The sequence below is a fragment of the Podarcis liolepis genome (genome assembly GCF_965112155.1).
Source record: "Podarcis liolepis genome assembly, chromosome: 4".
In the NCBI taxonomy this organism is placed as follows: domain Eukaryota; kingdom Metazoa; phylum Chordata; class Lepidosauria; order Squamata; family Lacertidae; genus Podarcis; species Podarcis liolepis.
In genome coordinates this window covers 83,149,517-83,268,763 of record NC_139558.1, presented here as the reverse complement: position 1 = coordinate 83,268,763, position 119,247 = coordinate 83,149,517, and the positions used below count along the sequence as shown (strand labels likewise).

The 119,247-nt window shown below is 42.2% G+C and overlaps 3 protein-coding genes and 1 long non-coding RNA gene across 20 annotated transcripts; 1 reads left to right on the top strand and 3 right to left on the bottom strand.

Moving 5' to 3' along the window:
- Positions 1–2,772: 2,772 nt before the first annotated feature.
- Positions 2,773–63,969, top strand: ZMYM2 (zinc finger MYM-type containing 2). Of its 15 annotated transcripts, none has more exons than XM_083499249.1 (25): positions 2,773–2,901; positions 11,721–11,836; positions 13,161–13,657; positions 13,919–14,012; positions 23,530–23,815; positions 27,042–27,207; positions 28,127–28,339; positions 37,262–37,412; positions 38,384–38,499; positions 46,688–46,804; positions 48,273–48,423; positions 50,204–50,376; positions 51,035–51,200; positions 51,796–51,830; positions 52,662–52,791; positions 52,931–53,046; positions 54,304–54,481; positions 55,748–55,873; positions 57,091–57,185; positions 58,432–58,600; positions 59,013–59,164; positions 59,936–60,050; positions 60,350–60,601; positions 61,549–61,672; positions 62,400–63,969. In XM_083499249.1, exons 3-25 carry the CDS (start codon positions 13,238–13,240, stop codon positions 62,590–62,592), a joined length of 3,738 nt encoding a protein of 1,245 aa, XP_083355375.1. In that variant the 5' UTR covers positions 2,773–2,901; positions 11,721–11,836; positions 13,161–13,237; the 3' UTR covers positions 62,593–63,969. The 15 variants fall into 15 exon arrangements, with proteins under 15 accessions (XP_083355375.1, XP_083355379.1, XP_083355378.1 ...); XM_083499248.1 differs by having other exon boundaries at positions 2,780–2,984; XM_083499257.1 differs by having other exon boundaries at positions 2,781–2,956.
- On the bottom strand, positions 40,543–43,601 carry LOC310705465. The gene is made up of 2 exons (XR_014525311.1): positions 43,076–43,601; positions 40,543–42,903 (listed from the first exon to the last, which is right to left on the bottom strand). It is a non-coding gene; the product is annotated as an uncharacterized lncRNA (long non-coding RNA).
- Positions 63,970–84,153: 20,184 nt separating the features above from the next.
- On the bottom strand, positions 84,154–96,342 carry GJA3 (gap junction protein alpha 3). Of its 2 annotated transcripts, none has more exons than XM_083499734.1 (2): positions 95,918–96,342; positions 84,154–88,425 (listed from the first exon to the last, which is right to left on the bottom strand). In XM_083499734.1, exon 2 carries the CDS (start codon positions 88,406–88,408, stop codon positions 86,873–86,875), a length of 1,536 nt encoding a protein of 511 aa, XP_083355860.1. In that variant the 5' UTR covers positions 88,409–88,425; positions 95,918–96,342; the 3' UTR covers positions 84,154–86,872. The 2 variants fall into 2 exon arrangements, with proteins under 2 accessions (XP_083355860.1, XP_083355861.1); XM_083499735.1 differs by lacking the exon at positions 95,918–96,342 and adding an exon at positions 89,067–89,201.
- Positions 96,343–100,545: 4,203 nt separating this feature from the next.
- Positions 100,546–109,008, bottom strand: LOC310704975 (gap junction beta-2 protein-like). Of its 2 annotated transcripts, XR_014525133.1 has the most exons (3): positions 108,842–109,008; positions 101,221–104,200; positions 100,546–100,679 (listed from the first exon to the last, which is right to left on the bottom strand). XR_014525133.1 is itself a non-coding variant. In XM_083499054.1 (2 exons), the coding sequence occupies exon 2, from the start codon at positions 104,176–104,178 to the stop codon at positions 103,498–103,500; it is 681 nt and encodes a 226-aa protein (XP_083355180.1). In that variant the 5' UTR covers positions 104,179–104,200; positions 108,842–109,001; the 3' UTR covers positions 101,970–103,497. The 2 variants fall into 2 exon arrangements, 1 of the variants encoding a protein (XP_083355180.1); XM_083499054.1 differs by lacking the exon at positions 100,546–100,679 and having other exon boundaries at positions 101,970–104,200; positions 108,842–109,001.
- Between the last annotated feature and the right edge of the window lie 10,239 nt (positions 109,009–119,247).

The following is a 119,247-nucleotide window of genomic DNA, read 5'->3' as shown; positions in this document are numbered from 1 at the left end:
AGTTAATACGACAGTAAGAGAAAGTATTTCATCCCATCCTCTTTTTGTATGCAGTGGTGCCTCAGGTTACAGACGCTTCAGGTTACAGACTCTGCTAACCCAGAAATAGTACCTCAGGTTAAGAACTTTGCTTCAGGATGAGAACAGAAATTGTGTGGTGGCGGCACAGCAGCAGCAGCAGACCCCATTAGCTAAAGTGGTACCTCAGTTTCAGGTTAAGAATGGACCTCCAGAACGAATTACGTTCTTAACCCGAGATACCACTGTACAGAGACTCTTGTGGTAGATACTTCTTGTCCCAGTCTTGGTAAAGTTAAAAAAGAATTTCCTGTGGATGATGGAATGCAGCAATACCCAAGTGTGACTCTGAGAATGTTCAACCTCAGACTTTGAGAATGTGCAGCATTGAGTGATTTCAACTAGAATAAATTTTTTTTCACAAAACTAGTCAACTTAAAAATACTCTAAATCAGTGGTTCCCATTGTGGGTGGCACCACCCCCGGGGGGGGATTACCTAGAGGGGCGGTAAGAGGCAAGTGGGTGGCAGGGAGTTGCTGGAGATGTAAATGATTATCAGGCTTTGAAAAGTTGGTATCACTGGATCAAGTTCATAAATTTTGTTGAATTAGTCAACTAAATATATCAGATTTTGAATAAATGTGCAATTAATTGTTACTGCTTTGAATTTTATTGTGTTATCATCTTCTTAGTGGACTGCTCTTCTTAATAATGCTTTTTACAGAAAAAGGAATGAGTTTATGGAACCAAGGGAGCGGTGGCCCAAAAATGTTTGGGAACCATTTCTTTAAATTGTGGAATCCTACTCATGTTTCTTCAGAAGTGCCTCTGAATCCCAAGTAATGACCCTTAAATAAAACTCAAGGTTTTCAGATTTCAGAGTACAGTATTTAGATTCCTATTAATATGGAGAAAGCAATGGAAATGTTCAGTCTTAAAAAAACCCCCACACAATACAACATAAGTCCTGAAAGATGCTGCGGTTAATGACTAAACCAACAAAACTTCTTCCTTTTCTGTCTCCACTATCAAACTCCAACTGCAAATAATGTAACAGGAAATGCAGTTATCAAAGCAGATAATCTTTGTCTAGCCTTTCAATATAGGCCATCAAGTGAAAAATTAAGTTCTCCCCTTCACTATCCATTAGAGTTTATAGACTTTCTGCGACGTTGTTTGCCCACCTAGAAATGCAAGCTTTCGCATTTCCCATTAAATCGGCAGCATCCTATTAATAGTTTCACATACGCATTTGGCTAGACCTGTTGGCCGTTGCCTGCGTCTCTGTTTAGGGCCGGTGGCAGGAGGGAACTAGATATGGTACAGCGACAGCGCCGCGTTCAGAATGCTCGCGTCTGCGGCGCAGGGAAATTAGCCACCGAGGGCAACCGAGCGAACTTAAAACTCTTCGAACTGAGCTCCCGCGCAAGTTACCCAGGGACTTGGCATCGCGAGAAGCTCTTGCATATCTGAGACAGAAATGGGGCCAACAGCTCTTGCCCGCTCCCTTTCCCCCCGTACATAATAAGCCTTTCTCCAGGGAATAAAATACCGTGCTGCTGCGTGTACGTTTGTGGAATCGCTGCAAGGTGGAGAAGACTGTGTGGCGTTGTTTCCCGCCTCTTTCTCCCCGTTTTTGTCGAGGAGAGAGGGACAGCCCACGGGGTAGTCGGTGGGTTAACCAACCAGGCAGAAGACTGAGCACGCCCCCGTCCTCGAAGAAGCGGGCGTCAATCCCATGGCTGGGGAACGGGGAACCAACCGCGCAAGGGAAGTGCGCATCCTCCATTTTGGCTGAGGGAGGGTGGGGAGCGTGGTTCTCGGTGCTTTGCCGCCTTGGCGGCTCTGGGTTCGATTTGTTCCTTTTAGGGCATTGCCAGAGGTTCTCCCCCCCCCCGCGATTTGCTGTGCCCCTGAGGCGAGAGGCTCTGAAACCAGGCACCTCATAGAGCCCCATGTTGGTCTGAAGTGGTCCCAAGTTCCCTGCCTGCAGCAGCTTCCGACAAAATGGAGGACGTCACCACCATTACCAACCACCACTACCACCACCAGGAGCCGTGCTGGCAGTTGCAAGGGACACAGCTTTCTTTCTCCGGAGTAGGCAGGGGGAGGGGGAAAAAGGGGGGTTGTTCCTCAATGGAGACAGGGATCTTTGCCCTTGGGAAAGAGCTTGGAGACTGGGAGACTGTTTCCATTACTCTGCCCCCTTATGGAAATGGATCCAGGTTTCCCAGCCCTGCTGTGGGGGCGCGCGCGCGCCTAAAAATGTGGACGAAGCGTGGCAACCATCACCTCCCCACGGAACAGGGTGTTCACACCCGAAGCCACACGTCTCCGCTGCAATTATTGCCCAGAGGGACCGTGGAAGGCAAATTAATGGGTTAAACACACCACCTCCCTCCCTGGCAAATGTCATGCGGAGTAAAAGGGATGCCATCCCGCTTTCATGGAGGGGGAAAAAGAGCACAAACTTCTGCAGGAAAGTATCCGGCAGCAGCAGCAACCTCTGGGGCCCCAAACCCGCCCATCCACCAGGAGAAAGGCAGAGGTGCTGCAGCTGTTGGTGGTGGGCAATGCGATTCGGGTTTAACCTGATGGAACCAAAGAGGGAGGGACCGTAGGCGTGAGTGAGAATCGGATTGACAGGGCCTCGGCCCAACCACCTGCGGCGGGGACGCTGATAGGCGGGAAGCCGCTCCAATGGGTTCTGCAGGCAACGAAGCCCTCTTCCTGGGAAGGCCAATAAGCGGGCGCACGAGGCGGCCTTTCCCCGAGCTCGGCTGGTGGGGTTGGTCCCTGCTCCTCCCCTCCGCCAAGCAGCAGCGCTTAGCCCGGGACTGGACCGAGTTAGAGTTGAGGAAGCGTTGGCGGAGCCGCGGAGGGTGCGTGTGACCCGCCGCCGCTGCCGGGGCGACCTCCTTCTCCCCCCCGAGACTGGTGAGGGCCGTGAGAGGAAGCGGCTGAGGTAGAGGAGAGCCGGGTGGGTGGCTGGCTGGAGCCCAGCTTGCCCCTTCAGGGTGGGGATTGGAGCAGCCCAGCCGTGCCTCGCAGCAACCCGGGCTAAATGCCCCGCTGCGTGTCGCTCTCGCCTCACGCCAGCAGGGATTGGGGGCGGGGGGAGGGTGAGGGAGGCGGTTGGGGCGACGGACAGGAGGAAGCCCCCCTCACTGAGGGGCGCTGAGGGCAGAAATGCGGAGGGGGCTGCCTTGGGGGGTATCTGGGGTGGCGGCGTGGGGAGCGGGGCGGGGGGGGGGAAGAAGGGAAGGATCCATTTTATCACGGCTTCGTTTCCAACCGCCTCGCCCGCGGTTTTGTTTTCAATGCCCTCCGCCCCGCCGGCTCCCCTCCCCCCTTTCGCGGCGCCCTTCTTTGCGCCCAGCGCTGCGCTCCGCGTATCCTCCTCTCCCCCCCCCCCCCAGCTCCCGCTTTCTCTCGCGCTCCCCTCCCGTATTGTTTGGCTGGGTCTCCTTAATGGCGGCCGAATGGAGGCGGCAGTGCTGCCGGCCGACTGCAGGGGGCCAAACCCGACACCCGGGGCAATTGGCAGGGACGGGCGCCAGGGCAGATCTCGGCGCTGGAGGCGCGCGCGCGGGTTGTTGTTTTTGTGTGTATGTGTATATGCGCGTGTGTTCGTGTGTGTGTTTGTTGGAGGGTGTTCGATCGACTTAACACTCGGTCCCCAGAGAGAGCTCTGAAGGGGGAAAGAAGAGGCGGCTTTGTGTATGTGTTGGGTGGGTGGGGAGAAAGTCTTCGCTATTGCCTCCTCCTCTCCCACCTCCGCGCCTGTCCAAACTAACCCCCCCCCCGCTGCCCTCCAGCAAAGGCTCCCAAGGCTGGGCGCCCTTGGGGAACAGCGCTGGGGGACGGGGCCGACCCCCCACCCGAGGTGGGGCTGTGGGGGAGGCCCTGGGGCGGGTGGAGCCTGTCTCTGGGGCAATAGGTTTGTATCCCACTGGGAGAAGGGGGCTGTGCTGGAGGGGCTGAAGGATTCAAAGTGGAGGGCCCTGCTGCCAACCCGTTTCTTTGCCCAGGAGGAAGGGCGTCTCCTGGAGGGGAAGATGAGGAGGCGCGCCCACTACCTCGATTAAAACCCGGTTCAACCCCCCACCCCACCCTCACGCTCCACCAGCACCTCTTCTCCCTAGGCTCCAGGCCAGTTTGGTGCAGCCTTGGCAAGAGCCTCGCAAGGAGAAGGAGCTCCATTGTGAGTGCTATTTATATGTTTTTCTGCCTTGGGGAGGAGCAGGAGGTAGATCATCCTTCTCCCCCCTTTTTTTTGGCACGAGGAGCGGATGGGTGGGGGGGTTAAGAGGAGGTGCTTCCAGGGTAAAAGGGGGGGTTGTTGGGTGCAGCAGCTGCTGCCCTGGAGCAAAGCCCCGGTAATGGCCGTGAGGCGACTCCTCCCCCCGGGGTGGGCTCTGCTGCAGACATCGCTCCTGCAATACCAACACCCGCAAGCAGACGACGGGCTCCTGCCGCTCGCCTTACCCGGCTCGGCCGCGCGGGGGAGGGGAATGGAGAGGGTATCTTTCGAGTGCCCTCTAGAGTTTTGGAGCGTATATTAAAGCGCACATTTAACCAGATTTCGAATTAATTCCCTCGCAATTCCGAATCCCTGCAACCTTACCTGACTTCTCTGGCCGGCGAGAGGGAGACGACTTAAAATAATCCAGTCCTGAGCGAAGTGTGTTCTGGATCACACGTTTTATTTCTCGTTCAGGCGGATTTGCTTAGGCATGGAGGTGGGGAAGAAGATACAGTTGGACACAATGGACATTTTCATGTGTTTCTCTGCTAAGGACAAACGTATTATTTGCCCCATTTCCCTTTAAATCCTGATGCTATCTGAGAATCCCATCGGTTGTGTCTCGTTTGAGTGAATTTTTTCAAGGCTATTGCAAAGTCAGCGAAGAACCATCCTTTTCTTACATTCTGAGATGGCTGCAGTTAGCCCCCTTCTCTTCCCCTTAGTAATTTCAGCTCTTTACACTAAGTGGCGAAGTAGCTCTGTGAGGGCAAACCTAATAGAGCAGTTTATGCCGTGACCCATCATCTGGAGACTGAAAGTGATCAATAGTTGCTTGTTAAGGGTCTCTTACTAGAGGCCGCTGCAGGAATCCATTGGTAGCATTTCACTTTTTAGTTTGCAGGAGGCAAACATGGGTATTGCATGATCCAAGATCAGCATTCCTTGTCCATTATTCACATAGAAATTAGGGAGAAAGATCAGGAGGAGTATACTTTATGCAAGGTGTTAGTTTACTCAGAGGATGAGGGGGGTGCTGATTTTTAAGCTGTCTTTAGAGCGACTGGTTTAAGCCTTAAACTTTAAGGGTGCAGGCAAAAACCTCCCAGCAGATTGACTCACAATTCTAATTTCTCAAGTTTTTCAAGAGCATGAGGAAGATTGTATGGTAAATAGCTTTGTGCAGACTTTAGTAGAATTGCTCAAATAACCTGTGAAAAAATCACATAAATGTGAAAATGAATGTGTATTAAATTGTAATGGAAAACAGGGTTGCAGACCCCCAACTATTTTCCTGATTTGTGATTTCTGACAACTTCCAGCAGGATCATAAATACTAAAGGATGACTTGAACAAATTATAAATGGTTAATAAATACTTCCCAAGCAGCATAAAAGAAATACCAGAATTGAAGGTGAATGGAAATTTGTTTTGTACAAGTCTTCAGAGAGAAGGTTTGGTCAGCTCTGAAGGGTTTCAGCTGCAGAATTAAACCATAGTACATAGACTTCTTTAAACTGGGGATCTAAGCATGCGTGCTTAAAAATAGGCTATATTGAAAAAGAATAACTTGGATGTATTTCCAAGTAAGACATGTTTAGATGAGAGGTGTAGTCGACACACTGCTTACTTCAGAACAATAAAATAGGAGAACATATACTAAAGGACTAAAAATTCTAACAGGCAAGACTTGAGTCAATGCCATTTGGCATATGGGACCCATTCATATCTGAGGTGGCTCCCATGTGATCATCTTGTGATAGGTTTGCATAGAAGAGCCATTGGTGTATCTTCACATAGGTGTTGATGATACAGACATCGTTATTGGTAAATTTTAAAGTATAAATGGTGTTGCATGAATTGGTGCAGTTATGCATACGCCACCAATTTAACTGAGCAAATCAAGTATAGACTGTCTCATGAAAGCTGGTCCTAAGTGTCACTGGGGCAAACAAGTAAGTGATTGGTACTGGGACATTAAGGTTGCAACACTATACTTATTCTGTGACAGAAAGGCCAGTTGAATTCAAGTCTTCTGCATTGACAGTTACTTGTGTAGTACAGAAGTTCTTACACTGTAAGTGTCTTGCGACTTAATTATTTTGGTACATTTTATTTTACTAGACTCTTCATTTGAAATGTAATAGATGGCCCCACAAAACACGTTTTTGGTAGTTTTAAGATACTTCATTACTGTGTAGTGGGAAATTCCCAACAGGAGTAGTAGTATAAAGAGCTGGCTACATAAAATTAATAGTTGGATAAGGCACTGAATGAAGTGAATAGAAATGCTTAAGATGAATAACTTTGTGTATATAAAAGTAGCTCTTGGGAAAAATCTGCTTTTTTCACCACTCAATTTTAGGCCCATTTCTAGTATAACATTTGGAGTTTAGAGATAGGGAATTAAAAGTAAATGCAGTGGCATTTCTTTGTAGACATTTTATGTGGAACTGACATTTGCTGCATGCGTCTAGATGTCTATTGGAATCTATTAAGTTACAGTTTCTGAAAGTTGCATGGATGACAGTCATCCCTGTGAAGACTAAATAGCTTTACTGAAACATGTTTGCCACACATCTTTTAATATGTAAACCACTTTGAGAACTACTTGTTGGAAAGTGGCATATAAACAAGGGAGAGAGAGAAAAACTGATTTATGGAGGTGTTCAGGGTTATGTTGGAAGTGAGACATCTTGGTTGATAACTTCCATGTCACAAGATAACTACATCTATTTGCCTGGAGGTAACACTTTTTAAAAGGGCCACCTTCGGCTGATTTTGCCTTGTGTATCATTAGGTAATCAAATTTAAACTTGGGAGTGAATAATTGCCAATATTTCTAAAATGATTGGCTAGGACTACAGTGATACCAGAGATCATACAAGTTTTCTTGTTGTATTGAGAGTACAAATGTAATGGAGTAGTACAAATGTTTTGTGTGCTTTTTCTGTCAATGAAGTAACTAGGTTTTGCCAGTGAAAACCATTATTTATTTAATTCTTATCTTACTCTTACTCCAAGGACTTCATGCATAGGTCAGTGGTATGGCTCATGCTTTGTACCCAAGTTCTGTCTCTGGCATCTTTGATTAAAAAGAGTCAGGTAGCAGGTGATGTCTGCCCTGAGACCCTGGAGAAATGGCAGCAAGTCAAAATGGACAGAATAATCTGATGTTTAAGATAGATACTTATATTCTGTTTTATCCTCTAACACTGTGAGGTAGGTTAGGCTGAGGGACACTGACTAGCCCAAGGTCTCTCAGTTAGCATCATGCTTTAGCAGGTATTTGAAGACTGCTGGGGATTGAAAGCAGGGCTAAAGCCAATTTTCTTTCCACTATGCCACACTGACTGTCTGAAACTTACTGTCACCATATTGCATCGTAGTTGCTGTAGGTATGAAAAGTTGTGTGTTAATAAGTAGCAGAAATTACACCTCTGGCCACATGAAGCATATTTCTTCAAAATTTTAACTTTGCTATATGCTCATTCCTAAAAACACAAATCTGCTTGGTCATCAATTATAACATAAGGCTGAAACTACATTCTAATTATAAAACAGTACAATTGTTCCACTGATTACATTGCAAAAAGTAGATTATTATTTTTTAATCAACAAATTGCTCTCTCAGGCTTCATGAACATGAATGCTTAACTTGTGGGAAGTTGCTCAACATTTAAATTCTCACACTTTATTACAGCTTTATCCCTGCACTGTACTTCAAGATCATATGTAAACTGAATGTATTGGGTAGTTTGCACAAAGATTAAACCTTTTGTGATTTATTTATTTCAACATTTAATCACAATCATGTATGTACAGTTAAGATAGTTGGCAGTCTAATTTTAGTTGGGCAACTAATTTTACTTTTTTAAAAAAACCAGAGCTGTAGTCACAAAATGGCAATTTAGGGAAGGTTGAACCTGGTAGAGTGGATGAGGGAGGTTGCTAAACATGGTATTGGATGTATTTAAGTATCTTGTAACCAAGAAGAACTGTTCACACCTAACAGGCTGCATCAGTACAACGTAATGCTTCGTAGAATGAAACTGTCACAAGCACAAAGTGGAAACTAAAAGTGAGCCTACCTGTGGACATGACAAGTTGCATGTACAGCATGTGGAATAGTGACATGATAGAAAACACTTACCGGTACTTTGAGATTAGCAGGGAGTGCCTGGCGCTGCCTAAGAATTCAAAGAAACAAAAAAATAAAATCATGATTTTTAAATGGATGGTGTAACGGCATGATTTAGGGGGGTGTGCATCCACCCACCCAACTCAGGGAACACCTGGCTTGACCCTGAATCCATGCGTGGGCTGGTGAAGACATGCCAAAGTGACATTTTGGTCTGCCATCTTGATTCAAAATGGTGGCTGCTGACTAAACATTGACAAAGACTGCTGGCTCCGCCTTGGGAACCCTCACGCCAAATTTGGTGATGACTGAGGACAGATACAAGCTATTTCCCAAAATATATAATAGATGGTGGCAGTAAAGCTTAAACAAGGACAGTTGGTCAATCCAGGGCACTGATTGACACACAAAACAGATAATTCAAGAAAATGAGCTAAGCTGTAAACTGCAGGTCAAATCTTTCACATGGCAGCATTACTAGTTCCATTTTACAGCTATAACACAAGGATTAAAAAAGGAATTAAACCCAGTGACTTCTCTTCAAAAATAGACATGAAAAACAAAGCATCCAATAGAAATGACCAAAAAGGGGTCTCAATCTCAAACATGCTGAAGAGTGATACTTTTTATTAGTGCCTAACATGTTTCCCACTCAAAAAGACTTTCCATGGAGGCTCTTCTATTAAAAGATAGGACAACAATTAATAAACCATGCTTAAAATATTTTAAAAATGTGAAGCCAAACATTAGATATTTGGGAGCACAGTGCTAGCAGCACGCTGATGGCACATAGCTCTATTTCTTCATAACATTTAAATCGAGAGGCTGCAAGCTCTGGGCTAGTGCCTTAATGCAGTGGTGGACTGGATGACAGCCAACAAACAGTTATGGGAAGACGGAGGCTTTGGGTGGTTCCATTGTCCAGACGATAGGAGAGTTACCTGTTCTGGGTTGGGTTGCGCTCCCTCTAAAGGAACAGGTGCATGGCTTGGGGGTACGCGTAAATACATATTTCTCATTCAGGGCCCAAGTGACCCTTAGTTTGGTGTGCCAGCCATGGCTGTAATGATTCGGATAGCTTTGCTATAGTATCCCCAAGACGATTACTCAATGTGCTTTGTGTTAGGGCCTTGTCTGGAAGCTCCAGCTGGTTCAGAATTAAGTGGCCAAACCAGTGTCTCCCAAACAGGTCCCCAGCTGTTTTTTGGACTACAGCTCCTATCATTCCTAGCTAGCACCTGTTGCCATGGGAACTGTAGTCCAAAAACAGGTGGAGACCCAAGTTTGGGAAATGCTGGGCCAGCTAGACAGTTGATGGGGGCAGGTGGCCAGCAACAGGCGACACCTAAAAATGTTTGCACTGATTGCCCATATACTACTTGGCTATGTTCAAGGTTTTTGTGTTGATGTACAAAACAACTTGAGCCCAAGGTACCCTAAGGACCATCTGACTTCTTATATCCCATCTTGATCCCTGAGATCACATGGAGGAGTGCTGTTTGTTGTCTCCCGTTTTACAGAGTTCCAGTCAGCCTCAACTAGAAGTTGGGCATTTAGTGTTGTGGGTCCCATGCTGTGGAACATTTCCAGCAGAGGTTCAGCAGACACCTTCACTTTTGACTTCTGAAGAGGACTTTGATTAGCCAGTTCACTTGAATGATTTTACTTTTATTCATTTATTTTTAGTTTTAAATGATGTTTTAAAGTGTACACCTTGCTATATTTTATGATATGTGGCATAGAAATATAAAATATTTATAATTTTCTCATTAATAAAAAGCAGCACTCTTCAGCATCTTTGAGATTGATTCTCCTACCTTGCCATGTCCTCTTCAAAGTGATCATGCTAATGAATAAATACCAGTAAAAAGGCTTCAGTCCCATCATATATACCCAGTGTAAGCCCTGTTAAACATAGTAATACTGACTTCTGAACATGCATAGGAGTGGAATTCATGAATATAAAATTGCCGGCTGCTTTCTGCTAATGTACAGGTAGATAATTTGAAGTATAAACCCAAAGGAATGCTGTTCATCAGCTTTGGCTGATAGCCCAGTGTGCCCCTATTTGGGCAGGGATAGCCTAACTTCTGTCGTCTATGCTCTGGCAACATCTAGCTTAGTTTACTGCAATGCATTATATGTGAGGCTACCAAATGGTTTCTAGGCCCAAATTTTGACCTAAAAAGCATTAAATGGTTTCGGATTCTATCTAGAAGAGTATAGCAATAATTGACACTTGTTTTAATGTTTTGGAAGGTTAAGGCACCTAGGTATTACCACATTTTCTGGTACTACCAATATTTGGGAGCTCAAGCTATATGATGTCACTGTTGTGATGGTTCTCTTGACTATGTAAATTCCTAGTTGGGTCATAATTGTGCAGTGTCCCATGTTTATGTCCTGTTTTTGTGTCCTTTTCTGATGGGAAAAGGTAGATACTGAGTCCTTTGAAAAACAACCTGATAGCTGCTTACCCCTTCTGTGTTTTAGTAGCAAATATTAAGTAAGAATGCCCTGGTACAGATGGTTGGCACACACTTCTATAATGTGCTTTCAGTGGGGGCGGGGAAGAGATTGAATTCAGCTTTCGGTGTGTATATTTTGGAGGGCATGTGTGTATTGTTGGAACAAGTATGAGTTCTGAGCAATGCTAATGGTTCTTGCAGCATTCTAGATAGCTGGGTGACTGGTAGCTTTCTAATTGCGCCAACATTGTAATACCTTATTCCTTTTTTAACTCTTGAAATGAGTGAATATGGAACTAAATTTGTATTCAAGAATAGATTAGTGACATTAAAAATTATATTTTCTAGAGCGATAGTAAAAAGGAACTAGAATGATACTTGGAAGGAACTTCAAAATCAAAACACTTTCTGAAAAGAAGTTTTTTAGTTAGTGAGAATTTTCCCAGTTCAAAATCTAGAAAATTTGTTACTTGGGAATTTTAAGGGCCATAACTTAGTTATGTTGGAAGTGTTATGCATTAATGTTAGTATGTACTCTGCTTTTCTAGGACTCCTTAAGATATCTGTTATTAGAAATATAGTTTGAAATCTGTGGCTGTTCGTAAATGTTGCTATCAAGTTTTCTTTCTACACAACTGATGGTACAAACCAAGCAATTTATCGGCAATGTGAATGTTACTTGAGTTTTGTCAAGTAATACATCTCCCATTTGCTTTAGTGAACATGACACAATTCCTGATGGAACTGGGTATATTTTTAAGTTTAGGTTAGTTTTGGGGTTAGGACTGAAATATTGTAAGTTTTCTGAATAATAAACATTCTTAACATGGATCTAATCTGTTTCAGGATACATATTTTCAGAGATCTCCAGTCTCTCTGGAAGAGAGAGCCAGGTTTCCAGCACAAACAAGGCACTGGAGCAACTTTTTAAGCTTAACCTACTGCTACATATTCTTGAATGGGTAAGTGTTTCAGAAGATAATACCTAATCCTCTATAGAAGTGGTATTCAGGATGGTGATTTCAGGCAGACTAAAAAGTGTTTCAAAAGGATCACTCCAGTGTAGATGAATGGGCTACAAATTGGCAGATGAATTTAATGTAAATGCTCGTTGGGAGACAAAAATATATACCAATATGGTCCAAGCTGGCTGTAAACTCAGAAAAATATTTTTTGATAAGGGAATGTGCATGGAAGAAAGCTCATCAAAATCAAATTGTGTGCTGTAGTAAGAAAAAAGGCACACTGTTGAATATTTCATAGAAAAATAACAGTGACTAGTATCTTAATACCATTTAAAAATCTATTACACATTCATGTTTAGCATATGTTGAAAATTTCTATTGCTGACTCCTTAAAATATTAAAAATATAAAGACTCCAAATGACAGAATCGTAAAGGGTAGCCAAAATCTGGTTTTTTCTTTAGAAAAACTGATTAAGAGTAAAATGAGGCTTATAAAATTATGAACATTGTGATTGGGAGTGTGAATAAGACTCTTCTCTAATAGTATGACTTGAAGTTGCTTTACAGTAGAAACAGGATTGACTGAAGGTGAATTGCTGAACGTTGTTAGATGGAAGTAAGATCTATTTATCTCCGAGACTTATTTTCTAGTACAGCCTGGTTAGATACACACTGCACTGGAAGTTTACTTCACACATTTGTTCATTTTGTTGATGGATTTCTTACTAGCAAACTGTTTGAACAGATGTTTTCTAATGACAAAATGATTCCTGCTTTTTAATTTCCCTTCTATTAAACCCCTCTATTCACACAACGGCAGGAAACCAAAGGCTTGTACTTTTCATTTTGCATAAAGCAGTTTCCCATTACATCAAAACTTGAGAAACAATTCTAATTGTAATTAGTTTTGTACTAGACACTTTTAGAATAAACCACTATTTACCAAATTTGAACGGAAAAGAAAATTGGTTCTTCAAAATCTAAAGTGGAAGCTTTCAGTATCCAGGTAACATGCATTTTTGTGGAGGAGGGTACCAACCCAAGGTTTGCTATGACTTTTTTCATGTTAAACCTCTAAAGCAGGTCAGAAAAAAGAAAATGGGGCAAGATTCCACTGCTGAACATGTAATTGGCAATTCAACTTTAAGCTCATATCATGTATGTGGGCCTCTAAATTTATCAAGACACTTAATAAGTTAAGACTCAATTTGGTCTAAGCATCTGATTTTGATATTTGAAAAATGAGGTCATGACTCAAGGTGAACGTACACAAAACCCATTGTATTATAGTAAAACTGCTTTTTTTTTCTTTTATAACAGTTTTTCTGGAAGGTCCACAAGCTGTCTGAAAACTGGCGCTGTCTGAACATCCATCTGAGTTATTGGGGCCTACCACAATGGCAACTGGCCTAGCCAATGTAGGAAACTCTTTCGGCTGTCCATCTAACTCTCTGGTTTCTAGATCTAAGTTCCAGAGTCCTTCCGTAGAAGACGACGATGATGTTGTATTTGTTGAACCTGTGCAACCTCCACAGATTTCTGCAGGGTTGATAACGGATCCTAGAAATGCAGCTTTTAGTTCACCCAGTAATGAAGAGCATCACGGAAATGACCCCAAAGCAGTGGTTCCAACAAAAGACCTGAGTTCTCAAAAGGGAAGTATAACTGAAACTATTATTATTGATGATGAAGAAGATACTGAAGCAAATCAGGGGCAAGAGAGAAATGATTCCAGTTTCAGTGAAAGAAGATTTCCAGAGCCTAAAAACAGAGCCACTGAGATGGAATTTTCACCACCCAGTTTTTCAAGAAGTAAGGTAAATGCAGGAATAGGTAATAGTGGTATAACCACAGAACCAGACTCTGAAATTCAAATTGCTAATGTTACTACATTAGAAAGAGGTATGAGCTCTGTGAGTGTTGGCCGTTTAGAAAATACTGAAGGGCGTGACATGAACTTAATGATTACACATGTAACATCACTACAGAATACCAACTTGGGAGATGTATCTAACGGACTGCAGTCAAGTAATTTTGGTGTTAATATACAAACATACACCCCATCTTTAACTTCACAGACCAAGACTGGTGTAGGACCTTTCAATCCTGGTAGAATGAACGTAGCTGGAGATGTCTTTCAGAATGGAGAATCTGCGACTCATCATAACCCTGGTAGGTTGTACCTTTTTATGCAAATATATATTTCTTCTACAAGCGGCACAACTAATAATAGCAGTTACATTGTGGATTATTTTTTCCATTTTTGAGACCACGGTACAGGTTTACAAATCAGGCTGCATTTATTTAATCAAGGTTATTTAAACGGAGTTTTCCACTGTAATTAGTATGTTTGCTGAACAAGTGTGCATAATAGCTGGTTACTATAACAATTAAAGCATATTCTCCTTGGACCAAGTAGCCCACAGAACCTTCTGTGCTACAGAATTATATCTTAATTTGAGACCAAGGTGAGTAGCTGTTGAAGAGTTAGGCCCATTGTTTGGTGTAGCTTGCTTATGAGTGAACATAGTGTACTTTCCAGAAGGGATTGTTAGTTGCTGGATAGAATAATTACCGTATTTTTCACTCTATAACACGCACCCGACCATAACACGCACATAGTTTTTAGAGGAGGAAAATCCGTAGGCTTGCCACCCGTAAGCATTCCCTCCATAACACGCACAGACATTTCCCCTTACTTTCTAGGAGGAAAAAAGTGAGTGTTATGGTGCAAAAAATACGGTATTCCCTATTATAAAAAAAGGAAAATATTGTTTCAGTTACTGGATAAAAATATATTTCATTTGTTAAGAATTTTATTTATTTATTTATTTAAATTTGTATACCACCCTTCCTCCAAAGATCACAGGGTGGTTCAAAACATAAAAATACACAAGGAGAACACAAAGTACATAATAAAAACAAGAACAAAAACAGACCAACAACCTCACTCCTTTTCAGAGCTGTAAAACAATAATGTGATTACTGAAGAAGGAGCAGTCAAAGCATAAAATTGGCATCTGTTCATAATATGAGATACTTTCAGATAAAACTAATATGGTACAGACATAATAAGCTTTAAAAGTGCCTCTCAAATCCTATAGCGATGTAGTTTCATGGTATCTCTCAGAAATTTTGCTACATTATCCATAATGGCAGGCCTACAGCTGTTTAGTAGAAAGGAAACCCTGGAGAAGTCAGGGCAATTTAACCTTCCTTTCAGCATGGGGTTTATATATTTATTGCAGATTTTCTGTGTAAAATGGGCAGTAAAATAAAACATGTGCAATGGTTTTGACTAGTTTATACCACAGGGACCATATCTTTCTGAATAAGGAATTTTCTAGAATCTTCCTTACAGTCGCAGATGGCATGATGTTAAATCTTGCAAGGAAAAAAGCTCTACATTGGTGGGGATTCTGGTTCTTTGTCTCTGGGGCACTCAACACTGAGTGGCCCTCAATCACACCTGCATAATAGAATGGGAATATTGAATGGAGCTAAGCTTCGGGCAGTGGGCACCAACCCCACATAAACAGAGAACAATGATTGAATAAGTAAGGGACTGAGATGCAACCCTGTTTCCTCCCCTTTGTTGGCAATACTTTTTTAGGATTCGCCTGCCTAGTTGGGAGCATTTCACTGGCAGCTCATGGAGGCATATAATTTCCTAATAAGAAAAAGTAACTTTATGCTAATATTCATTCTGGTTAATTTATTCCAGAGTATAAATTGGGATTGAATCAAAGGTTCCTTTTAGGTCCACGAAGATCGTATAGAGCTTTGACTTGGATGCCTTAGAATATTTATCAACGGGACTCAGCTATACAGCTGCAAATAAAACATTTTATGTGTGCTTTATACAATGTGACACTAGGTGGTGATTGTGAGCTTTATGGAAAATTCAATGTATTTTTAAAAGCACTTTAACAAAAAGCATTTTCAGAGCGGTTTTTATATGTCTAGATTCTATCTGGGTGAGATAGGATGACACAGTGGTCCAGAATAGTTTACCCTGGCAAAAGACCACCTGCTCTGGGCCTAGTATTGCAAGTTGAGACATCCAAAGTGTAAGTTTACCCAATAGATGTTTAGCATATAACTTACCCACGATAGGGAAAAGACTTATTGATCTATAGTTAGATGGTATTATATGGTCTCCCTTTATATATTGGAACTGTTATTGCTCTTGTCCATGCCTCTGGCATGAATCCAGTGTTATTCACCGATGTGAACAGGTTAGCCAGCAAAGGGGTTCACCAGTCAGGTCTAATTTTAGTACTTTGGAGCCTATCACATCTGGACCAGATGCCCTTCCCTTTCTTTAGCTGGACTATTAGCATTTTTATTTCATCTGGTGAGATTGGGAGCATAGAATGGTGACATGCCACTCCATCTAGTCGTTCCTTGTGCAAGACACTTGCAAAGTAATGATACCAACTACTAAGCGAAATGGATGGAGTGGGGAGGTCTTTGGTGTTGAGTTCCTCAGAGACCAAGAACCAGAATTTCCTAGAGCTTATTTGAAGTTATTGCTTGTTAGTATATTCAGTTCTCTCTCTTTTTTAGTAAGATACCGCAGTAGATTTTTAGAACTAAAATATTCTGGAAGCAGGCAGCACCCTCTTCCTTCCAGTATTGTCAAGAAATATTCTGGATATAAGATTTTAGAGCTCTATGTTCCTTGTCAAACCACTTGTTAGTAAAAGACTCCCTGGATTGTTTCCACACCTTAAATTGTTGTTTTGAAAAATCAGTTAGATGTTCATAGATTTTGATAGCTTCTTGGGGGTATTCTGGGTTAATTACAGAAACTGCACTCCAGTGTTGTCTTGGTTTTAAATAATGGATGGAATTTATGCAGTCCAAGGAATTCTTGGCAGAATGTCTTATGTTTTCATCAGGAGTTGGGCAGGAAAGGTGTGAGCACAGGACAGTTAAGTTCTATGGCCAAGGTCAAAAATAAGTGGTCATTTAACAGTGCAATTGCCCACCAGGACTCAATCCCCCCGATACTGGGGAAACTAGGAAATAGTCAAGCACACAGTTAACCCCTTGTTGATATATAGGTGAACTCTCCGGAATTATCAAAACTCACTGAGTAATTGAGCAAGACTTTACTGAATTGAATGCAAAAATTGGTGAGGCATATGCCTGCATTGTTCAAGATGTTGTCCTTAGAACAGTAGACAGTTAAAGGCAGGTAGAGAATTACCTTGGTCAAGTCCAAGCACTCTGAGAAGTGCAGAGTCATCATTGCCCACCCTCTCGTTAAAGTCACATGCTAAGATTATTTCAGTAGAGGGAATTTGTTGTTGCAAACTGCTTCAGTGAAGAAATGGGGAGGGCATCTCTGTGCAGGGAGATATATCTGCATAGATTTTGGCAAGTGTCCCTTGATTCTAATCCAACTTGAAGGCTTAGATCAGGCATAGGCAAACTTGTCCCTCCATATGTTTTTGGGACTACAACTCCCATCATCCCTGACCATTGGTCCTGTTAGCTAGGGATGATGGGAGTTATAGTCCCAAAACATCTGGAGGGCTGAGTTTGCCTATGCCTGGCTTAGATTGTAGAGCTACAGGCTTGAAGGAATGTCAGGTTTCAATCTAAACATAGAGCAGTAAGAATGGATAAACTGGGTGGAATCTACCTTTTGGGTTTAGTTTGAAGGCTGGCAGTGAATAGGCTTTAAAGCCTTCAATTACTATTGGGGTTTGAGACCAGGTCTCCTAGGAACTCACAGTCATTTGCCTTATTTCTCCAGCTCACAATGTTTCATGACAAGAACTTAATATCTAAGGGTGGAGGAGACTTAGAGTCAGTCAACCTTGATAGGTTGCCATATGGAGTTATTATCGTCATGGCATATACAGCCATTTCCCAAGCCCTCATGCTTACCTCCTGATACTGAGGTCCTAGTCCCCTTGGGGCTCAGGGTGTTGTGAGGTGCACTTAATGCACATCCACATTAATTCACTTATCAGTAACATGTTCAAAGGAGCATCTTCTGTTACCATTGCTTAGCATCAAAGGAGTTTCTGGACTGATGGGGATCAAGAAGTTTTTAAGTAAACAGGTTTTGACCACTTCTAATCTGTCTGTAATCAGGTGCTGTTCAGAAGTTGTTTATTTCTTAAAGGATTCTTAAATTGTTATCCATAGAGAACTCCCCTAAAGGCACTTTCATCCAAGATGTTCAGTTCTCGGACGGCAAATTATTAGCTGCCTTTTTAGATTTTTGAGTGGAGAAGGGTGAAGTTCTCACACACTGGGGTGTCTTCAAGTTAGTAAGATTGGGCAGTAGTGGAACTTTAGCTGCCATTGAAGATACCAGCTAGAAATATCCAGGGATATAGGATAATGTCTCATGAGTGAATAGTGTCACTGGTGGCTTTATGAATATTGGGTGCAGTAGAAACCCCACAGCAATAAATACAATATGGCATCTTTTTTGCTTGGCTTCAAAATACATTCTCTCCTTCCCTCCCCATTTCCTTTATATGTTGAGTTGAACATGTTTGAATTTTCAAGAGAGCTTCTATACACCCTGCTCTGGTTGAGAGTGTTAAGCTTAGCTACTTTAGTTATCCATGGATTAAGACAGTTTTTGCAGCCCTGTAAAGTTGATAATTTTGTTCATTTATGTATGATAAATAGAGAGGGAGGCCTGGTTACTTTTAACAAGATCTGCTAATGGTTCAACCAGCAGACCTTTATTCCCTTTGCTCTGGCATCACAACCAAACTTTTCTGGGGCTTGGTTTTGGGAGTTGTCTGGGTTCTGGTCACTGTTTCTTATATGTGTGTTCATTTAAATGGGATAGGATAGGTCCAAACCATGTTTTGTTAAGAGGAGTGGAAATAATAAACCTTAAGCAGAAACCAGCTCATTATTGTAAGGAAAGTGTTGGATGCAGTTTTGAGCATAGATCCAAGTAACTTGGAGCACATGAGAAGGGTCAAAAGGGGTGGGGAGAACAAAATTTTGCTTCCAGAAGAAAAGAGTGAGGATCCATCTATTTATTTATTTAACAAATTATATATCTCTAAGCAGTTTACAGAAAATAAAACAAACATTAATATTGTCACCAAAACATTAAATTTAAAAACCAAACAGTGGAAGATTACAAAAGAATTGTATATACTATGTGTCAAAAGAAAGATATAAACCTGTGCCCACAAGATCCCTAAGTTACACATGTAGAACAAAATTTGCACAGCGGCATAGAGGTATAATTCTTCTGCTAACGTTTGAGCAGGGGAAAAGGGTTGCCTGCTAAAAACTCTGACCTCCAAATCTGCTCAGCCCCTTTTTTAGTTCTTGAGATTTCACCAATCAAGCTTTGTTTCTCTCTAAGAAAGATCTGAAACTAATGAAAACTTGAGTTTCTTTCTGAAGGTGCTTAATTTTTGCACCTGATAAACAGTTTCATACATAAAGGACAAATGCAGCTCTGGTCAAAAGAGGTTGCCTGAATATGTTACGGACACCACTGTAAGTGACTGGTGTTTCAGAACTTTATGAAGCTTGGCCATAAAGCTTCATGTATAAACTGATTTACAATCATGTGAGGTAGGTCTCTATCACTCCTATATTGTAGACAATTAAATCTGAGTTTGCCTTGTTACGCAATTACATCAATTATCACTACCAGGTTTCTGTACATTAATTTTCTGTAGCAATTGACCAGAAACCTACTTGTGGATTTTAGCATTTCACAATTCCATGTACAAATTTCTTGCAGTATGTATGTGCACTGAGGTACTTAATAGCACATTCTTCAGTCCATGGATGAACAGGAGCTTATATACAGTATGTGATTTACAGGTGTCAAATGCTATTTTATCTTACTCACTGAAATGGTGAATAATAATAATAATAATAATAATAATAATAATAATAATAATATCTTTCTTGTCATTGCCCCCTCTCGGGGACAACGAAATTACTTGGCTGCTCCATCCACCCAGGTAGGGCACTCCACACAAAATCAAAACAACTATAAAAACACTAATTAAAACAATACAATATAAAACAGCAAGGAAGATTAGATGACTTTCAAAGTCCAGGCTTCCCATTCAGGGCCGAGATCGCTCTGGGGAAGAAGCTGTTCTTAAGACGGCTCGTTCTTGTCTTCATCGTCCTGTATCTCCGTCCTGACGGCAGGAGCTCGAAGAGACAGTGACCAATTATTTTAACTTTAGATGCTGTTAGATTTAAACACTGAGGTTCATTCTTTCACAAATTCATAGTGCCTTTGGGCCAATATTAAACATTTTAACATGCTCCCTGACCGCCACTCCAACCTTTAAACATTTTGTGCTAAAGTAAAGACTGAAGTCATTTTGACCAAACCAAAGAGATTTTCCATATTAAGTACCATATACAGTCATTTCTACATAGGAGTAAATTAAATAAATGAAAATGAGATATTTTATTTTATTTTATAATTGGGAACTGTGGTTAATACCGAAAGATAACCAATTATAGTTTGGTTAATGAAGGACCCATTTCCCACATGTGTCTCATTGTTTGGAAGAGCTCGCCAGTCTTCTCTCAAGTAGCAGTTTTTGTAATTTTTTCTCTACAAAAAGTAATCTTATGAAAATACAGTGAGGCAGGTTGTATATCCACAGCAGTGACCAGAGGATGAAAGACTGCTGGGAGCAGCACAGAGAGAAGTGCCATGGTGCACCTGTAGCAACAAAACTGGATGCCTACATCTGCCTCACCTGCAATAAAACATGCCTCTCATATTAATCTCTATAGCCCTAGCGGGAGCTGTAACTCTCCAGTTCGACTTTACCCCCAGAAGCACACTCCTCCAATGTCTCCCGAGTCAGACTGATGCCAACAACTACAATGAAAATACTGCAGATTCATGGAGTTCTTGTTCCTTACCTCCTTTTTCTGTGGATGGTTTTCCTCTACTCTAATCATGGTTTATGTAATACCCAAATTGGCAACTGTTATTAGTGCTTGCACTTGAAACCAGAATGGAAAACCCATAGGTTTTTGTTTGGAGGACAAGCTCCCTTCCTCATTGTCCAATTTAACCATTTAAGTTCACTCTGGGGGTTTTAATTAGTTAATTAATTATTACAATGTCTTCATACCACTCAGTGAGCAACTTTCCAGATTCCATTTTGGCAATAGACATTGCTTGAACAATGTTGGGTGGTTGACAGACTTTACGGTTATGTACTACACCTTAAAAGCCGTATTAGGACAATCTGCTTATAAAAGTGTAAATCTGCATCTGAACGTAATTACAGATAGGGGATTTTAAGTTTTTGATGTTTGATGCTTTATTATGTTTTATATATTCTGTAAGCTGCCCAGAGTGTCTGGGGAAATCCAGCCAGATGGGCAGGGTATAAATATTATTATTTTTTATTAATTTCTGAACTTCCAGGAAAACTTCCCACCATTATATGGCCAAAATAGCGCCCCCCCCATATAAAAATGTAAACAACTTCATTAGGTGTCAGTAATATGCAATGTTGGGACACAGAGGCTTGGCCATGGTTAAGTTTCTCCCAAGGTTGGGCTTTTCAGTTGTTCTTATCTTGTGACTTTAGTCAGCGTTTAGAGGAGTGATCACAAACCATGGTTAAGAAAGGATGCTGGGATTATTTGTACTACCAAACAATGGTTGAAAACAAGGTGGATTTTTCAAACCAAGATTTCTAAGCAAAACATTTGGTTTCAGAAATGGTTTCACAAATGGGTGCTGTACATATGCAGATCATTGCTGAGAACTTTCTAGAGCTAGGTTTTTGGGTGAGCTTTCCCCCCTTCTCTCAGTGTGCATGGGAGCATGGCCCCCAACTTCCCGCTCAATACCTTTTGGCAGAGGCATCATTATCAGAGATGATGTCCTTGCTCTTGGGCAAACATTGTCCTTGTTTTCTTCTCTCTTATCTATTTCTTGAGTAGTTTGTTACCTTTATCTTCTTGGTTTTGTTGTTTGCTGTTCGTTTCAGGGTGCTTCTAGAGCCATTCGCTGATTAATGTGATGTGGATCTAAAAAGGTTTTCATCCACACTATAGAATATAGGTTTTGTTTCATGAAGGACAGTCTCCATAGACAATCTACAGAGATTGTTTTCACGTCACAGGTTAATGGTAGAGGAGATGAGTTAGGGTTTTATGATAATGTCCAAAGTTAAGTGCTGAAGTGTGTTATTAAACAAATACAGTGGTGCCTCGCAAGACGAAATTAATCCGTTCTGCGAGTCTCTTCGTCTTGCGGTTTTTTCTTCTTGCGAAGCACGGCTATTAGCGGCTTTAAGAAAAAGGAAACAAACTCGCAAGAACTCGCAAGATGTTTCGTCTTGCAAAGCAAGCCCATAGGGAAATTCATCTTGCGGAATGACTCAAAAAACGGAAAACTCTTTCGTCTTGCACGTTTTTCGTCTTGTGAGGCATTCGTCTTGCGAGGTACCACTGTACTGATCTATTTGTATATGAGAAGTTTCAGTTCCTTAAGATAGTGAAGTCCAGTTACTCAAATCATGGCACAGCTTAACATTTACCAATTAGTTATTTTATCATCTCCATTTCTAAATGGCAAATTATTGAAATTTCTATAGCACTGTATAAAATATTATGATTGTATACAAAGTTCAAACACAAAATACCATAAAAATTAGATCATATGTTTTGTGTGGAAATTGTTCGATTTGGTTGTGTATGCTTTGATGTTTATGACCATTTTTGTTATGTTGTAATTAGATATTTCCTTCATGTTGCAAGCCGCCTTGAGTGGCATACAAATAAAATTATGTACGTGTGTATGTATGCATAATCATTAGAGTGACAACCTAAATATGTAATTAAAACATAGGTATCTCGGTTTAAGAACAGTCCTGTTTACAAATGATTCGGTTTACGAACACCACAAAACCAGAAGTAGTGTCCCGGTTTGAGAACTTTACCTTGGTCTAAGAACAGAATCCGAACAGTGGAAGGGCTTTTTACTTCCTCCTTGAAAGTGAGGCATACAGCAAATTTGTTTTAAATCTTGAGTGGGCAACCTGAGGCCTGGGTGCTGAATGTGGCTCTCCAGGCCTTTCCATCTGGCGCCGGAAACACTCCTCAAGCTATAACCCGCACTGACCCTGCTTTGTAACCCAAGTGCATGTGCCTGGCTAGAATATGCTCTTGAACTCTGATAATAGTTTTCTGATGGAGGATAGAGAGGTGTGTGAGTGTGTGTAGAAACCAGTGTACTGTACATTTGTTGATCCATTCAGTGTGGCCCTGCCTACCGCTAGAATTTGGTCCTCAGATGTGAATGCTGAAAAAGGTTTCCCCAATTCTGATATCGTCTTCCCCACCCCCTCTGTTCCATCTTCAAAGTCAGTTATCACAGAGTAGGATAATGTCTTCACGTTCACGGAATTCTCCTGAGCATTGTGTTGGAATTTTGAAGACAGGGCATTCTATTGCTATTCCCATGACTAGCAGGTGGTGATCTGCAAATATTTATTATGCAGTATGGGCATTGTTGTATCCCAACATCTTTTTATGTTACTAACACTTATCATTTAGCCTTTTGGAAAAACTGAGTGCGTCTCTTTTACCTACACTGGGAACAGAATATTCTCCTTCACTGTCAAATTGCTTGTCATATTGAGAGGTAATTTTTAAATTTTAACTTTATCTATTTTGTCTCTTTAAGATTCCTGGATATCTCAGTCAGCTTCATTTCCAAGAAATCAGAAACAACCAGGTGTGGATTCTCTGTCACCGGTGGCATCCCTCCCAAAACAAGTCTTCCAGCCTCCTACACAACAGCAGCCTTCTAAGCAGGTCAAAGTCACATGTGCTAACTGCAAGAAACCTTTGCAGAAGGGCCAGACTGCATATCAGCGGAAAGGATCAGTTCACCTTTTTTGTTCCACTACCTGCCTTTCATCATTCTCGCATAAACCAGCTCCAAAGAAACTCTGTGTTATGTGCAAAAAGTAAGGGATAGATCTTACTGCTTGATCCTTGCCAATGTGATCAGTATTCCTGTTCAACGTTCCAAGAACTCAGTAAAATATATTATTTTTATTCATTCATTTATTTATTTCATAAAATATATACACTGCTTGATAGTTGGTTTTTTATATAAAAAAACCCGTCCTCAAAGCAGTTTATCCAGGACATGAATGAGCTACCCTCTTTCAACTTATTCTTGTTCATACTTGTCATAAAAACTGATAGGCATTGAGTTGGTTCAGATGTAATGACCAAATCATTAGCCCATTTTGAAGGGTCTTCTTGATAAAGCAAACTATAGTTAAGCACAAACCATGATTTGCTCATAGTGGGAGATGGGAAATTGTTGGCTTGAGTGCCCATTCACATTGAGCTAACCATGGATCGATCATTATTTAGCTAACAAAATTTATATAACGCTTAATCAGCAAAAACCTCTAAACAATTAACATGAAAAAATATAAAATAACTAAAATGAAGGTGGTTTGTATAAAAAGTTTTCTCCTTATCACACGCATGTTTAGTTTTTCTCTGTATAATATAATCCTATGCCAATACTGAGACTTGGAAAGAGGAACAAACCTAGTTAAATTTCGTACTACTTAGCATCTTAGTTTTGTTCACTGTTTCCTCTTCTGGAATCCATGAAGAATGCTGTTTGGCACTAATGATGTGGGTGTATAAACAGTTCTGAAAAAGCAAAATATAAAATTAAGCTGAGACTTGTGGGAAGCATGGGTGGAGCATTTTGGCCTAATTTGTACACATTTGTTGAGTGCTAGCAGTGAGGTCTGTGGGTGGTGCCAAGTCCTGCTTTGCTTTGTTAATGAAACACGATTAAATCCAGTGTGTTAATATTCTTGAAACCCTTTTAAGTTACCCATCTAAACAATATTAACTGCTACATCGAGACATGCTGGACAGTTAGATAAATTGATTTTGACATCAACTTGTAATTTAAAAATGTATAACTTTGCTTTTGAAGCTGTCAGGTTTACTGAGAGAGAAGAATTGTAACACTCTGTTGATCCACTGGCTGTCTGCAGCTAGGTAGCTGTCTTCCTGTTTTATTAGAGTAAAATCACTTCAAGTTAATAGGGCTTAGCTTATGCATACTTCAGTACAAGAGACCTCAGGTTTGTGAGTATCTAGTGAGCAATGAGCAGCTACAGCCCAAAAGAATTAAATGTGCTCCCATTCCCTTTTGTTAAACAACAACAAACGTTTGCTTTATGGTGTTTCTGTTTATAATTGATATTTTTGCTTCTCATGGTATTCCACGTGTCTCCAAATAATACTTTTACAAATAAACTTTTCCATTTTCTTCATTGCATTTTCACCACTATTGAGCACTGATGTAGATATAAGACTAATTCCTTTTAAATTGTGGTTTGTGAAATGGGAGACTCCACTCCCAGCTCCCCAAAGCAATTGATCCCTCTTTCCTGCCACAAGCCATGGCTTTACGTTACAGTTGCATCTATGGCAAAATAATTTCATAAACAGATTGAACTACGTTTTCACACTCTAATTTACAAAGAAACAGGATTTGTTCTCCATAGTTTGCATTAGGTGTCCATGATATATGAAAATATGTTTTCACTTACAGATAGGTAGCCGTGTTGGTCTGCCATAGTCAAAATAAAAAAATTCCTTCCAGTTGCACCTTAAAGACCAACTAAGTTAGTTCTTGGTATGAGCTTTCGTGTGCATGCACACTTCTTCAGCACTTCTTCAGCACACTTCTTCAGCAGTGTATCTGAAGAAGTGTGCATGCACACGAAAGCTCATACCAAGAACTAACTTAGTTGGTCTTTAAGGTGCTACTGGAAGGAATTTTTATGTTTTCACTGCAAGATGAGAAGGGGTGTACCTATCTCCTGATACAGTGGTGCCTCGCAAGACAAAATTAATTCGTTCCGCGAGTTTTGTCGTCTTGCGATTTTTTCGTCTTGCGAAGCACGGTGTCGGGAAAGTTTTGGAAAAGCTTCAAAAATCACCAAAGTCTTTAAAAACCTCAAAAAAGGCTACCACACCGCGTTCTATGAGTTGCTCCTAGAAGTCAAGTCGCAACTGTATTAGCGGTGTTAAGAAAAGGGAAACAAACTTGCAAGACGTTTCCGTCTTGCGAAGCAAGCCCATAGGGAAAATCGTCTTGCGAAGCAGCTCAAAAAACAAAAAAACCTTTCGTCTAGCGAGTTTTTTGTCTTGCGAGGCATTCGTCTTGCGAGGTACCACTGTACTCAAGGAGAAAAGACTGGCTTTTGATATGCAAACCATTATTTGCACTGCTCCTTAGTCTACAGCAGGGATAGCCAATGTGGTACCCTCCAGCAGTTATGTACAGGGACTGTCTGCTCCAGCCAGCATGGTCCATGATCAGGGTGACGGAAGTTGTTGTCAAAAACATCTGGAGGGCACCAGGTTGGGGAATACTTGTTTAACAAGCAGGAACTAGCTGAAGTAAGCCTTGGGCTTGCATGCTCCTCCCTATTCTCCCTCTCAGCCTAGAAGAGCAACTTAAAGGATTCCACTTTTAATTGCAATCTGTCAGGTCAGCCATAAAAAACTGGTTAACACAAACTGTGGTTGACTTTTTAAAAACTAACTTCAAACCACATTTTCTGAAGCTGGCTTTTTAAAATTTAAGCATAGTTAATGCTAACCACAAGCAGGGATTTGGATGACGCCAAAGTTATGTTTAACTGAAGAAGTGAAAGCATTGTCTTTGGTTGCGCAGCTTGTTCCTTCTTGTGTGTGTCACATTAAACCATTTTTAGCATGATGTTCAAATGCAGCCAGTGGGATGCCCCCTCCCATTTTGGGTGGTGGGAGGGAGGGGGCTCTTGACAATACCAAATTGTTCCCAGTGTGGTGTAGTTAAGAGCGGTAGATTTGTAATCTGGTGAACCAGGTTCGCATCTCCGCTCCTCCACATGCTGCTGGGTGACCTTGGGCTAGTCACACTTCTCTGAAGTCTCTCAGCCCCACTCACCTCACAGAGTGTTTGTTGTGGGGGAGGAAGGGAAAGGAGAACGTTAGCTGGTTTGAGACTCCTTCGGGTAGCGATAAAGCGGAATATCAAATCGAAACTCTTCTTCTTCTTCCCAGTTTTTTGTTCAGACTTTTAAATCTTGTACTATCTGTGACTATTGTACTTTATGGTGGCTCCTAATATTTAGAGGACTTTCCCTTCTTATCTTTCAGAGACATAACAACAATGAAAGGTACCATTGTTGCTCAGGTTGATTCAAGTGAGTCCTTCCAGGAGTTTTGCAGTACGTCATGCTTGTCCTTCTATGAAGACAAACAGAATCCCTCAAAAGGAATCTTAAATAAGTCTAGATGCACTATTTGTGGAAAACTAACAGAGGTTTGTTTGTTTCTCCCATCCCTCATTTATACACTAATATAATATTTAAGTTTCTCAGGAAATTACTTAGGTAATATTTCTCACCAATATTTCTTATGTGGGCAGAATTTTCACTTGAGCCACTTGTCATGCTCTTCAGTCTTCTGGCAGCATACAAGTTCTCATATGATAGCTAGGAAATGAAAATTATTTACCTAGCTTTTCCAGGTTGGTTAGTTTGCATTTCTGCATCCTTCACAGACTTGAAATTTCTTACATTAAGTATTATTTGATTCTTTTTAGTTACGACTTGTGGTAGTCTCTATCCTTGTCGTTACCATTAGTCTGTTATTTTCCTACTTTGCAAAGATAGAAATAATGCATGTACTGTAATGCGTGGTTCAACTTTGTCAGTGTCTGAGGCAAGGAGGAAATTTGGTGCATTTTGCTCTTTGTGCTTTTAATATACATGTAAAACTCATTTTTCCTCACATTTGCCCATAGTGCAGCTTATTCTGTGAATATTAGTTCTATGGAAAATGGTATTTTTCTTAGAAGAGGGTATTAGTTTCCAATCTTTGAAAATTAACTTTTTGAGAGTTACTAAATTTCTGTGGTGATTGAATATATTGTAAAACAGAATATATTTTGCCTTAAATGTGAAAGTTTACCAAACACATTTTATTTCATTCTGGTTTTTTAATACTCAGTCATGTACAGAATACTTACCGATATTTTGCCAGTCATATATTTTACAGTCAAATTGTATTTAATGTAGTATCCTCTGTTCCTGTTTTGTTTTTGTTTTTTAAGTTTCAAAAGTACCAAATGCAGCTTGCATTTCTGAAATTGCATTTTCCACATTTTAATCCAAATTTATGTTTAAAAGCTGTTATCTGTCATGTAACTCATTACAGTAAAATTGTTTCCCCCCTTTTAGATCCGTCATGAGGTTAGCTTTAAAAATATGACACATAAGCTGTGTAGTGACCACTGCTTCAATCGATACCGAATGGCAAATGGCTTAATAATGAATTGTTGTGAGCATTGTGGGGAATACCTGCCAAGTAAAGGAGCAGCAAACAATATCCTTATGGTTGATGGAGAGCCGAAAAGATTCTGTTGCCAAAACTGCGTTAGTGAATATAAACAGGTAACTCTTTATCTTCCATTGTCATTTAGTGATAGCTTATTTAAAATTGTTTAACCAGTGTATTTTGAAACCATACTTGGTATTACAAGTAGTGTACATTTGTTCATCTCGAAGCATATTCCTTATTTTAAAAGTGAAACTGAGGACACGAAACTCCCATGTTGGTTGAAGTAGCACCTCCACAATCAACCTTGGCCTTTTTTCATTCATTTGGAGGCATGTCTAGGATATGGCAAACATATTTCCACAATAAAGCTGTATTTCATGGGTTGATCTTAACATACAGGTTTTGGCCCTGTATGTTAGATTTCCACTCGTTTTTAAAAAATTAAGAAAAGATCAGCCAACAAAATATCCCTTCTTCCATATGTTTCTCATTAAGGATCCTTAAAGCACTTGCTGTAACTAGCTGTAGCTAGCTGGTTCTTCAGAAGGAGTGGGGTTTGTTTTTTGTCCTATCCCTCCAGTTACTGCATATGTGACTGTGATAGCAGGCTCTTTGAAGCAACATGAGAACTGACAATTTTGTCCAAAGAACATCAGGGGTAGTGCATATGGGATTTTTCATTCCTTTCTCACAATAACTCCGAATGCCTCCACACTATTTCTCCCAAACCTCTCCCACTGTAGTCGCCAGTCCCGAAGCTCAGGTCTTTCTTGAATGCCCTTCGACCTTCGGGGGGGGGGGCTTGAGAGGGGCGGGGTGTTCTCCTTGTGCAACTATTCTTCTACACTGGATCCAGGCCAATGTATTGTTTCATCAAGGTGCTTTTTAGGTTGATTCTAAACTGTGTGGAAGAATTTTCTATTCCTTTCTTGGAACAAGGTAACTTAATTAGTCTCTTAAAGTGGAGAGGCTTTATACTGAATAAAAAATATTCTATTTTCTATCTCATTTTGTATTAGCCTGTCCTGTTCTTAATTTTAAGATGCTACTTATATATATTTTATAAAATGTAAACAGCACTTCTAGAAACATAACATGGGCCTTGTTGTTTTATTATGCAGCAAAACAAAAGGGTCAAAATAGGTTATTCAAGATACTAAAAATGATAGGCACACACTGAAGCCACGGAGAAACTTGGAGAAGCCTTGAATAAGATTTCATGAAGGAAACCAAAAGATACAAGAATAACATGGGAGTTTCCCACACAATCAATAATGCATTGCTGAAATTCCAAGTGAACATGGAATTGTGATCAAATAACAACTCTGTATCTTATCAGTTTATTGTGACATGTACATTTTTTCACCTGTATAGATATTTCATGCTATTTTTGACATATCATCCCATATGTTTTTTCCCCCAAGAGGGTGAGGTGGTGTGATATATGTAGAGGAAATTACAAAATATTATTTGAATCATTGCAGTTTTTGGGACCTATATTTTAGAATTTATTTGGAGATGGATGAACAACTTAACTTTATGTAGAAGGCTGTGGGGGCAAATATTTAGCTGCATATAAAACTTGGAACCTGATAAATCCCTCTCCTGTTATGTGCTTGGCCATTAATCTGCAATTAAAGGCCCTTGAATGAGTCTAGTGGTTTCAGTCCTCCTTGGGGCCACTCATAAGCTGTTTGTTGTCCAAGAGTGAGTAGCTTGCATGGGAAGATGATTCTCTGGCTATGGGAGATATTTATAGTCTTCCCATTGCAGGTAAAATGCCTTGGCATTTTGTAGTATCCCTGGCTCCATATGCAGTAGTGCAAGGCCCAGGTGGGGGAGAGTGTATTAGTGGTGTATTGGGGACCCTTCCCATGTGTAGGAAAGGGATGGATCATTCTGTTGGATTGTAAATGGTTTGTTATGGAGAAAGCTAAGTTACTTCTATACTTTAAAAAATAACCAAGAGATTGGTGCTTTGGCTTTAAATTCATAGTTTAGAATGGTTGATAAATTGGTGGCTTTTGGGGTCTATGTAAGCATAACCTACATATTATTTGGGATTTCACTATAGAAGGATGGAACCATAGTAGTGGACCCTCTGTCTAGCATTTTGTGAATTAGCTTTATTCTGATTTTAATTTACTATAAAGGAATGTAAACTGATTGCATCTTAAGTATTTTAATTTTTTGACTTAAAAATCAACACAACTATACCTTATATTAGCAAACAACTATGGGCACTATAAGTGAGTATTGTTAAATGTGTTTAAATATTTTCACACTTAATATTAAAACACAATCGTTTGGAAACATTTGTTTTGAAATTTTTGGTCTGGGCCTAAAGCTTAGCCTAAACGCAATTGGCTATGCAAAACTGCCTTTGCTTTTTGCTACTAAAAAGTTGTATTAACAAATATTTGGTTTTTATGTAGTAGGAAAACTGATAGACATAATATTTGTACCTACTTAACATTTTGTTTAAATAAATAATTTTTTCCACAAATAACTTTTTTGAAGTAGTTGTTTCAGTTCCCACTCGTTCTGCTCTCTCTCAACATTTTCCTGTGCAATTTTATTATGGTAGTCTTTAGTAACACAGAATTCATGGATAAATAGTTTGAAAGTGCTTACAACTTGACTTTAGAGACCATCATTTTAGTTTGGTTGTTCTTTGAGGACTGACATATTTTCCCACATCATGGGTGCCATGTGAGAAAAGTACTTGGAATATGAAGGCATACTTCCTTCCAAGTGTTCACATGGTTGTGCTGGAATGCATGAGGAGAAGGGACGGGTTGCTATGTGGCAGTAGATTTGCATTGGTTACATATCATTTCAAGCTGTCCTGGAACATCTGCAAGCCTAGGAATGCCAATTTGCTGCTTAGCAAAACTTTTCCTTTCACCTTGTGCTTTCAGTATAACCACATCAAAGTGCAGAAGCGAGCAGAATCTTAACATGCTTCTGCCACTATATTTGCTTTAGGAAAGTCCTCCAATACTTTGCTTTATATTCTGTATGGTCTCAGGGACCATCTGAAAATGCATTAGTCCACAGACAAGGGCTTATTTACTTACTGCTCTTCCTCTCTCTCGAGCCCAGAGTGATGCCGGCTTACATGGAGTCAGAACTTTAGCTCTTACTACAGTGTTTTCTGACTGTCTAGATGGGTAGGCAAACTAAGGCCGGGGGCCGGATCTGGCCCAATCGCCTTTTAAATCCGACCCATAGACGGTGGAGGAATCAGCATGTTTTTACATGAGTAGAATGTGTCCTTTTATTTAAAATGCATCTCTGGGTTATTTGTGGGGTAGAGGAATTCTTTCATTATTTTTTCAAAATATAGTCCAGCCCCCCACAGGGTCTGAGGGACAGTGGACCTGAAAAAGTTTGCTGACCCCTGGTCTAGAACTCTTTGGTCTGTCAGAGGCCTTTCACTACCACGCTGCCCAAGATCTCGGAACGTTAAGTCTTGGTTGAGACCCTTTATTATAAAAATAAAAATCTGAAGAAACAAATGAAGGTTAAATGTGGAAGACAACACAGTGCTTAAGAAGATATGAAATGAAGCAAATAAATCAATAAATGAAAGAAGCTCAATTATGATAACATGAGTTCAACTGGCCATCCATTTGTATCATTGATTTCCAGCTACTGTAGGCCTGAAAGCACTGCTGCAACATAACAGAAACCTAGGGCTGCATTGGTCTTGCACTATGCAGGGTTTTTTTTTCTGTGCAACCTTACTGGAGAACTTTGCCAGGTACATTTTGTCTTGATTCCTTTTCCCCATATTTGTCACTGAGAAGAAGCCATGCAGTTGTTAAAGGTCCAGGAGTCTGTTCAGAATCCAGCAGGCCTAGAGGAAAGTAATATCAATTTTATCTCCAAAACTCAAACACACAACACATGCAGACTGCTTCCTTAGCCATTGAATCTAAAAGGAGCAGAAAACATGGGGGGGGGGGCGGTTTGGAGAAAAAGGAAATACAGAAAGTATCTAAAAATTCCAGGTTATTAGGTGATGGGTTGGAGAGGCAGTTCAAGTCCGAGACCTGCATGTGCTGCAGAAGTGATGCTATAAAGATGATTTAACATGCCTTGCTGAATGCATTTCCGTAACACAAGGAACATGTTGCCATTTTATGTCAGTCGCTGTGAGGGTTTTGCTGAGTTTGCCCATAGATCCTATCACAATACAGCTGAGCATTCACTCTTTACACTTCAGCTGCTAACCAGTCACTCTTGATGGACATTACGGCTGTGTGTTAATACATGCGTCAGTAAAGGTGTCTGCACTAGATAAGTGAGTGAAGCAGTTTACAGATTTTATTCTGGTATGTGTTTCCAGAATCCAGTCGCATGATCTTTTTGTGTATTTGGAATGACACACACTGCAGTGCACATGGGTTTTCTAATACAAATATTTTTAATACTGTATCTGGCAAAGTAATTCATGAAACTGCACTTAGACCACAAACAGAATATGACAGTTTAGGCTGCTGTCTGTAATTGACTCGTTTTGTTTGCATTGCTTTATGGTAGCTAAACCTCAATGATTTCTATCTCTTTTTCTTCAGTGGTTGATAATTCAGGGCATGTCCTTTTAGTTTTTGCTCCTTACTTTCTTTGCTGCTTGCTACTTTAACTGTTAGTGCTTATCTGTCACGCTTTTCAGAGAAGGTAGTTGTATAGAATCAAACAAGTAAACTTTGTTGCCAAAAGGTAGGCTTTTCATTTTGAGCAAAGGAACATGCAGCAACAGTGAAAAGTGGTAAAAGAAGGAATGCTCTAATGAACATGTTATGTGTCTGCTTGAACGAGTAAATAATATTAATCTTCAAGGCACACGAAACAGTAATGTAACAGATGAAAGAGCCTAATGCCTTAATTTACTTGAAATTCAAATACATAGAGTACTTATCTTCTGTAGTCAGATGCTTCTAAAGATGTCAGAATGAGTCTTGCAGGAGAGTGGTAACTTTACTTTATTTGCTGTTTAGATCTGTGAACCCTTAAAGTAACACCTGAATTCTTAATTCGTATTCTGCTTGTAGGCTTTTTTCCTACCTTAAGGAAAAAACTTACAAAACTTACTTACAAAACTGCTTGTACCTTTGTTTTTCTTTTGTTCCTTTAGTAAGCAACTTTCTCCCTTCCTTTAATCTTCTCACCACGGCTAACTCTTTCTGCTTCCAAAAGCTCTTCTGTGTATAAAACACATTGCTGTATCTAACTTAACTTTCATATGCTTTTTTGCTGTATTTATAAGATTTCTTATCCGCCCTTTACCGCAAGATTGCAGTGCGGGTTACAAAAATACAGTTATAAAAACAAGTAAAATTGTTCAAACAAAAAAAAGGGGAACATAGATTCAACAAAAGAAGGTGGGTCCCACAAAACAAAATAAGTTAACTGTGAAAAGGCCATGGGAAAGTGTCTTACTTTCACACAAAGTTCTCTGGTACTTTTTACTACATGGTTCCTATATTTAACATCTAAGTCACTGGGAGAGATCATCTGGGGGTGTGAGCTGATTGGTGATTGGGTGTCACCAGTATTTTGATGATTCCTAGTTTCACATCTCCTTTTCATCTAATCCAGCTGAGGCAGTGGGAATTGTGAGCGGTGCATGGGTTTGTAGTGGCTGAGGGCCAGTAAACTGAAACTTGGTACAGGGAAGACATGAATATTGTTGGGGGGTGGTTTGTCTGCCCAGCTAGGTGGTGCTCAATCTGGTTTGGATGAGGTTTCACTCCCCTCTATATCACAGATAGCTAAAAACCCTCAACTAGCCTTTCAGAAGTGTGCTTAAATGTAAGGTGGTTTACACCAGAAACGGGCATGCCATATCATTTTTTGGGAGGAGGGAATTTCATGATTCTGAAGCCACCACACTAAATAGTGTTTCTTATAGATGTCAACCTAATGTCAGTAACCACTGGTATAAGGGTCTGTGCTTCCTTAGCCAGTCGTAATTATGGGTGATGATGGGTTCAAAAGGGAAAGGTTGCCCATGAGCGTCATACTATTCTGGATACTAAAGGTCACCACCACCTTAAATTAGTGTCAGAAGCATCATGGTAACCAATGAAGTTGTTTCAAAATAAATGTTATAATCCTAGTGGCGCAAATCCATCAATGTACGGGCCTATTGAAGTTTCTGGATGGTCTTTGCAGTTCGCCTACCAACCCAGACTGTTAAAAAGCATTTTGGACCACTGGCACATCCCAGGTATCCTGGAACTGAGGAGGACTAAGATGCATTCCAAACTGCAAACATGAGTGATATGACTCCCCCTTCCAGAACAGGCAGTTTCCCAGATTGCTGCTTGTTCAAATTTCCAACCATCCTTTCTGTTGTGGCTAGATGGAACTTCAGTTTATTCACCCACATCCTATCCCATTACAAATTGAAGATACTTTTTTTAGAAGAGGCCACTGCCACGTTTCAGATAAAAAGAAGTGGACCTGGGTGACTTGTAGCCATTTCATGAAGATAAAAGGTTTAGGGGAAACAACTGAACTGAGGATGCACATTGGTTATTTTCCATGAGGAGAGATTCTGTTGTGCCGGCACTGTATTTTACAGCGGAGTCCATTGGACAGAGAAAGAGAGAAACAGACTTGACCGCAACAGTTGCAGTAGCTGATCAATAAGTTTCTTGACCGCAACAGTTTCAGTAGTTGATCAATAAGTTTCTCCTTCCCCTCTGCATGACCTACTTCCACCCCACCCCTATTTGGGTCATCAAAAACATCACCCTCATTCCCTTGGAGTGATGGATCCTGAAACTGATGCTTCACAGCTCCTGCTGGTTTTCCCCAAGGGGTCAGTATAAAAACTGCTTTGCCACATTCTTGCTGTTCAGCACTAACATTCTGATTCAATCTACAGTTTTGGTAGTAGCAAAATGTTCTCTAGTGGCTAACAAGTCTAAACTCCCTATACAAGCAGTTACTATCCCATGGCCCACCAGAAGTTGCTGAGTTGCAACTCCCATCATTCCTAGCCATTGGCCACTGGTTGATGAGGGTTATAGTTTAGCAATATCTGGAGGGCTACGGTTCAGTCACCCATGCCTTATGCCACTTTCTCATTTACATATTTCAGACAGTTTGGCTTTCCTAGCTGGCCCCGCATGTGGGACAGGTAGTATCTCAGAGAAGACTGCTGGAGGCCCTGACTTTCAGTGTCCTGCCTTGCAACTTAAGTTTGACTTCCAGGACCATATGACTACTTCCCCTGTGTCAGTGGTGCTAACGTGGACCATTGGTTCCCACCCAGTATACTTTGCCAGACTGTGTGATACCTGCAACGTTCATACCAGGCAGACAAGTCACTGTATCCACCAGAAATCTAGGTATCTTGGTCTCTAATGATTGAATTACCTACAACAAGGAGCCTGTCCCCATAGGGATATTGTCATTGTGACAGGATATATGTTAGCCCCTCAGTAATGAGTCACTTCTAATGGAACATTTCCTCTTAGAGTGCTGTCCTCATGCCCTCTAGGACTGCAGAGGAGCTTTCGCCTTGAGAATGAAAAGCTGCTCTGTCCTTGAAGGCCTCGTCCACCAACCTCTCTGCTTCCCTTTGCTTCTCCAGATCCCAAGAGATCTTGCCCCTTCTTTTTAGTGAAAGACTTTATTTTCAGCTAGAGGATGCACTGTTTAAGGAATGGTTATGGAAACACCCTTTGCACGTTTCAAAGCTGTGTTTCTGTACAAAACACAGTTAAATTCCTATCTTACTTAATACAAAGAAACAATTTGTCTAGAAACCGGACGTTTTCCTCCAGACTATTTAGGCAGCTTCTGTAAATCAACTTTCTGATAGCAAGGCTGCCAGCAGATGGCCTTTTGAGACTGTCAGAACATCCTCAGTACAGATATGAAATCATGGCTGTTCTAGCTAGATTCCCCATTAATCACCAGCAGTACTACAGTGACTGACTAATCTTAAAGGAAGACTTTCTTTTTCATGGGTTGCCTAAGCAAGCGCAAACTCATGCAGGGATTAAATGAGTCTGAAACTTCGCTGTGTTTTGTAGAAGAAAGTATCTAGAACATGTTGATTGGTATTTAAAGAAGACTCAAATAAGATCATATTTTCCACTGATCAAGTTAAGGTTTAGGTTTGATTGTTCCCTGTCATTTCTCTTGGTGGGAAAAACTTCTTGGGTGGTTTCAGAGTGAAAAACAGGTTTTAGAGGCTCCTGTTGCAGAGGCAGAAATTACTGTGAGTTGCTCCTATAGTACTAGATAGCATGGGGCAGGGTACCCAGCATGGTGCCTTCAAGTTGTAGCTGGGCTGTAACTCCCACCAGTCCCAACCAGCATGATTAGTGATCAGGGATGGGAGCTTTAGTCCAGCAACATCTGGCGGGGCAGCATCCTGGCCACCCCATGGTAGGAAAATAAAGCATGTCTTGTCCCCTGTAGACATTGTTCCCTTACATGCAAGTCAGTCATTTCATATTGGGTTATAACTGAATTTCCTCCTAAATAAATTAATTGCCTTTGATCATTTCCTACCTAATTAGCCAGTGGTTATAGTAAATGTTAATTCGGTGTATGACAATTATGAAAAGGGAAAATTAAGTTACATAGATTAGGTAGGTGATTAAAAAAATCTAAATCTGCTTTGCATTCACAGGGAGACTGCACACATGAACCCAAGTCCTGTCATCCTTGCCCATAAACATTCTGGAATAAAAATAGCATGGGCAGGCCTATATGCAGATTGCTCTGCATAAGCAGACACAATTTGCAGATTATGTTGAATGCATGTTCATGAGGTGGAACTGGCATAGATGGGATGGGTGGGTGCTAATCTCTGTTGTATGTGGGTTCTACATTCTGTAAAATACATGTGGATAGGGATCCTGTGTGTGGTGACTTGGCCTTGCTGTAACAGTAGCTGAGCTTTTGAGAGGATACTAGAAAATTCCTATATGCCTATTGTAATAAGACAATCTGATTGAGTCATAACTAATGTTATTTTTACTTTTTCATTATTTGCTTTTTAGAAATATGGCAAATTAACAGCTTGTACTGGTTGCAGAGTTCAGTGCAGGTTTTTTGACATGACACAGTGCATAGGACCTAATGGACATATGGAGCCATACTGCTCAACTGCATGCATGAACACACACAAATCAAAACATGCAAAATCAGAAAGTAAGTGAAAAGGTTGGCGTGTTTTCATCCATGATGATAAAATAATATATCCGAAGTAGGAGACTCTTGTTTCACTTATGCTTTCTATCTGATTTTCCTTTGGGGGGAAAAATTATTTTAAATTAGTTGATGCCTAGATTACATTTAGCACGTAAAATAACATTAGCAATACTTATCGGTCACATACAAAAGCTATAAAGATTTGATGCCTTTAGACTTTTAATATTTAGCTACAACTTCTTTATAATGAAAAAATGTACTCTTAATTTTTCCATTGCATCTATTTTTGTCTTAAATTCATCGTGAAGCTTTTATTTTATGACAGAGGTATATTGTTGGAGTCATGATCAAAGAACACACATTGCTAGCAAAAGTGCAGTCTGTGTTCTTCCTTGCAAAATAGATGGAGATAGTTAAAAATCAGTTGAATTTGTTTGAAAAAGTGTAAGTACATTTTTTGTAACCCCACCAAAATAATACACTGAGGCATGATTTACACAAAAATTGTTTGTAATTATGTCTGTATTTAAAAACAATTTAAGCTTTTGACATTGGCCTGGTTCAGATGGTTATCTGATCATCTTACAATGTCATGATATGAACAAGATGATACATGGCTTATTTGTTCCTCCTTCAACACTGTGAATAAACTACGAAGCCTGTAATTAACCATAGATTCTGTTTTCATCTGAACCAAGAAACTATAGTTTCTAGCTTCAGAACACCTGGTGTCTTCCAAAGTTGGTAACTGTAGTCTCCTGGTTCAAGTAAAGTGGGAAAATAGAGATTTCCTGGATTGATTGCTTGAGTAGTAAAGAGGCTGCGTTCCCAGCTAAAATACTCAGTTTGTTAAGCCACGATAAGATGATATGAACACAGCCATTGATGCAAATTTTGAGAAACGCCAACTTGTTATTCATAACATTGTACATTTGCATTTATTTTATTTGTAAACTACATTTTTCTTTTAGGTATGGGGATTGTTTGCCACTTTTGTAAGCGAAACTGTTTACCTCAATATCAAGCCACAATGCCTGATGGAATACTGTACACCTTTTGCAGTTCGAGTTGTGTAGCTAAATTTCAGGTTAGCTGTTGTGTTAAATCTCTTCCTCCCTGGATATGTATTTTTCTGTGCATGCCTGTTAGGTGCTCTTAGTATGTTCATATTAAATAATTTGCTACCTACTCATTGTTAAAAACTACTCTTTATGAATATACGTTTAAACAAGTGGGGCTTCTAATGTACCTGGTCAAATTTTGGCACTTCTCAGTAATTTCCAGAGTTATGGTGAGAATTGTTTGAATGTCCATTCCCCTGCACTAAGAAAAGTGAGATTGTAAGCAGGTCACCACCTGCATTGGGACAACCCATGGTTACTTGAACACAAGATCAACTTTGACCCTGTGTATTAAACTTAGTTTCAGATAACCACAGGAATTCCTGGGTCATTTCTGCATGCTGTAATAGGAGCTGGTAGGAAGCATTTATATCATCCCATGTTTAGAAGTTGGTGAGAGTAAGTTTTAATATCTTACGTCAATGTGAGTGAGGGTTGGGCTTAAGTTTTCCTTTGGGCTGCAAGAAAAACCGAATGTTTAATTTGGCATCGACTGGCAACCTATGTAATCGTGCTTCTTTGAGAGATTAAGAATTACACTGCACAGAACAATTGGATTGGTTTCCAGTGCACTGTTTGCTGGGTGTTCATCCCATATGAGTGACATTTGAAGCCTCAGTGTACATGTAATAAGGCTGCCATGTATTCACGTTGCATAGTTTTAAGCGACAGAGTTCTGAATACCTTAATCCCCATTCCATTTTAAAAGCAGTAAGTGTTTTTAAATAAGAAAAGAGGGAGCAATTGTTTATGCTACTTGGTAGTGGCCTCCAAGTGGCCTGCTGCTTATTCTTGAATGTTATGCCGGTTTTACTTAAAATAACCAAATGTGCTTGTGTCTACACCATCCAGATTTGATACAAGCCGGTGAGACTTGATGTTGAATGGGCCTCAGCCTCTGTTTCTTTCCTGACCTTTTGCCCACTTTGTTTTCTGTAAATGAAATAGAAATTGTAAATTTGGAGGATGGCGAAATCATCATTGCAAGATGGTGTCTTAACCCTGATGACCCTTTGTGCCCTGGGATTATTAGTCTTAAGTATGCAATTGTTAGCTATAAATGCAAGAAAAAAGAAAAGATTCCCAGATATGATATGCCACATAGGCTGCACGGGAACAGAAAAGGTATTTGGACCTACTTTCCCCATCATTTCTGCCTCCCAGAGTTACCCCAGAATGAGATTTAGGAAGGAAAAATGTGGATATAGAGGAGAACCTGAGCAGAGCAAGTCCAGCACCATAGCAACCCTTGTCTCCTAACCTCATCAGAAATTGGATGAAGTCTTCCAACTTGCTAAATAGGCAAGCAACTTAGCAGAGATCTCAGCGACAGCAAGCACGGCAACGGAACTCAGCTTCAAGAACAAAGCCGCCATTGAGGTAATGAAACCCCCACAAATTGACTTAAAGCTACAGCTAGAAGACATTGAGGATCAAGATTGCTGCCTGAATATTAGGGCCAGGGGGAATCCACGAGGAACCTGGAGAGCAAAGTTTGCAAGAAGCTTTTATAGCACAGATCTGTCAGCTGCTTCTGAGGTGAATCTTTAACCTGGGGATATAGAAAACCTACACAGTTCACTTTGTTCCAAACAAACAAACAAAAAAGGCAAGAACCCTAGGGATGTTGTAGTGCGTTTTTCCAAATACTTGGTAAAAAATGACTTAATGCAGAGATTTAGGGTTACCATTGTAAGTTAATAGTAATCCAGAATGGAATCTAGAAAGCTTTTACAGCATTTGGGATTGCAGCCTGAATTGGAGCAGTGAACACAAGAAGCCAATGAAGAAAGCAGGGATCCAGATCAAGAGAGCTTTGACCTAGTGGCAAAGAGACAGAAAGGTTTCCCCAAAGAAGAAATGGCCAGAACTTATTCCAGATGGATCCTGCTCAGCTTGGGACTTTATGTGACCGTTCTGTTGACATTGCATAAAGATTCATTTTAACTTCAGCATAAAACTTCAGCGCTAACTTCTTTACTGTTAGATCTGTGGAGTGGGGATTTCCCCCTTCCCCTTTGATTCCCACTGCATTTGGAGCTCACTGCGTTTCAGGGCAAGGGGAAGTTGTGGGTGGTGGGTTGTTACTTGTATGGGACTAATGGGTACATGCCAACAATTGTGGGAAGTGGTTAACTACAGGTTCAGTGTATTGCCCCGATAAACAGCAAATACTCTTTGAAAAAGACACTTTTTCATAGCAAGAATCCTTTAAACAGGAATGGATGGCCATCAGAGACGATCTTCATTTCATACTAAATGGATATTTTGACAGAAGTAAAAAAATACTTAAGGGAAAAATACATCACCCTCTACTGAAACTCTGCTATATTAATTATTGAAGAAAATACACTTTTATATGATTCACACAACTTCCACCAAGAGAAACATGATTACACTTGTTTTTCCAGTTAACATGATTACACTTGTTTTTCCAGTTAATTGGACACTTTCTTATAGCCTGCCTCTTGATCTCAGAGATGTGGTCCTTTTGGGTCTACTCCTCCAATATTGGGAAGATGCACACTTTGATCATATTCCTTTGTTCACTTCTTTGATCTGGGAAAATAATCCACTGGAAATGGATTCAGGATTACTACAAGTCAGTAGTTGTTGAAAGGCCACCAAAGTAAATTCTTAAGGCAATGGCCAGAGGAGCATTAATTAATTTAAATTATAGATAAAATATCTCTTCCACAGTTAATCATAGAAAAATGTTAAGCCAACTCCTCTCTATTGAAGAACCTCAAGTGGGCATTAAGAAAACCAAATGTATTTAAACCACCAGATGGCTAAACTGTTGTCCCCTCTAAAACCTTCCAAGACCAATTGGCTTCTTTATTGTTAACATTTTTAAACAAATAAAGCAGCAGGCAAATACGAGATACTTTGAAAGTTGTTATGATTCCTAAACTTTTGAAGGATTTTAAATCCATTGAACCACATCACCCCGCCCTTTAAATAAGTGCCTGTACTAAACATCCTGGTAAAGAGATGGGGCTGTGATCATATCGAACTGTATTCATCATTATTAAAGAATTCACCTGACAACGCTCAGTTACCTAATGTTGAATGCAATTAATTTTGGACAAAATCATCCATTGCCTATAGCCATTTTAGCCCTGGATGCCACCAAAGGGTTTGTTCACTGGGAGTGGAAATTTTTATTCATTACTTTAAATACAATGGCAAGTGAAAAGCTTAGCAAGCAATTAAATAAATGGGCAGAACTCAGCTGTTTTCTTCCCACAACTAAAACTGTCTGAGATTCCATATAATTGGATTAACATCCATCAGGTTCTACATGTTTCTGACCTATGACACGATTTGAAAAGTTGATTTATACCACAGATCATTTGGATAAAGGCCTTCTGTCAAAAATGTTGAATATTTTGGTCCAGACCTCAAAGAAACCTCTAACTTCCTTAAAGGCCCTTTGGGGTTGTGTCCTGGGTGCAATAATAGGCAGTACTCATTGGGAACACATGCGGGGTAAAGCTCGGTTTCTCGTCATTTGCTTGAGCACTTAAAAATGTGTTAAAAACTTCTGCACTGCTGGTATATGCACCCACTTCTGTTAAGTAGGATTGCCAAAACAAATGCAGTCAACTATCAAATTATCGGTGATTAGGTTCCCTGTTCTATATTTTGGCATCCTGCCCAGAGTTCTAGCAATTTTTGGATAAAAATGTTTCATAACGCTAAACTGATTACTCACCTGATAGCAGCAGTAAGATTAACTATAACTAAAATTTGGAGATAGCTAAACACAAGCGTAATGGAAATTGGTTTCAATAATTATGAGGCCTTCAGATGGAAAAGTTAACCAACAAACTTCAGTGATAAGACATAACAAGAAGTCTGACAAGTTTTTTCCTGTTTGATTCAGTTTTATTAGATACGGTATGACAAAAGTACATGGGTAAAGAGTACCAGCCTCTCGTGACGATCTGCGGAAAGGTGCTTTATTTGAGGGGCATTTTTATTGGAGAATTGAGTTTGTTCAGACATGATATGCTGTATTTATCTGTAGGGGTTTATTTGTATGTTTTTTATACTTGAAATTTAATAAAACAAGTTCAGAAAAGGAAAAGGCCCTGTTGATTTTGGTGGGAAAGATTTAGGCATCTTTAGCAGGAGAGTGACTCCATCTTAATACAGCTTAGCTTTGTCTAGATTGTATCCATTTCTTACAAACTTGATAACTTCACTGGTTTTTTAAAACTTTGTCCAAGTTAATAATAAAATGTGTAAGGAGCCACCTGATTTCATCTCCAGATTTGACATTGGCCTATTAACATATAAACTGGTCGTGTGCCCTGGAAAGTTCTTAGAATATTCCAGAAAGAAGTTCCATCAAGTGGAATATACTGTATTTTTTGCACCATAACACTCACTTTTTTCCTCCTAAAAAGTAAGGGGAAATGTCTGTGCGTGTTATGGAGGGAATGCCTACGGGTGGCATGCCTACGGATTTTCCTCCTCTAAAAACTACGTGCGTGTTATGGTTGGGTGCGTGTTATAGAGCGAAAAATACGGTACCTTTGCTTGCAATACTTAGAATCTGGCAAACTTTTGCTTTTCTGAGTCACCAAGGCTGAAGCCTCAATTTGCAAATCTGTATCGGTATCTACGTACACACTGATAGTTCATTTCAAAATGGCTAGAATATGTTTGACCTATGTCTCTATCTGTACCTGTAGCCTTGGCTGCTTCCTTTTTCATGTAAACCAGATGCATCTTTTATCTGAAAACTGAGCAAAACAGTAAAAAGAAACAAACCAGCTTGTGGTCTTGGCCTTCTTGCATGCTATCTGTACCTACTAGACTCACCTTTTAGCTGTGCTTTACTTACTACTTTTTATTTTTTTTAACAATTCTAGCCTACATTTCAGTCTACCTCTAAGGGCTCTAGGTGGATTAATTCCCCCTCCCCACATTTGATCCTAACTGTGTATGTGGGTTAGTCTACTCAACCTCTTTTGCTGCTTGCGTTGTTGTCCTAACACAGTTCATTTCATGGGGGGACCTTATTACGTATACAAAGAAGGAAGAATTGGACAGCTCTCATATGATGTAGCTGGCTAGTAATACTGCTTCTTATCCAATGGAAAGGGAAGGCAATCTGGCGATCTGGACTGCCCTCATTTTCACTGGATGAATGGAAAATTTACAGGTCAGATACAGTGGTACCTTAGTTTGCATACGTCTTGGTTTGCATATGTTTTGAATTACAAACACGTCAAACCCGGAAGTGCATGTCCTGGTTTGCAACCTTTTTTTGGATTGCAACCCATGGGGGGGAGGGAATTATGAACAATTTTTTTTTGGAGGCCCCATTGGCGAAAGCACGCCTTGGGTTACAACCTGTTTTGGTTTACAAACGGACCTCCGGAATGGATTATGGTTGTAAACCAAGGTACCACTGTATATTTTCCAAGTTAGCCAACATTATTTCACATAAGTAGTAGCTAACAATTAGTTTTCTCATGTTTTACCTCCAAAGCAAGTAACTTAAGCCAGATCTGCTACACACAAGTATGAGAACTACACATACAGCATTCACTTAATATAGCTAGTTATGCAAAAAACAAAATGGGCCATTTTGGCATTGGTTTTAATTCTCCGTACACTGAATTAAAACTATTGAGTGCATATAAATGATTCCCATATAGTGTAAACCAGTGATGGCCAAACTTGGCCCTCCAGCTGTTTTTGGACTACAACTCCCATCATCCCTAGCTAACAAGACCAGTGGTCAGGGTTGATGGGAATTATAGTCCCAAAACAGCTGGAGGGCCAAGTTTGGCCGCCACTGATGCAAACTATGGAACCCGATTGCATTTTGTGGTGTTCTGACATGCTTGCTTCCTGTTGACTCCATTGTTCCACAGTTTGGGATAACTGGGTGTTGCAGGTATGTGCACCATGTTGAATTTACCATATCTGTAAGATTAGAAGATATGTCAGAATCGCATGAGTACAAATAAAACTAGGCTTGCAGACAAATCAGACGTGTATCCCAAGAAGCCTATCTTTCCAATGACTTCGTGTACCCCACATTCTCCCAGTGGAAATGTTGTGTTAACCTATGTAGCTACACACCACTTTTCAGCTTTATTAACACCTCTCTGCATTCTAAAGCTACCTGTATATATGTGTAGGTGATATCTGAAAGGCTTCAGAGCTTCTGTGGTCCCAAAGGTCCTATCCATGTGGCTTACAGTTTGGCTCAAACATTCAAGCCTCCTGTTGCTTTTCAGTTAAATACACATCCTATTCTGCCATTGATATCACCCACCCCACCCGACCCCGCACTATTCCCTCGCCACAGTCCAAGTTGATATAAAATTAAAATAGTAGGTTTTGAGTGGCACCTGAAAGTTAAAACACAAACAGAACTACTTCTGGAGAGAACTGAGCTTTAGTGATACTCTGTTTGGATTTTTAAAAGATGTGCTAAATGCAAATTAATTGGGAGTTGGAGCTGGAGACTGAGTCAAAGGAATACACAGGCTGCAGAGACAAATGGCATACATTGTGTGCTTTGCTAATGGAGTACTGTCTGCTTGATTCTACTGTTCACTATCACCACCACCCATCAAATACAGTCTTTATTTGCTCTTATCAATTGGGATGGTCTGAAGACCTTGGGGTAGCCTTTTCTGGAAGATTTGACTTTTCTAGATGCTTACTGTGGAAAGGGTTTCTCCCTGTTGCTTCTACCTGTACTTGTGGGTGGTTCTGCTCAACCTCTCTATCCCTTTGTTTTGTCGGCTTTTGAAGGGATGTGAGATGGAGCTTGACTACAGACCAGGCAGGGTCCGGAAAAGCCTTTTGCTACCTCTCCAGGGGCAGGAGTCATCTTGTCCTCCAGCTAACTCTCCCTGCCTGTGGTTGAAGACAGTTGGGCTCCTTTAGGGTTCTAAATCAACTCTGTGTTTTTCATTAGCTTGCCTTCCCTTTTTGTGAACTGTTCTCTTCCTGGTCCTCCTCTCCTCTTTGTTGGACGTTGTGCTGATAGGTCAAAATAGGCCCTTTGGCAGGCCTAACTGTGGTTAGCTCAACCACAGGTTTCATATCTGTTTCTGCACCAGCTGAATTTTCTCCTCTACTTCAAGGCCATGTGCTCTTTGGAAAGCATTATAGGTGAAAGAGGTTAGCTAGGCAAAGGATTCATCAGGACCACTCCAGTTGCCCCCAACCCAGAGGGCCTTCTGCCACCAAGTGCCCCGTGTGAAGGGTCTCCAGGAAGTGTTATATTTTAATATTGTTAATGTGGCTTTTAGTAATCTTTCTTTGTTTCTTGTAAATTTGCTTGGAAGGATTTGTGTCCTAAAAGACAGGATGTAAATAATTGTAATAATTAAGTGCATAGACCTGACTAGTATTTCATTGGAATCTTGTCATAAAGACCTGTGTGTGTGTGTGTGTGTGTGTGTGTGTGAATGTGTATCTCTGTGTTCGTGTGGCAGTGTAGCCAAACGGGTTCTGTAGGCTGAGCACAGTGAACGGTTGAGAATACAGTGACATAATGAGAGGGAGTTAGATCATGAGACGTCACATGCTCTTTCTCCACCTTTTTCCATGGGCCTGCCCCTCCTCATCTGTCTACTGTTATCTCCTGATATATTTCTACTAGAGAATGTTGTTCGTCTATCACCACCTGCTGCCTAAAGTTCTCTCTTGCACAGCTTCACTCATTCGCCTGTGCTTCCCCTTACGCCTTTCTCTCCCTTCTTTGCAAAGCCTTTGGTTTAACCTTCCCCAGCTGGACTGAAGCCAAAGAGCACCCAGTGTCCATATTTATCATTGTTTCCTCCATCCCTCTTGCCCCTTTTTGCTGTTGTTGTTTTGGAGGCTCTTTTGACACCTGCTTCTCTATGTAGCTCTGAGTTGTCATGTCCATTGATGACTGTATAAACAGTAAAAGTGAGCCTCAGAAACTTTGTGAATGATCCTATATAGAGGATGTGAAATTTAGCAGAAGCCGTTTCAAGGAAAACCCTCTTCATAATAGCACATATTCTCGCTAATTCTTTTTAACAAATGCAGTAATGCACTTCCAGCTCTACAATGCTATGATTCTCACTTTTTTTACTGTGTCTTAACAGTGGAGGAATTTGATCTGTATATTTTAAAAATATTTTTCAGACTCTTAGTGTACAGTCTTCAACCAATGGCCAGTTTGTGGCTCCGAGTGATATTCAGTTGAAATGCAATTATTGCAAAAATACTTTCTGCTCAAAGCCTGAAGTACTGGAATGGGAAGTAAGTAAATTATATCAAAATGGGATATGTAGCTCTTGTATTGAACATTAAATGTTGTTGATATTTTATTGATGTATTTAAAATCTTTATAGCCCAACCAAGCCGCTGTTTAATATTTCTTTAATGCTAGTTGAATGTTACCAGCCTATTCATGCTTTAAGGTCTTCTAGACCTTATTCAAAATTCACTCATTAGTAGAGATACACAATGATACCTACCAAGGAAAGGGCATTTTCTATAGCGGTGCCTCAGCTATGAAAAACCCTCCCTAAGAAGGCAGACCTAGCATTGCAGACATTTCAGCTCCAGACCTTCCACCCCAATTTTATTTTATTGTTCAAATTATGTGAGAGTTGTTCATGGGGAAACTGTTAGGACAGAAGAAAAGGAAATACATTCTTGATCACCAACACATTCCAGATATCTATGGTTCAGTTCCAGTTACTGCCAGTTCTTTCTCTCAGGCACCAGTATGATTAAACACGGTGTCTTGTTTTCTAGTACAGTGGTACCTCGTGATGCGAACGGGATCCGTTCCGGAGCCCCATTCGCATCCTGAATAGAACGTAAGATGCGTCTGTGCGGGTCACGTTTCGCCGCTTCCACGCATGTGCGTGACATCATTTTCACCATCTGTGCATGCGTGAGCGGCGAAACCCAGAAGTAACGTGCTCCATTACTTCCGGGTCGCCGTGGAGCGCAACCCTAAAATACTTACCTTGAAGTGTATTTATCCTGAGGTATGACTGTGTCTGTTTCTTACAAGTTGTAAATCACCCATGTATTCTAAATTATTAGATGTATGGGAGAAAAACCCAATGTAGGAAACAATGCCCTGCTCACATTGCAGCCTTTGGTTTTCCTCCCATGAAAAATGTTGTTTGTGCATGCATGGCTGTACATAAAATACTTTGTGGTATTCTGAGAGGAGTGTGGAGAACTATTTATCCTGCTCCTAGGAAATGGGGTGGAATGGACAAAGACACCCTAGTTCTTCCAACCAGCCGGAGCGCTTACTGCAGCTGGAACTTGTGGGTGTGCAAAGTCTGCTTTGCAAGTTAGCTGCAGAACATTAATTTGAAAATACATAGAAACAGCTCTGCCTTCTGTATTCCTATAGAATGGCTTTTGCTGATCTGGCAACTGTGCCCCACCAAGCAACATTGCCCAATCCTTGGTTAAAAAAACCACAGTTCTTACTTTTATTAGTCAAAATATAAAAGCCTTAATATGTCATATTGTTGATATTGTTGGATGATTTGACATTTTAAAGAACTAATAGTCAAGCGGATTCTCCTTTGCTTTAAAAAACAAACACATAGCCTTTTTCCTGAAGGGTAGAGTTTCTTGTGAATAAGGATTTATTTATTTTTTGGATAAAATGTCTTAAGCTAATGTAACTTTTTGCTTTTTTTGTTTGAAGTCTTCTAACTTACCCATTTATCTTCTGTGGTATTTTTTCCATTAGAACAAAGTGTATCAGTTCTGCAGTAAAATTTGTTCTGATGATTATAAGAAACTACATTGTATAGTAACATACTGTGAATACTGTCAAGAGGAGAAGACTCTGCATGAAACGGTGAAATTTTCTGGTATCAAGAGACCATTCTGTAGTGAAGGTGTGTTGTGTCTCTCTGGTGCATATTGCTACCAATATTGTCATTTGTAAACGTAGTATTTAAGTATTTCAACATTACAAAAACACGTGAACCAGTTTTGGAGGTGTCTGGGGCCTAACTGAAGGAGCCAGTAGACCGTAGCCTGCCATTTATTTGATCTGAGGTAGTTTTTGTCATCTGATAGACAGACTAATGGCTGAGTAATATCAACATCCAATATCCAATGCTGTCCGCATGGAAGCCAAATGGACTTCCAAGGTTTCGCCTTCTTGTCCTTCCCCCTACAGCCTTTTGTTTGCCCTCAAAATAACGCTGTGGAGGGTGCTTAGGGACAGATTTGGGGGCGTTGCAAGGAGGACAAGAGAAGGGGGGGCTCCTTGTGTGAGCATGAGTCCATTTGTGCAGTGTTAGAGTCCACTCCCAGTGTACTACTGCTTGAATCAATTGAATATTTTTTTTTGTTTAGATTTTGCACGTTTGGTACATTGCAAAATCTAATATAGACCAGCAAATTGCATCACATGCTACAAAAATGCCTTAACTCTTGTCCACTGCATGTCCACACACACACTCTCTCTCTCTACTGTAGAAATAGCTTCTGATACAGGAAACCTGAGCCTATGTTTTTCCACATTCGTTCCCCACCTGCTAGCATTATCTGGGAAATTAGGAAAAGAACAGAGGACAAGACAGGGCTTGCCATTAGGCAGAGTGAGATGGCCAACTCAGGTGGCAAATGTTTAGAGGACAGTGGCAGGATATTCCTTCTGGTCTCTTGGTTGTAGCCTGCTGTTGGAGGACAGAACTGTTTATGCTACATGAACTGTCCTTCACCTCAATAGGATTAATTGCTAGTCCAGTCAGCTTCTGTACATGGTATGGTAGGAGCACCATTCTAACTTTAGCCTCAGGCAGCAAATATCTTGGGATGGCCCTGGGGGTTTGTGCATCTTTTGCCACACAGTGCAAAAAAGCTGGCCTTTCTCTGTTGTTGTGTTTTTTTTGGGGGGGGGGGCGACAGCAAGATCAAGGTGGCCTTTAAAAAGTAAGTGGATTTTGAGGTTTCATAGTCTGTTCTCCTTTTTGGACCATTCAGACCAACCACTATTTGGGAATTTTGCTGAGATGGTATATAAAACAGTCTAAAGCCCTTGAATCTCTATGCTATTGGATTGTCATATATTGCTGGGAAGCACCTTTATTTAAACCTATAACCTATGCAAAATAAAACCAGGGACGCAATTCTAATGTGTGGATTTGTTCACAACATCTCCACTAGATGGAGCAGTGAACCGCAGAAAAATAAAATAAAAAGTTATATACTTCAACCTCAGTTGAAAGTAGATGGACATCTAGAATATGAAATAATGAGCCAGGCAATTTTTTTCCTGTGATAAAACCCCTGTTTATACAAATCCACTTCAGCCAGGGGCATGGCTAAATTTTGTTTCATAAGGAAGTATTCTGCTGGAAGAGAATCTTATATAGATATGTTTAGATACGTTTAATGTAAAAAAAGTCTTATTGAGCAAAAGCTTTTCAGTGTTTATTAGTATTTGATCAGTATATTTTATCTTGTATTATTATTCATTTTTCAATCCCCTTTCACATCTCAAACTCTACAGAATCATACAAAAAAAGAGAATAATGAAAAATAGATTTAAAAATAATCCAAGCAACAACTAAAGATAGGTTTAAATACAGTGCACATGGACACCCACGGCAGAGGCCCATATCATATAGGTTTCATCAACCGTCTGTGTCATTTTTCTTTTTCCAGGTTGCAAGCTGCTGTACAAACAAGATTTTGCAAGGCGGTTAGGATTACGATGCGTCACTTGCAATTATTGCTCTCAGCTCTGTAAAAAAGGAGCAACTAAGGAACTTGATGGAGTAGTAAGAGATTTCTGCAGTGAAGAGTGTTGTAGAAAATTTCAAGACTGGTACTATAAGGTAATGCAGTATTCCATAAGTATTCAAAAACTTGAAAAGAAATGAAGATTGAGAGATAAACTATCCAAAATATTGTTGATCCAAATGCTGCATATAAATAAAGAAGTGCAGCCATATAACATGCTATAACTTGATTTGCATGATACAGAAAGCCAAACTACGGCTTCCTAAAGATATGCCAACACGCAGGCTCCTGGAGAAATGTTCCCAGCCACTTTGCTTTTGCCTTGTCCTTTTTATTGTAGAATAATAATAATAATAATAATAATAATTTCTATATCACCCTTCATCCAAAGATCACAGGGTCATTTACAATATAAAAACACAAAAATACACACCTTAATAACAATAGCTTCCCTCCCCCCTCCATACACACACACAGTTTAAAAAGCCATCAATTGTTTAATTAGCCTATAGCCTGGGAGAAGAGGAATGTTTTTGCCTGGTTCCTAAAGATATGTAATGAAGGCTCCAGGTAAGCCTCCCTGGGAAGGAATTTCACAGTAGAACTGTGCTGCTTAAAAATATTTCAAAGGTATTACTGTTACTTATTTTCCCTTTTCAGCTGCCCAGTCTAAACACCTTTTAGAATAGTATTTATATCACATGTATGGTAGTAATTCTTTCTCTAGTTAACAACATTGAAATTGTTTTTAAGGCCGCAAGGTGTGACTGTTGCAAAACTCAAGGAACTCTTAGGGAGAAAGTCCAGTGGAGAGGAGAGATGAAACATTTCTGCGATCAGCACTGTCTTCTACGTTTCTACTGTCAACAAAATGAACCTGATATGGCAACACAGAAAGGACCAGAAAACTTACAGTATGGTATGAGACTTCCCGTAACTAACAACACAGAATAAAAAAGAGATGATGTACTTTCAGGAAAGTCTAGCAATATGAGCTTCCAAAAGAGCTCTTTTAAGATAAAGCACTGGAGCCGTCTATACAATAACTTCGTGCACACAGATGAGCAGGGATCACCCTAGAGCTCAGCATGTCAGCCTGCATGATCAGTGGACAAAAATGGACAGTCTTTCAAAAAAATGAAAGCAGACTCACAGTTTCCCCATTCTTAGGAGGATCCCCTGCTGCTTGATAATCGGTTAATTAGCTGAACAATGTTCAGGGCATAAGAAAAGCCTGCTGGATCAGTCCAGTGGGCCATCTTGTCCAGCATCCTGTTCTTATTGTGGCTTACCATGGGAAGCCTCAGTGCAACAGCTCTTTCCTGCGTGTGAGTCCAGCAGCTGGCATTCAGACACACATTGCCTCCAACCATAAAGGCAGAACAATGTTCATCATGGCTGGTATACATTATTACTGTAGTAGTGCAACGAGGTTGAAAACATTGGTATTACCTTTTATAACAACTGCATTAGAAAAATGGCACTATATTAATTTTCTATTTTCTCATTCCTAGATCAGGGCTGTCAAACCCCCCGAACAAAAACCACAGTAAGTAAATTGCAGCTTGTATAGCTGGGTTCATTGTACTTGTATTCCACAAAATATAGGTGGGGATTTGTTTTGGTATTTTGGCTCACAATAAAACTCCTGATAGGCTTATATTGGCTATCTGCCAGTTCAGAGAATTGAAGTCTGTTTTCTGTAGCACAACTTCTATGGCATGACACTTCTGAGAAGTGGGTGGGCCAAGCTGCTGGGGGTTAATGATTATATAGGAAACTTGTGATGATCCTGCAAACTCAGCAGCAATTTAATGTGTTCTTGGTTGTATCCAACAATGTTGTTCTGCTTGCAGAACGGAACTTCCCTTTCCTCTCCCCTGAAGCCCCTCAGGCACCCTCAAAATCTGCTCCAGAAGATTGGAGGAGAGGACCTTTGAGCAGTTTTGGGGGGTGCTTGGGAAGAAGGGAGGAAAGAGTAGTCTCACTGCATGAGTGGAACTCCTCAGGCCCTTGTGCTGGATACCACAGATTGATTTTAGAGAGTTACTGATGTAAAAGAGTTTAGGGTGTCCTCCCTACTTGTTGCCAGTTGTCTAGAACCCTTGAATAATCTCCTCCACGTCCACTAGAATGCAGGCTTTATTCTAAAAAGAAAGAACCTTCAGGGCGTGGACTTTGTGGTACCTCCCACTAAACTTGTTATGTCTCTTACATCACTATAGAAAATCCATTTTGAGCTCTCAGAAGCAGCCATTTATAGCTTTATCCTGTATTAAAGAAACTTCAGTGTCAGCTGAGTGGGCTATTGCCCTGCCCTTGTTAGGGGTCTTTCTTTTGTTTTGGGGGTGCTAATATTGACTGATGTCCTTATTCACAGGGATCGGCACCACCTCCTTCCCCAACACCAAATAAAGAAATGAAGAACAAAGCAGTTCTTTGCAAACCTCTGACAATGACTAAAGCAACATACTGTAAACCTCACATGCAAACGAAATCTTGTCAGACAGGTAAACTGTTGAGTCAAAGCACCGGCTGTCCAATCGCCTTCTTTTGCAACATTGTTTGTGAGGAATACAATTATAATCTCATGATTGTATGCTACCCTTCTTGTGGTAGTCTATAACAGCGTATTGTCTTTTGTTTCAGATGATGGCTGGGAAAAAGAATACATCCCTGTACCTGTTCCAGTTCCTGTGTATGTACCTGTTCCTATGCACATGTGTAGTCAAAATGTTCCAGTTCCTACAACGGTTCCTGTTCCAGTAAGCCAGATTTCAGCCTTGTTCTAAAATTTGTAGTATTTTGCATGCCTTGAATATAGTTTAGTAATCCTAAATTTTCTTACTGGAAATCATCTCTTAAAAAGAGTTGATTGTGCCTCTTAAGAGATGCTAGGCTTCAACAGATCACTCTCTTAAATATGCTTATCTCCCCAGGCATCTGTTCTCTTGCCAAAATGCATTTATCATTTCAATAAATTGTACCACGCCTTTCTACAGAAAGCTGTGCCCCTCTTATTGCATGCCCATAAACCAGCAGCCTGGTCAGACATGGAGATAAGTGAGGCATACAAGGGTAGGAAAGTAATAAGGAAGCCCTAAGCACATCAACGTGCAAGTAGATAAATAGGTACCACTCCGGCGGGAAGGTAAATGGTGTTTCCGTGTGCTTCTCTGGTTCGCCAGAAGTGGCTTAGTCATGTTGGCCCCATGATTCGGAAGCTGTACGCCGGCTCCCTCGGCCAATAAAGCGAGATGAGCACCGCAACCCCAGAGTCGGCCACAACTGGACCTAATGGTCAGGGGTCCCTTTACCTTTACCTAACCTGTTTATGGAATTAACCAATGAATGCAGAGCATTCATATCTTTTCCACCACCCTAACATTGATATACTGAAATGTATTCTTGTGTTATCCCTCTAAATGGGGATACCAGAAATAACCTATTTTTATAGGAGTGGTTGAGATTCCGGAGAACGTAGGGCTGTATCCAGTTGTGTCCAGTGGAGACCTCTGTGAGTGGGGAGGTAACATTGCACCAGCAATGTTAGCTAATCCAGTGTTACCACCGGTGCATTTGCACTGTGCCCCCCCCCCCCCCGCATCTTCTGCAGAGCTTTTGGCTGGAATAGCATGGGAGGCTGCAGAAGAAAGGGGGAATTTACAAAATCGCATCCTCCCCCACCCCCTTGTGCTCATGGAAGTATGTGGGATTAAAGAGCCCACCCACTGTAAGTGAAGTGGGAGACAGAATTACGCCTTGGGGCTTTTTTATTTTTAATGCTGTGCCTTTACATATTTTATTCAGCCTGTTTTCGTGGCCTTCTACTTATAGTCCCCTGGGTACATATGCACTAAGTGAGTTAATTTCTCCTTTTCTGTTTGTCCCTACATTTATATGCCACTGGTTGTTTCTCCTTCGGAAAAATGGCTGTGAGGACTTACTCCAGTTCTGCTTTCTTGGCGTTAGCGGTACTTTCGTCACTAGCGACATTAATGATTTAATCTTTCCTATACTAGGTACCAGTTCCGGTTTTTCTGCCCACCACACTGGAGAGCAGCGAGAAGATACTTGAAGCAATAGAAGAACTAAATAACAAAACAAAGTCCAGTCCTGTGAAGGCTGAGGAGGAGTCACTGGCTGTAGCAGAAGAGATGCCTGAAAAAGAGGAGAAAGTGGAACCTCAAGAGCTCAAAAGTATGTCTTGGTAACAGGGGTTTTTTATTATTGGTTTGGCAAATTTGAATCTGTCCTCAGTGCTTATGTGGTGAACCCACTCCCACTGCAAGTTCAGAGGGGTTAAAAAAAAAGAAGCAAGCCAGGATGGTGTAGACAGTTCTGTTCCCTGTCCTCTCCATTTGGGGTTTGTGGCCGATATGGCTGGCTATATCAATTGTGGGGATCTGGATGGGAATAAAATGGTATTATGCAAAGGGCCATGGAAGGTGGACATCCATAGCGCAACTATACCTAGACTTTGGGTGGACTCCCTCCCTTGGTGACATGGAACTATTTCAAGAGGGATGGGTCCCCTTCTGGAAAAGAGGATGCATTGCACTAGAGGCAGGATTTGGAGTGCTTATCTGACATCCCCTCACCACCATTGCTGTGGCTTACCGAGAGAGGAAGCGTGGAGGTGGTAGCGAGCTCAGTGCAGTGTCAGTGCCCCAGCAGAACTAATCCAGTGCTCCCGCTGTGCTGTGTCAACCTCACTGCTTGTCCCCCTTAGTAAGCTACAGCAGCAGTGGTGACAGGATGTCAGAAAAGTGGCCCTGTCCTGCTCTGCCCTCCTGACTACTACTGACTGCAGGAGAGTGCGCATGCACTAGGATTTGAGTGACAGCTGACTTGCACTGGCCCTGCTGCTTTCTTCTTCACCCTCTTGATATATATACAGTGTGGTGTAGTGGTTAAGAGTGGTAGTCTCGTAATCTGGGGAACCAGGTTCGCGTCTCCGCTCCTCCACATGCAGCTGCTGGGTGACCTTGGGCCAGTCACACTTCTTTGAAGTCTCTCAGCTCCACTCACCTCACAGAGTGTTTGTTATGGGGGAGGAAGGGAAAGGAGAATGATAGCCGCTTTGAGACTCCTTAAAGGGAGTGAAAGGCGGGATATCAAATCCAAACTCTTCTTCTTCTTTCTTGAGATGACACCCTCCCTCTCTTTCCTCAGCGGACTGTGTGAGCAAAGAGTGATTGTTGTGTGTTCCTTTTCCCAGACACAATGCTTTTTCCTGATGGATGCTATATTCTGGAGCTCAGTTTCTAGTCTTAGGCCCTAGGACAGGGTTTAAAGTTTAGTTTGATTGGTATTTTCAATGAATCATTTATATTGTTTTTGGATAATAAATCCTGTTAAATAAAATAAAACCAATATACTGGGTGGTATTCAACTACATTTTGCTCAAAGTAGACCCATTGTTCATGTTCACACATTAGTTACATTGCCTTTCTTTAATTGCAGGTGTAATAACTGAGACAGGTGTAATTACTGAGACAGAATTGCCCGACTGTAAAACAGAAACCCAGAAAAGCTTGCCTGATATTCCATATGAGCCAGACCTTGACATTGAGGTTGATTTTCCTAGAGGTTTGTACACTCAGTTTTAAAATGGATAGTATTGATGCCAACATGGGGCCAACTTCTTTAACACTTGTTTTCATCCCTTCCTCCCCGCATGGATGTCTTGGTTTTATTAATGTGTGAACAGTTTCTGACTCAAAGCCTTTACAATGGCTTAGAGCAATCTACAAAGATGTTGGTAATTTTATCCTTTTAAAAGAGAGCATGAGTCCACGTGAATGCCTAGATCAGGCCGTTGTCTATCTGGTTCAGCATTCTTGGACATTCTGGTCATCTAGTGTCCTTTGGAAGTTCTCAAGCAAGACATGATGAAAGGCGCCACCTGTTTTTGTCCCTTAATCTGGAATTCAGAGACACCCTTCCCTTGAAAATGGGTGCAACTGTTACTCTTTTCTTACTGTTCTGGCTATAAGCCATTGCTATCCTCTAATTCAGGGATGTCCAACAGGTTGATCACGATCTACTGGTAGATCCCGGGAGGTTTTGGTAATTCTGTAAGTAGATCGCAGTCTCTTGGGAGTTGGCCACCCCTGCTCTAATTGATATAAAAGCCATATTCTGTGGTAACAGTCACCACATGAGTTCTGCACTGCACTGCACTGCAGGAAGATACATTTTGTTTGTCTTGAACCTATTGGCCATCAAACTTGGTTCCAGAATTTTATATCTACACGAGGATGGACTAGATATCCCTGTCAACTCTGCTGAATGCCTGTTAAAGGAGCCTGAATGGAGCCTCTGCTTGAGTGCAAACGTGACATCAGGGAAGGATCTGCAGTCTTAGCTCGGGTTGGACTTAAGGGCTCATACAACAAGTAGTAGAGGGGAAGTAGACATAGACAAGACTAATCAGCTAGGAAGGTCTCATACTAACAAACCAATGCTAGATCCCATTTCCTGCACCCCAACTGCACGGCGCTCTCTCTCGCTCTCTCTCTCTCATACCAAAAAACAAAGGGAGTAGAAATGAAGTGATAAATTGTTGTCTTACTCAAGCACTACTGAAGCAACCACTTTTTAGGATGCAATAAATGTTACGCTACCAGTGCTTCTCAGAATACGGTCTTCTGCAGGCTTTTCTAGAATAGGGACCAACACTGATGAATAATGTGTAAAACACATTGTACAATAATTAAGGCTTCTGTCAGTTATATGCACCCGATACAACAGTTTTAGGTTACATGACATTTAACTGCATTAATACCCTTCCAATATATGTACAGCAACAGAGGAACTAGACACAGAAAGTGAATTTTTGCTGCCACCTGTCTTTGGAGAGGAATACGAGGAACAGCCAAGACCTCGAACTAAGAAGAAGGTACGCATATAGTTTTTGTGACTGAAATGTATTCCAAACTAATATGTTTTGCATGGGAAATGGAAGATATGGCTGTGACCTTTTGTATAAAAGGAGCCTGAAATAGCCCTACCATGAATGAAGGTGAAGCATTTCATTAGGTGACAGTCGTGTGCTATTAAAGTTTTTTTTGGGGGGGGGGCACTGAGAAGGTCTCTTGAACTAAACCTACTGAAATGAAAGGGAGCTGTGTAAACAGCACGATAGTCTTTTTATGCCACTTCATTTGATACAATGGAGCTTCCTTAAGATAATGCCTTTCTAAATGGACCATGCGTCAAATTAAATCAGGGAAGATCTCCATTTAGATTTTCCTCCTGAAGCAACAACACCCCTGAGAGTAATTCTTAAGGTAACACAAATGTTTGGATTTCTCAGAGTCACACATGTCTTACCTACCTTTCTAAAGGGCTGGTAACAATTATTTAACAATCTAAAATTTTAAGACTGCCTTTTAGACATAATGTTGAATAAAATTATTCCCAACGCCAGAATGTAGTTTACAGTGGTGCCCCGCAAGACGAATGCCTCGCAAGACGGAAAACTCGCTAGACGAAAGAGTTTTCCGTTTTGGAGGTGCTTCGCAAAACGAATCTCCTATGGGCTTGCTTCGCAAGACAAAAATGTCTTGCGAGTTCCTGCGGGGTTTTTTTCCTTTCCCCCCCCCCCTTTTTCTAAGCCGCTAAGCCGCTTATCAGCTGATCCGATAAGCTGATAAGCCGCTAAAAGCCGCTAATAGCGCTAATCCTCTAATCCGTCAATGGGCTTGCTTCGCAAGACAAAAAAACCGCTAGACGAAGAGAATCACGGAACGGATTCTTTTCGTCTTGCGAGGCACCACTGTACCTTTCTCAAGCTTGTTGCCTCTGAAAACAATGCTGTAAAGTGCCTTTACACTGGTGGCTCTAATTAAACAATAATTGCATCATCATCATTATTATTATTTATTGCATAATTAAAACCAACTTTGGATCTTAGTGCAGAACAGTTATTGAAAGGGATTATATTATAGGGAGCCATTATGCTGATTTGAGCTCAGTAAAGTGCAAGTATTACTTGGGTGTTTTTGTTTTGTTTTTTTAAAAAAAGACTTTGATGACTGGTATTTATGACTTTCTTGGCTTTCATTTGCCCGTAGTAGAGTGCAGAAGTGGTGTAAATTCAATGTTTATAAGCAGTAATGTTTACAGATCTGTTTTAATGGCAGGGAGCGAAGAGAAAAGCAGTGTCAGAGTACCACTCTCAGGATGATAGCTCTGAGAATTCAGAGTGCAGTTTCCCCTTCAAGTATGCGTATGGTGTAAATGCGTGGAAACACTGGGTAAAAACTAGGAATCTAGATGAAGATCTGCCAGTATTAGATGAGCTGAATTCAAGTAAGTATTTCCTACTTAGCTATAAGTCTCAGGTCTGGCAGGCAGGCAGGCAGGCAGTGGGTTGAGCTTAGACAGTGGGTTGAGATTAGATCGGGGTTCGAATTCTGATTTACCATGTTTTGTTGGGGTGGCTTTGGGCAAGTTGCTCTCAGCTTGAGTGCCTGATCTGTGAAACAGGGTCATAGCAAGATATTACAAATAATAATTACGAGTACCAAATAGTTAAGCGTTATAAAAGTGTTAATGGAAATTTCCAGTTTTAGTGAAAAAATTCTCTCGTCTGAGATGGGCTTCTTCGATAGTGTTTGCATTTGCTTTTGTATGCATTTTATCTGTTTCCTGTATTCTGCTAGATGCTTTGTTTTATGACATGGAGTTTGCATTACATGATTCTCAATATTTTGCGCTACAGCTAAAACAGTGAAATTGAAAGAAGATATCGTGTCACATACGTCTTCTGAGCTGAACTTTGGGTTGGCACACTTTGTTAATGAGATCCGAAGACCAAATGGGGAAAACTATGCACCTGACAGCATCTATTATTTGTGTCTTGGGATTCAGGAAGTGAGTCATTTTAACAACAGTGTAATCTGTATGGGAGAGATATCATGATAAACTTGAATGAAAGACTGGCAGTGGCAAAATAAGGAATTACCTGTTGAAATACTTTCTAAAAGTAAACGTGGCCAAAGTGGAACTGGCTGAAGTGGAAAACAAATACTTTTTTGCTTTCTTTCAACCCAAAACCGTTCCCTTCCCCTTCTGGGTCTCTCTCCACGCCCCCCACAATTAAATATGTTTTTTGTAACTAATGCTACTAGGTGTCTTGGTCTGTAGAATAAATTGGTTGTTGTATCCAAAGGTTCCATGAGTGCAATTCTAGTCACAGAAAGCATGCTCCTAGCACCCAGTAACAGAAGTCCAGAGGTTAATATCTCCTCTCTTAGTTCAAAGGCCTTTGCATTCCTGGAAGAACCTCTGTGAATGGAAGGAAATGGAAGCTTTTATTCCAACCCAATATTTGACAAGCCTGTTAATTACTAAACTGAGACAAATGTGTTAAACTGAGATGCTATCATAAGCAAGAAGCATAAAATACAGCAGCTTAAAATATATAAAAATATTCAAACCTTCAAACACTTTTAACCATATCATTTTCTGTAATTTTAAATTACTTTGTGTACTACCCTGGAATTCATTTTTGGGGGGAGAGTGGTTTGTAAAACTTAAAATGAATAAATGGCCTGCTTTCATATGTATATAAAAGGAATAGTTTTTGCTTCTGGTTTTTTGTCTTGGTCTACTAAATATTTTGCTTTTCCTCTTTTCCTGTAGTATTTGAACGGAAGCAATAGAAAGGATAATATCTTCTTGGATCCAGACTATCAAACATTTGAGCATGAAATAAATAAAATACTCAGATGCTGGCAACCAAGCATACTTCCAGACGGTAACTGTTCTTGTCTTGGTCATTATCCTCTTTTCTTTCTGAATTCATGCTCCTTAAGCAAGTTCAGTGCAATTAAAACTCCGTGTTTTAAGTTCCATGAAGCTGATTGTCAATCGTAGATATATGTAAACTTCAATTGATTGGTTAGACTGAAGAGGTGGGACTGTGAATTTTTAATTTGTAGCAGATATTTCTGAGAGATATAACTGATAATTCAGTTTAGCACATTTTTCTTTTGTTAAATTCCATAGGTTCATTTACAGAATACTCATCTCCTCCCCCCGCCTTTCTCTTACCAGGTTCAATTTTTTCTCGGGTTGAAGAAGACTATCTGTGGAGGATAAAGCAGTTAGGATCCCACTCTCCAGTTGCTCTTCTAAATACACTGTTCTACTTCAACACCAAGTATTTTGGCCTGAAAACAGTGGAGCAGCACTTAAGACTTTCCTTTGGCACCGTTTATAGGCACTGGAAGAAAAATCCTCTAACCATGGATAGCAAAGCTTGTCTGAGATACCAGGTTTCCTCCTTATGTGGAACGGATAACGAAGGTACCATAACATTCTGAAGTGAATATGGTGGCAGGATCCATATTTGGCCCAATCGAAAGGGCCACTGGGCTAATTACTTGGCTCTGTAAATTTCTACAGGCTTCTAAATTTCCGCAACCTGCCCTGGGACCCTGTGGTGGAGGGTGGGTAAGAAATCAACAGCAACAGCGCCATCTCTCTCAGACAGACCTGAGGCAGTGGCTGACCTCTAGCTAAAGGGGAGAGGTCTGCCTCTGGAAAGAGGGCAGATTGCACACTCAGCTCTGTATTGTCTCCACTGGTTAGCACTGCGCCTCCAGAGTTTCTGACCAGGTGTCTTTCTCAGTTGTGCCTCCTTGAAGCCAAACCATGTGCTTGAAGCCAAACCATGTGGCACTCCCACAAAGCTGTGGCAAAGAAACTACAGCCACACTTAAAGGACAGATGTTATGGATTTTATTCAAGGCAGGTTCATTGCATTGTGTTTTCTCTTTTATGTTCTACCCCATCATGTATCACATAGAACACCTCGCTCTTCCCCATTCTTTGGATAGAATTGAGAAAGAGCTGCTGTAAACTGAGGGCTGTGCAGTCACTACTTACCAGCTGAGGAGATGTACCTATGATTCCTTGTGGCAGGGGTGGGGTACCACCAGCCCACACTGCTTTGGGATCCATCCTCTGGCCTTCTGTCTGCAGCTTCACCCCTTCAAGACAAAGTTAGAGTTACCGATTTATGGGGGGGGGGGATAATGTGTGGGGTGGCAGCAGGGGAGGGAATGCTTAACCCTAACCTTCTCACTCTCCACATACCTCCACCTTCCAAATCACACAGCCATTTGTGGGGCAGGGCTGTTAGGTTTAGATGGAAAGGTTCCACTTTCCAGGACTGTAGCCTTTGGGCTTGCACTCCATTCATTCCATTCTGTTGTTGTTTTGTCTCTTTCTTTTTCTTTCTTCTGTTCTAGAAGAAAAAATTACTACTGGAAAAAGGAAGCATGAAGATGATGAGCCGGTATTTGAACAAACTGAAAACACAGCGGATCCCTCTAGATGCCCTGTGAAAATGTTTGAATGCTACTTATCTAAGAGGTATTGAAATAACAGTAGCGGTAAAGCCTGTGTATATGTAAATCTGTTTCTTATTGCTTCTGTTCTCTCTTTTAACAGAGATAATTATGCTTTCTCATAAGAAAGATACAACATAATGCAAACATAATTCTTCCTTATTTCTTTAAAAAGAATATGATCTGTAACGGCAGTGGCCTCTCCGTCTGCATGAATGTTTGGACTGTTTCCATTTGGGTTGTCTCACAAGACCCCCTCTTTTTTCAGGTCTTTTCCCTCTGCTTATTTTGAGTTGGAGGGCTACACCAAAATAGTTTTATATGTACCCATGTCTGCCTTGCTTCTGCTGAAAAGCCAATAGGGGGAGCACTAGGCATGTATCTAAACATTCATGATAAGATTCAGATCATTAAAGGAAGAAGGGACAATACAACAGTAGAAAAGTCTGAATATGATCATCCTTGGGCTGTTTGCAGTAGTAAACCTCAGTTGCTTGTTTCTCAGCGGGTTTGGGGATGATAAATACTGATTTTATGGACTTTTCCATGGTGTGACTTGTGTTAAGGTACTAGCTTTTGCATGTTACATGAAGTCACTATTTAACTAGGTGCTCTTCTGCTGTAACAGAAGTGTGTGGAAAACCGTAGTTGTACCCTGACAGCATATGAATGGATGTCTATGTGGATAGGCTGCGTTGTTGTTGTTGTTGTTGTTGTTGTTGTTTTAAGCTTGTCCTCTTCTCACCTTTCAGCCCGCCCAATCTCAGTCAGAGAATGGATGTGTTCTATTTGCAGCCAGCCTACCCGGTTCCCTCAGACAGCACGGTCTGGTACACCTCCACCTCAGTGGATCGCAATACTTTGGAAAACATGCTCGTACGGGTTCTTTTAGTAAAAGATATTTATGATAAAGACAATTACGAACTGGATGAAGACATAGATTAAACACTTTCCAAACTCTCTGTGGGGGAAAAGGAAAACACAACAGCATTAGCTAGTCAAGCTGCTAGACTTTTATTATGGAAAAAAAGTAAAACATTTCAAGTTTACTCTTTGTTTAACACGTTTTGTAGCAGTGTACCCTCAGCTGGGTATTACCATGTAAATAATCTGTGAGCGAATGTGGCCATTATTCTCCATAGTGGTTTTAGGAAACTTAACAAACACATTCATCTTTTTTTTTAATTATTATTTATTTGGTTAGGTATGTTTGTAACTTTTTACATTGCAAAACATGAATGAGAATGTGCCATGTGTATTTCTTTCTCTCTTTTATTCTTTTTTAGTCATAGTAAGCAACATCCATATTGCACAACTTCACTGCTGCAGAGCTTCCTTGAAAAAGACGTTTGGGCTCTTACTGGGTTCTGAAATCAGGTAGTTGTGTATGGGTAGCACTACTAAAGTTTAGAACTTGCTGTGTCTTTCAGAATTTTTTAAAGAAATTGTAAACTAATAGGTTTTTTACTCTTAGTTACTGAAGCCTTACGAGGTTATGTAGAGAGGTTCCATCTTATGTACCAAAAATAGACGAAAGAGAATGCTGTCGATGTTGATGTACTGTAATGTGAATCTATCCTGGTGAAACAACTTTTTCTTTTCTTTTGGTTGCCCTTATTAAAAAGATCTTAGTATCCTTTCCTTATCTTCGACTCTGAATTTGCCCTTACAATTACAGTACATGTTGCATAAGAGCACAAGGTGAAAACATAAAGGCCATTTAGACATACCTTGCCGTTGGGGAATATACGCAGTTCAACAACTTTCCTGTTCATTCTTTCCTAACCTGGCTGCATTTTATTTTTAAAACAAATTTGCCAGGGTAACCCAGTGATTCTCCTGTAGTGGAGGAAGGGGATCCTGTGTGGGTTGTCACTGCCCATGTCCACTGGCAGGAAGTCAAATTTCTGAGAGGGTACAGGGCAGTTCTTCGCCAGTTCAGCTTCCTGCCAGCTCCTTTGCAGGTTGCTCTTGCTGGCAGCTCCAGACGCACCAAAAGAGAGAGAGCAGGGTTTACGCTCTCGAATGTTTGACCTCCTGCCAGTGGAGAGGTAGGCGGGGATAACCCATGCAGGAGCCTCTTCCTCCCTACAAAGAAGGGACTTATCACAGTAAGTACCAATGCTTGCTTTCGTTAGACTACATTTCCCATCTTCCCTGGCCATTGGCCATGCTGGCTGGGTGTGATGGGAACTATAGTACAGCAACATCTGGAGAACTCCGCATTGGCTAGCCATGATCCTTGCCGTCCTTCGATGTAAATATTCTCAGGGTAGATTGCGTAATAAAAAAGAAAACAAACATAAGAAGATAGTACCAAAATTTAAAAAGCCTAAACAGCGGGTTAAAAAACGACAGCAATACAAATATTGCTGTTCAACCATCAAAATCCTGGGAAAATAAAATATTGTTGGCACCAGAAGGATAGCAAAGGAGGTGTCAGACAAGGGTCTGGAGTGTGAACTACGTAAACAGGGCACCACCACCGAGCTGATGGTAGTACTTTACTAGATGAGATTGTTGCATACTGTGATTGAAAGCCTTTGCTTTTTGTACGTGCAAATCCATTATTCCTAGCCTGTACAAATAATGGACCTAATCAATTGGATTTTTTCTTGCTCAGGTGCAAGTTATACAGGTGACTGTTGTACAGTTCTAGGTTCTTCTGCACGCTGTACAGCAGTGCAGTTTGGCTTTGGCAAGGATCTGCACACAAGCATCTTGCATGAGCCGAAAGCACTGCTGAATTTTCAGTGGTCGGTAGGTGTGATAATTTGGAAGTTCTGGCTGAATCCTGTGGCACAATGTTGAACCCCTCTCTGGAAGATCCAGGGGTGGCTTTTCAGTCAGCATAAAGTGCTGCAATGGGATGGGGTGGATCCCACTGCACACCTGACATTGTGTGCAGCCCTTTGGTTCCTTGTCTTTGTATGATATTCCTGCAGATACCTTTTCAATAAAGAGACCTTGATATTCCACCTGCATGCAAGTAGATTTTAATGAATGCTTTGCTTTGGGTTGGAATAACGACTGGTTCCACCTTCTCAAAATGGTGTGGCTTACCGGAGGTTTGCTTTGGTGCAAAAGGAGCACATACCATGCAAAGAATACCATGCAAAGGAAAAGAGTATTATCCTGCTGTACTTGTCCTACAAGGTACAATGGCTCATGTAACTTGAAGGTATTCTTTATTGCACTTTTGAATGCCTGGAAATACAGTATCCCAAGTACAGAATCACAGCCTTAAGGTAAGAGGTGTACACTTTGTACAATAACTGTACGCAGTACTGTTAATTAGCCTTAAGTGGACAAACTTTAATTATTTGGTTGTTTCCTCAGTTGGCCCTTGTTGACCCTTAAGTTATTCCTAAGGCTTAAAATAAATCATAGGATCATAGAACTGGAGAGTTGGAAGGGACCACAAGAGTCATCTAGTCCAACCCCTCAATACAGGAATCTTTTGCCCAATGTTTCTCAAAGCAGGGAAGACATACAGGCTCAGTAACAGGTGGTGAGTCATTATAAATGACTTGGATGAAAGAATTGCGGGGATGCTCATCATGTTTGCAGATGACACCAAACTAGGAGGGGTAACTAATGCCGCAGAAGACAGAATCAGCATTCAAATGATCTTAACAGATTGGAGAACTAGGCACAAGCTAACAAAATGAATTTCAATAGGGACAAATGTAAGATTCTGTACTTAGGCAGGAAGAACCAGATGCACAGCTATAGGATGGGGGACACCTGGCTTACTAGCAGTACATGTGAAAGGGGTCTTGGTCGACCACAAGCTTAACATGAGTCAACAGTGTGATGCAGCAGCAAAAAAAAAAAAAAGCTGATGCTAATCTAGGCTGCATCTTGTAACTTGAAGCAATGGCTTCACGTTACAAGAAAGGAGATTCTGACTAAACATTTGGAAAAACTTACTGGCAGTAAGATGTTTGACAGTGGAACAGTCTCTCTTGGGAGGCTGTGGACTCCCTTGGAGGTTTTTAAGCAGAGGCTGGATGACCATCTGCCATGGATGCTTTAGCTGAGATTCCTGCATTGCAGGCGGTTGGATGACCCTTGGGCCCCTTCCAACTCTAAGTTAAATGAGAGCAAGGAAGAGATGTTTGTTAAAGCAGAGAAGACATAGAGGCTCAGTAACAGGTAATGAGTCACAGCATCTGCTACGCTCAGGCTAGCTGGCAGGAAAGGATAGGCTAGTCAAGCTAGAAGCAGTGGTCCAGGTTTATGGAGTCCAAGATCAGGGCAAGGAGTTCAGAACTGCAAGGAAGCAACAGAATTGTCCCAATGGGTTGGCACACCCACTCACCAAGCTTTCAAAGCCTGGCAAGGTGTTCTTATTCGTGAGACTTATGCCTTGCAAGACTGCTGAACATGCAGATGGTCACTGTGTCTACCAGGTCCTGGGCAACCTCCCCTAAGAGTGGACTGACTCCTCCCCTTGGATTCTGTTTCTGTGCCCCTTCCTCGGAGAGGAGACGTGGGGGTCCCGCTTCCCCAGCCTGTGCAGCTGCATCCTGGAAGGGGGAAGTGTTCCCCTCCAGTCTATGTCCCCCAACCCCAGCCCCATTCATCACACTGTCATCCACCTGTTCCCCCTCCTTGTCCATCTTAGGCCAGCCAAATCTCTCCTGAGCCCGGCAACACTTTAGGACTTAAAAGTATATTCAGACCAAACCTCATAAACTATTGAAATACCATTGTAATGGGAGGGTTTTTCTTTTCTTTTCAAAATACAACCTTGCAATAAGCTCAGGGACACCTTTCATTCTAGAAATTAATATTGCCAGTAATAAGCTGTACAGTTACTATTGCTTGACAGCAGCAAGCAGAACGCTGTTTGTTATGTCTGCATCATCTACGGTCTTGTTTATGTAAAGAAACAAGTGATAAATTCTCTTTGCAACTTTTTCTCTAGGGTGGTTCTGCTTTGGCTAGATGTTTGTGTCAAACTCCAATTGAGGCAGTCTGAGCTAAAATACAGATGGAACAAAGTATTCATGGTTTTCAGTTGCCCATTATCCTGTGCTGGTTTGCTACAAACCATATGTATATACTGCTTTTAAACATTGGTTTGATCATGCATATGCTTGATTAGGGCCCCATTGTTCCTGATTAACAGTGGCAGAGATGCCTTATGAAAACCTGCATTCAGGTGTATGGAGATGCCCTATAGATACCTACAAAGAGATGCAGCTCTATTCATAGCGACATCAATAGAAAGGCTTCCACAACTGACTTTCAGCAACATCTACATGTTCTTTTTGTCTTTTTGTTTTTAAAGATACCTAGGCTCAGTTGTGCAGGTTTTTCTTGGCTGAAACTTCTGTTGCACTCTAAAGACTGGAACCTACATTTAGGTCTGAGTGTTTAAATAAACCAAAAGCATAGAAGTTGTGCGCATTTCATGGTATGCTTCCTAAAGCAATTCAGCAGTATGTCAGTCTTAGAAGTCATGTGCCTAAACACACCCCTTTTTTGTTTTTAGATATGGGAATACTTGGTTGGGAGAGCACTCCATTGTCTTGAACACACACCTAGCTTTCTTCTGGTATAGTTGTAGTGTTCCTGATCTCATAGCCACAGCCTCTCCCTCTCCTGTCTTTTATTTGCTTTAGGCATGGCATGGTGTTAGATCTGCATCAACACTAACCAGTTTCATAACCAGGGTTTGCAGATCCAGTTCAAACTGGTTACATAGGAAAATCTGGTTGGCATTAGCCGTGGTTGGTGATGATGCAGGCATAATGCTTCACCATGCTGAAAATAAAGGCAGTGGAGTAGGGATTCATGAGTGGGAATGGGGAGGGAACATGTTAAACCAGCAGCATGGTCAGGAGGTCAGGAATGTGATATACATATACATTAATTTATACTTAATAATTGGTTAAGTTAGAAGTCTGAGAGTTGCTAGGTTTGGGAAATAGGAAGGCTGAACAAAATAAATATCTTTGATGATGAAGTGATTGTGCTATACAGGATAATCAGGACTATTGCTGATACACAGATTTCTGCTTATAACCGCTCATGTATATAATATTATGGTGTCTTTTTTCTCTCCACTGTCATCAAATCTTGCCTGTGTTTCTTTATTCCAGTTTTATTGTCTAATTTTTTAATAAAATTTATTTTGCTCCTTGAAAGAAGGCTTGGTGACTTAATGATGCAATGAAATTAATATTCGGTTCCATAAAATGCCTCAAAAGATTTTAAAACCAATTTGATCCTACCCTTATATTAAAACTGGTTATCACACCAACACACTCTAGAGCCCAGAGGTGGGAAATGTGTGGCCCTCCAGATGTTGAACTACAACTCCCATCATCCCTGACCATGGGCCATGCTGGCTGGGGCTGATGGGAGCTGGAGCCACAAGAACATCTGGAGCTCAGCAGGTTCTCTGCTGCTCTAGCACCTATTTGATACCTCAAAGTATCTGCTTTCTGTGGTATTTAAAAAGCCTTTGGGTGACTGTGCTTACACGAGTTAGGCCATATTGCTGCCAGTTTCCGTGCTATGGAAGTGCTCTCCATATAACAGAGATGGGGAAGCTGTGGCCCTCTACATGTTGTTGGACTGAAATCCCCACCATTCCCTGACCATTGGCTATGCTAAGTGGGGCAGATGGGAACTGGGAATCCAATAATATCTAGAGGGCCAGCAGGGAGTTGTGGTGCTCTGCCCTTGAACTTATGGCAGTGGTGTTGCGACTGCTTACCCAGTGCAGGTGGAACAGGGGAGTGGTGAGGTCTGGGCTGGTCTAATGCTGGATTGGCGTCTCTGGCATGTACATAACACTGCCCAAGCCTCACCACTGCCCTGCTAAGAGGCAGAGACACTGCTGCCAGGAGGCCAGTTTCACAGCTCCCCTCCCTGCCAGTTGCTCCTGGTGTTCCATTTCTTTGCCTATACTACGGTATGCTGCTGCATCTCACATAGGCATCTGCTGCCACAAGCCCAAAGTGGCGAGAGACAGCAGCACGGTAGATACACGTGTCCCACTCTGTGGCTTCTGTCTCTGCCAGCAGACAATTTCAGGCTTGGGGTTCTTTCCTCCATGAGACCCTCCTGCGTGACCCAGAGATTCCGCAGCAGAGCAGCTAAGACTGGTGGGGAGGGAGTTTGCCGCCACCCCTTGTAACTCCTGTCCGTTTTCTTCCTTGGTTGAAATATTTGTTCAGTCAGCAGGATATTCAAATAAAAAAAAGAAATGGTTTAATGGCTAATTAAAGCAAATATGGCAGCTGTTGTCAGAGCTGCCCCATTCTGGGTCACTGGCTCTTACTGAGAGTGGAGGTGCAGGGAGCTCGCCTAGTGTGGTGTGCCATGGCAGGAGCGTTGGGATGGCTGTGTGGCCCCACACCACACCTGGCCAAGCAAAGGTGACCTCCACCCTGACCCTGGACTGCCTCACCAGCTGCTACCCTCTGGATCAATAAGGAGGTCCATGAGAGTGTTTAGGTGGTCCCTCCCTGGCCTTTCCACCTGGCCAGCCATTGCCAGGTCAGAACCCATTCCGTGGAATTGGAGCTTTTTGCCAAAATATGCATCACTTAAAACTTGCTGGCGTTTGCCATTTTACTTCCCATTCACCCAGCTTAGAAAAGTCCTGTTGAACCCCCTTGCGATCCATTTTGGCACATGTATTATAGGGACGTGGGTGGCGCTGTGGGTTAAACCACAGAGCCTAGGACTTGCTGATCAGAAGGTCGGCAGTTCAAATCCCCGCAACGGGGTGAGCTCCCGTTGCTCGGTCCCTGCTCCTGCCCACCTAGCAATTCGAAAGCATGTCAAAGTGCAAGTAGATAAACAGGTACCGCTTTGGCGGGAAGGTGAATGGCGTTTCCATGTGCTGCTCTGGTTCGCCAGAAGCGGCTTAGTCATGCTGGCCACATGACCCAGAAGCTGTACGCTGGCTCCCTCGGCCAATAAAGCGAGATGAGCGTCGCAACCCCAAAGTCGGTCATGACTGGACCTAATGGTCAGGGGTCCCTTTACCTTTACCTTATTGTGTCAATTTGTCATGAGCTCCTTGGAGGAAAGGCAGGCTTTAAAAATAAAATTTTAAAAAGCTTTCCGTTCTAGGCTTGTGCAATCAGTTGTCCAACAAAGTACAAAGTCACCTGCTTGCACTTTTTTTCTCCCACAAAACACGAAGCGACTTGAACTTAGCACCACGCTGGCTGCAGAACCCTGTTATGTAGCTTCCTTCCTTGCACAAAGGTAAATTGCACAGCTCTTTGGATCCTGGCCAATGATTGTCCTAAGCTTTTGAAAATTCAATTTATTGCCTGGCTAGATTGATTGGGTTAATTCAAAAGCCATCAGGGGGATGGAGGAGAGAAAAAGGGGTCCTGGAGTTAGACAGGTCAGGGGAGATTGGAGATCCCTATCAAGTGGTGCTGACTAGACTCCCATTTCCCCCCACTATTCATGTGGAGCTGGGATGGTACTCTGAGCACACAGCTGTGAGTGTGACAGCAATTTGCTCCCCTGCATTCTTTTGTCTTTGTTCAATCCTTGTCCTTTGGGCTAGTATAATAAAAGTGCTTTAGTAAGCAGGGTCAAATGGGATGTGCCAGTTGCAAACGTGAAATGGGACTATAGGCTGTGATTATGGGCTCTAATGTCTGATGAATCCTCCTTAATCACATGATATGAACTAATGTCACCATTTTATTATAAAACAACAATTGTGCTCAGCTACGGGAGGGAATAGAATGGATGACAGCTGCATTTTTAAACTGTTTTGTTTAAGCAAGTACAGCATGGCTGGTTTAGACAACAAGGAAAAATGAAGTTGAAATAACTGCAGATATTTTTAGTTGAAGGTTCATATTTTTAGGGCTGCTTTTTGTGTCCGTTGCTGTGGACCAAAACTCCCTTTGCAGCTGTTTGATTAGGAACTGTGGAGTTGTGAAACAGGAATTCAAGTATTAAAATGTCTTGCTGGTTTGCTTAACTTGTATGTTTGAAACGTTTCTGCATACAGTGTTGCTTTTTTTAAAAAACAATACCCTGGTGCTACACCAGGGATGGCCAACTCCCAAGAGACTGTGATCTACTCACAGAGTTAAAAACTGGCGGTGATCTACCCCCTTTTTGGGGGTTCAGGTCAAAATTGGTGAGCTCTTTTGTTGCTTTTGTGCTGTGTATTTTTAAGATGGCAAAGATATATGAGCTACAATTTTTGCTGTGCATTGACATGGCTTTCTTTATCCTGACCACTCTCGTTTTTGAGAGCCAACTCACCCACGTGCATTTTCATGGCTCGCCAACTGACAGGGTGAGGAAGAAATGCCATTCAATTAGCATTTAAAAGTGAATTTACAAAATTCACATTTTCTGAAACAGTATGTGAACAGAAACTAGAAGGTGGTGTGCTTTAAATCCCCTATCCTATCCCTAATTTATAGGGAACCAGCAGGGCAAAAACTAGGTTGTTTCACCATAATGTCTAGTTGTATTAGGGATTGCCAACCTCTTTGGCAATGGGAGGTTCTGGCAGGTGCCCCTGGGTTATGCCCTAGAAATGCATAAACTTACAAAATAATCACGACTAATATTATTTGATGCCTGCTTGTTCTTGTAAACTTTTGATTTATTTTTTGGAAACAAAACAGCACACAGGTAGAAGAAAACCAGTAGTTATCGTGGCTTGGTCAAGATGTAGCCCTAAACAATCCTGGTTTGGATAAGACAAGAACAAATCCTAGTTTGCTGATTTGGATACAATGACCAGCTATAGTCTGCGGGAAATGAAGCAGTAACTAAACTTCTCTGAAAGACCCGGAGAAGGAGGAAGAGCATACATGTTGAAAGTTGCTTCCATTCTCCCTCTTGTAGGTTTTCCCATTCCTGCAAAGTAATTATGCTGCTAAAATGCCCAAGAAAGTAAATTAAAATAACAGGGTTTCATTTTCTGTCCCTACCAACTCTGCAATTTTCTGGCTCTATTATTCTGCCTGGTTAAGGTGGACTGTTTCAAAGCATCATCACTGACGTCCTTCCAGGGGTGGCCAGGAGTTGTAGTCCAGCAACATCTGGAGAACATCAGGCTGAAGAAGGTGACACTAAGCCTTTCATTCTAACAGCTGGCCGAGAGAGAGGGAAGTGGTACCTTTGGTTCAGTGGATCCCTTCTATTATTCAGAAATCAATTGGGAGGTGCTTTCTACCTCCATTTTGTCCTAAGGGAAAGCTTAACCTGTTATATGTTGTGCATTGCAGGCTGCTGTTAAGGAGGGCAGGGCTGGGGAAGAACCATAGCTTAGCGGTAGGGGACCTGCCTTGCATGGAGAAGGGCTCAGGTTCAATCCCCATCATGTCCAGGCAGGTAGGACTGGTAATTCCCACTGCCTGAAGATCCCTGAAGAGCTGTTGCCAGTCAGTATATCGGGGCCGGCCCACCCATGAGGCAAGGTGAGCTGACCGTCTCAGGTGGCACAATCCAAAGGAGTAGCAGATCTAGCCTCCAAGGAATGCATCAACAACTGGTGCACTCCTTGGAAGCCAGATCCTCCACCTCCTTAGCAGCCCCCCCCCAATACCGCCTCTATAGCAGCCTCTTGGCAAATAGGAAGCACTGCTGGTTTCCTCCCACCTTTGCTCCTGGTGTAAAGTACATTTCCGAGCACAATTCAAAGTGTTGGTGCTGACTGTTAAAGCCCTAAACGGCCTCGGTCCTGTATACCTGAAGGAGCGTCTCCACCCCCATCATTCTGCCCAGACACTGAGGTCCAGCACCAAGGACCTTCTGGCAGTTCCCTCACTGGGAGAAGCCAAGTTACAGGAAACCAGGCAGAGGGCCTTCTCGGTAGTGGTGCCCACCCTGTGGAACACCCTCCCTTCAGATGTGAAGGAAATAAGCAGCTATCCTATCTTTAAAAGATATCTGAAGGCAGCCCTGTTCAGGGAAGTTTTTAATATTTAACGCTGTACCGTTTTTAGCACTTGATTGGGAGCTGCCCAGAGTGGCTGGGGAAACTCGGCCAGATGGGTGGGGTATAAATAATAATAATAAATAATTATTGTTGTTGTTGTTGTTATTATTATTATTATTCCCACCCACCCTTGTTTCTGATGTAGATCTTCACCCACACCTTCTTTGTTGGGGGAGGGGCACGAGCATTTTCTGGTTCCCCTCAGGTGCCAAAATGTCTTGGGCAGTATAGACGGAAGTGAGCTAGATGAAACAATGGTGTGTAAGGCAGATTTCTGTGTTGCTAAAAAGCTGGCAACCTTCTTCAAAATCCCACTTACATATTGTTTTTTTAAAAAATTATTACATCCCTGTTAACGACAACCATGCTATATATAGAAAAGCAGACGTGGAAAACTTATTGTAAAAATATTTCATCTTCTATGCAGCGTTAGGGCCCAGTTAGATGTGCAACCAAAGACCCATCTGCCTCCATTCACATATGAAGCAGGGGATATGGTTTTTAATTGGGAAAAAGGCTGTGAGGATGGAGAGCAGCTAAACTAAGGTGGGAAACATATTTCAGCCAAATGGCTGCCTGTGCTTGTAGGAAGGCCAGAGGGGACAGTGGGTGGAGCAGTGGATGGGACTCTTACCTTGGCACATCAGGCTAAATCTCAACCGCACAAAAGTCACACACATCCTCTATTTTTCATTCAGGCTTTTGCACAGTCCGAATAAACATTCCTAGCAGGGCAAGGGTACTGAGGGAGGATGTGATGTATAATCAATGCTAGGTGTGACCAGAGGAGAGTCCTGAGGGCTGGGGGGCCATTTGTAGCCCCTGGAGCTAAGGTTCCCCATCCTTGAGCTAAACCTCACCTGCACCTCTGTCCTTACCCCATCAGTTTCATTGGTTTCTTTTCCTCTGAGCCTGGCTTAGTTGGGGTAGCAGACCTAAGGCTAGTATCTGAAGCAAAGGTGCTGTTAGGTTGTGGGTGAACATATCAGACGACACAGCGATTCTTCAGACAGCTCTTGTTTATTCACAGGTCAGGGCAGAACCGAACTGAAGGGTTCAGCCAGCCTGCTTATATAGAGCTCCAGTACAACGCAACTGTGACAACTTTCTGTAACTATCCAATCACTGAACATCACTTTCAATCCCTTATTTGCATATGTGGACCTGAGTGAAAACTATCTACAGTATCCCCCTGCTGGCCCAGGGTGAGAACTTCAGTACATAACAGGTGCAATGGGAGATAAGGTAGGGGCTGGTGCAGGGCTCCTCACCTGTGCAACCTTGTTGATTTAACTTTAGTCCCCCACCTCTGCTGGCCTACTTTACACAGGACAATCCTCTGTTTGAAGGAGTCCTCTCTTTGAAGGGCTGTCTGGTCCAAGTCCAGTTTAAAGAGCAAGTTCTGTTAAATAAGGGAGACCTGTAGGCGCCTCAAAGTTGCCCATCAACAATTGGTGCCTGAACAGCAGACTGCATGTGCACACAGCACACCTTCTCCATTAGGGTGAGCGGTACTAAGTGATAGTATTTCCCACCCCCCTAAATTTGCATCTACACACACAAATTAGCATATGTGCTTTTTATGCAAATGTGTCTCCTCTTCTGTCCTCTTCTTCGGCATTGTGCACAAAGAACCAATACAGCCCTTTGATTTGTAGCATTTCTTGGACTGCTTTCAATGATGTTTGACTTTTTACGAACTGTCTGAGATACGATGTACACTCTGCACATCAAACAATGTTTTTATTGTTTTCTCATTGAAGGCCAGATTTAGAGAGAGAGAGAGAGAGAGAGAGAGAATATGTATGTGCCCGTAAACACCCAAATATTGTTTGGCACTGAAGTTGTTTCAGTTAGTGTTAAATGACTTAACCTGTGTCATTTTGGCCCTATGCATACTGGAGAAAGTATGCATAGACTTTGCATTCATTATTTTTTGCACAGGACAAAATGTTGCACTCTGTAAGAAGCATCGTGCTTCGGCCCAAACAGGGCCTGTACCGTGGCAAAATGAGTGCCAGCTGTGAGACATGTGGTAGGGCTACATTTTGAAGAAAAGATAATGCAAGGAAATTTTAACCTCTCTTAGTACAGTGGTACCTCGGGTTAAGTACTTAATTCGTTCCGGAGGTCCATTCTTAACCTGAAACTGTTCTTAACCTGAAGCACCACTTTAGCTAATGGGGCCTCCTGCTGCTGCTGCACTGCCAGAGCACGATTTCTGTTCTCATCCTGAAGCAAAGTTCTTAACCCGAGGTACTATTTCTGGGTTAGCGGAGTCTGTAACCTGAAGCGTATGTAACCTGAGGTACCACTGTAAGTGTGTGTTTGTGTGTCAGTGCAGGTGGAAAAGTGAAGTGGCTTGTATAAAGAAGAAGAAGGAGGAAATGAAAAAAATGTGTTTCCTGTACTTCTAACGAGGAATAATCCATTCTGCATTCATAATAAAAACAATAATTGATAATTATTAGTGTTTGTGTAGACCAACATGCATGGCATTGTGCATAAGAACACAAGCAGAGCAGTGCTGGATCAGGCCAGTGGTCCATCTAATCCAGTATCTTGTTATCTCAGTGGCCAACCAGTTGCCTGTGGGAAACTTGCAGTCAACTGACATTCTGAAGCACTACTGCCTCTGACTGTGACGTCATGGCTGGTAGCAATTGATAGCCTTATCCTCTGTAAATTTTTCCAGTCCTCTTTTGAAGCCATCTAATTTGGTTATTTCTATATTCGTAATTGCATATAAAATTCAAAAGCATTAGTTTTGAAACACAGACTAAGGAAGTGAAGGCAGAAAGTTCTCAGGAGTCTAGAAATGAAGATAATTCCCTTCTGCCAGGAGGAGGCCGGCGTAATATTAATTCCTTTTTCAGGGTAATGTGTTCATTTAATGTTGCATGAACTGAGAAGAATGTAGCATAATTCTTTTAAGCTGCCGTGGTTCTGACATCTCCCAGCCTGTGAAAATATCTAGCTAACACAAATATTTTCAGTTGAGTTGGCCTGTCATTTCCCACAACTTTTCGCAGCTATGACTTTCCCCAGTTGAGCTCCGGTTGCTGACGTCTGCGGTTTGTGCAAAATACAGTCTGCTATCACAACACATACACCCTCCAGGTCTCCGGCAATTCAAACACATTCGCCTTTAGTCTTTGCTCAAAGCAGCAAAACGTTATTTCTGCTTTTAATTCTATTTGAACATTTCACACTACAAAGCATGGACTCATAGTTCCTGTGTGTGCTGTTTTTTCTTATTTTGCTTGGGGTGACTTTTCTCTTGGGCATCTTGAAAATGGGTTTATTTCATTACTTCTAAAAAGAAGAACTGAATCTATAAAATTGTGCAGCTTTTAAAACAACAACCACGTCCCACGTAATTTGTGACTCTTAATATGTGATGCTGTCCAACACAAGGAATGGTTTTTGTTTATTGAAACGACACAAGTTAATGGATGCAAGTTAAGACTCATTTTCCTGGGATTTAGCTGTGGGTGAAGTGGAAAATCCAGGCTGTACTGAAGCTGAAACTTAGTTCTTCCCTGCCTGCTCTTGTTTTGTTCTGCAGTGTAAAACATTTCCAACACTGCTGTTCCTTTAAAAGATTTGTCTTTGCAAACCTGTCTTGCTCAAAGCTTTGGACTGGACAAAGTTGAGGACAAAGTCTGTTCATCTCTGGTTGCAGGGACATGAACAAAAAGCATCCTTAATTAAATATGAATTGTTTCTGAATACTGGTTGTATGAAAGGAAGCAAGTGTCTTAGCCATGGGCGTAGCTAGGATTTATGTTGACGTGGGCAGGACACCCACCTGCCATCATCCTCTGTTTGGCTCCTCTGTCTAGCAGATTCGGAATGAAATGTCTCCCCAACAGTTGTCTTCAATTACTTTCTTTTGACCCCAAGTGCTCAGAAAAATCTGTCAAAATCTTCAATCATTTGAAAACTAGGGAGCTAAATTAACACCAGGGAGTACCTTTCATGCGGTTAATGAGTGTATTTCGTGAAATTACAACAAACACAGCTTTTTTCATTTTATTTTAAAAATCTAAACTAAAACAAGTTTTCTTGGATTTGCTGAAAACTTTTTCAGCACTTCCTTTTCAATTTCATCCTTTTCCCCCAATGCATTTTTTCTGTGCACAACTCGGTTAGCGTGGCCTATTTAGATGCTCCCCTGTCACTGCCAACCTTAGGCAGGTCTTCACTCTCTGCAAGGTACTGAATGACTGCTCTGCTGGTGCATGGCTGAGCAAGAAAGATCCAGCAGAGCCTTTTTTGTGGTGGGTTAAAGATTTTTATTTATTTGATGGGGGGGCAGCCCATGGTCTTAGCATAGAGTCTTTGGCCTGCACAAGGGGACTGCATGCCCCCACAAATACTCTGGAGCCGGCATAGGCAAACTCAGCCCTCCACATGTTTTGGGACTACAATTCCCATCATCCCTGACCACTGGTCCTGCTAGCTAGGGATCATGGGCATTGTAGGCCAAAAACATCTGGAGGGTCAAGTTTACCTATGCCTGCTCTGGAGGGTTGAGGAGGAAACCCATAATAGATTGAGGTCAGGGAGGCAAGGGACAAAAAGTCCCATTGTGCAGATTGAAATCCTTTTGCTAACAGGACAACTTGGTTAGATAGAACCCTATGTATTGTTTGGCAGTAGTTTTTGTACAGGGTGCAAGACCTGAGTGGCTCCCTACCATTCACATGCCATTGGAAGTGCCATTGGGGTTCCTTCCAGGCAGTGGCATTGTATGCAGTCCTTTCCTGGTGTGTGCAAGAATGCAGCTATCCTAGACCACCACATGGCAGCTGATAGGAATGGGGATTTTGCCGTGCCACTAAGAACCATGTTATGAACATGTAGGCTCAGAGGACCCCATGTATATCAAGGAAGGGGAAACGTGTGGTCTGCCAATGTTGGTGGACTTAACTTCCATCAACACCACGCAGTCAGGAATACAGGAGTTGGAGTCCAATAGTATTTGGAGGGCCGCACAATCCCCACTCCTGATATTTATTTTGTGTACCGCCTATCAGGCTCCAGGGAATCCACTCCCCCTCCCTCATGGCCGGCTGACAGGAAAGGAAAGACAAGAAGCTCTTACCAAAGTCTTTTATTCAATATTCACAGAGAGAGACATAGAAATGCCATCTCTCTTGGATAATGGTGTTGCTCCGAGTAAAGCTCCACCCCCTCCGTCTCTCCTATTATACGTCATCCCTACATTGGCTGATCTGTGCTACCTGCCTCTGAGCTTTCTGTTCTCCTACTTTCAATGCCCGCCAGGTCCTGGAATGCTTTATAAAGACACTGAGTCTGTCAGCTGTCCCTTCCCTGGTGCTGCTTCTTCTTCCTGCTCCTCTCCCAATGTTTCCCAGCTTCTCCCCTCTGTGGCCTTCTGAAAACCACTGTTGTAAATCTATACTGTCTACTCTTGGAAGTGCAGGAGGAGGAGGGCGGTCTCCACCATTCCAGCCTCAGTCCAGTCCCTGACAGCAGGTAGCAGCAGCGCTGCATCCCAGCTCCCCACTACCAGGTCTTTTGCAAATCTGACCAAGGACTGGGTGCTGCACATAAATCCCTTTTTCTCCGGGATACGTTTCAAGTCATATGGTGACTCCTCTTCAAAGTCTCCTCCTCTTACCATGTCTTCGTCGACTTCTGCATCTTAAGCCATTGGTTTCCAAAAGGGTCTGCTTCCAAAGACTTGTGCCTAGCTAAACTCACTGGCCCTTTCGTAGGGTGGTTGCGCATCTGCTTTTTACAGAGCGCAGTCCTCTATTTGAAGTCTGGTTTGAAGATAATAATCGGAAGAAGAGAGGGAGCAGAGGCCTCCAAGTTGCTCAGTAGCTATTGAGAATATAAGGAGACCTTGCAGGCATGTGAAGGCTCTCCCAGACTACAGTGGTACCTCAGGTTAAGAACTTAATTCGTTCTGGAGGTCCGTTCTTAACCTGAAACTGTTCTTAACCTGAAGCACCACTTTAACTAATGGGGCCTCCTGCTGCCGCCGCGCCCCTGGAGCATGATTTCTGTTCTCATCCTGAAGCAAAGTTCTTAACCCGAGGTACTATTTCTGGGTTAGCAGAGTCTGTAACCTGAAGCGTATGTAACCTGAAGTGTATGTAACCCGAGGTACCACTGTATTGCTATTTTCAGTTGGGATTCAATCACATGCCAGCAAGCTCAGCTTGTACAATTATATGTAGAGGTTAGGAGACACAGCTGCTATGGAAAACTGTTCTTGTTTGCCCTTCTTTATTATGTGTAAGTGGTTGCCCTACATTCTGACATAAGTTTTGCACTCTGGGGGACCCTGTGCAGCATGTCTTTTCTTCCTGCACTCTGGGGGTTCATTGGGAAGGCAATTGCGGCTTAGTTCTTTTCCATGCCTGTATCATGGAAAGCGAGGGAAGGAAATTCTTTGTGGGTTCCTCTCACACGTTCTGACTTCTGGTTTATAGTGTGGGAATAAATGATACTACAACAGCTCTCACATAATAACCTCAGAGTAGGCCCTTTTATTGTCTTTCTGCACTGGAAGCAACAACAGTAAGTTACTTCCTAGAGTTGGAGGTAAGTGTTCTCTCTATGTCAGACAAATGTGACCTGAGAGGAGTAGTTGGTCACAGCCATACAGCACATGACTTCCCGTGGAATCCTGGGAGCTCTAGTTTAAGGGTGCTGGGAGTTGTGGCCCTGTGAAGGATAAACTATGGCTCCTGAGATTTTCTGAGGGAAGCTATATGTTTTAAATGTGCTTTAAATGTATGCTGTAGAGGTGGCCATGATGTAAAGCTCTAAGGAAATTGTTTGTGCTACTTGAAGAAGAAGAAGAAGAAGAAGAAGAAGAAGAAGAAGCTGCAGCTGCAGCAACCAATAGGATGGGTGTGTGGAAATGTCATTTATAAGAGACAGCGTTATGGTACAAAAGTTTATTTAGTAACAGTTTTGTAAACGTTTGAGGTAAATGAACATGGACACCAACTGGTTCTCACATAATTAATCCACAAGGCACTTCTTCAAAGACAGCCCTTGGAACAGTTTGATGCTTTTGGCGTGATTACAAGTCCCTGACTGCCCAGAAAATTCTCTCCTTCCTTGTTGGGAGGTTCGGTGATGTCGAAGGACACGTGTACTTCGAGCGACATAAATGAGTAAACCTTCTGATGCAATCCGATTCTCCAGTGGAAATACACTGTGTTAAGAGGGAATATATCTTCTGCTTCAAAATTGCACACACTTATTTCAAATGCAGTAAGCCTGCAATTTACACAGGGGTTACATTCTGGAGGTTGCACCTAAAAAGCCAGAATCACATATAGTCAAAACTCATTGGAGTCAACGATGAGTGGGATTACTAAAAGTCTTTCCCCGCCCTGGACACCCGCCCCCTTTTATTTTTTACTTTTTTACCCCAGTGCGTAAAGCTGAATGTGTTAACCATGTGTAAGTTGTGGGCTTACTGTATACCAACAGTTGTGAAATGCCAGAAATCAAAGAGTATCATAACTAAACATTTTTTTAAAAAAAATCCAAACCTGCATAGCCGTGTTTGTCTCATGGGAATAATTTATACTTATGCAAAAGGTTTCACAAGAAATATCTCTGTGAACAAATAAAACTGGCATGTTGTTCGTAGCAAGGAAACAAAATCTTCCACATGGGAACAATGCAGAGATTCTAAAACAAAAACAAGAACTAGGACGGGGCTGTTGCTTCAAATGACGGTGGCAACTTGTCCCATAACAGCTGGACCCTGAACATACATATACGTTCCATTAATTGCAAATAAACTTTCACATATGGGCTTCAACACTTCTCACGAAATTCCCACACAGGGGATTTGTGAGAAGGCACATGTAAATCACAACTTGAGATGCATGCATCCTAACTATTAACATAGCATTATTGGTGCTTTAGGCAAGAGAAAGACAGCCCCTGCTTCCAACGAGCTTACAATCTAAAATAATGGGGAAGTGGAGGTGGGGGGTGGGAAGCAGACGAGAAGGGAGAGACAAAGGTAGGAATTATGTTATGCTCTACATGGGATATTCCCATTATGGTCTGCTTGAGGAATTAACACAAATTCCTTCAGGAAAATTCAGTGTCTGGATTTCGTCCTGTTAGGCTGTGATCCTGAGCACACACCAGCTACACATGTCCATTCAAAGGCAGCATTCAGACACAACATAGGATGCCTTTTCTCTATAACCAGGCCTTTGCCCTTTAACTATCTGTGGCCTTTTAGAAGTGGGTGGGGTGTTTTTAATGCATTTCTAGGCCCCCCCCCCCAGGTTTTAATGTATCTATGGTGGGGGGGGGTGTTTGTTTGTTTGTTTGTAAGTCATGTTGGGTTGCCTCATGCAAGATAAAGCAACCCACACACTTAATAAAATAACAAATGGATAACGATCTACATGTCACAGAGGTGGATCTGAGTTCTAAATAACAGATAGCCCTGAACAACTGTAGTATGACATGAAGGGGCAGAGGCAACCTCAAGGGGAGAAGGAGCAGGAGGGATGGGGTGGGTGAGTGATGAACATTCCTCTACATGTTCTGCCCCCCTCATCTCCTCTATTCACTTATTACCAACTTATTCTCTATTGTCTTGGAGCCTACATGGGGGGGGGGGACTGGACTGGTGGACTTACTTGGGAGCATCTGCTTGGCATCCAGAAGATTCCAGGCTCAACCCCTGGTATCTCCAGGTACGACAGGGAATGTCCCCTTTCTGAAAACCTGGACGCCGCTGCCAATCAGTGTAGACAATGCTGATCTAGATGGACTCGGCATAAGGAAGCTTCCTATGCTGCCATCTTTCCTAGTTTGAATCTGCCCCCATCTTGCTACTTTACCTACGTTGGGTGCAACCAATCTTCTAAAACACAGCTCTGCTACTGTCATGAATAGTTTGACCTAAGAACCGCTTCAGGTGGGATTCCCATTATTGCTCAAATTGTAGGCAGCTTACAATGACAATTGGTGGTGGCTCTGGTAGGGCTGTGCATCCCCATTTACAGCAAAAGACACATACAGATGGTTCAGTAGGGCTCAGATGAGCACCATAATATGGATAGAGTTGTCTATCCAGCTACACATTCCCATGAACAACACACAGAAAAGAATTTCCTTGCACAAATCTCTCGCTGCTTAGGCCAATGAAGTTTCTCTCAGACAGTTACTATCCCCAACACCTCTGTATGTGGGAAAACATATGTAATGATGTACATGTTTGGGGGAAAAACACTCTTTATGAATACACATGACTGGAGGAGCAGATTCCTGCTGTGAAACAAACACATGTGAGATACAGTTTTTGTACATGACTCTTCTGTTTAGGGCGGGGAAACCCACTGTGTGAAGGGGCAATAATTTAATGTAAACTTCAGGAAACCAAATGATGAACAGAGCACACATTTCACAAGGAAGAAAATCCAGAGGACCTAAAATTATGTATATTTAAATACCCACCAGGATTTAAAAGTCAATAACATAATCAGCACACTAATAAGCAAAAAGAGATCAAACTGAAAAAGGTCCTAAAATACTGTTTCTATATCTATCTATCATCTATCTGTTAATGACCATTTCTTTTGGCTAATATGCTCCAAATCTCCCTTTCCTCTTTATAGTTTTGCCAAAACATGTTACAAGATATTTCAGTGACCTGAATTAACTTGTGTCTTACAAGATGTTAAAATGGGCTGCATCTTTCTTTCCTTCCATGTGTAGCTTCATTAACTTTGTGGGTAGCCTGGTGCCAATGTAAGGACTCCCTTGGCTTCTGATCAAAGCGGGCACAACTTTTTTTGTCTCTCCACTACAAAATTGGGTAGGGGGAGGGCTGTGTGCTGATTAAAGGCTCCCTTGGAGGGAGATATTCCCACTGTTGTCCATAGTAATTCTTAAGCATCCTGCTGCTGTTGGTGAACTAAAACAAACCAACCCAAACCCTTCTCCATATTATTACATTGCTTTCCCCATGCTTGATCACCTGGGAGAATGTCCCAGTGGGGAAATCCCACCAATACATAGAGTACCAATGATCTTTATTAGCATAACTCGCAAGGGCAAGCAGGGAGCAGGGGATTTCCTATGTTTCTTTGACAGGAAGGGGAGCAGAGTGTGAGAAATTTGGCAGTGGCAAAGACATGAGTCAGCCGACGTTGCATATGTACTTCCAGTCAAAGGATAATTTTGTCTTACAGCTTCACTCTATGCCTGAGTATGTTGGTTTGCATCCAGTGGAAATTACCTGCAGGAAGGTCTACAAAGCTCGGTAGTGGAATAACACAATTTTTAGACCAGGGATGGGGAACCTGTGGCCCTGCAGATGTTGTTTGACTCCAACAACCACCATTCCTGGTTACTGGCCCTATTGGCTGGGGGAGTCCAAAAACATCTGGAGCGACAGGTTTCCCAAGCCCTGTTCCAGCAATTATATATAATTTAAGTTCCATTGAAGTAGATACAGTTTAAGGAAAGCAAATCGTGGCCTGTGCTTCTGGTATGCTACTTATGAATGATGTACTTGTCAGTGGGATTTAAAAAGCTAGAGAGAGACAGTTTCAAAACAACATATGAGCATATGAATGTCACTTTTTCATTTGATTAATTGGAACACTCAGCTTCTTAAAAGTCACATGTGAAAACACCCTTATATACATACTACTTTGAGAAACCTCTTCCAATATTGAGCCCCCCCCCAAAAAAGCTGCAAGAGTTAATTGTCACCATACTCTCTGTTTTGTTTTAACGACAAAAAAAAAAAAAAAAACCAAGGTAAATGAACATATTTACAACAGGATATGTTGTTTTCCCCAGCAGATGTTTCTTGAACTAATTGCTTTCTAAGTTGGTTGAAATATATTAATTGAGGTGTTTTCTTGGTATTCAAGAATTGAACCCTTGATCCTATTCTGCTTTTGGTTCTTACTTGTGCTAATACTCTATGGCCCATGTGGATGTTATCTCAGTAAAAAGTAAGAAATACTGGTATCTGATGCCAAAGCATTTCTCTATATCCTTCCAAGAGAGATGGAATTTATTTTAGTGAATTTAGAACAAGGCCTAGTTTGCAGTCCTACAACACTCCCCTGGGAGAAAGTCATATTGAACTCAGTGGGTCTTACTTTTGAGTTGGAATGCATAGGAGATAGTATATTAAAAAGCTTGGCATACAAAGCAATCTTTTAAGTAAGGCTTTGCCCAGGTGGCCAAAGCAATAAATAAATGATGCTATAATAAGTTTTCATTATTATTATTATTATTATTATTATTATTATTATTATTTTGCAGACACCTTTAACATTACTTGGAATGTGGGCAGCACAGGGAATTATCAGGGAGCCTAGGAAATCGTGAGTCAAATTCCATTCCAAGCTGTTAATTTACTCCTTTCCTGGGTGCCTTCCTCATTAAATAGCACTCATTAAATAGAAAACCAGGCTAACTTTGGAAAAATCACTCTATTCCTTGAAATACATGAGTACAGTGTGTACAAAGAACATTGAAGCAACTATCTTTCCCCCTTTTCATTTATTTATTGAAATAAGATATATATAGTGCTACCTTGGCAATTCGTTTTGTGTTACATTTCAGACAATATAGTATAAAAAGAAAAGAAGAGGCAAACTGAGTACAATTCTGTTCTCATTTCTGCTTAGACCAGCCTGTTGACTTAATGCTGGCGTCAGCAGCACTGCATATGCAACCCCGAGAGCAGAATGCCATCTATCATGATATATTAAGGCACTGCTTAGATGCCTTTAAAAGGGGATTAGACAAATCCACGCAGAATGGACCTATCAATGGCTATTAGTCATGATGGCTATAGGGGTACATCCAGATTCAGAGGCATCAGGGAATGCAATTTGATGGTGGACCAACCGGGAGTGAGCATCCGATTGGTTGCTTTGGGAAGCAGCATGCTAGACTAGATAAACTTTTGGTCTGATCCAGACATTCCGAGCCGTATCTAATGCTGCCGTTCCACTAGCACAGCAGATTTCCAGGTCTGCAAAAGATCACCCCCCCTCCTCTCCCCTGCAGCCCCTCCAGAAGAACCCTCCAGAGCAGTTTTGGGGACAGGCAGAGAAAGGAGTGGAAGGGGAAATCCCATGTGATCAGAACTCCCCCCACCCAGCCCCCCACTGTTGGATACAACCCACTGTCTTTAAATCTTCCTCTGATTTAGGTTGCAATCGTATATTGGCCTACTTGGAAATAAGCCTCATTGAACTCAGTGAGGCTTACTTCGGAGTAGGCGTGTGCCACGTTGCACTGTTAATTGATAGCACAGCGCACTTCACTTTATGTCTTCAAAAAAGGACATATTTAGTCTGGAAGAAATGGATTCAGATAGTGGAAGACAAGTTGCTGCTTAGTCAAATAGACACCAACATTTCTAGACAATAAAGTGGTTGAATGTGATTTAAATATATGAGAAAAGCAAACATGTACTTAAGAAATACCAGATAAAGCAGTTTTACACTGCACATTAGGCTTTGATCCAGACAAAGTCGGTTGCGCTTAGGTCCTGTTGAGATCGATGAGGCTAGCTGCAAATAACAAGACCAATGGATTTCAAAGGTACTTAAGCACAATCAACTTTCTGTGGTACAGGGCCTAATTTTTCATTTTGGACATTTTTTTAATGCTGGAAATCAAACAGAAGCCAATTCCCATTTGTGAAAATGACCAGAGTCAATACAAATTGTATATCTTTATACAATAAAAAGATAAAACTAAAGAGCTAAGTGCACTGCCACATTAATTTGAAATACATAGGTTATTTTTAAAATCTTCAGGTGTGCACTGTAGTTTTAGTCTTACTGTTTATTACTTTTGCCAAATACATTTTACAACAGCAGACCCCCCAAAACATCTCTTTTTAGGTTGAGATTGTAATCTGCTGCTTATTTTACTCACTCCACTGAAATCAAGTGTTTATGCCTCTTTTTAGCTCAGTTGTGCCCTCACTATTTCCCCTAACTAGCTCAAAAATATTTAGCCACCTAAAATGCACAGTCCTAGTTCATCCTACAATTTTGTTCACAATAAGCATAAAATACTGGAACGGTTTCTTTGCTTTTCTGGGTTAAAAGCCAAAGTGTGCCATATCTTAAGATGTGTGTGCTTTACGTTCTTGTTCTTGCATTTATAGTTTCAGAAGTAATTTCAAGAAAGGTAACCCCAAAGTTTTAAAAATACATAGATTTAAAATGTGTCTTCATGGTTTGGAAACACTTGTGTAGAATTTCAAGCTTGACACTTCCTCACAGATTAAGAGCCAAAAAGAAAAGAATGGAAATAAATGAAAAAATGAACACTTCAGTCTACAGCAGGGGGTCAGTACAGACCCATTAGAAACTGACAATTTGTGAAGAGCAGAAAGCTGCCTTAAATTAACTGAAGACACCTAAACCTGCTTTTGTTTTAATTGTGGCTCTTTGACCACGAAGCGGAAAGATGATCTGCAGTTACCTTCAGGGCTGACCCTATCATTAGGCAGAGTGAGGCAACAGCCTCAGGTGGCTGATGCTGAGGAGCAACAGGGCCTTCTATTGGAGGTCAGAGATGTGTGTGCCACACAGTCTTTCCTGCATCCCTTAAACTAGTTTGCTGCCCTAAGATGTTGGGATGGATGCTATCCCATTGGCACCATTTTAGTAAGATTCAACTGCTAGTCTAGTCAACTTCTGTATGTAGAGTGGGAGATGGGCACCATCTTGTCCTTTGCCTCAGGCAGCAAAATGGCTTGGACTGGCTGGTGAGCTTCAGGTTTATGGAAGTGAGGTGAACAGGAGGAAGAAACCCTCTTACTAGAACTAAATGTGAGCCTGTGAAAGGAACTGGAACTGGGATGAGGGGCAGAATGAGATGACAGATGACGACAAGGACTAAGCATTGCTTGTTGGGATATGTGATTACAACAGCACATTCTCATTTGCTGCTAGCACCTATAATCTACGAAGGCCTCTTTTCCTCTCACGTGATCTGGCTGCTATTGGTCCCTTGGCCGGTGGGCTGCGCTTTTGCCACCCCCAACCTATTAGAAAACGTTGATGTTTGTCCCGCCCCCGCCCTCACCACCACTACAACCCACAGAGTGCAAGAACTGCAAGCTTCAAAGTTTGGGATCTTGGCCTCCCTTATCCCCTTGTCCTGGGGTTAAGCCTCCCTACCCCCCAGAATAGTTCCCCTTTACACTTTGCTACCTTCATCTTCTTATTCCTCCCGGCGTAGGGGATCCAGTTACACGGTCAAGTCATCAGACCTGGCTCTGCTGCTGCTCGATTTACTAGCCCTGCTCAAGCGACGTGTGTCTATGAGCAGCGGTGGGTCGTGCATCTCCACCAAGGTGCAGGCAGCCGACATAGAGGACCCTTCCTCTTCCCCTTCTCCATCCCACTTGCTGCCACTTCCCCCACTCAGGCTGGTACTCAGGCTGCTGCTGTTGGCGGCAGCCACAGGCGACAGAGAAGGTGGAGGCGGCGGGTGCTCTCTGGGCTCCCCTTGCTCCGGGTGAGGTTGTCGGAGGCTACTGGGGGTGGAGGAGGCAGCTGAGCTGGAGCCTGCGAGTTTCCTCTGCTGCTCGACGGCCAAATTGGCCCAGTTGTGCTCATCAGCCAGCGCTTGGCTACTGAAGTAGGAGTTGTTGACGGGCGAAGGTGAAGGGATAGACGATGTGGTTGCGACTGGGGTGGAGACTGCCGTGTGCCTGAGGGCTTTGTGCCTGTCCTCGCCAGCCAAAGGACCCCCTGGGTAGCCAGTCAGAGAGGTTGCAACAGAGGCCGGCTGTGGCCTGGAGGTAACGTCCGCGTAGTGTGGCAACCCAGCTTGCTGATAAACCAACGGGGTGATGGTACGAGTTTCAGGCATGGTGATGGAGGTCGCGGTTGGTGGTGCTGCAGGTATCGGCAAGGCTGCGTGGGAGGCAGGTTTGGAGTCCTCCACTTCTGAGGCTGGCGTGACGGGGGTGAAGGTGGGTGCTGCATGGCTGCGCCTACTGGTCATGCCCTGCTTGAATTTTTTCCATCCCAAGTGGTACATCTCAAACATGTTGAGGAGCAGAGAGAGGCAGGCCACCGCCAGCATGAAGATGATGAAGATGGTCTTCTCCGTGGGCCGCGAAATGAAACAATCTACAATGTTCGGGCAGGGCCAGCGGCCACAACGGTAGAGTGGCTTCAACTCAAAACCGTAAAGGAAGTACTGGCCCAAGATAAAGGCTATTTCAAAGAGAGTTTTGAAGATAATGTTGAAAACGTAGGTGCGCAACAGGGCACCTGCCATGCGAATCCTGCCATGCTCATCGCGGACAGGTAGTTTCTCCTCTTTCTGCTTTGGCGGCTGCTTGTCGTTGCTGCCGCTGCTGTTCTCACCGCTGCCAACTTCCGCTTTTGATCCTTGCAGGAGGCGGCTTGCTTCCCTGCTGTTTCCAGTTTTCCTAATCTCTTCTTCCTTCTCTTTTTTCTTTTCCTCCATGCGCACAATGTGGAGCACGTGACCCAGGTAGATGAGGGTCGGAGTGGAGACAAAGATGATCTGCAGCACCCAGAAGCGGATGTGGGAGATGGGGAAGGCTTCGTCATAGCAGACGTTCTCACAACCAGGTTGCTGGGTGTTGCATGTAAAATCTGATTGTTCATCTCCCCAGACCTCCTCAGCAGCTGCCCCCAGCACCAATATCCTGAAGATAAACAGTACCGTCAGCCAAACTTTGCCAATAACTGTGGAGTGCTCTTGCGCATTCTCTAATAGTCTCCCCAGAAAGTTCCAGTCACCCATTGTTTCAGCTCTCTAACCTACAATAAGAACATTATGGCAGCATTATTACCAAAAATAAAATAAAAAATCCCTGAGAAACTGGTAAGCAATCCCCCCTCAAACCACACTCAGGCATTTCTGTGCAAGGCAGTGTTTTCACAATTATGCATTATTATCATCAGTAAGAGTGGGAACATATAATCTAGGACATTAGGCTGAAAAACAATAAATTCATGATTTGTAGCTTTCGATTATAAAGGGACCGTATCACAGAAAATAGGTAAACATATAACGAAGGGCAAATTATCACTCATAGTAGCTCAGGAGGTGGGTGGTAGTTGGAAATCACTACGGCTGAACCTTCACATATAAAAATAACTCTGTAAAAATGCTTTACAAAAAAACAACAATACGTTTAAAAATATATATTGAATTTGCAATTAGCTCACCATCGCCATCTAGTGTCACATTTGTATACTGCACTTAAACCGTTATATTTGCAGGTGTACAGCTGAGTCCTATGTACACAGTAACTAATATGGGCCTGGAGTGCACAGACACATTTTATCAGAGTGATCTTAACAGGACAATTCTCAGTATCAAAGAATTTTAACTTGAGTGCATCTCCCTGCCCCCCCCCCGACTAGTAGTCAGTAGTACATTCCAGAAACATTTTTACCATGTGGTCAGCTGTATGTCTAGATGGAAGTCTTTTGGGAACTAAGGCTGGAGCTCTTCACAGAATTACATCTTTGAACTTTCACATGAGCCCTTCAGGCCTCCCGATTAGACTCCCTGGAACACATGAGCTAATTGTGGGCTGTACTCAGAATGGTGTTTCGCTAACAGTAGATTCTGTGCTCAGTTCAACAATTTGTCTCAAGAAGGGCCTGCAATAACAGGTTGCTGTGTAGAGCAGTGGTTTTCAACCAGTGTGCCGTGGCACCCTGGGGTGCCTTGAATGGTGGTCAGGGGTGCCGCAGGCAACACTGCCCTCTGTTCCTCTTTCCTTCCCTCCCTCCTCTGATGCCCTCTGGCATCTCTGCCTCCCAAAGGCTTCCACAGCTGTTTGTTGCAGCAGCCCTGGCTACAAGCTCCCCAGGCGAATGTTTCCTCTGGGGCTGGTCAGGGGGTGCTGGGTGCCAGGAGCTGAGGTGGCCTCAGAGTAAGCAAGCAAGCAGACAAGGCAGCCTAGCCAGCCAGTCCACCGGCCCTTGTTGTTGGGAATAGGCAGACAAGTGCCAGGGGCAGTGTGAGGAGGCACCTCTGTTTGGGGCATGGGAGGCAGCTCTGAGACCAGGGGTGGCAGCAGCGGCTGCCCAGAGGACTCTCAAGGAGAGGGGAGAGGAGGCTGAGGGAACACTTCATAAGGGAGGGTGTTCGAAAAGGGGTGAGGGGCTGCCAGCTCTGCAGGCAAGGGGTGACATCACTGGGCTCCTGAGCCCCACAGGGGTGCCTCAGAAAGAATGTAGTTGGTCAAGGGAGCTGCGGACTCAAAAAGGTTGAAAACCTCTGGTATAGAGTTTTCAAGGTTCCAGCCAACCAGCTGTATGCCCCTTTCCAGAATACTCCATTCCACCAACCCTATATTTCTGTTTCCCACCCCAACAGTCCGTCAGCTTTCCATTGGCGCTGAAAGTGTTGCATCCTTATTTAGCTGTTGGGGGGGGGTGTCTCTTCCCACTGCAGATTTCTTTTAAGTTGGGTTGTTGTTTTTTTGTAGTTCTGCAAACTTCCGTGTTCCTCCAATCCCCTTGTGTAGTTTTGGCTGCATGAGCTAAATGAGCTCACTATCAGTATACAGGATTACTATTGCAGCAAAAATGGTGATCAGCACAATATGTCTGTAAAATCTTTAGATGATGCCCACTTCATTCCATCTGTGCATGAGTTATATCACAGATGTCTCAGACATAAAGGCTGCTCTTCTCTTGACGTGGAAAACACTTCATTTGCTTTCAGTTCCAATTTCCAGCAGTAGACATTCCTGATTCCCTGTTGCCCCCCAAAGTCAGTCCTGAGTGCTGGGGGACCCAGTGCTGGTCAGAGCTGATGGGAGCTGCCATTGTAGGTTGGCAAGAACCTGCAGCAGCAAAGGGACAATGGAGGACCCTCCTTTGCTGCTCACACAACAGCATATAAATAATAGCACAAAACATACACGTAGATATGATGAGCCCGTTCACATTTCTTTGTTACTCTCTATATGCTAGGAAACCGCTGACTAGCTTCAGCTTTTTTTAAATGTATATTTATTTATTTATCTATACATTTGCACCTTATCCTTCCTTCACTGAGCACAGAGCAGGGTCCACAATGTTAGCCAATTTTATCTTTGCACAAAAGTAAGCTGAATTGAGAGATAGCTGAGGTGCGCAAATGAGTTCTCTGAGTGAGCAAGTATTTGAGCCTTGTCTTCCTAGTCCAATACTGTGTGTGTGTGTGTGTGTGTGTGTGTGTGTGTGTGTGTGCACTGTAAAAACACACACATGTGGAATCAGTACACTGGGATCGCCTGCTAACCGCTCGGATCTCCTGCTCTGACTGCAGCTAGCCGAAATGCTTTCCTTGTGGGAAGGTTGCAATGCGCACAACATCCAAGCCTAACTTCCAGGTTTGTCAACCTGGTGCCCTCCAGTGTGATCCAAAACGTTGGGAGGCCAGCACCTTGATGAATTGCTGGCACTCCTCTGCTTCTGTTTCAGCTGAACCATGATCACAAAACGGTCAGGTTTAAACAGGGGGAAGCTTATGTGGATATCACACCTGGAGGGGTTATATCGTAGCTGACTCTTGACAGTAGTCAGAGCAGCTTGAATTGTCAACTGATTAAATAGAAATACATTTATGTATTGCAGAATGCCCTTGAGAATTGAAGATCCTGAGAGGAATAGCTACAAGAAACCTCATAACTTGATAAGCAAAAGCTACCACTTGTTGTTAATTTATCTATTTCATAACATTTATACACCGTCTGATTGTAAAAATAATAATCCTCGAAGCATTTTACAAAAAGATAAAATATTTTTTTAAAAAAATACGAGACTTTAAAACATACAAAGAGTTAAAATACTAAAACACATTAAAATGCATATCAGGATTTCTAAGCATCTGGATAAGCTTGCCTAAACGAGAATGTTTTTAAGAGGGATGTTTTAAATATTTTCTTTTTTCATAACTCTGGAAATAGGGGATTTTAAAATATTCCTCACTAAAGAGTGCATCAGAGGCAAAATAAAAAACCCCAAACATAAAAAAAAGTTCCAGGCCCATCAGTTCTGCAGGCAATCCTGGTTTGAAAGGTGTATTTGTATTAATTTCAGCAGAACACTGCTTCAACTATTTATTATTGTTAAAAGAGAAATCATATCAATCTCATTCAAAATACATAAACGGGAAAGAAAAGCCATTCTTGAGTTTCTTTATCATAGCATTTGTCATAGAGAAGAGGAAGCTGGGTCAGAACAAACTGTGCTCCAGGAGTACTTCATTTTTGCATTTTATAATCCCTAATATTTAATTGGGGAACTTAAAAAAAAACCTCTGCAATTAAAGCTTCACTTTAGGAATCAATTAGACAATCAAAACTTTATTAATTTTACATGTATCAAATTACAGTACTATCTTTGGAAGAAATCTACAACAATGTATATATTACTTATTTAAATGTTTAAAATAGCATTTAGTCAAATCAGGGTTTGTCTCCAAATACATTAAATTATTGTTTTGAGCTCTGAAATGAGCTTGAACGTATACCTCATACTAATGTTTAACAGCACAATCCTAACCATGTCTACTTAGAAGTAAGTCGTATTGAATTCTGTGGGGCTTACTTCCAGGTAAACGGGGTTAGGATTGCAGCATTAATGCCAGTGGCACAATCTGTATCGGTTCCATGACACTCGTTCAGTCATTATTCCCTCTCTATAACGTCCAGGAAGCAGGATCGGAACAAAAACAGGCGCAATCTGACCAAATGTCATTCAGTATCCTCTCTCAGATCCCCTCCGGCAAATCTAACTGATTCCTCCTCCTCCTCGGAAGGAACAAAGTGGTTCTTTTGGTAAGAGACTGGCTTCAATTGAAAACGAATTCTATATAGAGATGGGGAAAATATGTGACTCTGCAGATGCTTTTGGACTTCCTCGCCCAAGCCAGGGGTAATGGGATTTGTAGTCCATCTATATCTGGAGGACCACAGGTTCTCCAGTTCTGGTGCAATGGAAATCTCAGAGCTTATAGGGGAAAGACCACCGGACACCAGCGGCTAATTAGACCTCCTCCGTGTGCATCTTGTAACAGTATCAAGAGTCTCTATGAAGTTAGAGATGGTGGATGACCCACTCCTTTCTAGAATTCAGCCTGTTTGTTCTCATGAGCCCCTGGTGAGAAGGGCCAACAACACCTTCAGGGGCTTAGCTTCGGGAGGAGAAAGACGCGTGCTGGTTCCAAGGTCCGAAATATTTAAATATATTTAGATTGTGGTTCAAACTCACAAGGGCAGCATCCTCTGAAGTCCTGCCAAAGTGAAATTTAAACCAATCTAAACTGATTCGATTTCACTGACTCCGCCAAACCAAATCATCTTATAGTATTTTAAAATGGGCGGTGGATTCGGGTTACTTAAGAGCCAAATTATTAATAGTCAAAACGTTATTATTTCATCTTGTTGCATTTAGCGTCAAGTGCTGGAGAGACGATTGAAAACATCGATTCCCTGGCTCCCTCCAACCAACGCCTTAAAAGTATACAAACTCGTCCTATCTTAATCCGGAATTAGAAAATCGGATTTCACAAATATTCCGCACCAAGGAGTATTCAAGACACCGGGGAAAGTGGGCGGGGGAGCGGCAATTTAACTTATGCCGGGAAAGGAAACTCGCAAGTCATGCGCAGGCGGATCCACGCCTGTTTACAGTACTTCGGAGTAAGCCCCACGGAATCAAGGGGCTCGAGGAGACAATCCCAAACACGCTCCTTTGCAAGAACGGCCACCGCTTCCGTGGAACTTGCTGCCAAGTAGATGCGTTTAGGATCGCACGCAATGATTTTGCACCTTGGCATCAGCATCTCGCGGTGCTCTGATTGTTTCGTTAGAGGGAAGATGCGCTGCATCCAACGGAGCTCATGACACCAACCTAGTAACCTCGACTTTTGGATACTCTGAAATAAGCCCGACGGATTTTTTACTGGGGCTTTTTCACTTAGTAAAGTGTGCGGAGGATTGTCCCGCAAGGCACGCCAGGAATTAAGGACTTACCTCCCGAGTAACCGAGACCTCACGACTAGCTGAATTACTGGCATTTCTCGGGTGCCCCTGAGAACATGGTTCCTGTTCCCACAAACATTGACACGCGGTTCCAAGACGTTCTCACGGTTCCCTACATTACACTGAGCGCCGATGGGGTGCACATTTGGTTTGCAACTTCGGCTCACGTGAACAAGGCTTCTAAATTCTAATTGTTAATTTAAAAAATATATATGTGCCGATTCTAATTGCAAATTCGTTTCCTAGCGATACTTCAAACGCCTCCCGTTGGTTAAAAGGTCGATATTATAGACTTTCCCACTGCATTTTAGCAATAATTTTGGGATGACACATAAAACTGGTTTGGGGTGGGGGGTACGATCAGGCGGACGATAGGATTCTGGAGGAAAATTAACTCCCAGTCCTGTGTGATCTCGAAATATTCCCTGCTATTTCACCCCGTGTATAAAAGTGCAAAGCAATTCGATTTCCCCTGCCCGATCTGCTGAACTGTCTACGCAATCCTATATTTGTGTGCTCAGAAGCAAGACCTGCGTTCCGTGGTACTTATCCCGAAGCAAATGGGTCCAGGATTGCAGCGAAGCCCGTGAACCAGCAAAAACTCTGAACCACGGTGCCACGAATTACCTCTACGGTGCCCTTTTCTTGCAAATTCGGAGCAACAGGACAAGCCTCGCTCCTCATCCTCCGGTCTACCTTTCACACGATCCGAAGAATCCACTACCCTGTTTGGGCTTCGAGTCTGCTCGGGTATCTCTGACCTTAGGAAGCCTCTTTCCGTGGCATCTTATCCTCTGCCAACTAGTCGCAAATAAGCGAAGCAAATTAATTAGCAGGGCTTAATCTGGGTTCATCCTGCAGAGGGTAGACTCCTGTTTCGTACATATTCATGCGACTTATTTCCGGGTGGACAATTCTATTGACTTATTTCCGAATTCATGTTGAGCAGGACTGAGCCCTCGGCGCGAGTCCTACGGGCAACACCTTAAAGTAACGGAAACGTTTTACCGTCTGCCCTTGCACTGATAAACAACACGCCATCCTGAAGAGCGTTCAGCACGTCCACTAAATAAAAAGTGCACATTTTAAAGGAAACGGCTAAAAATCAGAATTCCATGCCAGACTTGAATTTAAAAATTATGGTGCACATTGTCTCCCCCCCTTAAATTCATAATAACAATAAATCAATTTACTACTACTGCTACTAGTGTCCAGGCACAGAACAATAGACGCAGCTCCCCGCCTCGAGGAACTCACACTTCGAAATCTTACAAATTTCTACAGTGAGGAAAACAATAAAGGGGGGGGGCAAGAAGGGCAACGGGGTGAATCACTGATGACCCTGGAAAACTCTTCCTACATGTTGCGTTTCGTTCGCTATATACTTTTAAGCAAGGCAAAGCAGAAAAAAACCCCTCGATATTCCCGAGGTTGTCATTATCACACCAAGGGGAAGCAAATTACACAACTTTGGACCAAAGCATCACTACTGCTATGCAACCCGCCGCCTGCCAATATATGTGTGTGACAGATAAACACACACACTGCCTTGTAACTATAGGAATTGTTTCTGAGACCGCAGTGTTACAAAAATGTCAGTATTATCGGTGGGGTATTCATTTAGTCATGTACGATTTCTTAATCAAATAAGACACAGCAAAGCAAGCACCTGTCTTATCTAGTGGTTAAAGAAGCGACTGTCAGTGCAAAACACACACACACACATCTAAAGCACTTAAGCGCTTGCAAACAAAACAAAGCAGAAACGAAGAGCAGCTTTAAGCAATCAAACAGGAAAAGGATAGAAATCAAATCCTCTCCCCTTCCCCACCCACCCCCTATGAGCTACGGGAGAAGGCTGAACCGCGCCTGCCTTGGAGGCGACCCGAGCGCATCTCCTAACCCCAAAGCAGGTGCAGCTCAAGAGGAGTTTCCAGCAGCAGAGCGTGCGCTCCCACAGCTGCGACACACACACCATGCTCGCAACGGAGCCCCTTATTATAAGCGGCTGAGTACAGATTTGCGCCTCCAAAAGCGGGATAGCACGCCCCCCCCCCCGCGCGCTTCCATTTGCAGCAGCAGAGGGAAGAAGTCCACGTTGCTAGTCCTCAAGGAGGTGGCCAGGCCAGGCTGCACTTCGGAGCCGGCTTTGCTGCAGGGGAGGCTGCGGCGCGGAGCAGGTCCCTTCCTTTCCCTTCGCCACCCCTCTCTCCCGCACCCGCGCGCGCCCTCCTTCTCCCCCTCTGCCTCGCGGCGCTTACCCCAAACTCTTGAGCGCAGCCGGCGGGCCAAGCTCACCAAAGTCCTTCTCGGCACATGGGAGTCAAAGGGCAGCCTGGCTCGAGGGAAGAGAGGAAGAAGAGCCAGAAGGGGAGGGAAGAAGGGGGAAAGGCAGAAGTCCTGTTATTCTCTCTCTCTCTTCCCCCCCTCCCCCTAAAAAAATATTTAATAATAAGAATAACGACGACAATAATAATAATATTATAATAATAATAATAAGGATAAAATAAAAAGAACGCTTAAAAAAAGGGTGGGAAATCTGTCCGGTGTGGAAGTTTAATGGCGCTTGGTAACGTGGGGCTCCCAGAGAGAGGGAGAGAGACCAGGGTCTCCCCCTCAGCCATCGCCGCTGTCACGTCGGATGAGCAAGGCCTGGCTGAACCCGCCAAGTTAGCGCCGGGGGAGAGGCTGGGCCCCGGCCAAGCCACGCCTCTCCGCCGGCCCAAGCGCGGCCCTTGTGGGCGCGGGGCGGGCGAGGCGTCGCTCGGCAGGACTAGGCCTCGGTGGCTCCCGCCAAAGAGGAGCAGGCCCGCGGTTTCAGGGCTGCGTCTGGAGCAGGAGGCAAGGGAGGGCTAGGTTTCGTGTCTGTGAGGGGAAGGGATTCCGCGGTTTTAAGTTTTTTTGTAGGTTTATTTCATTTTATAGCATTTATTTATTGAGCTAGTTATTGCATTTCTGTGGGGTGTTTTATGGAAGGGTGTGGGACCTCTGGTGTGGGGCACCTGCAGAGGTAGTTTGCCCACCTTTTGGTCCCCCCTCTGCCACTCGGCTGTCACCTGTGGCTCCTAGAAGCTGTCAGCATGTGACATTGACCACACTCTGGAAAGTGGCTTTGGCTGGGTGGCTAAACCAGGTCTCAAAACCCTCAGGGAGTTAGGGACTTCCCCGCATGTGGCTCTCGTGGATTGAGCAGATGAGACCAATGGTGGGTCAAGAAGGTTGTTTCTGCACATGCTGTAGAGGGAAGTGAGGAGCAGATGGGGCTCGTCCACCTGGGAATCCAATTAGAAGGAAAACTCTGACTCTAAACCTCCGCTGCTTCTTTGGGACAAGAAAAATCTAAGCAGCAAACCCTACGCAAATCCAGAGTGGAGTCCCTAAGGTGGTTGGATGGCACCTTGTATGACTACCATCTGGCAATTCCAGCCGCCAAGCTGGTGCCAAACCTATTGTTCTGCTTTCCTTCGGACCACATTGGTGAGAATGAGACTTAACCCTTGGAGGCACACTCCATTGTCTCTCGAGACAGATGGATGTCGACAATACATTTCTATACCGCCCAATATCCAAGGATCACAGGGCGGTTTACGATCTAAAAGCACAAAAATATATAACATAGTAACAAACAATAATAATACTAACCCCCCAGTTTAAAAGGCCATAGACCAGGCACCCCCAAACTCAGTCCTCTAGATGTTTTGGGACTACAACTCCCACCATCCCTAGCTAACAGGACCAGTGGTCAGAGATGATGGGAATTGTAGTCCCAAAACATCTGGAGAGCTGAGTTTGGGGATGCCTGCCATAGACTGCTTAATTAGCCAGAGGCCTGGGAGAAGAGGGATGTTTTTCACCGGCACTGAAAGCTATGCAGCAAAGGCACCAGGCAAGTCTCCTTGGGGAGAGCATGCTGCAAGCGGGGAGCCACCACAGAAAATACCTGGTAAGGGAGTCCACCCTAAGCAGTTCATTCCCAGGCGGGGATTAAATAACAAGTGAGGCCAATGATATGAGAATCAAGGCACGTCTTTATTTCTCTGTGGGCACTTCAGGAACTGGAGATCTCCCTGCCCCCAACACAGCATAAAGATTTTATATATGTCTCAAACAAAGAGCTTTAAGCTAAGCTAACTAATTACAATATGCTGCAACATGAGTCTGCGTATTATACCCATGTCTAATTACAAACACTACACACTTGTCTAGTTTAGTTATCTGGCTTTTTTGTTACTTTTCCTTTCATTTCACTTTGCTTCTTGCTATATCTCTTAGCAACAACTTTTATCCAACCTCTCCCATTCATCTTGTGAATGTCAAGTCATATAAAGAGTGACAGGCGTTCTACACGCCCTGACTTCTTTTGCTTCCATAGAATTGTTAGTTGTATGGGACCCCGAGGGTCATCTAGTCCAACCCCCTGCAATGCAATGTTTAAATTTAGAGCACAGTTTCAAAACTATTCCTCCACAGCCCCATTCCCATGTTGCTACCCTCCGGACCTCTTGTGGAAGATGCACACCACACAAAGAAGGACCTCAGTGGATGATCTCATAGTCCAGGTAGGTTCATATGGGGAGAGGCAGTCCTTGAGGTATTGTGACGCTGAGCTGTTTGGCATTATAGGTCAAAAACAGCACTTTGAATTGGGCCCCTAAACTAATATTCATCCAGTGCAGTAACTGTGTAAGCAGTGGGATTGAGAATGCTAGAAGGGAAGTATCTTAATTGCTTATCTGAGTGCTCATTTGGTTTGGTCAGCCTTATCTAGAGTTCAATGTAGTGGCAACAGCTTTGCTGTGACCCACTTGCGGGTCCTGACCCACTGGTTGAAGACCTATGATCTAGATGCTGCTAGATTGGGAGGCACAAATGACCCTGGTTACATTCTACAGAGACATGTGCTCCCCTGTCTGCTCCTGCTTCTGGGGAGTGTCCCTCAAGATAAGGTAAGAAGGCAGGAGCCAGATGCTCAACCCCTGCCTTGTCTCTGGTGGGGTTACTTTGGTCACAAGGGCCTTTTGTATGTTGCTGGACAGTCCTCAATACATCACCTTCCACAGCATGCACTTTGATTAAATATCTCACTTCTGTCTTGTGGAATGAAGACCCAAAGGAGGGTTTAACCACAGTGGTGGTTTCTTTATGTAGGTGGGGAAAACAGTTAGTCAACATGAGGGTGTCTGGACAGGGTTGGGAAGGTGAGGAGAAGTGAATCAGAATCTTGCCAGAAGTAGTACTGAAGAGGGGAGTACGAGTCCTACCTCAATCCCAACTTTTTCCAGAGTGTATTGGGAGCCTAACCATGGGTGGCATCTGATGTCCAGCCTTGGGTGTGTTCTAGTAAGCCCCCTCTGTTCAGTGAGTCTTCATCCCTAGTGTGTTTGACACTGAAGCCTATGGCTTTTGGAATGAATATAGATTGCGAATGGTGCTCACAAACAGCAGGTGGCAGTATGACAATTCAAAACACTTAGGCTGTGTTCGAAAAGGTGCAAAACTGTCAGAATCAAGCCAATAGCTGGAAGAGAAACATAGCCAGATGTTTAAAGAAGTATGATGTTATAATTTTGAAGTGGGAAAAGACTTGGTAAAACTACATGTGTTAATCTGTGGCCAAATAAATAAATTAGTAAGTTGTGGTTATGATTGATTTGGGTTGTCAGACTACCCCACCTACAAATTGCAAACAATTTATTTTACAAATGCAGACAAAGTTCAACTGTTCAGAAAGACTTAGAGAAGAAGAAGAATAACTTTTCTATATTATTAATTTTAGTGCAATAATTGTACAGTTTTAACTCAATTGATTCTCTCTCCCCTCTTTTAAAATAATAGGATCAAGGGAGGGATATCACATTACCCATGCCTCACATAGTTTGGAGTGATACTTCATCAGTTTCACCCTAACATGGACAGCTATTACAATTGTCAATGCTGTCTTTTGGCTAGAAATAGTTAACAATGGTGCTAATTGATATTTGTGTAGCATGTTGAAGGCATTTCACATGCATGAAGACCATGCGAAAGGATAATTTAAAAAAAGAATTGTTCAAGGCACACTATGTAGTCTTTGTGGATAAGTAAGCAGAGTATAGGCATAGCAAGTTTGGGTGGTTTCTGCAAGTTTACATAAGATGTTTGTACAGAATGAAATCTGATATTTGAAACAAGAGGTGGCAAGTCAGCTCAGTGCAACTCACTAAGGGCTGTGAGAATCTTGAGATTCAGTTTCCTTTTTTTAAAAGCAACTGTTTCTGTTCCTTGTGATTGTGGCAGCAAAGTGTAATGATTGCATGTTTGAAAGGTTCAAACAAAAAGCCCTGTTTCAAATGTCACAGATTCTAAGTGTCAATATACTCTTATCATGAATAAATGTTGTAGCTGTTGTTGCACGCCACCCCAGTGGTGCGAGATTCCAGGGGTTCCAGGCGTTCACCCAGGGATTGTGTTTCCTTTAGGAAATGAAACAGTGGAGACTGTGGTGTCTTTATGATATATGGTTTATTTACACATATATACAACCTGAGCCTATGATTGAGAGGTTCACAGCATCAGCACCCCAAAAGAGTCTTGTTTCTCCTGTAGCCACAGCCTTGGGTTAAAACAGAAATCAGCCACCGTACTTAGACCCTCTCTCTTTAGCAACTTGCAACCTTTTTTCCTATAGGTCACAGCACAGCCAACCCTAAAGACTCTGCTTCAAACTCTCACGTTGTCTTCTAACTCATAGCTGGCCGCCACCCCTTTTTCTTAATGGCCCATCATCTTTCCCTTTGTTCTTTCTTAATGACTCATCTCCCAGGCGATTACTTCAAGAGGAAGCCAGCCTCGACCCAGGGGTTCAGGAGGCTTGATTAATTTCTAAAACTTACTGGGTCCAGGACTTTATGGGAGTCTTGTGCTTAGTTCTTGGCATCTCCAGTTTAAAATTACTTAGGGGGCAGGGAAGGGAAAGTCTAAGCACCTGTAGAACTTCTCCCCGACAGAGTAGATGATACAAGACTAAATGGAGCATTGGTCTAACTCCGTACAGTGGTGCCCCGCAAGACGAATGCCTCGCAAGACGGAAAACTCACTAGACGAAAGAGTTTTCCGTTTTGGAGGTGCTTCGCAAAACGAATTTCCTATGGGCTTGCTTCGCAAGACGACAATGCCTTGCGAGTTCCTGCGGGGGGTTTTTCCTCCCCCCCCTTTTTCTAAGCCGCTAAGCCGCTTATCAGCTGATCCGATCAGCAGATAAGCCGCTAAAAGCCGCTAATAGCACTAATAGCGCTAATCCGCTAATCCGTCAATGGGCTTGCTTCGCAAGACCCTAGACGAAGAGAATCACAGAACAGTATATTCTTAAAACAAAAAAATTCCTTCCAGTAGCACCTTAAAGACCAACTAAGTTAGTTCTTGGTATGAGCTTTCGTGTGCAAGCACACTTCTTCAGATACACGAAAGCTCATACCAAGAACTAACTTAGTTGGTCTTTAAGGTGCTACTGGAAGGAATTTTTTTGTTTTGACTATGGCAGACCAACACGGATACCTATCTGTAACAGTTTATTCTTGCGAGGCACCACTGTATAAAGGTCACAAGCCAAGTTCCAAGGTGTGTTCTGGTCACTCCTCTGATTGTAGGTCAGATTATGTGGGTATTTTGAGTGGGTGTTTTTGAGGGTGTTGTTTAAGGCGGCATTTCAGCAGAATTTAGCTTATAGCAACTGGGGCAGCTCAAATATTTGGTTGCATGCCCTTGCCAGTTCCATTGATCCATATTTCCCCAGTACTTAACACCTGGTGTGCTATACATGCTGATCAAGAAAGTCCCTGTGAAGGTCACATAACTTCACAGTTTATGTGATACTGAGGCACAGTGAGGCAGGGTTAGGGGGTAAACATGCCCTATGATACCTTTTCTGTGCTTTAAATACTTAAAAAATGAAGGCAAAGCCCACCCCAGCAAATTTTTTGAGCCCCTCAAGACCTTGCTGGGGTGTACAAAGCCCAAAACTCTGAAGGGAATGTCAACTGCCCACTCCTCAGTCATCATTTGATGAGCAAAAGGCAGCATTGGCCATACACCAGCTGAGCAGAGGGCCTGTGTGTGAGAATATGCATGAGATAGTATGGGGTGACCACATTTGTCTCTTGTAATAATGAGACTGTTTAAGCAATTCGTTTGAACTATTTACAAAACTAGTGACCTATTTATAAATTTGAAATGTCCATATTTGCAGGCGTTTTGCACTGTTACAAGTGGCACTATATTTTCCACTCACTTTTGGTATAAACATAGTGTACCCATAAACCCTTCAAGTAACAAAACTTAAGGCATGACAAATGTGATTTATTTTGAGTACAAGATAATTAGGAAAAAAGTGTCATTCATACAAATAATATATTTTGTAATACTGACCATTGAATAGCAGAATGTTCTTTTGGCAGTCAATCATTCAATTACGCATTCAACAAGCAGAAGCATGAAACACGCCAAAGTTCCTGTTTGTCATAGTTGGATTAAGGATGTTCTCAGGGAGACAGAATTACTTGTTCTAGCTAATCCTGATATATCTTTGTGCTTTCCTGAAACTGCTCATAAAAGTAGTACAATAATTTCTTCCAAAACGGTGTCACTATATATATATATATATATATATATATATATATATATATATATATATATTCAGAACTTTTTAAAGGACAGAATTGGCTTTCTTCCTACATCAAGTGAAAGGCACATTTTAAATAGTAACAAAGTAGTGGCAGAACTCAACTATAGTTTCTCCACAATTTATTCACATAGGCAGCTCTTATGTGGTATGCCCAGTTCTATTGCCACCAAATTAATAAAAACCAAGAATATTATAGCACATTAAAGACTAACAGACTTTATCATACTACAGGTTTTCACAGATGAGTCCATTTCATCAGAGGCATGGAACTGTGTGCATCTGAAGCACACTCTAGTACACCAAAACTTATACCGAGCGTGGTGATCAAAACTGTTACCGAGCAATTTGATGGCATTTACATCTTAACAAAGGGAAATGCATATTAAATATATTATTTTTAGAGCTTCAAGTCCCATTAAACCTTGGTAAGGATTATGTAAGGCAGTCAGGGTTTGCACAGCATGTTCAAGAGTGGCGGTTTGCAGACTTAACATGGCTAAACTGTGGTTTAGTGTGCTGTGTAACAGCAAATGAGAAAAACTCTCCTGTATCAGACTAAAGGCTTATGTAGCCCTGCATGTCCCACTGTTCCCCCACAAATGGTATTCAGAGGAGGCAGGCTGCCTCTGATTATGGAAGTGAGTGAGCCTTGAGTTTGCTCTCCTCCTCTGGAAGGAAATTGGAAGCATTCAGTATTGTTTTCAACTAACCATGGTCTGTTGTTAAATTTAGACTGGGACAAACTGTGGTTGGTTTTAACTATGGTTTGTCTAAACATGCCAACTTCAAACCATGATTTATCTGAATAAACCAGGTTTGTAAATCGTAGCTAAAACTAACTGCAGTAAGTTGAGGGGGTAAAGTAATTAGGGAAATAATTGTTACTTATCCTGAGTCCTGAGAATAAAACATCTGACAAAGAATCATGATGTTTGAGGCTGTGCGCTCTTCTCGCCCAAAGGAGCAAAAAAAGAGCTGTTTAATCATCAAAATACTAGCCTTTTGCACAATTGTAACTAGATGTATTTGGGTATTATCAGCCTGTACTGACAAAAGAATTCCTGAACTGTGGGTTAAATAAGATGGACTCCCACTATTTAGAAGGTGTGTAATTTACTATAGTTTAATTAAAAACAGATGAGCTTTTAAGCAATGCAAAACAGATACATGACATACAAACATCTAATGATTGGGCAGTGGCTTCTTGGGCTGAGACTTCTTCATGCAAGACTTTAGTATCAAATAAGACAACTCAAGTACATTTAGGAGCATGCAAATGCCTGACACAGCCAGCATGAAAATAGTAAATACAGTTTTCTCAGTGGGACGAGAAATAAAGCAATCTACTGTATTTGGGCAAGGAAAATCAGTGCATTTCACTACACGAGGCATACGGTACCCATCATACATGTGATAAAATATGTACATGAAAGTCGCTTCGAAGATAATTCGGAAGAAGAGGCTGCTGGTGTATGTCCACCATAAGGGACCTTCGATGTGGAACTTTTGGGTTTTCAGACTTTCAAGGTCAATTTTCTCCCCATGTCGGTATTTCCGTTTCTTCTCGTGCCTTCTGTAGGCAACATGCATTGCCACCAGAAGGGCAGGCGTAGACACAAAGATAAGCTGGAGAGCCCAAAGTCTAATATGAGAAACTGGGAAATAATCATCATAGCAGGTATTTTTGCACCCAGGTTGTAGAGTGTTACAAGTGAAATCTGACTGTTCGTCTCCCCAGACGTTTTCTGCAGCCACCACAAGGATCATGACACGGAAAATGAAGAGGACAGTGAGCCATATCTTCCCAATGCTGGTTGAGTGTTTGTTTACACCTCCTAAAATGGATTGGAGGGTTCCCCACATGGTGGCTTGTGTGTTCTTTAGCCTATTAAGACAAAGGAAAAAGAAAAAGCCAAATGATTAATTATTCTATTCCTTCACAAATGAGGAAGTTCTCTGCTGCTAGTACAGACAAGTTGTAAGCAGATGGGCAGAACAATTCTGAGATGTTTTGGCTTCTTTCTCTCCCACCCATTCTGGAAAAGGAATGTTAAAACTTGATATACATCTATCCAAAGGAGCACAGTGACATTAAAACACTGACATAATTAAAGGGGTGGTTAAACCAGAGTTCCTTATGCAGAGACTTCTTTTGGCATGGGACTACGTTGATGATACGCAGTGAGTTTATACAACTAGGATTCACATATAAATGAAGCCCATATATTAGCTCCAGCATATTCTTCTGTTCTGCCCTTATAGAAATAGCCTTTAAAGGAGGTGCTGTTAAAGGCTGGTTAGGTTATAATTAAACTAAAAACACTGGCATTTTTTCACTTTTCCAAATGCCATCCTATGGCAACTTTAGTTTACAAGATGACTTCAGATGTATGTACAGAAAGCCCGCTACTTGTGTGCATTTAACTTGTGCGCATGCAGGGGAAGAGAGGGGGAACACCTGTGGTCACTGCAACTCATTCTTATTAAACTAAACTATGGTTTGACATTATATCTGAACTGGGTCAGAGGGAGAGGTGCAGCTATTTGGCAATGGAAGCTATTGTTATCATTAAAAAAACCCAGTTTGTGGAGATGCTCCATTGTGGGAAACTTACACAAAGGTAATGGAGAAATAAGTGTTCCAAGATACTACATTTTAATGGCATAAAAGAATCTTGCTGTAACTGCAATCGCTGTATCATCACTTATCAACCATTACCACTCTCTGCTATTAGCGCAGATCTACACCACAGATGTAAACAGATTTAGTAATCATCCCCCGCCCTCAGAAAACCCAAGAAACTTAAGCTGTGATGGGGAGTAGGGGGTGTCAAGATATGTAACAGTACCGTCAACAAACCTTGATTGCCAAGATTCATTGATGGAAGAACCCCAAGCAGCAGGAGAGGAGTAGCCAGAACAATGGCAAAAGAGGTAAAACTTCTGCCACCAGCTCCCTGCTTTGCTTGGCTTTGCTTCCCCCTGAAGGAAGGTGAGAGGTGCCAGTCCATCCCAGAAGACCCTGGACCCACTTGCCTTTAATTTGCAGGAAGCAACCTGCCTTCTGGGTGGAGTGAGCACCTTGAACTGGGCCCGGAAATGAACTGGTAACTAGTGGGGGAGTTGACTCCATGTGAATTGTCATTTGGGCTAGGGAAGAGGGTTGAGTTTTTGTCTATCTGCTGATTAGTGGTTGGGAGTATTGCCTTGTTTTTTTGTTTCAATATTGCAAATGGTTTTTTTATTGCTATGTAGGGGGCTGGTTTGTTGTTTTTGTTTTCCCATATGTTGAATGAAATATTAACATGTTATATGATTTCCCCCTTTTTTATCGTATGATGTATTTGCACGTCTTTTTGTTTAATATTAGTTGCTTGGAGACCTTTGGGTGACAGGCAACCAATCAGCTAAAATATTTATTAATCTGGGTTTTTTATATTAAAAAAAACAACCTGATATAATTTTATAGTTAGATATGCCTGTCAAACAACACCTTTGAGTTCATTTCTGGTGACCCTCAATTCTAATTTTTGTTGATATTGTTAATTAAGGTTCAAACTCATTGTTAATCTTCATTTTCATTGGAGATGCCTGCATGCTGGTTTTGGCAGTTCACAAATACAGTAGAAATCAATCCAAATGAGTGTGTCTAATTATGCAGCTTTCCTATTCTAAGAGTGTGTTGGCATAGTACTATACAAACAAATAATGTGGTTTAGTAAAGCCTTAACAAGCAAGGCCAAGCTGACTTACAAGAAGACAAAACTCCAACATGTTATAACATGACCCTTGACATGGTAGCTTTCATTACACCCACTAACCCTAAGAAAAAAGTCGATAGATTTTGCTGATGTAATGAGGAGTTGCAGAATCAAGATGAAAAGATGGATAAAATTACCGGTATTTCTTTTCCTACTAATCACCCTCCTCCCTGTAGGATTTGATTTGAAAGCTGCACGGACTTATTTCTTTAAAATAAATCATTTATATGTTTTCCAATAACCAAGGTCTTGGGTTTTCCTATAACCAAGTTCAATAAGAAACTACACCAGACTCTGTGACCACAAATCAAATACACTTCTGCTAACCATTAAACAAGATGAAGACTTTCACCCCTATTAATTCAATTCAAACAAAGCATTCAACCAAAAGAAAAAAGGATAAATATCAAGTGTTTTGCTCTTCTATTATATAGATCAGTGGTTCCTAATTAGTGGTCCGTGGACCCAGGGGAATCTGCGCCCCATTCACATAGCAAAAACTACCCTAGAGGTATCAACATTTTCAAAGGAAGGGGGTCCCTGTCTTGCCTTTGGAAAAACAGGGAGTCCACAGGACTTATCGAATTGGAAACCACTGATATTTTTTGCCAGTATTGCAAAATGTGAACTGACACAACAAATTCCATCTGTAGTATAAGCCTAATGTGTAACTGATGTAGACTCTTAAGGTTGCATTCAACTGAGACAAGACTAAGTAGGGTAGACCCATTGAAAATAATGAACCTATGTTAATCATGCCCATTAATTTGAATGGCTCTGCTTTGAGTAGGGCTAACATTGGATAGAACTCTTACCTATGAAGATTAAGGTTGCATTCCTGTATAAATTCACATGAGATTAAACATCATTGAGCTCGATTGCTTTTTAGTGAAATGCATAGGATTGCATTGTAAAGCAGCAGTCCTGCACATACTGGAAAATACTCATTTGACAGACACGGTCCTATGTATGTCTACTCAGAAGATACCTTTGAGTAAATCATTTTCTCAATTCATCTACTATTCTAGAAACCTTAAGGTAAAAGGTTAGGTATATTAATATTAATACTACTAATGAATATTGCATCTTAAAGGTGAAAAATTAATCGGGCAACTGCAGCATCCCTCATGCAGAATTCTGCATCTTACATGGATCAGTGTGAGTGAAGGGGCAAATGGTTATCCAGGACTCCACATCAAATCCATTTCTTCCTCCACTGTATGGAGAGGTTATATTGCAGATATTAAATATGTCGTTCTTTCTGCATAAACTGTTAGATATCATTTTGAAATTACATCCCTGTATAAAATACAAATGGTTAGCATATGGAAATCATGGAATGTTTCTCTGCCTGCATCTCTCACCCTTTCTGTCTTCAGCAGTATTTCCACTGGAATAATATGGTGGGAGAAGATAATAGAAGAAAAATACATGTAAACATGAGGATAGAATGGCATATGAAATATTAATTAAAATTTCAGCTATGAGGCTTTTTTAAACTGGATATATGTTTTATGTGTTTTGATTTCAGGGATCACTTTCTTGCCCCAGGAGGAAGAAAAAATGGGCGTTCCTAGTTCCGTGAGAATTTTACAGGCATTTTCATGACTTAATATTAAGGGAAGTTGTTGAAGCATGTTAATGCTTTAGTCACCCAAGAAAGAAATCATAGATTGTATTGAAGAGAGCTATTGAGAAGTAATGTATCCCAAACATTCACTGAATAGTGAATGACAGCAGTTCTTAGTTACTTCAATGTGAAATGATTTCAGTGGGCCACCTCTGAATATGACAAACGTTTGGTTATCACACTTCATATTTAAGGTGCCACAGGATGTCTTGAAAAACTAATCCTCCTTTTTTGTACAAAGGTCTCTTAGAAGATGAAAATAAGCATCTCACAGGACAAATCCTACCCTTTCCTCACATGTCACGATTGTATCAGAAGACCGAAACTATTATTTTAAAATCAACATTACAAAAATCCCTGAGTTACATGGCTTGACCATGTTACTAAATTTGTATGATAATGTTTCACCATAATGGTGGGGCTGGACTTCACAGCTGGTTAGTAAAAGACAGCATGTGGCTATTAACTCCCAGCCGTAAGTTGTAGACCTTGGCCTTAACATGATGATGGGTCTTTCAAGAGAAAGACCTCTTTTTCCTGGCAGAACCGAAGCACTGGGAACCCAGCGAAGAATCTGGACTACAGCCAACATCCTGGCAAAAGAAAGATCGTAACATCTTGTGCATCTCACAAAACCGAATGGGGAAAAAACGTGTGGAGGGACTTGTTTCCCCAATTTTGTCTGTATTTCTGCTTTATCTTTCACACACAAACAAACGCGCGGAGCGGTCAGACTTTCTCTTTGGCACCGCATGGTATTCAGCCGCTCCTTTCACTTGCACCCCTCACAGAAATCCCGTAGAGCTGAAAAGGGACCTCCAGGGTCATCTAGCCCAACCCCCCGCAATGTAGCAATCCTGCCCACAGCGATACCGGCCCCTTTCATACGTCCTATAAGCCTAGCAAGCCGAATACACCAAAGTCCGGACTCTGCTGCCCTGCGAAACGCAACCTTCTGATTTCTCTTGATCTTTTAAAACGCGCGCACGGCGTTTTAACCCCATTCCCTCTCCACCCCATGGAAGTGCCAGGCGCGGACATTTCCATTCACTGGAGGCTTCATCTCAACCTAAATCTTCCCTTCCCGGCAAGGGGGGAGAAAGCATCGCCCCTGCAACAGCAGCAGCCCCATCACCTCGCTCAGCTCCGCGCGCGGGAGAAGAAACCGGTCCAGCTGCGTCCCCCCGCGGGGCTCCGTTCCTCTTCCTGGCGAGGTCCAGAGAGCGCCACTTGCTCGTAGGCTGCCTAGTTTCGTCGCTGCCGCCGCCTCGGCAGCTTTGAGGGAGGCTCCTTCCTGTTCTCGGGCAGATGCTCTTTAGCGACGCCTTCGGCAGGCGCGGCTGCAAGGAAAGAGGCGGGAAGAGCCCGGGTGGACAAGGCGGGGGAGGCGCCACCGTCGAAGAACTGGTTGCGACGCGGCCCCTTCCCGCCCTCCGACGACGCCTCCGCAGCGCTTTCACTTCTTCCCCTTCGCTTCTTGCCAGGGCTCCTGCGTTGGCAACAGCAGCACGGCAGGTAGAAATTCAACATGTCATGGGCTTGTTGTTGTTGTTTAGTCGTTTAGTCGTGTCTGACTCTTCGTGACCCCCTGGACCAGAGCACGCCAGGCACTCCTGTCTCCTGCCTCCCGCAGTTTGGTCAAACTCATGCTGGTAGCTTCGAGAACACTGTCCAACCATCTCGTCCTCTGTCGTCCCCTTCTCCTTGTGCCCTCCATCTTTCCCAACATCAGGGTCTTTTCCAGGGAGTCTTCTCTTCTCATGAGGTGGCCAAAGTATTGGCGCCTCAGCTTCAGGATCTGTCCTTCCTGTGAGCACTCAGGACTGATTTCCTTAAGAATGGATAGGTTTGATCTTCTTGCAGTCCATGGGACTCTCAAGAGTCTCCTCCAGCACCATAATTCAAAACCATCACTTCTTCGGCGATCAGCCTTCTTTATGGTCCAGCTCTCACTTCCATACATCACTACTGGGAAAACCATAGCTTTAACTACACGGATCTTTGTCGGCAAGGGTGATGTCTCTGCTTTTTAAGATGCTGTCTAGGTTTGTCATTCAAATAGTGTTTGTGCGCACCGTGTTATGTGATTGATAATGTGGGGTGGGCTTACCTGACACCCCTCCCCTCAATATTTTTATCCACCCTGTGGGGTGTAATAATGGGGGAAGCATCTACTGATGAAATTCCACTGCCTGCCTGTCACAGTGCTATTACAACCACGGTGGTAAGAGGTGGATTGAGGGGAGCACAACTGGTTTGGGTGCCAAGGATGCCAACTTGAATAAAATATGAGGGGGCAGGTCAGCCCCGCCACACACAATCAATCACATGACTCAGTGCACACACATCATTAGAATGGCAATGCGCATCAACTGGCCTCCAATATTTTATTGGGGGGGGGGGAGAGAAGGGACCTCAGCTCCTAGGAGTCAGGCTGGGTGCAGAGCCTTGGCGGGTGCTGCCAGGGTCAGGACGCCACAGCTATGCTTTAGAATGGAGCATGAGAGGTAAGGGGTGCTGAATCTTGGTGTTGCACAAGGTGCTGCTGAATTTTGAGACCCCAAGATCCGCCGTTGTTGGGGTGGATCAGGAGTGGTAGACCTTTGGCACCTTTGGCCCTGAAGATGTTGTTGAACTACAACTGCCATTAGCTGGTTACAGAGGAAACATCAGAATAGGTACAGAATAAATGCTGCTGTTGTTGTTGGCATAGGTGCCACTTTCCAAAACCGCAATGAGAGTGCACTGGACGCAAAGCAAACTGGAGTGTGTACACACCCTCAGACGTTGGGAGGAATTTAATCAAGGACAGGGTGGTGGTTCATGAGTCGAGATGGCTGCCGTCTGCTGTGCATACATTTAGGGAAATGGTAGCACGTGGAAAGAGACCTGAATGGCTAGCCAAGGAGACAATAAGGATGTTTAACTTTTCATAGACAAGTATTGGCTTCAATTGGTGTGCAACATGAAAGAAAGCCTTCCATTGGCTGTCATATACAATCGATTTTTCTAGTCACATATGGGCACATACATTGTGTGTGTGACTCCAAGGCACATTTAAACCTAGCATGAGAAAATACCCAAACTCAGGTTTAGACAGATTTTAGGCTTTCAGGTTCCATTTTGTTTTGCCTTTTTCCCCTAAGATCTTAAGGCCCACTAACCAGATCCACATGCCAGATAGGAGCTGGTGGAGCAGAACCAGATATTAAATAGTGATTCAGGGGCAAAGCCTTCTGCACTCATACCAACATGACCTTAATATAAAAACATAAATCGACGCCTGAGTTACAGCAAATCTAATCTGGGGCTGGAGGAAGTTAGCATTTTTGTTACTGCCATTGTTAAAAACTGGGAGTCAGGAACCTTTGCTATTAACTACTGCAAAATATCCAGCAATTTACCAATAGAACTCAGTCCACTTTCTGTCCACCCCTCTCCTAAGTTGTTAGTCCTTATGATATATGTTGCAAATGGATGATGCCACCTAAATGCAACACACACACACACACACACACACACACCTTGTATCAATTAGATACAAGTTGATCACATCAATATTAAAGGGTTTTCTTGTCAATACACTTCAAAGCAGTGTCGTTGAATGTGTGTTCACCAGTTTTGAAGCCATATTCAACTACAAGTCTGGTTAGCTTTTCCACATGGAATGTGGGCACTGGGGCAAAGTACACATTAGTGGACTAAAACAGGTCTCCCCCCCCATGTCTTTCAAGTCACATTTGCATATTGCTGTACACAACAGAGAAGGGCTAGATATATTTTCAATCAATGTGTGTTACCTGTTTGGTTTCCGCTTGCCTGCTGCAGCCACCCCACCAACTCCTATTCATGAAATTGTCATTTGTGCATGCTCTGCAATCTGCACATGTACAACAGCTGCTTCAAATGTGCACGTCTCATCTTAACTGCATTGCAATGTGTAATGCGGCTTATGGTATTTTTGCCAAGTTGAACAGAAACTGAGAGAATAATAGAGAGCTTCAAACGAAAGAGGCTGAAGCTGTGTTTTCGTTTCTGGATTCCTTAACCCCCTCAATTGCACAAAATCGGGGGCTTTTGTGTCTCCTTGGCACCCTGGCTGAAGCATAGGGAAAAAGTTCCCGTGTAAGTAATGGCGAGTCCTGACACACATTACACCTCTGAAGCGCCCAGCCTCTCTTTCAATGTTAAATGAAGCTTTCTGGGTAAAAGGCTATAGTTGTCTCTATACTTAAAATGTCGCTCCTCACATGGTGTTCTGTTCAATATTATTCTGTGCCAAGCAATGAGGCACAGACACTACAGACACTGTCCTGATATCCTGCAGGAAATAAGTGAACAAAAAACCTCCAGCTAATACACAAAAACAAACAATGCTCATTTGTATCCTCCCTGCCGCTGTCTCTCTCCAAAACAATAAGGATGCTACACCATCACCCGTCTCGCTTGCCTGAAGTGAGACCTCCAATCTTATCTCAAAAATGAAAGATTCCTAGCAAGTCCTGTGGAAGAAGGGGCTCCTGTCTGAGAAGAAATTGCCTTAAGGATCCTTTCTGTTATTATTCACTGGCAAAGAAGCCCTCTAGGATGTGCCCTTGTCAGGAAAAAATGAACATTACCACCACCACTATGGCCCATTGATGTGCTTTAGCACGATAAACTACACTGTTTGGTAAGACTCGAGTTCATTCACCATCTACCACCAGTGTTCACAGCAAGAACACTGCAACTTAATTTTAAAATAGTAAAAGTAAATACAGTATGCATTTCAGTGCTATGCAGCTTTAGGGCAAGTGGATAAAAATAATGGAATTTCATTATTTACTGGTGGATGAAAGGGTCAAAGTGCATTTGTAAGAATTACTCAACTTTTCTGGCTCATTTGCTCCTAGTGTAGGGTATAGTTAGATTAAATCCAATTTTGTGCCTTTTCATTCTACTAATTTTTGATCCCCCATTGACTGGGTGCCACCTTTCTGTTGTGGTATGTTTTCAGAGTAAACAAACAAAGGCAACTAATGCAAACATGATAATGACGCTTAACTATTAGGCATTTGCATTTTTAAATGCATCCCCTCTGAGCACTGCTTCCCAAGTTACTAAATCCATAAATGGAAGTCATATTCATGTATGAAACTATAAAATTCATGGGCATGGGTGTGCACAGCACATTTAATTAAGGTGTGCACCGCATAGATGATGATAATGATGATGATGATGATTTATTTCAGTGAAGGAAGGCGGGGGAATGATGAGACAAACAAATAAGGACAAGGAAGAAGTAAAGGGGCAGAAAGCTAACAAAACAACCACAACAAGAGGGTAAAGAAGCCAAAACGAAATATTTTTCCTGCAGAGCTGACCTGAGGCATGGAAGACCCAGAGGGCCAAGGGTGGGGTGGGATGGCTCCTTCTCTTACTTGCTTGAGCAACAGCAAAAACAGGTCCTCACTTTTATTGAAACCATTTTTATTAATAATGGGCATGCATGTTTTTAAGTCTCACAATAAAACCCCACTAGTAACCAAAGGGTGCAGTGAGACTTGCAAGTTGTGCTTTGTGCCTGCAATGTAGGCAACCTTTTGAGGGGTAAGTAATCGAGCAATGCATGCCAGCAGGAAGAGACTGCAGATTCTGAATATTGACATTATGAATCCAAAAAGGGTCTTCAGGGCAATTCCCATAACTTAGTTATTCCAACTATTTATTCATCACATTTGCCTGCAGATTTGAGCAGCAGTTGGGTTAAACCACAGAGCCTAGGACTTGCCAATCAGAAGGTCAGCGGTTCGAATCCCCGTGAAGGGGTGAGCTCCGTTGCTTGGTCCCTGTTGCTGCCAACCTAGCAGTTTGAAAGCACGTCAAAGTGCAAGTAGATAAATAGGTACCCCTCCGGCAGGAAGGTAAACAGCGTTTCCATGTGCTGCTCTGGTTTGCCAGAAGCGGCTTAGTCATGCTGGCCACATGACCCAGAAGCTGTACACCGGCTCCCTTGGCCAATAAAGCGAGATGAGCGCCGCAACCCCAGAATCGGTCACGACTGGACTTAATGGTCAGGGGTCTCTTTACCTTTTATGAGCAGCATTGTTTTTGCTTTTTAAATTATTGGGCAACAGAGAAATAGAATCTTGAAGTTCAGTTTGTAAGTGTGTTTGTAATTCCACAAGTCCCATGTGGCTAACCTAAGGAGGGTCTGTCATGTAGCCTTCTTAAGTGATTAACATAAAACTTGATTATTTACAAATAAGATAATATAAAATTTATTTTGTAATTGTAAGGCTACTTATAATAATTGGGGAAAACAAGGTTTGAGGGAAAACATCTCTATTTTCAACTCAACAGAACATGAGACGAGCCTTTCTCTACTTAAAATGTTTTGTGATTAAGAAATTCTATTTGCAGTGCGTCAAGTTTTTCAGTAGCATACTTTACTTTCATTTACAAGTCATCATTCTTCCTTGTACCTGATGACATATTTTCTTCTCTTGCCTAATTGTGGCATTATTGCGCATTCCTTCTATGGGATTGTGGTTCTGATTCATCAAGGCACTTAAGTGCAGATGGATACATACTGTGATTTCCCTCAAATAATAATATGTGCACTGACATGTTTTTGAAATGTGTCTGTGAGCCAATATTCTCTGCATTTAGCGCACCTACATTGCTATATTATGCAAATATACTGTCTAATAAAGCCAGTAATAGAATAGTTTTCCAGAGTTCAGTCAGTAGAGCGTGAGACTCTTAATCTAAGGGTCACGGGTTTGAGCCCCACGTTGGACAAAAAGATTCGTGGATTGCAGGGGGTTGGACCAGATGACCCCTGTGGTCCCTTCCAACTCTACAATTCTATGGTGTGGGAGCATACAGGGATGCTGTTGAACTCCAAGTTGGGAGGCACGCATGCAGAGGTCATGTTGAATGAATTGGTTCTTCTGAATTGAACTGGTAGGGTTTTCTTGAACTGTTGTAATCACAGAGATCACAGGGACTGTGTTTATGGGCTCCATGCAGAGGAAGCAACTGGTTCAATAGCATCCCTTCATGCATCAGTCCTAGCTGCAAGCTCTATGATCATCTGGTGTAGTATGTGATTGAGGGGCCACTGGCTAGTGATGCCAAGAAATGTTCTTTATACAGTGGTACCTCGCTTTACGAACTTAATCCGTTGGGAAAGTCCATTCTTAAACCAAAGTGTTCTTAAACCAAGGCGTGCTTTCTATAGAAAGTAAAGGAAAATGGATTAATCCGCTCCAGACGATGAAAATCAATCCCTAAAACAGCAATTTAACATGATTTTTTCTATCTAACGAGACCACTGATCCATAAAATGAAGGCAATAATCAAAGTACTGTACTATAAAATAAGTAAGTCAGTATTGTATATGATAAAAATTAAAATTAATTTTTTCCTCATGTGCACTGATGATAGTCATTGTTTGGATGGGGGTGGGGTGGGGTGGGATTTTATCTATTTCTGCAGTCACACAATCAACCAGTAGCTGAACTGAGTTCCACACAGTCACAAAAACAAGTCACAAGCCACATCACAAGTCATAGTCAAACATATGAAAAAGCCACACAAACAAAAACACAAAAATTATCAAAAACAAAAGTTCCAAAGGCCACCTCTGTGTTGCATGGGTGCTTGGGACTCAACAGCCGACAGACTCAACAGGAAGCCTATAATTGGCAGCTGGGGACTCAATTTACAAATGGAACACACTCAACAGGAAGCGAAATTTGTCCTGCTTCCAAGGCAAAGTTCACAAACCAAAACACCTACTTCCAGGTTTGCAAGCGTTCTTATTCCAAGTTGTTCATAAACTAAGCTGTTCTTAAACCAAGGTACCACTGTACTGAGAAAAGGGTCTTCAGGCTGATTATAAGGGATCAAGTGGTAAACCTGGGTTCATGTGGACTCTTCATGCTCCAAATCTCCTTATCCAATCAGACCAATGTGTGAGAAAGACAGCCCCAAGTTGCTTTTCATGCTCTTTACTTGCCAGGATTGGCAGGCTTCCATCAAAACATTACTTAGCAATGAAAGGTGGTAAGTGGGGCAATTATCCTTCCTTGACTTGCATCACCTCTAGGATCACAGTGGTACCTCAGGTTACACTCTGCTAACCCAGAAATAGTACCTTGGGTTAAGAACTTTGCTTCAGGATGAGAACAGAAATCATGCTCCGGTGGCACGGCAGCAGCAGGAGGCCCCATTAGCTAAAGTGGTGCTTCAGGTTAAGAACAGTTTCAGGTTAAGAACGGACCTCCGGAACAAATTAAGTACTTAACCTGAGGTACCACTGTAATCCTAGAGGTGACGCAAGTCAAGGAAGGATGCTAAGTGAGCACAGAGAAGATACTGTACCGTGACGCAGTAACCCATTTTGCCTGACCAACCCACGTTTGGGAAACAGTCACATTAATTAGTATGGTGAAACAAACACAAAGGGTTTGCACCATGTCTTTCACGTAGTCACCCATTCACTGGCAAGGCTGAGCTCTCCCTTTCTCTTTGCATTGTCAGAGTCTCTATTAAGGTTTGTCAAGTATGGCTAATCCAATGTGTAAGAGCGACTTCTCTGCGAAACGCAGCGGCGACATGGGGTCACCTTGATGAGTGCCCCTATTGAGGTGGATCATAGAATCATAGAATCATAGCTACTTTCTTAGCTGCGTCACGGTACAGTATTTTCTCTGTGCTCAGTTAGCAGCCTTCCTTGACTTGCATCACCTCTAGGATTATTGAGCAGTGACAACATTGTACTCTAGATGGTGTTTTTGAGTAGATTTCCACCCCCTCTGAACCAAACTACACATTATGTCGGCTACTATATGTGCTTCTAAGTGCATATTAGTATTAAGCAATATGGGTGTACTTACCCTGAAACCAACTGGCTGCGCTGGAATAACGCCACGAAATGTTCACGAGCATTTCTGTTACCCAGACAAAGCTGCAAAGTTAAACTGTTGAAATAGAGGTTCAGTGATGTCCCCTGTGGTGCCAAGATCTCTGTGTTATCTCCCAAAAGATATCTTCCAAAAGTTTCTTTTGGGAATTAGAGGGACAGAACTACCTAAATTGTATAGAAATTTATTTATGTATGCTACTACAACAGCAAGAATGCTACCTGTCCAAACGTGGAAAGAAGCAGAAGTCCCAGTAAAGGAAGAATGGATACAAAAACTCATGGAATTTGCAGAAATGGCAAAATTTACAGGAAGTATAAGAAATCAAGATAACAAACTTTTTTATATATATAAAAGAATGGAAATGGTTTATTGAATATTTACAGATAAATGGTAAACAGATAAAAACATTATCAGGATTATTATAATAACCTGCAGTTTCACAAGAGTATATATTTACAGTAGATAATCAAACGAGCAAGTGAAATGAATTTGGATATGCAGAAGATACTTTTTAAAAATTAAGGAACCGCAGAAAGAAGGGGAAGGAAGTCAAATTTTGAAATGGTAAATTGATTGTAAAACTAATGAAATGTATAAACTTGAAAAGTATAAATAAAAACTTTAAAAAGTGAAAAAAACCTCTGTGTTATCAGCATAACAGGTGATTTTTATGAATGTGCCCTGCTAATAATGTAATGATAGTCACCTGTCCTTTTCTGCATTTCCTTTCTTTCTGACCTCGCAATTCCCTACTCACCCAACTTAGGATAACACTTCATGCATCTGATGGAGCGAAGTTAATGAATGCCATAATAACTTTGTTACGGTGATCTTCTGATATAGTACAAGCAGGTGTCTGCTTGTGCAATAAGGCTTTGTGTTCCTCACCTCCTCCATGCAGAACCCTGCATGTTTCCCCACATATTCTCTGGAGGGTTGGGGGGACCCTCCAGTGGAGATTTTGTGGGTGCATGGGGTGGTTGGAGGTGACAGAAGAGGAACCAGGCACCCATTGCACAAATGGGCGAACTTCCTTGTATGCCACCTCCGGTCTTTAAGATGCCCCAAGTCTCTTTGTTATCATAATGTTTGCAACCCAAGGAATGCTGTTAGCCTAGAAACAATGTGGCTGAAGGACAGGTGAGGATTAGACAACAGATAGAAAAACAAGAATGTGTATGACTAACACTGGCTATTGCTCTATGTATTTTGTATTTATTGGTGAAAAGAGTATCCTTAATTTGATGGGGTGACATATCCTAAAAAAAAGTAACTGAGACCTCTACAATTTAAGAAAAGCCACTAGTTTAACCACCATATGCAAACTGGAGAAGTAAAAATAAGTTAGTTTATTCAACTAAAATCCAAGCAATTCTCATCTTGCGAAGGAAATAACTAAAAAGAAGTTATGTGCTTTTTATTTTTCTGTAACAATGTACGGACCTACTGTGAACTTTCTGTAGAGATGTAGACCTCTTTTCTGCCTCTTCGCTTTATGTTGACGAAAGAACCAGAATTAAAAGTTGCATTTGATGGTTCATAATTGCTGTTCATTTTCTAGCACTTAATTTTGCAATGTCCTGCAGCATTTTATGGAGGGCGAGGGATGCTACATAAACATTTTACCTGTTTGTGTGTTTTTAAAGTCTCTGAAAGACCTTAATTACTGACTGGCGCTGAATAAGGGACTGGTGAGTCACAGGCACAGTGGATGGTATTTGTATTGCAAAACTGGTCAAGCCCAGTGAAGCCTGGGCCAGAGCCCAGAGATGTGCCAACTTTTGATCCAAAGTTGCCAGTGCTTGGCCCTTAAATGTAATAGCAGCATTTATTCATTATGTTTTATTTATTTGAAAGGTCAAGATTCGGGTCACGTTGTGCATATGAAAGGTGGGAAATTTCAGCCTTTAAGCTTACTAAGCAACAACACTGAATATGCAACACATGAGGTGCAAGGTTCCTTCATTAATTTAAACAGCACATAACAATCAATTGGGGTCCAGGATACTTCAAGGACTTCCTAATCCCTCATATCCCTGCCCAACAGCAGAGGTTTTTTTTGGGGGGGGGAGTGACTTAGTTGTCCCCCATAGATGTACAGTATGGTTCATATCCACCAGGAGCCATGTGTTTGGCACTGCAGGCTCAATTTAATGGAACTTCCAGCCAGTGGCGTAGCGTGGGGGGTGCAGGGGGGGCCAGCCGCACCGGGCGCAACATCTGGGGGGGCGCTCGCACTCTCAGCTCTCTGCCCCTACCTGGCTCACTCACTCTCTCTCACTGCAGTGCTGGCTGTGCGAATCCGATCCGAGCCGCCAGGTCGCCGCCCACTGTGGAGGGGGTGGGTGCCAGGCGTGCGGTGCGGAGAGAGAGCGAGGGACTATTTGGGGGAGGGACAGTGCAGCGGCCGCTCAGCGCAGCGCTGAGCGCGGGAGAGAACCACACCAGACCAGCCCAGGCAGCAGCAAGAAGAAGCTGGCAGCGGCGGCAGGTTAGGGGTTAGGGGGCGCAAATTACTTGCCTTGCCCGGGTGCTGACAACCACGCTACGCCACTGCTTCCAGCAAAGGTCAGTAAAGCTCCCTCCCTAATGAACCTAATGGCACCTACTAAAAACATTTTTAAAA

What these genes read in the sequence shown, in the direction of transcription:
- ZMYM2 (XM_083499253.1), top strand. Translation starts at nt 13,238, where the DNA reads ATGGCAACTGGCCTAGCCAATGTAGGAAACTCTTTCGGCTGTCCATCT. An exon ending in TGTGTCTTGGGATTCAGGAA is followed by an intron (nt 59,165 to 59,935) that starts GTGAGTCATTTT and finishes CTTTTCCTGTAG; the next exon opens with TATTTGAACGGAAGCAATAG. An exon ending in ATGTGGAACGGATAACGAAG is followed by an intron (nt 60,602 to 61,548) that starts GTACCATAACAT and finishes CTTCTGTTCTAG; the next exon opens with AAGAAAAAATTACTACTGGA.
- GJA3 (XM_083499734.1), bottom strand. Translation starts at nt 88,408, where the DNA reads ATGGGTGACTGGAACTTTCTGGGGAGACTATTAGAGAATGCGCAAGAG.
- LOC310704975 (XM_083499054.1), bottom strand. Translation starts at nt 104,178, where the DNA reads ATGTGGGGAACCCTCCAATCCATTTTAGGAGGTGTAAACAAACACTCA.